Consider the following 144,179-nt stretch of genomic DNA (forward strand, 5'->3'; position numbering starts at 1 on the left):
CTAAAACGAGTGTGCAAAAGGCTTTGGCCCTACGTCTAAAAGATGACAAAGTGCTCTGCTTTCCCCTTTAAGAGGTGATCTTTGTATTGCAAAATATTCCCTAAACCACTTCCACCATCAGCAGGGGGTTGCCAGGAAGGCAGTTGACAGCAGCTGTAACTGCTGATTAAGAAGCTGATGCTCAGCCTTGCATTTCCAAAGATATCAAACTTTCTGTCTTCTGAGCTCTAAAACCCTCCTGTCGTGCAATGGACCCCGTGCGCCCGGCTGCATGCTGCGTGCCCGTGTGCGCATCAGCAAGCACCCACATACCCGAGCTCCTGCCTCCTGGCCCGTGGGGTTTTTTGGTAACAAAGCCTTGAAATGGTCTTGATGCCACCTAGTAAGAAATGGGAAAGTGATTTATAGCTGAAGAACAGTCGTGCAATGGAAAAAAAATAATCATTTTTAGCCCAATCAGTCTGGTGCAACCAGATCATTGAGATGCTGTGGGAAACAAGTGAGAAAACAAATATGTAAGTAAGCCCGATCACAGCCCATCTGAAAGTGATCTGACATGCCTGCAAAGTGGTTTGTGCAATATGAGTATGAACCAAGGCAAGTGGAAGCCAAGATAATTTGCTCTTAGGCGAGCAAGTGGCACTACCTAATCTAGGCACTCAGGCATGATTATGGTGTAAATGAAAGCATTTCTATGACTTTGCTAGCACAAAGGGCAGAGTGGCTTGCTCATTTGAACCTCAGAGGAAAAAAGGTAAATAAACCTCTGGGGAAAAAAGGGTAAATAAAACTCTATTCCTCCTTTCCCCACATTTCATTTCAGCAATACCTTTGAAGTTGCTGGGACTGCATTCAAAATGGATGCATCTGTGGCTATTTGTGTTTCTCAGAAATTCTAATTTGTTCCAAAGCTCAAGATTCACTCCTGGGGAGAAGGTGGTTGCCAGCCAGGGCTCTGCAGGTTTTTCAGGGACAGGGGTGTAGCCAGCAGTAAGGTTTGATGTCGACCAAATTGCTATGCAGTCACTCCCACCGTGTGACTGCATGGGGAACCGGCCAGGAAAGCCAGTGTGGGGCAGAGCACTGGCACAGGGCAGTCCTGCTTTTCCTGGCAAGGGGGATTAGGTGCAGGAGGGGGACTTCCCTCCCAAGGGAGGAGGACAAATATTTATATCTGGTCTTCAGTGGCTCTGTGAAACAGGGCGTTGGTCTCCGCCAGTTCTTCCAATAAATCCTCCAAGGCAAGAATGACTCTTATTTATTGCCCCCGGCAGCAGCCTATGCAGGGACGAGCTCTCCATAGGGACAGCAGAGCCAGCACCACAGGGTACCACCACTGGCTTTGTCCCCAGCAGAGGCCACGGAAGGGGTTACGCTTCCAAGTTTTTCTTCAGTCTTCCAGCTTCCAGCAACGAAATATGTTTCGTGTGATGCTTGTGCCAGCGCAGCCTGTGCATCACCCTGGCTGCCAGTTTCCCAGCCCTCCCTGAGGGAGAGAGCTGCCCAAAGCGGCTCTGCAGCACTGCGGTTGGGGCAGCTGGGGGTCTCACGGTGCTTGTGAGCGAGAGACGTGCGCATTGTTATAAGCTAATGGAAATAGGTTTAAAAAGGACACGAGTAGCGGTGATTGATCTTGCTGTGAGGTGGGAACCTATGAAAAGCAGAGTGAACGGGTAGGCTGCTGAGCAGAAGGAATTGTTCAGATTTCATGTTGCAAAGGAGCATCTATCTGCTTGGGTGACATGGCCTGTAGACTATCATGCAGTGGCCCATAGTGGGTATTCACTATCTCAATTTAATTTTCTTTTTTTTCCTTAGAGCTTTTTTTCCCTTAAGAAAATTCATATTTTCTTATCCCAGCGTCTTTTCTTTTTCCGTTCCTCCCAATCACACACTCTAATGCTTAAGCATGATTCTGCAGTTGTCCTGCGTGCCTGCAGAGGTTGTTCCTTAACCAGATGAGATGATAGATACCTTCATTTTCTCTCCTTACCTTCAGCTTATCCTGACAAATCTTTTCTGGTGACAAAGCCATGACAGGAGCAGCCAGAATGAAACCTCACTCTTCTAAGTGGCAACAGAGACTCCTGCTACAGTTAAACTAAAGTTCATTAAACAACTTAGTAACTACCAAACTTAATAAACTAATAGCTTACTTAACAAACTAAACTGAAGTTGCAATGTTATTTTATGTAATTCATAACGCTCTGTTCTGAACGAGCAAACATCATTTACATGAGTGAAAGCTGCCTCCAAACCCAAGCGTTCACAACATGATGAGAAGTATGAAAAAAAAAAAGCAGTCGCAGATGAAGAGGGAGACATGCTGCTGACAAGATTTGATCTGGCTTTTTGTAGCATAGACTGCATGGACCCAGATGGTGTTAAAAAAAAAACATCAAGGGCAAATGCGCATACACAGAGCTCTAGCAGAACAAGATGGCTGGTTCTAGTTACATATTAGTAACTGCTAAACAGAAATGCTATCATTGAGAAGTTAATCAAAATGTTCTATCAAATTGTTTAGAGATAAGATTCAAATCTGATAAAGAACACACAATCTTTTTTTCCCATGAGTATTGCACTGGAAGAGCAATCATGTCTATGAATTGTATGATTAAGCATTGCAACCTCGGGAAACAATGAAGTTTGATTTTGTTCTTTCAAGTTCCAGACATTCAAGTTAAACTTCTTTGACGCCATTTTGTTTTCACAGTAGGTGAAGTCAAAAGCAGAGATCAAGCATGGGCCATTTCATTTCAAGCGGCAGGAGTTTAGGAATTTGTCAGCAAATGAAGATGAAAACTGGAATGGAAACCTGTCTGTGAGCTTTATGATACCAGTTACAGTGTACATGTTGTAAATAATGAACTTTGACTGGGGGGGGGGGGGAGAGAAAAAAAGCACTCCATGAAAAAATAGGCAAAGGTGCCAATGGTGATAGTTTTGAAGTTTAATACAAAGGAGACTGGTCAATATGCACTCCAGAAAATTATTCATTTGGGAGTAGGAGGGGTGATCAGTCTGAATTGTTGTGGTCCTTTTTTTTTTTCTCCAGTTTATTCTGATGCTCCGAAAGGGGAGAGGACAAGGAGAGCAGCCACACGGAATCTGTCTGCTGCAAAAAAATTCATAATCTTCTTCCACAAAATAAATTATTAAAACTTGACTTTAAAGCTGTCTTTTGTAATAAACTAGGATGTATGGAAGAAGTGGGAAAATGAGATCACCATATATTTAATTTCTTCATCATTTCATAGCACAAAATGAGCAAAATACAGATATTTTGCCATTACTGGATCAAATACTACGAAAGTCTCTAAGCAACAACTCTAGATTTAAGAAATAGCAATTGACTGCATGACTGTTCAGAAAATGCAGTTTATTTGGTGATTATCTTCTCCTTTTGAGACATGAATCTCTGTACTACTGACACTTGAAGATAGCTTGAAAATGCAGTCCAAGTAGACAGGAGAATTAAGATCCCATTTATGAGAACCAAAGGTACTTTAACTGACACGTGGCATCTGTGTCTTAGCAAAAGCCCCTGAGTTCTAGTAACACTGGAAAAGGAGAACTGTGGAAAATAAAAAATGGAGAAATACCACTTCTCTGTTCTGATCTGCACCTAAAAAACCCAACAGCTCATGACTCCCGCCCTGCACCCTGGAACCGTGTCTGCCTGGGGTGGGTGGTACGAGACACCTGACATGCTTAGCTGAAATAAGAGAGCTAGTGTCTAGGATCAGTCCCTTTTTTGCATTTAGAAAATGCAGTGCCAGCCAGACTATTAGACATTATGATTCAGTTATTTGCTACTTGTGCAAAAGCTAGACTGAGCGAGCTGATCCGTGTGATGCAAATAGCAATGAAATTGGTCTAGCTCGCCTGTATCAGGAATATGAGGCTGTGTATACTGTTTAGCATAGATATTAGGTGGCATGCCTAAAAGACTATCTATCTGCAATGCTGAGATTCTTGAAGAAAGACTGAGAAGTAGCTAGACCAGCAACCGACCTTTTTTTTAACTCCAAACCTGAGCCACTGACTTGAATGTTGCGGGGTTTTTTATTTTATTTTTAAGCCCATGCTGTGACTCCTGATAGACTCAGCAGTGAGTCATGCACGCAGCTCTAAATACAATGTGCACATACTCTGCTGGGTCCAGCTGTACAGCTAGCCCAGAGCCCAGAGGAGGAGAAGCAGAGAAGACAGCATTCACTTAAGCCCGGGGTCTTTGCTGGGGGTCAGCCACCAGGTACCAGCAGAGACCCATACCTGAATGAAGGACGGGAGTAGGGCAGTTGACCTGAGGAGTCAACTTCCACAGCTCAAGCCCTTGTTCTGCATGTTGTCGGAACCCAATAATAGGCTTTTTACACAAGCCCTGATCTGTGGAGAGTGGAGTGTGCTTGATCTGCATGGCTGCAGGGACGCAGGCAGACCAAATCCTTGGTGAAAATTATAACCTGAATCACCACAGTGTGAGAAGGATGGGAAAGAGAAGTGGCCCTCTGTGCAGATTTTACACTGGTGGATTTTACTACCATATTAGTATCTCAGTGCTTTCATGCAGAGGAGCTTACACTAAAGATTTTTAGTAAAAATTTCTGTGAATAAATCTGCTTTAGGAAAGTAAAGTAAACACCCTGTCTTTCTGTGAAGGGCTGCAACCACATGTATGGCTCTCTGACTGACCAATGCAGTATCTGATCTGTGACGAATATCCATATTATCTGTAAATGTGTCCAATGTACATCTCCAAAATTAAGCTGTTTCATTAAAAGTAATAGATGCAGTCCTAATAACCACGTAGGAAAAGTCTTTGTAAAGCAGGGAAGATTCACCTGAGCTGGTGAATCTTCGTTGCTGTTTTCACAAGAGGTGACCATTACTGGGACATTGCACCATCAAGCAGTTAAATTACAAATCTAAGTAAAGCATCTACTCATAAAAAAGAAAATGCCAGTTAAAATGCTTCATTTCCTGAACCACATATGTGTTTTTAATCTCTCACCTCCTTTCTTCACAGAAAAAGACCATCACTGTAAGACAGTTGTGGTACTGCTTTTGTAAGAAAAATGTATTTGTTCAGGAACTTGAGCTAGTAATATAATTGTGATATACAATAAAGTGCAATGTTGAATCTGATGTTGGACTTCCTGAGTACTTTTTCTGCATTGAAAATTGAAAAAAATGTATTTTCCTCTTGAGTGTTTTTAAATCAGTTAATGACATTAATAAAACCTCAGTCACTTATGGCTCTGTGGAACCTGCATACCACTGAAAAGTGAGTTGTTCTTACTCACTGATTGGAGATTCAGTTTTAAATTGTGCTCCTCGCTGATTCCTGTTTGAAATGAATAAGTAAAAGTTTAAGGGTTTTTTCCCATGGAAGTTTACCATTTCAGGATATAACCTATGGAATTTGTGTCTTGCACAATGTATTGTAATATATTGCTCTATGTATTAAGCTTTCTTCTACTGAAAGCACAATAGAGTTTACAATTCAAGTAGTATTTATGCCATTTCATGTAATCTGGATTTCAAAACATATAAATAATCTCTGCAGTCACAAATCTGGTAGTTCCCATTTGAAATGATGAAATGCTCGCTGTTTATAATGTTAAGTATTTTAGCCATGGTTGAATTTATGAACAGTCTCATTTGCGTCTTCTTAACTCCATGTAAATCTATGTGCATATCTTAATTGAAGGCACATTTGGAGGATTATTTGCATGAAAACTGCTGATGAAGACATGTCAAAATAGGAAAGTTATTTTAAGACAGCTATAGTAGGGTATCTTCCTATCCTGGATGTTTGTTAGCTCTGACAAATCTTTGTTAATTTTGCCTGGCTGTTCTCATGAATCTTTGGGTTCCAACAAAAGCTAATAAAACCAGCTATGAATACTTTAAATATAACTACATTTCAGAGAATACTAATCAGAGGAGGACTACATATGTAGTGTCAGTACACATTTGTTGCTTTGTGCTGTGCAGTAGCATTCAGAGGAAGACTAGTCCCCTCATCAAATTTCCATACATTTGAACTGCTCTTGCCCAAGTTAGGGTAAATTGCATGACAAATATTATGATCATCAACATCCATTCCAAGGAATCAAAGTAGCTGCTGACCTTTAAATGTGAACATATTCACATACCAGTCTACCAACCATCTGGTGTGACCTGACATTTCTATTACTGGCACTCCTGTCTCTTGCCGCCCCCTTCCAAAGCACTGCAAATGTGATGATCTGTGCCCGTGGTGACTGCCATCTTCCTCTGCAAAGTGTCCTCAGGGAAGTACACTCCACTTCCTCTAGCCCTTCTCCTATTTCCATGCCTACTCTCTTCTCCAAATCCCACTGAATTGTAGCCCTCCTTACCAAAGGTGTTAAAAGAGACACCAAATCCAACAGACCCGGGATCCCTCCTCCCCAGCTGACGTGCCCAGTCAGGAACGGTCCCAGGTGATCTCTCCATCCCCGTCCCAGGGATGCAGCTGCTGCTCCTCCTGCTTGCAGGTCTGTAGCAAGGTTGAGTGTGTATCCAAGAGCCACACATGCACATACACACAGGTCCCTAATGTGGCTGGCTGCACGGACTGCTGCACACACACAGAGCAGCACAGGTAGCAGCACCCACCTATAATGCTACCCAAACTCATGCAAGTTTAGTCAGCCCCGTCCTCTTCCTCCCCTCCAGCTGATGAGAATGGAGGTTCTCTGGTGAAAACGTGTGCCCTCATTCTCCACATCCATAAGCACACCCACATTCACAGACCCCTTGAACGTTAGCACGGCCTCTAAACCTGTTTAACACCCCTGCCTGGACCTGGGCCCTCTTAGCTGGTATGCAGGTCACCTCCTACTTGCCAGATAGAGCAATGTGATGCTTGCTAGCGAAACAGATGCATACACTCACACACTTATTGCATAAGCACTCCTACGATCACCGATCACTTGAATATTAACACAGACTCTCAGTCTGCCTAATAGCCATGCCTGAACGCTGAGCTCCCTTACCCCAACCACTGGCTCTAGTCTGAGTCCTCCAGATGTGGAAATGTTTCCTCCAACTCACCAGCTAGTCCAGCTTGAAGTTTGCTAGTGAATTAAACATACACACACAGAGGATTAAATTCGCTGAAAAAATATAAACACACCCAGGTCTCTCCAGCTGCCAGCACTTAGACCTCTTACACACCCACATACAGCCCGGTCTCTCCAGTTGCTGCCACCCAGACCTACAGCCCTGGTGCCCATGGCCTCTTCTCCAGCTGCTGGCACTTGGACCTTTCAACACACATACAACACACACATACCAATCCCTCCAGTCGCTGGGGTTTAGACCTGTGAGCTATACAGCCCGCAGTCCCTCCAGTTACTGGCACAGTCTCTTGCATGCCGGTCCCTAGACCCGCAAGCCCTAAGATCTGTGGTCTCCTCTGGTCTTTGGCACACAGATCTCCTTTGCAGGCTGGTCTCCTCAGTTGCTGGCACAATTTTCCCACACTGGTTCCTCTCTGATCCACTGTGATCCTTCCCCTTTTCTTTGGATCCTTTGGCCCTTCTCCTAAACATCCCATAGTCATTTTTACATAAGTCCACAAGCCTTTTCTGATAGCCCATATCCCAAGCAACCTGAAGTATCCCATAATACTCATCTTAATCATGTTTCCCCCTTCCTATCAGTTAAAGATTTTTGTTCAGGTTGACATTCTTGAAGGTTTGCCTGAGTAGTTCCTTTAATGGACCATCAATCAGCAGCTGAAGCATTCTGGGTCCTCATTATTGTCTCTGTTGTGACTTCCTCATTAATGATTTGTGTCTGTGTGGTTAATTTATCACTTTCCTCATTACTTGTTATTTCTTTTATAGCACGTAATAACTTAATGAACCAGACACTCCCATACTCCACATACCCTCACACTACTGACTGACAGCTGTTGCAGGACTCAGAACCACTGGGTACCCTGTGATTACAGGGTCCAGCTCCCTTTTATTATAGGCATCTGTATCATGATAAGATAGCAAACCTGGGCTTCACTGTGTTGATTGAAAGTTGGGATGCAGTTTTACATGTTTTCTTCATGTTCAGGTAGACTTAAAGGACAGGGCAGGCATGTCACACAATGTATTTCCATCTTTCTTCATTGCATAGCGATACATGACACTGTCAGACATTTTCCTGACTTTAGCACAGTATTTTATTCAGATTATTAATTATTTTCCAGACTTTACAACCTTTATCAGTCATGATGGTTGAGATAAAAGTAACAGAAAGAAAGATGACATAGTTGTGGTTTTCCAGTGATGTTCATCTTGTGTCTTTGATGCTTGTTTGCATTATCTTCAGAAGGATGTTCTATTCTAAGTGGGGAAAAAAAAAAAACAAATCCACATTTCAAAAGCACGTAGGGGAGGGAAATATGTGTATAATGTAAGAGTGTTACTTACAAAGAAACTAAAATAACTTATTGGAAGGCCATAAAGTAACAGTGTCAAGTATCTGGCATTGCACAGAGGTACTGCACTTCAACAGGACATCACATAAAGAATATTAGGACAAAATTAAAAATGAAAGTCTGCTCTCTGGAAGGCCATTCCACTTTGGTTTGCTTACAAAATTTCTCCTGTGCCTTGTGAGTCCCTCTAAGCTGTGTCATTCTTACTATCTCCAAGACTAAAACTCTGTTTAAACTAAGAGTCCAGATGCCTGGGACTTCATGAAACTTCCTATCAAAACCTGCCCAAATGTCTCTGCTATTCACTACATGTCCTTTCTGATCCAGTAATTCAGATAGTTTTAACCTGCTGTCTTCTTTTAATTCTCCTTATGTCACAATTTCCATGGCTACTTTGTTCCTTGCATAAAAAATGGCCATTGAATAGGCAAACTGATTTTTTGATTTGCTTTTTGTTTTGAAATTTTGGGTTGGGTTTTTTAGCACCATGGTGTGTTAAGGGGAGATCTTTAGTAGAAAATGCAGTAATAGATGAAATACAAGTCCACTAAGTGGAAGACAGGGTTTAGTTACAAATTGAAAAAGAGCCCCTTTGTTCACAGTCTCCCACTCAATGTAGGCTGCCAACAAGGCAATAAGAGTGGTGGGAGTGGAGGAGGAGAACAGGTTTTAAATGAAGTGGCTTTTTGGTGTTTGATAAACTAGTAGCACTTAATGGAGCTCTTTAATTCCTAAGCTGGAGCCTTCAGACTTTAAAAATGTGACATCCTCCAATTTACTTCTACTGGATTTGTTTATTTTTAGTAAATATATATATCATTGTTGAAAAAGGCAAAATACTTACTTCTAGAGTCACGTTGTCACTATTTTCCTTTCTTTGGCTATATTTCTTTTTAAGGCACACTGCAGTTGTGATAGTCCCAATAAGCATTACAACAAATACAGCTATGGTTGAAGAAACAGCTATTACAATGTTTTCTTGAGTCGAGCCTTTCCTTTCACACTTTTCTCCCATATACCACCAGTCGTCACCTGCTGGACATCTAGAAAGTGAAAGAACAAACATGTGGTATCACCTAAAGATTAAAGGCATGAAAAGGGCTACTTAAAAAAAAAATGGCATCTCTGATGCACTGTTTCTGTATCCCAAAGCATAATGAAGTTATCTGAAAATGGACTTCTATTTTGAAGTTGTCTTGAGTGGCCTACTGTCCTTACACATCTGGATGTGCTTCTTTCAGCTTCCCGCTGTTTTACAGGTCATGTCTTCAGAGAGAGCCTTTGCCAGAAAACCCAAGCACTATCTTGATCCTTTTGACTGCTCAATACTTGGCCGCAGCTGATCTGTAAGGCTGCTGCTACAGAATGGTCATCTTTTACTACTAATAGAGATGCCCTCTGGATCACTCAGTTCACTTGTCTGCTTCCTTTTCCTTGAAGTTTATAGCACTTCGGTAGATAGAAAACTCACTTTCTGCTCCATGAAACTGATTCCTGTCACTAGGACCACTGTCATGTAATATTTGCTTCCACTATTACTAGCTACCCTCATATCCTGATGCAGTTCCACCTTTTGTCGTGATCAGCTTTTACACAAAGCCCTTCTAACTTCTTCACTCAGTCAATTTAAAAAAGACTTTATAGGAAGGAATTGAATAAGTTTCTATGGCAAGTGGTCCAGAAGCTTTACACTGCTATTTTTATCCAATCAAGCCACATTTACCACCCTCCAGAAAACTTCATCCACCTGTTTCCTCATGTATTCTTTGCTTTTGTAATTCTAAGCTCTTATGCAGCAATTCGAACCTGTGAGATAAATGGGGTGGAAACCACAGGCCGGACCCTCAAGGCATGTCTGACCAGATAGCAGCTGAACCAAAGCTTAGGCACAGGAATTCCCCAGTTCTAGGACTGAACTGGCCAAAGATGTTCCCACCACATTCCCCTTTCCCTGCTCAGTACTTCTCTGCTAGTAGATGTGGTATGTTCTGATCAGACCTTCTCATTGCTGGAAGGGGCTTATTTTCAAATTTAGAGAACTTGTATGAGCTGCCTCTGCCCTCCCACAAGAAGAAGGTAAGAAAAGAAATTAGCATCCTAGCAGTCATCTGGTTTTAGGACTAAAAACAACCTCCAGGCCTTGATTCCTTCACCTTATCCAACATCACTATCATCAGCTCCGAAACATTTTATAGTGAGCGTATGAGGGTCCCAATGATCTAACTGAAAAAAAACCCATACGTGCAGTACTGTTGAGTGCACACCTGCCCTATCTTTCTAACCCTGGTTGTTCCTAATGTTATTGTTTTTCTAGTTCCTGTCTAAGCCATTTATTCAGAACTCAGCCCCAAAAATGAGTCCATTTGCAGTGTGCTGCAAGGATACTGACTGTTGGGGGACTTCACGTGATCCAGCCTAACCAGAGTTATGTATCACATCCCGCCTTGTTTCCCAATAGAAAATCCAGGTGGAAACTGACTGCTGGTCACACACTTCTCTAGGATGGAAAGTAGGCCACATAGGCACTAGAGCTTCAAATAGTCCAGAGATGTCAGAGAGTAAAAGTTTTCTTTCCATAATTTCGAAATCAGGCATAACGTTCAGCACAACTTTTTTTTGTCTTCTTGGAACAAGTTCTTGACATTTACTCATATTTGTGACCTGCTTCTGATGGGTTGCACAAGAATTGTTTTTTAAAAAGTTTCTAAATGGGGAGATATAACACTTAATGAGTCATCCTGACTCTTGTTGCTCTCAGCCTTTAGACGTTTGCCTCACAGCACCCTCCCAGCCTACCTGCCCTGGCACAGCATCACATAAGGTTACTATCTTCCATCCTAGAGCTTGTTTCAGAGCTGGAACAATGCTGATCAGCCAGGTGGGTTACATAAATGTATCCACAGAGAATTAAATAAAAGTTCATATTAATTTTCTTGCAGGGCAAACAATCTTTTTAGTATTCAGCCTTCATCTCTGGTTTCAAAGACAAGCAGATACACTTTGGTAATTCATGGTCATAATTTACTCCACATAATATTTCTGAATCAAATTCTAAAATAATGTCTATGCTGCTTCCTGCCTGCGAAGTACTAAACATCTTTTCTACTGATATAAATGCTATTTTGTTTCAACTGCATTTATATTTAACTCTTATAAATTTTGCTATAGGGAATTCTGAGGAGATGCACAGTCCATTTTATAACACTGGACTAATACATTACTGAAAACGATAAATACATTTAAAATACAATTTACAGGGGAGTCAAGCAGAGTACTTGAAAATGGTCAAAAGCTGAAGTTAGGAGCTTTGTTGCCCAAAGTGGTCATAAGTTTAGTCTCGCAGTAGCAGTTGGAAATATTTGCTTAATCAGCTATAGTCTGTCTTTCCTTTCATTAGGAACAAAGATTTATTCTACTAGAAACTTTCATTACTCATCCTAAAATTGCATTTGAGAGTGAATAAAGGCAGTTACCTGCACACAGGTTCCCTATCTACAATAACGCAGACACCACCATTTTCACAAGGGTTGTCTGGGCAGAAATCAGGAACCTCTGGCTTTTCAGTCAGGGTGACAGAGGCTGTTGTGGGTGTTGTGCTGGCACTGGACGTATTCATAACAGAGGTGGGTGAAACACTTGGCTCAGTTGATAGTAGATGTGATATATCTGCACAATAACAATACAAGAAATAAGGTCTTTACTTCATGTTATTTTTCCTCTTATCTTAATGATAAGTTCTAATAATAAAGAGCAAAGAGCCTGTCCACAGGTAAAATGGATAAATAGTCTTTTTTACCTTTCAGGAGCATGACGTATTTTGGAAATGTCCTCTAGATTTTTTTCAGAGACAGACAATTTTATTCAAAGTACTCTATTCAAAATAATTTGCAGAGGAGTAACATCATTTTATACACCTTCACATGAGATAAAGGAATTATACAGTGCATGTACCTATCCACAGATTTATCCAAAGGTATGATTTGACTTTAGATACATGCATAGTTCCAAAACTGCTCATTTGCAAAGTACATCATCTGTATTTATATCTACAGCACTAGTGACTTTTAGTAAGTATACGACACTCCATGTTTACTGTATCGTAAAGAATATCAGCTATGTTTACATACCTTCCATTGTTAAAAGAATATAAACGCTGTCATCTTTAATAAAGTTGCGGCTTCTAAGTCTCTGATGAGTTAAGAATGCACTCGTTCCACTTCCTGGACCTCTCATGAATGTAGTTCCATTGGGGAAAGTTGCTATGGATCCCACTTTATCTGGCCTATCCCAAAAATAAATTGATGAGGAACCTGGAAAAAAAAATAACTGAATGCGAGTGTGGGACCTCTCTGAATTTCCTTCTCAGTAGGGTCCCTTCCTTCTCAGATAACCTCTGCTGCAAAGTAGTACCGAGGCCTCTCTCAACAACCAAGACAGACTGCGTCCTACTTTGCCTGCTTCTGCTTAGTTGCTCATGGATATTATGACTATGGAGAAGACAATAAATTACCTGAAACTCACAGAGTAGGAGCAATGCTGAACATGCCTACAATATTTGCAGATTTTTTTGCCTGGGATTCCACACTGATGAGATGCACAAGACAATGGAGATCCTCAACGGCTTGGTTTCGCCCGAGATATTGAGAAAAGAGCCTGCTGGAGATGAGGTTATTGGAGACCTCATTGAAAACCTGTTATATTTTCTTTTTAGTTCTTTTAAAGTGTAGTGGGCAAGAAGATGAGTAGCACATGAATCATCTGTAAAGTGAATTAATTCAGTGCTTCTCAAAAAAGAGCATCTCTTGATGTGCATGTAAGGCAGAGGGTACTTGAACAACCTGAATGGTCACAGGCCACTGATGTCTGCTCCATCAAACCCTGTTCTAAATCTCAAAGCTGAGCCTGATTGTGTATGAAAGTATCTGACAGAGGGAGAAGAAAGTGCCTGCTCCAACACCCCTGCTGGTTAGAGAAAGGATAGGAGTTACCAGGCTTCTCTTGGGAATCTGGGGCTATTAGCAATATATCAATAAAAAAGGGAGAAGCAGCAGAGTGCAAACAGACTGCATGTCCGCAGGGTCTGGAAAGGAAAAGGGCTGAGCACTGTGGCCATAACAGCAGAGAGCAGGGGGAAAATGTCAGCCATCTATGGAGAACCTGGTGTGATGTGTTGTCTTTCATTTACAGGGGAGGACATTCAGTCGTTCTAGATTACCTGCATTGTTTTCCTGTGGAGACAGTGTCATAGAAAAATGAATGTAAATCATAAAATTTTTAAAATAATACTGTGAATTCGACATTTTTGTGACTTCCTTCCTTGACTAATGTTACGGTCTGAAAGCCCAGGAAACTAATTCAGTGGTGGAGCTGGTTTCTTTTGGCAAAACTCTTATATTGATGCAGAAAGTTATTTTGGCTTAAATCCAATCTTTATCCAATGATGAATATGGAGATTTTCTTTAATATCTCTATAGAGATTCCTACCATTTCTTAGAGTTACATCTTTACCTTAACTGCCTCCTTTCCAAGTTACTGTGGACAATTGCTCCTTATCTTCTCATACCTTGAACGAGTACAGATTATGTAATGTAAATCAGTACTTTGTCCATCTGGAGATTTGTGCTGACACCACTGTACCTTTTACTAGGAGGGAGGGGCTTTGTTTAATAGCTGCACTTTTATCTGGTATGCACTGTGTGTATTGTTAATTCAGTATTTTTCTTTCCAAGCCTTCCTGAAAACTTCCATTCTCATTAAAGCAGATACAAGTGCATCTTCACAGAGCATATGAAAGAAATTTTAGAAATGGATCACCCGCCTATTTCTTATGCAAATCAACTTTGAAATCCAGGGTCCCAGCTTAACCTACTCGTATGTTCAATTTTTTCCTGTCTGTAATAATATTGTCGCTGCAAATAAATGAAACATTCCAGAAACTAAAAAAACTGCACTAATTTACACAAAGAGAAAATGTGACTCCTCATCTTTTGACTGTATTTTAAATATACTGGATAGCACATGTGATTTTAACTAACCTGATAACTGCAGAGGGTCAGTTGTTATACTTCTTTGGTTTGACATCCGTTGACGAATATCAGGATGCTGGTCAAGCAGAATCATGGTACCTTGTTGCCATGCACAGGGCCATTGCAAGTGATCATCGTTTGCTCCAGAAATCAAGTGCAAGTATATTGCTAAATTAAATGGGTTACTAGTGGTACCATTTACATTCAAGCTGACCTGAAAAGCATATCCTTTACTAGAGTAAAAAGGTGGACTGTATATTGTTCCTGCTGTCCCTGCTGGACTTGTGTTGAGGAGATGTGTGAAATTTCTGATATGCCAGATGTGGTGGGGACACTGAGTTTCTGACAAATTGATGTCGTCAACAGAGAGGCCTCCATTTGATAAGCCACTTCCTCTCACGCCTTGAAATACAACCCGGAATTTATTTGTAACATTCAAAGAAACATGATGGAGCTGCCAGTAAGTCGCAGGTGAACCTGAAAAACAAGGGTAGGGATTTCTGAGTAAGTGATACAATCAAACACTGCACAGGTCTACAGACCCTATACCAACGCTATGTAAGAATTTCTCAGTTCCACCAGCACTGACGTGATGATATATTTCTCCTGTAGATGTTACATTTTCAGTGCAAGATCATATTTTCTCAATTCAGTTTTTCAACAGATTTAATATGCGTAGCAGCTCTTTAATTTGAGTGAAAACAGTGTTAGTGGTTTTTAAGACTGCTTTTTCTTTTATATTTTTAAAGAACGTTGCATTAAATTAGTATGAATGTGATAATTAAATGCACAAAGATGGTTGTCACCTGTATGATTAAAAAGAAAAAAAATTGGAGCAAAGTATATTCAAATAACTGAATAACAACATGTCTCATCAAAAAATGCTACAGACGATTCTCGGAGCCTAGAACTACAAGATTTGTTCATTCAGTCATTTTTGTATATTTAAATGGCTTGTTGGAAGTTTGCCTATGCAGAAGCACTATTCCCTCATCAAATGATTAATGGTACTAAGTTCAGATTAAAGCCAGTCATTTGCAAAACCTACTTCATGTGATAAAACTTCACTGCGAATCTGATGCTGCCTCCAAAAGTGCCTGCACTAGCAAATTCCACTTGACTCCAAGAGCATTGTACGCAAAAGCAAAGACCTCTGCACAGGGGTGTTGTAAGGCAAGTGAAAGCAGGACGTCCATTGTTAATAGTATGTACAGCAAAACAGTTTCTTTTGCTGTCTGGTTTTTGTTCGCCTGCACAGATCAGACTTTGGGCTGCATTTACAGAATAGGCAGTGCCAATCCCAGGTACAGAACTCATGCATCACTTTTCTAACAATTCTAAACACAACACAATGGATCCCAGATATGAGTCTTAATTTCGTGCCATTTTTCACTACCATTATAATTAGAAACAAGAACAAAAGCACCCCACTATTTTCCATTAAATTGCCTTCTGCATTAACTAAAGTTTTTTTGAACTGCACAGATTATAGGCAAGACTGGGCTTTCTGACTCGTGTTCAATGAGCAGACCAGCTACTGTGCCGTAAAATGTCCCACTCCCACAGCCTCCCTTGCTCCCAGCTGAAGGCAGATACAGCAGGCGCAGACCAGCAGAAAGGGTTCAGGGCTTGTCCCTCAGCTTCTCAAGCATGGTGGTTCAGTGCAAACCCATGAGCAGCTCAGCCAGGATGCCAGATGATGGCTGGAAAGGGCTGTAGTGTCGGTGCTTCTGCCAGTCTGTTGACTCTGTGCTGGTGAGGGGAACTTCTCACATGAGAGAAGTGAGACAGCTTGGGGGAGAAATGATCTTAAACCATTCCTGAAAGTTTTACCAGAGATTGTCAAAGTAGGGTGCCCATTTGGGCACACACATCAGATCAGAGACTTAAAAGGAAATTACGGACTTGAGAAAGAAGGAATGGGAGGTGGGACCTAATATACATGCAAAAGTATTTGTGGAGAAATTAATCTTCGCTTCAAAGTAGGGTTTAAAAGAACTTGGAAGGCTTAAACTAATCTGAAATTTACATCTGCCTTAGCAGCCCTGACACGTATATTCACTTACATGATTCCTGATGGCACACAGGGATGATGAAAGCATCAGCGTGAAGAAAAAAGTGGAAAAAAGAAAAGAGAAACAGGCATGAGCCTAAAGGGACAAAAAGAGGCAGAAGAAGTGGACTTGATACCTATTTTGTAAAAGAACTTGCGCAGTCCCTTATGTAACCAGAAGACTGAACTAATTGTAGCTGTAATGGAGACGAAGTAATAGTTAAATATTTGAGGAAGTAATTTAATCATAAGGTGACTTTGGCAATTGTAGCTTAAAGATCTCTTGTCCATTATCTGACCTCAGTTGCTCATTCTGTAGGCCAAAGGCTCCTAAAATCACAAGAACTTAATTTTCTTCAACTCAAATCATGATCTGCTGCCCATATATTTCCATTAAGTCATTTCAAACCTTGTTTAAAAAGTAAGTTAAATTTTATTTATCTTTTTAAAACTGTTATGTTAGATATATCAGCACACTTATACTTTCCATTTCTTTATTATTACTTTCTTATTCATTGTAATTTACTCTAATGACCAGATTCATTTGTTGCTATTGATACCAGCAATTCTAGAACAGTTAAAATAACTGTTCATGGAATTTTAGCTATTTTGGTGAGAAAACTATCTTGATAACACAAGAGTTTGCAATTTGTGATAATTGATTATATTATAGGAAAACAGCTGACTGAGGATCCATCAAGTACAATTTTACCAGCAGAGAATCAATTACATAGTTAGAGAAGCCAAAGAATAATGCTAGGAGATGAGTCACTTTCCTACAATATTTTCCGCCAGTACTTTGAAAAGGAAATTGAGTATAGATTAAACCAAAATGCAAATTTATTCCATACCTTTTATCTCTTCAATGAGTCTCAAAGTACCATTTGGATGGGCTGAAGTATACTCCCTGACCAAAACATACAAATGGTCGCTTTCATGACCGCTGTTATAGAAATAGAATTGTAAGCATTGAAAGCCCCTTTTGGGATACAGAATTCGGCTCTCCAGGATAGCTGTGCTTCCCTGTGCTCCAGCGCTGGTGTTAAAATGCATGAAGTAGCCAGAATCTGTCAAAAGTAAATGAGAAATGAATGGTAGAAGAGAGAGGAAACAAAATTTTCCTGGCACACTGGTATTCTTAACACTGTATCGTAACAAAGCTAGAAGACATGGTCAAGTCAGGGTCAAGCAGATCCTGTACAAATCCTCAGACTGAGGACCGTTACCTGTTCACATTCTCCAGAAGCAGAACTGTTCTCCTTGCAGCTTTTTTTCTCATTTGGCTGCCTCTAGCAATTTGTACTCAAAAGCATGGGCTTTTACTCTTCACCCAGTGCCAGTAACTCACAGTTGACTCTCTGTAGGACTGGTTTAAGCTCCTGAACTCATGAAGTTTTCTCTGACAGATTCAGAAACAACTGGCTATATTCTCAATTAATAGTTCACCTGAGCCCTGATAATATACATAATTTCTAAATCCTAGTTCTTTCCAAAGACTTACTGAACAATTATTCAGAACAGCAGCAGTCTTTCTGGTGTGCCTGTACCATAGGTCAGAACATTTTATGTAGTTCTCATGTCAGGATGTGACACTAAGACTAGAAAACAGATCAAAAGAGGTAAGAACATTCAATGTTCTCAAATAAGCAGAAAAGCAAATGTATCACATGATGCCCTTAAGTATGTAGATTTAATTTGCATAGTTAAAAAATAAACTGTAATTTTTCAACAAATAAACAGAGAACAAGGTCAAGATCAAAGTCAACTCACATGCCTCTGAAGAAGATACTTCCCAGAGAGATAAGAACAGACTTCTCATACCTTTGCATTCTCCCATATTAGTGTGATCAGTATTTGGCCCAGCAGGAACCTGAGACAAACGCTGCCAATCGCTGTTATCATCTGAACTTTGAATCATGCCACAAATATTTTCAAGCTCAAAACTGCACGTATCCATGAAACTTAGGGAGGAGGCTATAAACATTTAAAAAAAGAAAAAAGTCATGAATGTCTGTTACACAACATACATTTTAATTCTCAATGTCCAAAGCCAAGAGCAGAGAAAGACTAATAAATGCAAAACATAAAATTATCAGTGGCTTCACATACCATCAACATTCATAGGTACAACCTTCAGGAACTCAAAGCATTTGGTGATTAACACTGCAATTAATGAGATGTCTCAGGACCACTCTGGACACTTAGCAAGCACAGGAGGGTGCCAGCTAATTATCATATCACATCTTTTATTTATACAAGGAACACTAATACCAGCCCCAACCCACCACACAGCCAAAAGGACTGAGGACTTCCCATTCATTCCTTTGCTGTCTCTCAGCCAGTTGACACATGGCCACAGATTTTGAGAAAGGTTCACTAATTTATCAGCTAGAGTGCTTACTTTCAACATAGTAGAGCAGAAGGTATTTCATTGCAATGGGCAAACCTCGATTTTCAAAATGAATTGAAAAAACATTTGGCAAAGGTACATTTGGGACCAGAGGATATCTCATAAATATTTTTAAGATATCTTGCATATAACAAGTGAAAAATTAAGTGAAGGAAGACTGCGCAGTTGAATAGGAAAGGGAAAACACTGTACGTAATGTTTTCTCTGTCTAAAGCAAACCCTGGATGGGTGAGGGAAGACACAGTCCAGGTTTAGCCTTATTCTTAGATTTGTTTCTCATTGTACCATGTCTGAGTTCTGTGTAACACCAGCCATGATTCGAAAACAACTAAATTAATAAAATGCTTCATGATTACTGCTTTTCAAACTGCATATAAAATATTCCGGCAGGTTTAAAGGTTTCGTTGTACCACAAAAAGAGCCTTCAGTATCGCAAAAATCAACTTCAATTGCACACCAAATACTTCACTTTTAGGCTGTAGCTCAGGGAAGCGCTTTAGTATGAACTGCTGCCAGATCAGCTGTACTGCTGAGATATTTTGTACTGTCCTCATAGAAAGCTAACAATCCTCTAGAGGTTGCAAGGCAATCAGAAGTGTTGTATGACTGATACCTTTTAAGATACAGTATTGGTATGATGTTGCAAAAACCAAGAAATATCTTCACAGTAAATGTTTTATATTGACTGCTGGAGAAATTAAAAAAAAAACAAAACAAACAGCTAGGGTGTCAGCAAGAATGGAGAATTATTAGATGAAAGAACTCTTTGAAATCAAAACACAAAACAAATTATGAACTCAATTTGCCCAAACAGGAAAGCAGTAGCCTAACTACCTTAATTAGAAAGTGCTGGCAGGCATGGAGTGGGGACCTGGACGAGAGGAAGAGAGAAAAGCAAGACCCAAGAGCTTACAATGTATTTCTTAGATTAATTAATGAAATAGGGGAAGGGGGAACTATTTGAGGCAGGTTTTGAACTCCATCTGCACCAAAAGCCAGATACTTTCTTGGTATGTAGTGAAAGGCTGGACTTGGAAGAAAATATATGAGGGATGAATGCTGAGTCCTAACTTCCAGTGGCTGAGGGGAACCTCATGGTCAGTTCTGTTAAGTAATATGCTAGAAGGGGAAAGCAGACTAAAATATACTGTTATCATACGGCCTGAAGAAGAGATCAGAACAGCACTAAAATATCAGTCAGGATTTCTTATGCTTGGGTTGTTTTTTTCCAATTTAAGAACCAAGTTTCCCATTTTTAATGCAATTTCCTAACCACACAGGCCTTTAGCAGAGATTCAGCTTAAACTTTTCCTTAAATCATGTTCAGCAACAGAAGTAATCTTTTGATTCCTCTGGGAGGATATCTGCCACCCAAACCGTGTTTGGCATTCTCAGTCTTCCCTCTAACCTGAAAGGATCGGTCTAGCAGCTGGGTGGGTGAGGGCTGGGACCTGCGAAGCACCTGTCCTCCCTGGCACCGGGGCCACTTAGGCAAATGGTGGATGATCTGAAGACCACTTATGGCTCTGCAAATATCATGCACACTATACGAAGCCAAGGGACAGAGCGGGGAGCAGGGCAGATCTTGATCGCACTGAGGGTGGTGGCAGTTTTGTCACTAATTTAAACATGACTGGGGCTTATTTCACTTGGGAATGTGCCTATGGGTTAACAATAAAGTTAAAATGTCATAAAGTGTTTATATAATGCACGAGAATGATGGAAAGGATATAAGATTAATGGAGAGGAAGAAGGACCCCATCCACTGTTAAAAACTTCCTTAGCTGTAAGCACTTCTGTAAGACCTAATTGACTGTGTGCCAAGTGCTGGAAGCTAAGGCTGCATGTAAATGTGTGTTCAGTTTAGACCCACATGAACAGAAATATTTTCATCAGAATTGTATGCTCAAAAAATGCACTGTTTTAATAAAACAGTTTGATATTTATTTAAGGTATCTGTAGAATGAGGCTTAAAATATAATTGTAAACCAGTACTCACTACTTGGGATACTGAGGCAGTGAAGTTAAAGTTTTCATCTGAGTGCCAGGGCACATTTGATGTAGTCACAATTACAGAATTTTATTCCAGTTTGGTAACAGAATTATCTATATTTCTCTGTCTCTTACTTTCACTCAACTTTCTAAAATAAATCCCACATGAGCAAAATAACTCTCCGGACCACTTTTCTAAGAGACTGGGTTTGAAACTAAAAATAAAAATTTTAAAAGCTTGCATTTTCTTCATAACAGCATCTGCACCCTATTGGCATGAACACACACTCTGTGTCACAGATTGCATGAGAGTGGAGTAGGTATGATAGCCACAGCAAAGATAGTTTCTGTACAGTGTCTGAGCAACAGCTGCGGAATAATGGGGGAGAAAATAAAAAGCTTTGTGCAGTAGCACACATTTTAAACAGCCACCCAAGAGGTGAACAAAAATCAGCTGCTGAGTGAGGCTGGTTTTTAACTAAAGGTCACATAAAATTGCACAGAAAACTCTGCTACACAGCAGTGTTTCTGCAGGAGGGCTATGTTATTTCTAGCTACACCATTATTTCTGGTGTTTTTAACACAACTCACTTCTCCAAACATGTTAGCATCTCTTTCACTTGTGCCTGAATGAGTCCAGCATGTATGTATCACCTTAATTTCTTTCAAATGCCAGAAGCAAAAAATTTAAAAGAAATGGAGAAACTTACAGCAATTGTACAGCCGGTTCAGCTTCTGGAGATCATAATCACTGAAATCCATTCGCTGTCCTATTACATCCGTGAAGTCTGGTATGTTAGTGACGATGGTGGGTTCAGTTCCTTTCCTGAATGCATTTTGGCTATAGTGCATCACAGAAGTATAGTCATAGGGAACATTCAGGGAGTCTGATGTTTTATCATCATATTTTTGGAAATTATGGTCTTTACCTAAATGGGAAAAATAAAAGGAAAGATTGTTTGTTGCCCAAGAGGACCAAGTTCAAGTTTTGATGTACAGACTTAAAGTGACAGGGAATCCATCAGATCCCCAAGTATTTTTTTGTAGTCATTTACTTGTACTTACTCTGTAAAACTATTTTATTTCTAGACTAGATTTATTTACTTTCCTCTTTCAGCCAGTGGAACATAACATGATGACTTCTCCTGGATGAAGGCAAGCTTTTTGCTACCCATCTTTTCCCCGTGAAACTACCTGTAAACTTTGATGGGCTTGTGATACCCAAAAGTGGAGGTACTCTTTCAGTACTCAAATTAATGCAATTTGTAACTGTAATGCCTCCCTGTTTCTAATCTGTATTCTCTGATGTTTAATCGCTGGTCATTTTAGCTCACAATAAACAAGTTAGAGTTGTCATCAGGTAAGCTTCTAGAATTTAACTTCACAGATATTCAGATATTTTCTGGAGTATGAGCAAAAAAACATTACTAACTACCCAATGGAAGGTAAAGTGTTAAATGTTTTAAATTAGTCAAAATACAGTAATTATATTCTGGTCAATGTAAAAAAGCTGCAGCAGTTTCAAACAGCTAACAATAGTGCAGCTTGTCATTAAAAGAGTCAGCAAAATATAATGGAAATCAAATAACAAAATCTAAGTTATTTTCTGTAATATAAACTTGCGTATGCACTCGACTATTGATCACGACTAAATAAAAATGCATTAGATTTAATCATTATCTGTTTGTTCAGTCTTCTGCATGTACCTGTGTTAGGAAAGCATCAGGTCTGTGTATATAACTTTGCTTTTGAACTGCCTGAAAGTCACAGGGGATGACAGCAAGCTGAAGAGGCAGAGACCGAGCAGAGTCCCAAGGAACCCCATACTGGCTGTCAGGCTTGTGCCTAATATGCCAACGCTTACATTCACAAGCTGTATCACCAAAGTAACCGCTCATGTGATGCGGACACTGAAAGGGGTTACTCCTTTCTTTACACCCTCTCTGCATGCACCGGGTGTAGGGGGGCAGGGAGAAAGAGGATGACCAGTGTTTTTGCTGGAGATTTTCTACTGGCTTTGGTTGCACTGGGTTTTTCAGTGGATTCAACCACTTCCTTGGGCAGCCTGGCCCAATGCCTGACTAACCTTTTGGTGAAGAAGTTTTTCCTAATATCCAATCTAAACCTCCCCTGGTGCAACTTGAGGCCATTTCCTCTCATCCTATCGCTTGCTACTTGGCAGAAGAGACCAACCCCCACCTCGCTACAACCTCCTTTCAAGTAGTTGTAGAGAGCAATAAGGTCTCCCCTCAGCCTCCTCTTCTCCAGACTAAACAACCCCAGTTCCCTCAGCCATTCCTCATAAGACATGTGCTCTAGACCCTTCACCAGCTTCATTGCCCTTCTCTGGACACGGTCCAGCACCTCCATGTCCTTCTTGGAGTGAGGGGCCCAAAACTGAACACAGTACTCAAGGTGCAGCCTCACCAGTGCCGAGTACAGGGGGACGATCACTTCCCTAGTCCTGCTGGCCACACTAGCTCTGATACAAGCCAGGATGTTCTGATACAAGCCTTCTTGGCCACCTGGGCACACTGCTGGCTCATATTCAGCCAGCTGTTGACCAGCACCCTCAGGTCCTTTTCCACCAGGCAGCTCTCCAGCCACTCTTCCCCCAGCCTGTAGCGCTGCATGGGGTTGTTGTGACCCAAGTGCAGGACCCGGCACTGAGCCTTGTTGAACCTCATACAGCTGGCCTCAACCCATTGATCCAGCCTTTCCAGATGCCTTGGTAGAGCCTTTCTACATGTAGCATAACAGGACTCAGATCTCTGCTTAGGGCTCTGGGAACTGCTGTGGCGCAAGGAATAACCACAGCAACAACACACCAAGCTTTCTGTCCCAAATAGATGTCACTTGATATTTGATTTATTGATACGCTGGCTTTGAAAACTAAGTCCAGGTGAGACAATAGTGTGGCCACCAAAGGATGGCTGGAAGGGACATTCCACAGCTAAAGCTCCTAACACCAGAGTCTGAAAGGAAAAGCTGGGGAGTAACTGACCAGACTGAATCCTGTCCCAGACGATGGTCACGTAGTCATCCCGGTCAGACCGTGACTGCTCATGCCAGAATCCCAGGGCATGCAGGAACTCGTGCTGGATAGTCCCGATCCTGTCGCAGTTGGTTCCAATGGAGAGCTGCTGCAACCCCACTTGGCGGTTTCCCACTGAGGACCAGCAGCTAGCATTGACATAAAATGAGAGAGGGCTCTGTGAGATACATACCATCCCCGTGCCACATGAACTCCAGAATCAGTCTGCTCAACAGGTGTATTTTTAACTTGAGTGTTGAAGTTATGTTTTGCTACAGAGAGCACTTTTTCATTGATGTGTTCCTTACTGGATCCTTTCTTGTCACATTGCTCAGGAGCTAGCAGGGCTGATTGATAGAGCTTTAAACTACATTGGAAGGGGAAAAAGGACCAGCCTAGTCACTGACAAGCAACGGGATGGCACACCAAAGTTCGAGGAGCTGCGTGCTAGTGAGATTCCTCAGACTGCTCCACAAGGTAATGGGCACAATGAACCTCAATTGAAGTGTTTCTACACAAATGCAGGCAGCATGAGGAACAAGCAAGACGAACTAGGTGCCTGGGCCCAGTCCCAGAGATATGACATCACAGGCATAAATGAAACCTGGTGGGATGAGTCCTGTGAATGGTGTGCCATGACGGATGGTTACAGGCTCTTCAGGAGGGATAGGCAGGGCAGGTGAGGCAGGAGGGTGGCATTGTATGTAGTAGAGGGGCTGGAATGCATGGAGCTAGCAGTTGGCAATGGCACAGTTGAGAGCCTCTGGGTAAGGATTAAGGGACAGACAAATAAAGCAGATGTCGTTGTGGGAGTCTACTATAGGCCACCCAATCAGGATGATGACACTGATGAGTTAGGGTAACAGGAGGAAAACTGCCAGCAAGACCTCAACTCTGCATATGAGGAGAGCTGACTTCAGGCTGCTCAGGGAACTACTTAGGTCCTCTGGGAAAAAGCTTTTGAAGGTGCTGGGGCCCATCAGTGCTGGTCATTTTTTAAGTACCACCTCCTAAGAGCACAGGAGCAGGAAATTCCAAAATGTCGGAAGTCAAGCAGGCGAGGTAGAAGGCCGGCTTGGCTGAGTTGGGATCTTCTTCTAGAACTAAGGCAAAAAAAGAAAGTGTATGGCCAGTGGAAGCAAGGTCAGGCGACACAGAAGGACTACAGAGAGGCTGTTCGCCACTGTAGGGAGGAAATACGCGTGGCCAAAGCTCGATTAGAGCTGAAGCTGGCCAGTACTTTGAGGGACAATAAAAAGGGCTTTTTAAAATATGTAAATAGCAAAAGGCAGGCCAGAAATAACATTGGCCTGTTACTTGATGAGCATGGTCACCTCACAAACAGGGACATAGATAAAGCAGAGATGTTTAATGCTTTCTTTGCCTTGGTCTTCAACAACAACGATGGGCTCTGGGACTCCCAGGGCCCTGGGCTAGAGAACCATGACTGTGAGAATGACAAACTCCCAACCAGCCCTGAATTTGTGTGGGATTTGCTGCTCCAGCTGGATCCCTATAAGTCAATGGGGCTCAATGGGATTCATCCGAGGGTACTCAAAGAGGTGGCTGATGTCATAGTGAGACCTCTCTCAATGATTTTTCAATGCTCTTGGGAATCTGGAGAGGTCCCAGTTGACTGGAAGCTGGCAAACGCTGTACCAATCTTCAAGAATGGTAACAGGGATGACCCCGGTAACTACAGACCTGTCAGTCTCACCTCTGTGCCTGGCAAAATTATGGAGAAGATTATTCTGGGAGTTATTGAAAAACACCTGAAAGACAATGCAGTCATTGGTCCCAGCCAGCATGGGTTCTGCTTAACAAACTTAATTTCTTTCTATGACAAGGTTACCCACCTAGTTGACCAAAGGAAGCCAGTTGATGTAACCTTTTTGGATTTCAGTAAAGCTTTCGATACTGTCTCTCACAGTATCCTCCTGGACAAAATGTCCAGCATACAGCTGGATAAACACATAATGCAATGGGTGAGCAATTGGCTGACGGGTTGGACTCAAAGGGTTATAGTAAATGGGGATACATCGGGCTGTCAATCAGTCACTAGTGGGGTCCCGCCCTAAGGGGAATGGGGATCCATCTTAGGGCCAGTGCTCTTTAATGTCTTCATAAATTACTTGGATGCAGGACTTGAAGGATTACTATCTAAGGTTGCTGATGACACAAAATTGGGAGGAGCTGTTGACGCTCTTGAGGGCAGAGAGGCTCTGCAGAGAGATCTAGACAAATTACAGAGCTGGGCAATCACCAGCCATATGAAGTTTAACAAGAGCAAGTACCGGATTTTGCACCTGGGACATGGCAACCCTGGGTGTACATACAGACTGGGGAACGAGAGGCTGAAGAGCGGCCCCATGGAGAGGGATCTGGGCGTTCTGGTCAACAGCAAGTTGAACATGAGCCAACAGTGTGCCCTGGCAGCCAGGAGGGCCAACCGTGTCCTAGGGTGCATCAAGCACTGTATTGGTAACCGGCCGAGGGAGGTGACAGTCCCGCTCTATTCTGCGCTGGTGCAGCCTCTTCTTGAGTACTCTGTGCAGTTTTGGGCGCCACAGTATAAAAAGGATACGAGGCTACTAGAGAGTGTCCAGAGGAGAGCCACAAAGATGGTGAAGGGTTTAGAAGGGAAGCCTTATGAGGAGTGGCTGAAGTCACTTGGTCTGTTCACCCTGGAGAAGAGGAGACTGCGGGGAGACCTCATCGCGGTCTACGGCTTCCTGACAAGGGGAAGTGGAGGGGCAGGCACTGATCTCTTCTCCCTGGCGACCAATGATAGAACCCGAGGGAATGGCAGGAAGATATGGCAGGGAAGGTCTAGGCTGAATATTAGGAAAAGGTTCTTCACCCAGAGGGTGGTGGAGCACTGGAACAGGCTTCCCTGGGAGGTAGTCACAGCGCCAAGCCTGACAATATTCAAGAAGCATTTAGACAATGCCCTCAGGCATATGGTGTGAATTTTGGGGTTGTCCTATGCAGAGACAGGAGTTGGACTCAATGATCCTTGTGGGTCCCTTCCAACTCAGGACATCCTATGATTCTATGATTTATCTCTGTTTCGATGAGCAAGCAGTTCCCTTGCTCTGGGTCTATTGTTTTTAATGGGTTTTCTTTAGCAGAAAAATGTTGAGCTATTTGCGACAGAAGAAAACTGATGAGGATTTCATTGGTACTCTGGTAAACATCGAGAACTATGGGCACATGATTTAGAGCAATTAAGTTACTCCAAATTAACAATTTTTAGCTGGACCACAGTAAGTGCCTGTGAGTGCACTTGGAACCTGTCCCTATCATAAGGGAAACCAGATTCATGCACATTCTTGCCTCTGCCATTGCAGCTGCTTCTCTCTTTACTGTTTTGGCCTTTTGCTTTGTAAGGGGCTGTGGCTGCCAGGCAAGGTATGATTCTGCTCAGCTGTGTTTACCTTCTGAAAGGTTGGTGGATTTGACAGTGCTTTTCATAAGCTCTTTTCTTTCTAGCTGTTTGTGAGCTGCTGCGCTAGAGCACTTGCTGCTGACACACTCACAAGGAAAAGCAAAACCGCAGCTCTGCTGAAAGTTTTATTAAAGAATAAAAAAATTCAGTGAGCTATCTGCACAAGCCAATAAAATGGCACCCCATGCCCACAAAGTAGCAAGCACAGAGAGTTACATTTAAATTGATATTTTATGCAGCAAATAAATCAACACTTACCCAATAAAGTCCATAAAATTAATCGGGCGCAAAATATGCCATAGGATTTGCAGTCCTCTCACCCCAGAAATTTAAAAACACAAGCACACCATGTGCTTTTGAACCCTGTAACTTATTAGTGCAACATATTCCCCAGTATTTCTCTTTCCACAAAGCAGCACAGGCCTTGGCTATTGATTATTCATTAAAATCACAGCATGAGTCCTAGGAAGGAGCACATGTGGCATCCATGATTTCATGGGCTTCCCTTGAACAAGGCCTCATATCGATTACGCAGTTTTTTCTGGTTGTGCAGAAGTCTAAGAAGTCCATCACAGTTCTGGGTCCACCTCATACTAAAGCAGCTGCCTCTGGCTTCATAGCTGCTGCACAGAGCACAGCAGGCTACGGCACATCCAGGACACTTGGCAAAATTAGCATCCAACTACCAGGGGACGCAGCTTCTCCTTGCCTTCAGTCTGCCAAATGCCTACAACACAATCATTCTGCAACCACAGAGGGAGTAAATGCTTGGTCTGTGTTGCCCAGCATTGAGAATAAAACTAGGTGCGTGGGACAGAGCACTCCAGAGCAATGGGCACCTGGAACCCCATGTTAGCAGTGTCTTTGGGAGGGAAGAAAATGGAGGGAAAGTCCCAGCTTCCCCAAGCGTGTGAGAGCCGTATCTCCACCAGTTCAATGCTTTCTGCATTGCTAGTTGCTCTATTAGAGGCTAGAGGGACAGGGAAGTACCTGCTCCGACTAATCCCATCAGCCTTCTTTTTGGAAGATGGACTGTAGGTAGATGCATGCCATCAGTAGTGATGATACCATCTATAAATCCTATTCTTTAACAGCTGGCACTTATTTCAGGCACATTTTTATACTAACGTCCTGCTAGTAAATAACTTCCCATAGTATCACAGATCACCAGTATCAGCACACAAAGACTTTGACTTACCAGCACCAAGCTGGTTGGCCAGGGATCTGTATCAATCCACTTCTGCATGGGTTCCCTTTGCCATGTGCCACAGTGGCAAAGAGCTAAGGTGACCTCCCAGGAGAGCTCCGTGAAAACCTGATTTCCCATGTGGAAATACTAGAGACAGGGTTGATCCCCCCTGGTCTGCTAACAATTTGACTCTACCACACCATACAAGTTTTCCTGCTGAATAAGACCTGCCCTTCCTGAGAAAAGCAGGGAGAAATAGGACATCCATTCCAGGTTCCCGGACTGTTCTGTGAGCTTTGCAGGCACCTGCCACATCTGATGTTCCTGCATTTCTGTAATTCACAAGCATCCCTCACGTATTTTGCTTAGCACACAGGCTGGAGTCATGAAAAGGTCTTTAAAGAGATCCACAGTCTAACCTCTGCTGCGGATCCATAGACCTGAATAGGGGGTGAGGTGAAAGGCTGTGCACTAGAAAACCTTACATGTACCTCTACTCAGCATTACAAATGTATACCTGTTAACATAATACAGGCAGTAGCCAAGGCTTGGGGAATGGTAGATAAAGAATGTGGACAGGGAGAGGGCTCTTTGCACAGGGTTTGATGTCACTGTGTGTATATATCAGAGACTACAAACATATTTTTACACAGGGCAGTCAACACAACAAAATGGCAGCTGGCTTCTTTTGTGGCTGACTTCATTTGAATTCAAAAGGATCATCCAGACGAGGACTTTATGGCCTACTACAAATCCTTTTGACACAAAGTTCCCCCACCTTCCTCTGTCTGTTTTATAGATGCAAGCCAAGATCAGAAAGGCAAAGATGATTTCTCAGCTTTTTCTTGGTGCAATAAAACTTTATGAATCCGGCTGGTGTTGCCAGGAACTTTGTGCTCCTGTCTGCACTGTACCCTCTGGACTGAGGGGTTTAGTCCGCCATTAGAGGAGTCCTAGCTGATTAAAAAAAGATAACTAGGAACAGCAGAGCGGAAATGGGTTGGTTTATCCACGTTTCACTTTGTCCCATTATATTGGAAGAGAGGAATGGAGTGAAATGAAAGGCAGTTAATGCAGGGTCAGTCCTAATAATTTCTTTATACAGCCCCAAGCTAGCTCACTGAAACTGGACAGCCATTTTCAGCAGACTGCACCATTTAGCTCCAATCTTCTAAAAAGTGCTGCTGAGCGTTAATTGTTTTACAAATGTGTCAGCTGAGATGACAGAAACATTTCAGGGCAAGAAACACACCAGGCAGTGAGGGCAAGATACGTTATCCAACTAGAGTGACTTGCCTTCTTCATCACCATGACTCATCTATTTTTAATAGACATATAAATGAAACATTGTGCAGAGGCCTCTTACTTGCCATAGGCTAAATATTGTGGGTTTTTTCAGGTACATTTATTAGCAAATTCAATGCATACTTTATGTGATTAAGGACTAAAAAATTTAGCTACATGAGTTTTGCATTTGGCTCAAAAAGCCGAAGAGTCATTAGCACAAGAATATGCCTTGCTCCCTAAGTCTCCACTTATACATCTTTTAGGGTTGAGTTTCAATGTCATGTGCACAGCATGAAGAATAGAAAATACAAAGAGCCAGAGACCGAAGAAATTTTGAAACAATTATCTGCTACAAATATCTCAGAACAAGCCAAAGGGAAAGGGAAACATTTCTATTATCAGAAAATCTTTCCCATTTATGAATGCATTCTCATATTGGGAAATGATTTTCTGAAAGTAAATTTCCTCACCAGGCTATCAAGCTTTCCCTGATCTCCTTTTCTAACAGAGAAATGGTTCAGCATAGAGTGGAGAATATATTTGTTCTTGTTGCACTGTTTTGACAGAGACTGTCTTAGGGAAGCAGCTGGGGCAATTTTGACTTCTTTACTGGAGTCTTATTTTGCAAAAGCTAAGGTGGAATAGCATAACTATTCATCAAAAGAGGTAAATAAAGTGAAATGTCTCTACAATATCTCAGTGCTGTGCAGCATTTAAAAATATTGCTGTTATATCTGAATGCTGGTGTGACATTGTTGAAATGCAATTCCGTTTGTTCTAGTCAAACAAATTCATTGTCCCACAGTTAGAATTACCATATTTCCACTGGGATTTTTTTTTTCTGAAAACTAAGGTATACTAAGAATGACCATTTGAAAGTGACACTCCATATACTCAAAGATCGGTCAAGAAAGTAATTGGCTTGTTTCTAATATCTTTTACCATGCCCAGAAAATTACCTCTGAAAGGACTTGATTACCTCTTGTATTTAAAAAGAAGTATCAGCAAGAAATTGTTCCTTACTACCAAGGTAATACCTGTTTCGGAAACTATCACAATTTCCAGTTAAAAAAAGACTGGAAAAACAGACACAACAAAAATACAAAATTATAATCAGGTATATGAGTTTTAGAGTGAATACTGGCCATGAAAATAGCCTGTAGCCAAACAGGAGGAGAGTTATTTTACATTACTCCTCTTACCCACTTCCTTTGAAGACAGATATGTAATTCTTCTCCCCTTCCCAAGGTTTGAAGTCAATACAGGTTTTCAGTCGATACTGTTCAAATGCCTTGAGGATGAGTCCCTTAGCATTCATTTCTGCAAAGCAAACAATGTGTTCTTGTCAATAGTGAGCCAATAGGTTTGTACTATTATCCGTATGGAACAAGTCCTAAAGGCGGGTCTTGCTCCAACAATCTTTGATTAAAATAAGCAGGATTTTTGCTAGATTAAGACCTGGGTAAGGACCTAAAACCCATAAATTAGGCTATTGTGACATTGTATCTTCCTCTTGTTCTGTTTCCACGTAATTTTTCTTTGGTACTTCTGTACAAAATATGACATGATAAGTATATAATGCATGATAGTGTGTGGTTCTTCATTTTGTAAATTCATTCATTTACTTTGCCGAGATTTATGTGAGCAAGTATTAAATGAACAGGGAAGGAAGATATCAGATTTCACCTAGTGCAGACTGCAGGCTACAGATCTCTGACAGAATTCCTCTAGCACTTGAACTGCTAACATTATATCTGGGTTATCTATCTATCTCCTCTAAGTAATTTATGTGTTTTCAACCCAGTTTAGATCTAAATCTAAACTGGGGGTGGGTGATTTTTTTTTTCGTGTCATGTACCAGAAAGCTAACCCCATGTTGTGTAGTGAGGGCACAATCTCCCCATGTGGTATACAGTAAGAACTCAATCTCCATCTCACCACTTGCCTCTGCCATGCAGAGCCACAGCCGTGTGGATTCAAAGGGATGGAGACAAGCTATGGTGTGTCCCTGGCCCCACAACAGGGGACTCAGCGATGTGCGATTGCAAACTGCATTGCCTGCCAGAATGCCAATTTGCCATCGGTGCTGTAGATGATGTAAATGGCCAGGTAAGCTTTTCTGCTTTAAAAGGATCTGAAGATCCTTTTTTTCTTCTGCTTAGTTTCATGTCTCAGACATATGCTTTTAAAACCAAATCAGTCTGCTGAGACTCAGCACCAACACCAAGCTGATATACCCTGCTTGTGCGTACCCAGGCCCAATCCTGCTGTGGGAAATGGCCTGCTCAAGACTTACAAAAGAGGAAAGGATGCCACAGTATCTTTACCAATCTGTATTTAACATTTCAATCAACGTGACATACAGACATTCTCAAGGGCATATACTGTACCCAGGCTATCTTCAAGAACGTAGGGAATAACTTGGGGCCACCGATAGTTATCACCAATGATGGAGTTCCGTTCCTGCATCTGAGAAAGAAAATAAGTATGCAGTCCTCAGTAAAAAGTGATTTAGGATCAGGGACTACAATAGTGCTAAAGCAAAGCACATCTCCTACAAGTCCATATAAGACATATAGGAAATCAAAGGCCTCAAAAACTTTGGAAGATCACTCAGAAGTCTAAGGTTTGGGTTTGAAATCCCTTCACTCCCTTCTACCAGTGTCTCCAACTTCTGCAGCATTTTCTCCATACAAATTACCTGAGATTTTGATGGATGTGTGAGGAGAGCTTCAGCTCCTGTGGGAAGCATTAAGATCTAAAGAAGTCCTGATAACTGTACAGAGATTAATAATTCTGTAATTTTTCATAATGCGAGGGTTTGCTCCTGTGCCCTTAGCAAGTGCTGTCCTTGCTTCTACTGATATGCTCAGGCCAAAACAGGTCACCAAAAGGGACAGTAAAGCACCATTGACTTTCAGGAGTATAAAACACTTTTGGGGTTTCTTCTAGGTCTCTTTAGGATGTAACTTGCTGTGTAAATATTTTTTTTTGATGGATCGGATAGGGATACTGGAGAGATGCTTTAAAATGTGGTATTACAGACCTAATTTTCCATTGGTTTTAGTGAATCTACTTATATGATGAAGGTTTTGCAGTACTGGTCTCTAAATTTAATTGGCTTATAATGAATATTGTGCAGATAAATGATGAATCTTTTATATAAACCTGTCCGGATGATGATTAGTGCTGCTGAATCTCTTAAAAGTTCAAATATAAAAAACACAGTAAAGGTAATAAGAAGCTAATAATATTGATCTAATGGCTAAACCGACCTTATTCTGGATAATGTTTCTGCAAATGTTCCCAACTCCTTCATTGTCTATGACATATTGCAGAAATCCATCCCCAAACTTCTTCAGTTTATTGTTACATAAACAGCATTTATTGTTAGTAGGAACAGGACACATCAATCATTTCCATGCCAGCGACACTTTACATTACATAAGTCAATGACATATTTCTGGTTTTATATTTTATGTTTGAACTCACCCCGTCAAGTTTGATGTCTCCCTCAAAAAGGTCTAGTCCTAAAGCTAAAGGGAAGAAGAGATTAACATTCAGTTATTGTATTGATCTGTGGCTACCATAATGAAAATCACAAAAAAAAAAAAAAAGAGAAACTGAATTTTAAAAAACCTTCATTGATGTCAAAGATGTCTTGATCAATTCCTCCATCTACATCTATTTCTGAAAAATAAAAAGACAAGTGAGGTAGGACATTAGCTCTTGCTGTTATCTTTATGAAGTGTGAAAATTAATGCAATAACAATAACAGTAATTATAAATCTGTGTCTGTCCTAGTGATGTTTATGAGCAGCTGTTTTTGTTGACTGCCTCCCATGCATACAAATAGATCTCTAAACAGAACTCACCAGTTGTCTCCAGAGCAGGCTGAGGAGGGGGAAGAAAAAAAGATATTATTAGAAAGGCACATAATGAAATGCAGCTCGCGTTACTCTCTCAACAGTATTAGAGACGCGATTTAAGCTCAACTGACAGCACTTAGTGCGTGGCTTTGTATTGGATTGACTGGACCCACTGCTTTCTCATTTGACTGGAAATGTTTATTTGCTTATGTGTTAGCTTTGTGTCCTCCCTACTTCAGGTTGCCCAACAAATAAGTCACCCAGTACTGCTTCTGTAAAGTTTTCACAACCGTTTTTCTCTCGCCACTCAGGCAGTGCTGAATGGCCTTTCACAAATGAGAAGAGCCAATTATTTCTATGAAATCAAGTATTGCTACAAGTCAGGTGCTATGGGAGCTATGCTTAACCTTCCCTTGTAAAGCTGAAGATGGGGGGGAATGAGTGGTCCAGCATCATGCCTCAAGTCTTTGAAGGACAAGACATAGAGTCTAGGTCACCTCAGCTCCAGTTCAGTGCCTTAGCTGGGCTTGGTTTACCTCAGCAATACCAACTAACAGGCTGTTTCTGCAATGTGCAAAATCCAAGTTCCATGTTGGAGCAAGACCGAAAAAATATACATAGCACACATTTCCTTGCCATAACATGCCCATAGAATATAATTTATGTTCTTTTATTGGACTAGACACTTCATTTTGGACTGGTTTGAACATACTTGACATAACACTATGCAACTATTTCTCATGCAGTAGGTAAAATCATGAACAGCCTTTCTAACAAATTGATGCTGAGTGAGTTTTTCTGTTTCTCATCAGGAGCCTTGTATTTGTATGTTTGACAAGGAGTTCACCAACTGAAGGTAAAAAACACCCTTAAATTCTAAGCTCTGACAATATAGTTTACAGATATAGGAAATGGTGAGATATAACAGCAATTCTGCAAAGCAGGGTGAGATTTTTACTTTTATTTTTACTATAGTTCCCCTCCCAACTGCTTTTCTTTCTCCATATTAATAATTTGTTCTCTCTTGTACATGCAGTTTTGCATGTATGACTTATTTTTCCAGTATGATAAGCATCTGCAACCTCTATTAGAAGCAATGAACAGTACAAAATCAGAATGTTGAAAAATGGCAAAAATCAAGTCCATGCAGTCTACAAGAATATTAATTTTGGTAATTTCTACCACCTGCCTGATGGATAAGAAAATAGTATGGCCTGAATATTCAAGAGAGATTCAAATGCACATGCTCTTCTAGACCTGACTTTCAGCACATAATGATGGGAACAATTTTGAGGGCAAACATAACTGTGGGCCCTAAAACTGATGGGATTCATATAAAAACTTTAACCAAATGCAGAAAAAAAATAACTCCAATGAAATTTCTTTCTTTGGAAAAGGTTCAGAAAGGAAGTTTTGAAATTGTCAGAATGTCCTATTTTAGCTTTTTAATGAAAGATTCATCTTCAATCTGAAATGACTGTCTTGTGAAAACTTCAGCAAATGGCAGAAAAAAATATTGTAAATGCAAAAGCCTGAAATCTCATTTTAACATTTTGATTCACCTGAACTAAAATTAATTCAAACTGTTGCTCCACAGTTTTTGTCAGATTTTCATCATTTATTCTGATTGCCTAAGTGGGGAAAACCACGTAGAGGCTGTAATTTATAGGTTGAAGAGAGATAATTCCTAATTGGTATGACCTGGCATAATCAAATGCTTAATATCTAAATGTTGTATAACCAGGCAAAGTTTATAATCAACTTCTGCTGCTGCTTCTTAATTTCCTTAATGAAAACTACCACACACATATGTCCTTGCCCAGTCTAAAGGCAGGCTTTTGACATTGAAGTGTTGGTTACAAAAAACATTGAGTAGAATCTGTTTCCTGACCCAATTTCTCTTGAAACAGCCTTGTTTCAGTACTTCACAGTTTTAGGTTGTTTCAAAATTTGGTAGATTTTAAGATACCCGACTCTTAAAAACCCAGTGTCATTGTGGAAATGTGACTGAGTCCATAGAAAAACTGTTACCAGACTTGGGCAGATGCAAATGCTGAAGGATTGATTTTGATCTCACATTTCACTGAGTTAACTGGTATTATTCAGGTTTACATTGATGCATGAGAAATAAGGATGGGGACTTCAGAAAAAAGGAATAAGCATGTAACTGTATACAGATACAGTTTAACAAACCAAAATATATTTTTCAAACAAATCATCCATAAATCTGCAATGTCAATAGACTCATCTTACATTCTGACGTTTTATTGAACATATATCCTCTCATTACATTTCATTATCACTGGATATGCATAAGACAGTATCCAGTCCACGTATTCAAGTTTTGAAATGAAAGTGCAGCCTGTAAAACAAGCTGAAAGTACAAGGGCAAAGTGCGTAACACACATTTTGAAGACTTCATTTGCTTTTAAACTCCCACTCTCACAGATTTCTACCTAACGTGGAAGAAAAAAACAACAAGTAAAGCTTGCAATATTCAAAAATTAAAATTACATTATTGTCTTTTCTGTTAAAGATTGCTGATGGAGGAGAAGAATCATACCTGTATATGTTGAATCCTCTTGTAACCGTTAATGGAGAGTAAAATGTTTCTACAGTTTCAATAATTATAAACTACAATATACCCATATCAACTAATCAGAAAGCATAACTGTGCTAAAGATGAAAACTGGCTAGCTCATGGAAAAGCTCCTCTATCAGCAGCAAAATCTAGCAAACTGAAATCAATGTAGCTAGGTCCACCAGTACTTTTGGTTCATAAACCAAAATGTGAATCCATGACTGAAGAATATGAAATTCAGCAATTGACTGAAATCCAGGCTGGTCCTTAGTGTCTGAAAATTGTCACTGAATGTTTTATGCTGAAGGAATCCCTTTCATCACTCTTTTCCACTTCCTTCTCAACAGAACTAGGTCTTTAGTCCTGTGAATGTCAACAGTAAAATACTCAGTTTCAAAAGGAGTATCTTTGTGTACAAATATTATTTGTCTCAGTAGCAATGGCTTCCACCGCAATACCAGCCTGACAACTAAGACCTGTATGATGCATTTCTAGTCTCTGAAATTTTTGAAAATAAACAACAGATTCACAGTTCACAGTCATGTGCAGAGGAAGGTTATACTACCTGTGGTGTACCAAAGAGGAATCTAATTTAGTCTAACCAATGCTACTTTTAAATCTACACACAAAAAAATTTCTGAATGTTTATAATATTAGTCCCTAACTGTGGCAAACAACATGGTTTGTGTGAATTAAGTTACATTAAAGGTTGGTCAAACCATGGCTTTTGAACACATTTAACTGGCAAATAGTTCAAGTGCATATTGAATGGGTGGGAAACTTCTCACCTTTTTTAGTCACATAAAAACTAGGCAAGTAGACTCACGCAGTAATCAGTGGAGAAACAAATGAGTAATTGCATACATAACTCATCTGCCACTAAAATAGGTATGGCACTGTGATGGCATCTCCAGAAGATGATCCACCTCACCTAGCTTGGACATCTATTCAAGGATGTGATAAATCAGCCAATGAAAATTTCCCTGTCTCACCATGAACTTCAGATGCAGTATAGTCAACCAGTTTAGATGAGACGCCCTAATTTATCAGTGTTTTCTCCAGACTATATAACTTTGAGTATTGGCATCCAGAAATACAGAAGAAGCTGTTTCTGGCCATAAGGCACATGGAAATGAAAGAATTAGCCCTGGTGATCAGAAGCCCCTCTCTCACACAGAAGCTGGCTGTTAACGAGTCAGTTCAATGTGTAAAAGCTTGTAGATGTCAGTAGCAGTCTGCATCACCTACTACATGCTTTACCAAACCCTGTAGAGGAATCTAAACAAGGCTGAGACTTGAGTTTCTAAAAGGTTGGGAACAGAGGAACAGGTAGTCATGATGGGCAGCAGAAATACAAGGGAATTGTGATGCTGTGGTAGCGGGGGATACAGGAGGTCTATGGGAAACTTGGGGACATGAGGCTGAGGTCTTGACTTAGGGAGATATATGAGCATGTGTTGGTGGAGAGGAAGAGGATACGACTGCCACAGTGAGGTATTAGAGCTAGATTCAGACAGTTAAGTTGCATAATGTAAAATAGATAATGTTATTCCACTTAAGTAATGTCACAATAAGTAATACCTTGCTCTGTAGATTACCCTGAAGCTATGAACAGCCGAAATGAACTTTCAACAACCTATTGGTTTTTGTTCTCCAAACTAATTATCTTGTGTATCACCAAAATTCCTGGCCTCTGCATTAAATTATCACAAGATGAGCAAAATGCCACATTTCACTACAAAAGACAGGAAATACAAAATCTGAACTGTTACTTTTTTGGCACTAAATTGTTCAGCTGGATTGGAGGAACAGAAAACAGTCATTTACCAGTGTACCCAGTGGCTAAAAAGGCATCAATTTCAATATCAAATATATTGTGTTACAGCAAAAAAAATCATATTTCCATTCAAATATGGAGTAGCAAAATAAATTTTAATACTTATCTTGATTCTAACACCAGACTTGCTGTTCTGGTAACATTACTTCGAATACTAGTGGATATTTTGCTTAGATGGGGAATGTAAGATAAGGTCTTCCCATGTATAACCAGACCTATTAAAAATAGCAGCACTAAGACCCCGAGGAAACAGAAATCTTTCTCTGTCTTCCATGCAGATGACAATAGAATTCTTATTTTGCAAAAGCAACTTATTTAAGTCTTTTCCTCTCAAACTCATCTTAAGCTGCATTGGTTACTCGATCATATAAACAACATTCATTCTTTGTTTTCTTACCTGACTCCAGACCACCTGAAGAAGAAGCCAAGTTAGGAGCACAGGCCGAGAAAACCAGTCCATGTTCTTATCCAGTCAGCAGTTGCATGGACAGAATTTCAGACCAACTTGGTATTTAAGGAAGTAAATATCATAAAGTAAAACCTTTGTCCTTTCACCAGCGATTAACTTACCTGCCTTTTTCTTGTCCAGTAGGCAAAGTCCATCATTACTATATTACGATAACTAACATATACTTTGACTATTTTTAAGCATTGCTGTGAGAAAAAGTATTGGACACAAATTGACATACAGGGTGAAATGGACACAAGAAAATGGAAATATAGAGGAAACAGACACACTGAAATACAGGAAATTCCATTTAAACGTAAGAAAACTTTTTTTATTCTAAGAGTTTTTAAGCACTAGAACAAATTGCCCAGAGAAGTTGTGGAGTCTCCATCCTTGGACACAGTCAAAACCCAACCAGATAGAGCCCTGAGCAACCTGCCGCAGGTAACCCTGCCGCAAGCAGGGGGATTGGACTAGGGGATCTCTGAGGTGCCTTCCCACCTCAACCATCCTGTAACTGAGTGAACAGAGCTGGCACTAAAACCTTTTGAACAACTGAAAGCTAGCAAGACTCTTGGCAGCTAAGACATTAATATATTAATAAATATGGGTTTTTTTGACAGAAAGTGAAAATGGGAAATGAGTGTGCCTAAAAAAAATCTGTCAGCAACATAATTTCAGTATCTTGCTTTTAGAAAAAGCAATGCCATTTCTATTGTTGATGAATGTGAAATTATGTATTTGTCAGAAAATCATATAATGGTCTTCTTCTGGACTATTTAAAAATTCCATACAAAAACATTTTTTAAATGTCAGTACCATTGTACTATCACCATTGTCTGTTACTCTTTGGAGTTTTAGTTTCTTCCAACTTCAGTCATCTCTTTTACTTACCAGCTGCCAGAGACCACTGAAATTGCCAGTTTCTTCTTACACTTAAACTGAAGGCACTCGTGGTAATTGTATGATCAGACTTGGCTAACATTTCACTTTCCCAGACCAACTACCTGGTTAGAATGTCATAAAAACTAAAAAGGACATTTAGATTTTGTATTGTAAATACAGAGTCCCAAATGATTATATAAAAATTAATAACATTTCTCATACTACTTCAAGTGTCAGAGCTGATAAGAAAGAACAGGTTGATCCTAAGTAATGAGGACACCTGAGCAATTTCTAGCTGCTTATTTCATTGCCGATCCATTGAGAAGTAGCAGTTGTGGATATTGTTGTTCTTATAATGTTCTTATAATGCTATTTTTTTCAACAAAAGTAACAATAAGTATTGGCATTCTCAACCCACCAATAACGATGGTGTCAATTGTTCTCAAATCAGTGATGTCTGGAAGATTGAAAAGCTCTTTTGTCAAGATTTCTTCTGCAAGTTCAGCAGCCCTTGAATTCTGCATGCTGTCATCTTCAGCTGCTGGGAGATGACGGTAGTTCTCCTTTTGGAGGCTCTCTAGGCTAGATTGGCTACATCCACAGCAACAAGCGCTTCAAACCAACTGAAACAGATCTGTACCTTGAAACATTTGGTGCTAGGAACCTGCCAGCTATGCTGTACACGTCTCGAAGGGTTTTACTTCAGACTGGCTCTGATTTGATCCCAAGGACTGGATGTCAGTGGTGACAACTGGACTGCATTAGGCAGGGATCTAAAGAACATATTCTGGTTTAGTTTCAAACCAAAGGAATTAAATTTAGACACTCCAAAACTGCTCTGTGATGTGAACTAAAGCATGGTAAGTGGGAATGATGATGATACTTGCTTAAAAAATACACTCCTGATCAAAACTAAAAGACTAGTGTAGCTGCACCCATTATTGTTTGATTACAGTACTTTGCAAATGTTTTCTTGAGATGGTGGAATATGATGAACTCAAAAGAAATAGCACATTTTTTGGTCTTACTACTTGATGTTGGAAGAAAGCCTAAAAGCCTGTTTTTCCACTTCTTTGGTCCCTTTTACATGCCAACAATCAAGACAATCTGCTCTCTGTTCCCACATCCCCACTTCTAAGACACATCAACCAGCACTGCGACCTCACACCAACCTCTTCACAGTAGGAGATAGGAGGATGATTTTCCTGTCACAAAGAAGGGCTGTATGAACCTCTGTGTCATGACCATTGCTGCTCTCGGGACTGGCTAAAAAGTGAGTTACCCAAAGAAAACACTAGAAGGTGTTTGGTGTCACTGTATGCCAACTCCAACAGAGAAGGCATCAGAATTATATGCTAACCCTGCACTGTAAAATACAGTCCCTATACATGTTTTTCCTCCGGTTTACACTGCTTTTTAATTAATTAAACTCAGAGTTTTGACACCTCAGCCAGTCATCTGGTGTAATAAAACAAGACGCAACAGAAAATTAAACAATATATGAACAATAGAATGTCAGGACTTTTAAGGCAGAAGTTCTTGGTGTAAATTTCAGTGTCACCCATGAAGTAGCTAAATGGATTTTTTAATACAAGTTGAGGAGAATGTAATAAATAGATGGGCAGTCTTAAGGAAGTTTTTTTCCTATCGAATCATGGAAGATCTTTTCTACAGAGCTTATCTATTTTCATGACCACATTATCTACAACGGCAAACATCTTGCTTTATCACTGACTTACTATCTATGTTCAGGCAATATACTTAGCCCTTATTTTCTTTAAGGGTTTTGCTACATGACTCCTTGCATTTTTCTTTGAAGATGAAAAGCAGTATGGTCATATCATACTTCTAAGACCAAGGCTCACAGTAAGAAATAACTGAGTACTACTGGAGGTGAATTAATAAAGGATAGTGCAACTTATTTGGATGGTGTGCCTTTTCAGATGTACAAAAAGAACGGCAGTCTTAGATCTTGTCCTTGTTCTACAGTTACTTGGCATGTAACAGCCAAAAGTAACGCACATCCTTTCTTGATACAGTCAGGGACCTGTGGAATTCGAGGATGTTATTTCCATTACCATTTTGATCTGCAGGTAGAGTCCATCAGTGTCCTGACTACAGTCTCTGTATTTGAGGAAAAGTAAGAACATTAAACACAAAGCAGAAGGAGCAGGTCTTTAGCTGGTTGATTGCTTTTTCCTTTCTTGCAATTCTTTGCCTTGAACATGTTTCACAACTTTTATGGGTGCTAAGCTATCTAATGAGCCCTGAGTAACTATAAGAGACACCTGCAAAATCTGAGCTTTTGCCAGACAATTACATTTCTTTCCCCATAGACCCACATGCTCCCATGCTGCTAGTAGAAGCAATGAAAAGGAAAGACATCAGAACTCGATGTGGAGCTCACTGCAAATCTGTTGCAGTGACCACTTGCACCTCCTGCTGGGTTCACTTCGCTGGCACCAGACAGGCACAGGCACCCTTGGACAGGCACAGTCTCTTTGCGTCTGCCCAGTAGCACCAGTGCCGGTGGGCACTAGTGCAGCACAGGTAACCATAATACTGCAGTGCTCATCCCCGTCTTGCTGCAGAACAAGGAACGTTCATCAGGCATTGCCCAGTGCAGGTGGGAAGCAACACCTGCTTTATTCTTCTTCATAAAGCTACGCCTGCGGATAATAATCCGGGAAGAGACAGTAATGGGGGCAGAGAGACTGGAAAAAATGAGTGAAGTAGAGGAGAGCAAGAATGCTCCTTTTAGAAGCCAAAGGAACTTAATTTCAATGTGCAATGTCAGCTAACTATAGACAACCATAAAAACAATTTAAAATAGCTCTATACAGACAGAAATTTTCTAGCACTTTTGGTAGGTAGTTTTGTATTTGAATAGTTCTGTTGATCTTCTGTATTTCAGCACAGATGCTTTGATAATGCTGCAATCGGTATACTGCTCAGTGAACAACTGTGATTCATGGTTGCTTGTTGACATTTGGGTGGAACCTGACTGATCATGAGTCTCAATGTCAACTGCAAGCGATATGAGTTCATTCAATAATCTTGAGAAGTGCTAGCTTGTAGAGCATTATGTAGCTCACTTAGCAGTGCTTATAGACCAAATGTTAAAGAGTAGGAGGATATTCAAATGGTCTGTCATGCTCAGCATATTGTTCCTTGCGCTGTCTCAAGCTTCCTGCATTATCTTGAACAAATTAGTTTCACTTTTTCAGTTAATCTCCCAAATGGAGATAACACTGCAATAGTATCTCCTCAGCTGATGAGGCAAAAGCACCAATGAAGATAACAGCTGTCAGATAAACCTGCAAGATAAGAGACTCTCAATCAAACCCAAAATGTTTCGAGTTGAACACTTAAATGTTTCAAGTTAGGAAACTCCAGTGTTTACAAACCTAGCAGGAGTCATACGGAATATAAGGTAAGAATGTGAAAATTACAACAGATATCAAATACAAGTGTTCCTTCCTCTGGCAGAGGAGCAAACAAGACATGTTTGCTTTGATTAAGAGTTATCAAGAAAATTAAGCAGACCTTCAGTTTCCTCCCACTGCTTAGCTACAGGTAAATTAAAAAGCAAGGTTAAAAAGCAAACAGCAGAAGTTTGGGTGTGTAACACTGCATCCCTTACTGCCCACTGCCACTTCAGACAGGTACTTTAACCATTATCTTTTATTTGGTGTGAGAAAACAATGTTCCATAAATAATTACTCTTACAGGATTACATCCCTCCCCCTTCCACAGGAATCTGAATCATGTCTGACATGTTTTTACACAAACATATTTTATGGTAAATATGAGCCAGATTACAGTGTGAAACAAACTGTGACTGATATGTGGCTACTAAAGGGGCTGTAGCTGGCCACTAAGTATCATGCCACTACAGAAGCATACTCCAGGGATACTTGGTTCTCTCTCAGATGATAGAGCATGAGCCTTAGCTGGGGGAATTTCTCTCTTCATTCCAGAGGCCTGTAGCAACCCCAAACTATTGTGTGTGCTGCCAGAGGACAACTTAGAAGACCTAAGTAATACGAAGGGATAATGAAGCGTACCTGTACTTGGCACCTGGCGGACCTCCTCACCGCAGCAGATGGAATTAGCGAGGCCGTTGACAAGTGTGCAGTTTCAGAAAGCAAGAAGTCAAAAATCAGCAGTAACCCCATTGCCCGCTATCACAGAATGCAACAGTCCTCAGATGCCCCCGTGTGACTCCGCTGTGCACTACAACGCTTCACTTCGAGGGCTGACCTCTGAAAAACGCGCTTGGGGAAGGAAAGGTCTTGCCAGTAAATGGAGTTTGCATGAACATGTCACATTTTACGTTCACTCGTGAACTGGGGAGCACGCAGTTCTTCCCAGAGGGGAGTCCTGGGGGAACACAGCTTACTTGCCACAGATGATAAAGCATACAAGTAAATCTGTAAGTTTGAGGTTTTAAAGCAAGTTAGAAATATTCTTTCTGTAGATTGGAATGACCCCAGTCAGTCTCTTAACCCCTAAAACATATACAAGATTTATTACGTTTTATGAAACATCTGGATAGAAATCCCATATCTAAGTGTCTCAAAGTACAACTGCTTAGTGAATTAGCATCCTTAAATACTAATTTAGAGAAACCCCAAAATATTCAGTGCCCTCTTGTGGTTTGAATTATGAAAGAAGAAAAATTCACAAGAGAAACTACTGAAGTTTGAACAGTCTCATAACTGAGCTGGCACATAAATCACACCTTCTGTGACACTACTGCCACAACCATCACCCTGGAGAAAAAAGCCACCATCTTCCTACTGTCTTCTGTCCCTACCCTCAAAAACAGAGAACCTAATACAAGGCTTTCTAAAAAACAAGTGCCTATTACTGTTAAAGAGCAGGTCTGCCTGAGAGATTTTTCATTTTAAACATCATCCTGGTCTCTCCAATCCAAAAAAAATCCCTCTCCCCAAAGAAAACAACAAAGTAAATGCTTCTAGCATTCAAAAAAAGAAAAAAAAATTCTGACTGGTAAGATGTTCAGATTCTTTCAAACTGCAAACACATTCTGAGAAATATAAACTCCTCCAGCCATAGAAGTAAACATGGCAGGCAAACTCTGGAAATTATTAATGCTAAGTTTCTTAGTTACTCTATTTACCCCCGAGGCCCACATCAGCTCCAAGATATTGAGGGCACAGCCAGAGGAGCGTATAAAACATACAGAATATGAGACAACACTTAGTAGCCAAGTAATATAATCTTAGCTATTTAATTGCTGATTACTTTAAAAGACAGAAAGGGGAGTGGGAGGGAAACAGACAGGGTGAACTTATGAGAATTGCTGTAGGGAAATACACACAGAGGAAAAAAGAGAGACAGAAACACAAGAGTAGAGAAAGGCTATGAAGTAATAGAGAGGAACGCTTTTCTCAGTGACTAAGCGTCCTCATAAGCTTAAACAAGTTCATAAAAACAATATTCTGTCACTAAGCCCTGGGAAATGACCTGCAGCTTCATGGAGCTGAGAAATGCATCCTAAATGTATACAGAGGATTTAAGGCAAAGATTTAAAATGGAATTAGATGCTTTCCACAGAATGCATTTGGCAGTGATGACTTTTTCCCTTTTTTCAATTTCCTAACAGCTTGGGAGGTGGTGAGGGAATAACCGTAAAATTTACTTTCCTAGCTCTTTCCTGATCATGTCCACAAAAACAGAGATATATGACTGGGGAGGGGGAAGAAAATGTTGCAGATAGAATAAGGCTGGTTAGGGCTGGAAAATTAAGAGGTGAAAACTGGTCCTTCCCAAAGCAGATCTACAGTTTGAAGAGAGAAAGAAACAGTACAGACCCCCTTTACTCATGAGGGGAAAAAAAAGTCCACATTTTAACCCGAGTGAGAGTCTGGCAATTCACTGGGATATGGCAATTTTAACATTATTGAAAAGCCTTCTCATAGTAGAGGCTCTGAATTTTGTCTCCTATGTGCTTTCAAACATACCCGCAACGGGACACAACAGAAACGTGATAGCTAGAGCAAGTTTAAATGCACACTGTACTGAGAACAGGCTACGTAGTGTTTGTGTCCTTTCATTGCTGGTTTCTCCAAATCTAAAAGAACCCTGAAGATACTTTTGTCAGATATTCTTGTAGCTCTGCTTGCCTGCAATAAAACAACCTTGGCTGCCATGTTCGGCAGTCATTTCACAAACAGCACGGTGTTAACAAGACATTGCAAAGTTCACATCTCTTAAGAGCATCTGTGAATTAGTCTGTCTGTCTCAGCATAAAACAAAAGATGTAAAAAATACACTAGGTGTACTTTTTTATAGCAGAGTCCTCCCAGACACTCACGTGTTCAAATCTCACCAGACTCAAAAGCCCCATCTAAAAAGAGGGACACAGGAATGCTTCCCAAATACAGAAAACCTTCTAGCCCTGACTACCGGTCAGAAGACGACCTGCGTGCACAAAGTCCCTCTCTCCCCCTGGGAATGAAGCCCTGGCTTAGGACTGGAGCAGGACAAAGAGGAGTTCTGCAGAGCTCACATGTCCTATAACCAACATAATGCCAATGAGAATTAAGCACATTGACTGCATTCTCTCTAAATAATGAAATATGAATTGCTATAGTAAAAGAAAATTAAATGCAACCTCTAACAAAGGGCTTATAACCAGATTTACGAGATACAATAATCCATTTAGAGCTCAGAAAACTACATTCTAAGAGGAAAGAACAATAAACTAATAAAAAGTAAATTCACGTATTTTTGCTATATCTCTAGCATTCAAAATAAGACATTAACTCAATTTCATAGCTGTATTATCATCTGTATGTCCTTCGAAAGTAAAAGCACAAAAAATAACCACAGGGTTTTTCAGCTCAGAAATACAGGGCAGACGGATAAATCATCTAGATGCCACCTTGCTGGTCCAATACTGCAACCAGCCCAAACTCATTGACAATTCTTTCCTCAGAAAAACATTATCTCTTCTTCGTAAATCTACCGTTAAATAATAAGGTTTTGCTATTGGCCCCAAGTGTTACATACCTCTTTCCCTCTCCTTTTAGGAGGTTATTTCTATACTAAAATCACGTGGGACAGCAACATATGAACATGGGAGGCAGAAAAGAAGCATGAATGACTTTTGTCCAACCTATCATCTTTTCTGCTCATGGGAAGATCTTAAGATGTGATATAAGGTAACTTGTCTGCTCATGAGAGGATCATGAGCCGCAACTCATCGGTTCCAGCAGCATACAGGTATTCTAATCATTTAATGAGTGAATGAAGGCATACAACTGACCATGCACTTAAGATTAGAAAGCATCTGGAAAGGAAGAAGTAGCATCAAGGGGACTGATCATCTTTATTATGCAACAAAGAGACAAACAGAAAATAAAATACTTTAATAGGAGAAAAAATAGAAGGTACAATTCAAACATAACATACCATATTGAAACCATACACAATGCAACGTGAACATGAAAACATTGTTAAACAGCAATCTACTAATAAAGATTGCATGTTTTGAGTACAAGCATCACCCATCACAAATACACAGCTTTTTGTGTATGTCTGAGTTTCAGTGAGAAAGGCCATGACCAGCAGCAGCATATTTAAATAGATTGTTTCATTTTCATTAAACGCTTAACCTAGTGAATGTATTGGATGCAATCTCTTCATATTAAAAGTACAAAATCTTAAGCAAGGCAGTGCCTGCCAATACAGATTTTAACATATGCAAATAAAGAGGATAAACATTTTGCAAGTTTTTACATTGCATTTGTACACATTTGTTGCTTTAAAATGTGTATTCAAGTCTCTCAACATTTAAACATGACTAAAATGCTCAGCAACTATGCATCAAGTGACAACTAATTATTGCTGTAGAAAAATTTGTTTCCCAGAGTTTTAAAACAGATGTAATTCCATTTGCAATTCTCAAGATATGTTCAAGTAATAGAAATAACTAGTTCCAGTGTCCATGAGGCATTCTGAATCTGTATTGGCTGTAGGCATTTATTGCCAGATCATATAAATATTTTATTGAATCTAAAAAAGTTAACTAAACTTACACATAACTATTAAATTCCTTAGGAAATGTATGAAGTAATAAAATCACCACGGTATGCATTTTTATTTTAAAAAGCTAAAATTTAGCATCAGGCTACCTTGAAATTCCTTTCTGTCAAAGGGCACTATTTCATAGTCAGCTTTACAGAGGAAAAGAGAAAGTAGAAAATCCAACCAACCTTTTCAGTTGGATCAGTGAACCACTCCAAATCGGTATGTGGTCACACAAGCACTAGAGTTGACAGACGAGTGAGAATACGCAGACAACAGTATTGGGGGCAAACAGGGAAGTTGGGAATACAAGATCAAAGCGTGGCCTGCTGCCAAAATACTGTATTAAGCCAGTAACAAAATGCAAGACATGTTGTTATAAAAATGATATAACTGTTACACAGTTCTGAAAAAGCCAACTTTCTCTGTATTTTAGCCAGCTATGCCTTCAGTAATGTTTTATGCTTAAAAACCAGAAGATAGAAATGTCAAGTTACAATGTATAGTGTTTTAGTTCCAATACTCAATATATTAGAACTAAGATTCAGTTCTGAAACCCGTTACATAGCAGAATGAGGCATTTCAACCTTACCAGTTTTGGAATATGAAATATCTCAGTATTTATTCAAAACCTCTATTTGAAGAGCAAATGGGAGCCAGGGCACAAGAAGCAGATTGTACTTTGGCTGCACAACTGATATTATTACACATAAATCACCAACTAGACTAGGAAAATTACTGGGGATGTTCACCACCACATATACAATACCCATTAAAAACAGTAGTTTGACAATGGGCTATGGTGACACAGGATGAAGAGTCAGTCCTAAAAGGTATACATTCAGAACAGCCTCTATTTAAACCTACCAAATATAAGCTGTGCAGCTTGCTTTTCCCTTCTCCTCATTAGTATTAAATAAAAGACCTTAAAGTTCTTTTACAAATGGCTTTTCTATTTAAATTCAAAATTGTATTATTGCTCCATTTTCTCTGACTTTAATGATGGTCTTGCTGGGAATGTAGAAATCTAGAATAGGAACTCTTAAAATATGTTGGTAAATATTTTAGAGCAAGTGTTTCTTTTCTACTGTTTTTTCAAAGCCTTTGTATGCAGGAGATGTCCAAGTTTTAAACAGTCTTACCAAAATAAACAAGTTCATTTCTGAGTGTTGGTAGGTCTGAAGCCAATTAGTTCTCTAGTTACACAGCCTTCCACGAAAGACAGAACAGACCAAAACTTGAATTCCAAATTTAACAACAGAGGTTCTTAAAAAGCTTCAACGAAATGAAAAACTAACTGGTCAGTCATATACCAAAAAAGTATGCCTTTTGCACGTGATCTTGAATTGCTCAGAAAGTATGTCATCTTCCTTAGTAGCTGGGAGTACAGGGAAAACTCCTCACCCATCACTTTAGTAAGCAAGCATCCTATTTCAGTTAAGCTCCAAAAGGGGAAAAAATAGGTGTAATTATTCCTAGGCAATGGCATCATTCTTTCTCAATGAAAGGTAAGAAAAAACCTGCTCTGCATTGTTGAGCTATAAAAATGAATTTTTTTATTTCTTAAGTTGTTCTTGTTTTCCTTCACATAGTAATGGTAAAAAAACAAATCACAACATCAAATAAAACTTTGGATAAAAAAAAATTATCATCTCAGATATCTTAGCAGATGACAGCTGAACTTAAAGAAATTCATCAGTGTAATAGAGCATCTTTGCATGTCTTCCTGAAGATACTTTCAAAGTTGGTTTTGATGAATTAAAATATCTGACATTAATAAAAGAAACCATGTAATTAACAGAGTGGTAAAAGTTAGAGAAAATCAAGAAAACAGTTAGAAGTTCCAAAAAGGTCCCTAATTCCACAGGGACAGATCTGAGTGAAGATGTCAAGTTTGAGTTTCAGCAAAATCATTTATGAAAAGTCTTTATGAGCGTGGAAAAGTTAAGCCTGAAAAGTGGTTACTGAATACCATGTTTATTAATATACACTTCAGATCACCAACAGAATTAATGTAATTTTTCTCTCAGATAATCAGTAGGATGAAGGGGGGACTATACTTTAAAAGTTCACATGACAGGATTCTTGAACTGCATTTTGGTATTGGGCTTCTTCATCAAGCTGAAGATTCTAAACAAAATGAAAACATCATCAAAATGGACAAATACTCAAGATCTACCATAGTCCTTAGTTTAATCATTCACTTTCCACATTTTTACATAGGAATTGGCACCTAGATGAAGATTCTCCATCTTCATGTGTACTAGATGATTGTTTATGTTGCACACTATCTTTTATTTAACCAAGTACCAAGAGATACATGAGACAGGAGAAGAATCAGATGAGTGGGACAAGGCTCATTAAGCAGAAGGGTTCATCTTCTCTCCCTGGCTCAACTATATTACAGAATAGCCGGCTCAGGAAAGCTGACTGTGCCACACAATTCTTATAACAGGGTTTCCAACCAGCCATAACATTCTCCATTAATAAAAACAAAATGTGATCCCCAGACAACAGTAATCATAGATTTTGAAAATATACTGCTTAAAAGGAGAAAGCAAACACATACCACAAAAGATGGGTGGTTAACCCTGCTACTTTTAAAGAGCTGTCTTCCTGGTTAACCCTGCTACTTTTGAAGAGCTATCTTCCAAGTTGTTAGTATGGCAGAGCAATACACCTTTTTAGTGCAATTCTGGCAGCCTACCCAAATGAGAATTCCAATCACCAGTTTTACATCCTCAAACATGCAAGATACACTCATGTTGAAGAGCCCAGTCCCCTGTATCAATCTCTTAGCTCTTCATGCGTTCATCGCAGATTAGTCAACACAAAGAATATGCATCGTCTTTGCCATCTTTAACCAGTGAGGCTGCCTATGTCTCAAACACTACACTCATCCCACACAAAGCTCAAGCAGTGCATCCCACAGCCTGTCAAACTCTGTAGAAACTACAGCACAAGCTCTCCCGCTCTCTGATCCCACATGCAGAACTCAACTGGTTGGCTTGACTTATGATCCACTCACTGACTACACCTGTGTATGTAGTTCTGCATCTACTCTGAGGTCATTTATTCAAAGTGAGCCTGAAAGAAGGCAACCGGAATGATTTAATGACACATCTCTTCATTGCAGCCTCTCTCACAGCATACTGGAAGAGAGGCTGTAGCAGCAATACCAGCTAGTCAAGCTGCACCTTGAGTCCTGAGAATCATGATTTAGCCATTTCTGCCATGAAAGGTCAAAAATGTCAATAAAATGGAGTAGAATCTATTTTATTTCCCGCAGAAGCAGCAGTAATAAACTGTTCTGGAGGAACAAATAGTTCAGATTGAGAACATTAAGCTGAAGACTTAAGTCATTAGTTTGGAGCAGAGCTTAACTGTTGACAACACCTATTCCCGGTAGCACTTCATGTTGATAATGGAAAGTTTAAGAACAGACAGTCCTACTTCTGAGTTCTGCACAGAGCAGGAACATAGCATGTCCAGAGCACAAACAAGTTTGGTACAAATTTTTTATTTGGCATTTTTATTTATAGAAAAAAGTTACCATTTATACCCCTACACATCAAAGAAGAAAAAGCTTACCACAAATTCTCCGTAGTCAAACCGGTGTCTTAGATTTAGATGACTAACAAGATTTCTAGTAACCTGGTTAGTATCTGCCCAAGGAAGAGATACACAAATAGGACAGATCTGAATTTGGAGGGGAAGGGGAAAGAGAGAGAATTAAAAAAAAAGTTATTGGTAATACAGAATGCATTAAAGACATGTTCTACAGGAATAACTAGTCCATTACTCATCCACTACCAAAATACAGTAGAGATGTTCACATAAAATCATAGTTCTAAGTGTTATTTCCCTCAATTGTGCAACATTCAAAAATTACGTTTCAACTTGCCAAATTTCTTAAGGGTTTCTCTTAGGAGTGGGGGATTATCATGCCTGTCTGGCACTCTTTTTGTCAATTTCTGTTGTTTAAAATTTAGAAAAGAAAGTGATTACTGCATCCTACTTATTGTTTAGGAGGATTTTCATACAATTGAGATGATCAAGTAAGCAGAAAGAAAAAATAACACACCCTATACAGATGAAAAGAATATAAAATCAAACAGATTTTTCTCCTTCACTCCCTTTGATTACCTTAGAATACTTTTCAAGTAACTGTAGGTTTCACATGAAACAATAGTTACGTTACAAATGGGATTCTATAGAAACAGATCTGGATTACTAAATGAAGAAGACTAAGTGTCAGGCTCAAAAACTGAGTTTGTTTCACAGCAAGATAAATGAGACAGCTAAGTCAGAAATGCCTTAGAACCGACACAAGCTGGACGAGAAGCACTTTCAAATGAAAGTCACTCCTCAAGTTAAATGCACTGCATTAAGTATATTGTCTTTCGCAGACCACAGTGATCTTTACAGATATAGAGTAGCTACTGCACATTTAAAATTGTTCACATAATTATAATGGAAGTAGCTTAAGAAGCATACATAAGCAACTCTACTTACTACAGGAACTATCTGATAAAGATGTCTATTATTACAGTGATCCAGCAAGCGTTGTCTGGTAAAATTGGCTTCCTGACACAGGGGGCATTTGAAGGTTGGGTGTCCACTGTAAACAGAAATACACAGTATTAAACAGAAAAGAGAGTTTTAGAAGTAGTGTTACAGAAAGCTTAATTAATCTGTTATGTTGTCATTGTTTTCCCTTATTTTGATAACAACCAAAAAACCCCACCCTCACTGACATAGTAGCGTATCTAATGGAGTTCCAGTGCTACTTCCAAATTGTGATTTTAAAGCACATTTATTATTTGTACCCCTAAATGCATTCTTCTGAGACCTGGACTTTAGAAAATTCTTTTGTTGCAATTGCAGCTGCAACCTGTTCTTACTTACTGGTAACATCTTTTAGTGCAAATCCTTCAGGAAAGTACTGAAAAAAACAAATTCTAATGGATAGACGCAACTGTAGAAGAAACTACAGGGTTTTTTTAATACAACTTTTTGTAGGTGTTTGTGTGGGGTTTTTTTGAAGTTAGTAGAAGCTTGTACTATGACTGTCTGGATCTATTTTAATAATAACTGTAGAAAAACAAGCAGCCTACCTTGTTTCTCCTTGAAGTATTTGATTATTAGCCATCTCGCCATTATCAGATATTGCATCACTCCTGCTACTTTAAATGAAGTCAAGAAAAAAAAAAAAGAAAATTGAGATTATTTACTCCACTATCAAAATTTTCAAAAGTTTAACAGAAACAGGGGTGGGGGAAATCCATTAGAGTCCCATGAATTTCAAGGCAAAACATATAATGGCACATATTTAACTCTCTCAACTTTTCCTTTGGATCATGGTATGACTCAGTATTTAGTTACCATGGTGACCCTTAGTGGAATACTACACAGTTTTATAGGAAAGTGGTATATAATACAACAGACATTTAGTCAACAAGAATGGTAATGGAGATTACAGCTAAGTAGCTCAAAAGGCATTATAAACTATGTGAATACGAGACAGGTTGCACTTCCTAAGTTTTTTGATTTAGGACTATGTAAATAGGCATTTAACTGCCACGTGTTTACACAAATAATTTACAACTCTCAACTACAGCAAGATAAACTTCCTTATGCTGTGCACAAAATAAACTATTTGCTAAAGTAAGAGTGACAAACAGGACCATTTTAGAAAATAAATTTGACCATATATGCACCTCTAGCTAAGCCAGAAGAGACTGCTTAGACATGCTGATCATCCTAAGAACATGAATATTTACAGTCACAAATCTGGTGACAGTACCTTTTTTATACTTCTGTGATAATATAAGCACAGGTATACTGTGGCATAGTCAATAAATAATTACATAACAATATCTAGACACTTTGGTGTAACATTGCTGCAACTAGTTCTGGTAACAGCTTAAACTTCTGCTTTCAATATACTGATGGGTTGAAAACCAAACACAGAGAAGTTCAGACTGCTAAAAATAGAAAATAGATGTCAAAACAACGTAAATAAAGGACAGGCTATATATAATAAAGCCCTGTGAAACTAATACGTAAAAAAAGGTCTTAAAAAATAAGCAACAATCCCCAACCAAACCAAATACATCAGTCAGAAGGTATGAAAAAGAAAAGTTCTTCAGCTTTACTGCCTGGAAACAAATGGTAAGTGGCGTTTGTATTTTATGGTGGGTAACATACTGGAGTTCCTTACACATTTCTTAAGAGATCAGTTCAAAATAAATTCAACCAGAAAGCAAAAGCTTGCACAGTAATGTTTTGAAACAGGATACCCACTAGAACAGACTTAGGAAAGGGGAGGGGGAATAAAAAGAGAAGGAAACTTCCCTAGGGCTAAATATTATGAAATCTGTTACAAAGTAAGCTGCTCAAATGCTGTCAAGGCAAAGAAAGCAAGCTACAAATACTATACACTTTTTAGGAGAGCCCCTAGAAGACATTGCAAACCATCATGTAGAACGGTTTTCTTCTGTATGCTAAGAGCGAAGAAAAAGACCTGGAAAAACTGTGATTTTGTTGAAGCACAAAACTATGGACAATAATTATTGCAAAAAGAAGGCATGCCCTGGGGAAAAAGAAACAAAACAAAACAACAACAACTTTCCTTTGTGGGGAGGTGGGGGGGTGAGAGACCAAAAAGAAGGAGATGCATTGTTAGACATAAAACACCCTGATTACCTGTTCCCTGTTGAATCTTGGGAAATCTGTAAGTTTGGAATAATAGAAGAAACACCATATTCATCCTGATACTTCTTACATGTTTTATAATGCTGTCTCATCCATGAAAACCTAACCTGTAAATGAAATGCCAAATTGTTGAAATTATACTAAACGATCCAGGGATGTCAAATTATTGAAATTATACTAAACAATCCAGGGACAGAAGGAGGAGATAATTCTGCCAACAGAAAGCAACACATGCAGGAACTGTATAGATATCATATGCAGCAGAAACCAGAACTTGTGTCTCCCCTCTCAGCACGAACACTTTCTTCCCCAACAGGAGATCTTATATTCCTTTTTCCATAGAGCCTCTGTCACTCTGTGAGACCAGAGAACATTCCCACTCCCCAAACCCCCAACAGCCAGGCAACTGAGAAAGCTCTCTCAGGGGTGAAAGATGCAAGTAAACTCCATTTAACCGAAACAAAGTCACAGGAACTACGCCTCCCAAATCCAGGATCAGTGACTGATGAGCTATGACAGAGACAGGCCATGAGGATGGGATAAGCATTCCTTCAGTCTTCTCTGGCCTGCTGTTACCTTGTGCAGAGCAAAATCTTTTTGCATTAGATGTGTTCTGAGAATACATAACTTTTCTCTTTGAGAATAAAGAAGAAAAAAAAGTGAATGAACACCAACTTCAGGCTGCCTATCCAGCTTAAATGTAAGGCAAGACAAGGAGTTGCTTAGATTTGTTAGAAGAAAGCTATGCTGGACATGCCCTAAATCAGAATTTCAGGTCCAACAGCACTGTCAGAAAGTGCTTACAGGTTTAGAGGCTGAACAAGATCACATCTCATGCATCTGTGCCTAAATTCCATTAAAGTTCTTCTGGGGATCTGTTTGGTTCTTCCTTCCAGTTTACCAGCTTGTTATTGTTTCTTTCTCCTAGCTTCTCAACCTCATGCATCATGTGGAACAAAGCAAGCAGCTCAGCTTAGTGCTAATCTTCACATTGGCAGAACTAAGTCCCAAGTGAAACGAAACAAATGTGAAGACAACTACCTGGATTTGATGCAAACAAAATGTGTGGCTGAAATCCTGCATCCATTTATATCAGAAGAGAGATTACTCTTGATTTCAGTGGGGGTCAAGATTTTACCCAATGTTCTGAAAATAATGACCACTTTACAAAGGGAACAAAGGGAATGTAAACAGACTGATAGGGCAGGGTGAAATTACATATGATTGTATGTACACTGAGAGTAATCAACCCATATTTTTTGGTTTAAAATTAAATTTTACAGTAGTTCTAAGCACTTTCATTTCCATAGTGAAAGTTTCTGAGGTTTTCCATATATCTGCAACTTTAATTTTCAGTTGTCTAACTTTTCTTTTGCCAGTTTTATAGCTATATTCAGTTTTCGCATTGTTTTGGGGAAAAACTGGCACTCCACTTAAAAAGTCCTTGTAGACAATACAAGATCCCCTTTCAGTTTACACCTGTTAGGCATACCTAGCAGGCACTGCATGCCTAGTATATGCACAAGCCATACAAAGCTAAGTTCAAACTGCTATAGGCTCTTTAGCTCCAAGACAAAAACAACAGACACAGTAAAAGTGTGTCTGGCAAAAATAAGAAAAAATTATCCAACTTTTTGTAAAGTTTTACTCTACCTGCTTCTCACAGCATCTACAGCCCCCAGAAGCTTTCTTCATGCTGTTTTCAACATCTAAAGCCCTTTTGGGATACGTTCTTTCTTTTTTAGTCACGCTCCCCCGGCAGAGAGGACAATGTGTTCCACTTTCTCTGATAGCTGTCAAGAAGCACTTCCTGCAAAACCTGAATTAAAAAGTTACCACAAACACAGGTTAGCAAAGTGAAGAGAGTTAGACACTTTGTCCTTGAAGAGAGCTGGGTGACTATTAGGAAAAAAAGATACATATCAAAGTAATAGTCTACTGAATACAAATCTTTATAAATATAAGCAAAATGAAATAATGGTGCTTACAAAGAAGTATATGGAAATTAGGGGAACTTGGCAATGCACTTGAGGTAAAGATCCTACTATTTACTGACTAGTATTCCTGAGCTGTACACCAGATTGATCATTAATGAGATATCAAATGGTGCAGCAGGCACACGATATTGGAAAATCTTATCAGAGTAACTCCTGTTAAGCGGAGCCAAAAATACTGCAAAGCTTCATTTAGCACGCGTTTCCAAAGATTTCAGTTCACCAGCTTTTCCAGTTCTCCTCTCTTTTCCTCGTGTACCGACTGCCAAAGCTATTTTGCTTTTCTACAAAGTGGTACTTGGTAATTAAACGTTCCTCTGAAAAACGCACACTTTTCCACCAGGAACAGATGAACTGAAAAGAGAGAACAACTACGCTATGGTCCTCGTTTGAAAACGAACGGGAAACTATAAAGGTAAAAAGGCGAGTTAGCTTAGACGTGCAAGATGTTTTCATCGCCTGTGAAACTCGGCCACCACCGACCTGAAGCACCGGGGGCTTGCTTCAAGAGGCGGCTTTCCCGACTGACCGCTCCTCCTTCGCTACAAAAGAAAGAGGCGAGGGCAGGCTGGGGCAGCCCTTCGCACGCCAGCCTCAAAGCCAGCGCTCGGCGGCGGCGCGGGGTAAGGAGCTCCGCGGGTCCCGCCGCGCCTCCAGGCCGCGGGTCCGTGCGCTGGGGCGCGGGGGGCAGAGCGGTGAAAGGCAGCGAACGGGCGGCGGCGAGGAAAAGGCTGGCGAAGGGGAGGCGGGAGGGGGGGATACCCACACGTGCTGGCAGTTCGCGGTCCTCACAGGCGTTTTGAACACCTCCTGGCAGACGGGACAGTAAAAATCATCCTCGCTGAAGCACGCTGCTGCTGCTGCTGCTGCTGCTGCTGCCGCCGCCGCCGCCGCCGCCGCCGCGGCTCCATCGGCCATGGCAACACGTCAGGGCCTCTCCGTGCGGATCGGGGACGAGAAACAAGCCCCGCCCTGGCGAGCTGAGCTCAGCTCCGCTCCCGCGGAGGCGCCGCCGTCCCACAGCCCCCGGGGCGGCGGGACGGGACACGGCGCGGGGCGGAGGGCGCCGGGGGTCCGGGAGAAGATGGCGGGTGGGCACCTGGCACCAGGTGGGAGGCCGGGCTGCGGCTGAGGCGGCTGGGGGAGCGGGCCCGGCCTGCGCGCCGCACGCCCCGCCTCTCCCTCCCTTCTCCCTCCCTCCCCGGCCCAGGAAGCGCCCCCGCCCCGCGCTCTACCTGGCGGTGCCCGGGGAAGGAGTCACCGCGGCGGCGGCTGCCGCCTGCCAGCGGCCCAGCCGCAGCTCCGGCCGGCCTCCCGGCGACACCCAGGCCCCGCCGCCGCTCTCCCGGGGGTGGGCAGGGGCGGGACCGGGGCCTGGGTTTCCATGGCGATCGCCTCCCCGGCCCGGCGGGGCTGCTGTGACACAGCGGGGCGGCCTCCCCTCTCTCCGCCCTGCCCGGGAGGCTTCCCCCGCTCCGCCTACCGCTAGGGGGCGCCGCGGTGCCCGTCGAGGCCGGGGGTCGGCGCGGGGGCCCCGGAGTCGGGGCTCCGGCCCCGGGGCCCCCGCGCCGACCCCCGGCCCAGGCCCAGCATCGACGGAAAGCCTTTACGACCACCTTCTTCACAAAGAAGGCACTAGGGAAACCGTTCCTGCTCTGTTTTCCGTTTATTTCTAGATTCGACCGATACCAGCGGTGATTTTATGCTGTAGTTTCAGTGGTATTAGTAATGTTTGGGCCAGGATTTCAGCCTCCTGAATGATCCTGACAAACATCCTAATTCAGCAGTATGACTGCGCTTTTCTTCCAGAGTAAGGAATTCGAAGAATATTGTTACAGTGAAACAGTAATGCCAACAAATTTCTCCGGGTAGAGAAGACTTTGGGACCTGTTAAGCATATCTAGCATTGACCTCCCTTGAACATAACTCTTGGCAGGTAAACAACAAACAAAATGCTGTCAATACTTTAAAAACAAATGGATTTGTAGAGATTATATTTTTCCAGAATATATTCATCATAAGATCATATTAGTTCATAATAAAACAAAGATTGGGGCTAGGCCTGGTCTCTCACCCCATATCAAAGATGTGGGACAAGGGCTGAGGAGAAATGGGTCCTTCATCTTCATTTTCCCTGTCTCCGTGGGACTGCAGCCGTCTCTACCGTAGCTCGATGTTCAGAGGAGATCACTAGGTGGGGAGATTCTTGAGACCTGTGGTTCACCTATGCCTTCAGCCTCCATTTCAAAACTGTTTAGGCTTCAGACATCCACAGGAGCCGCTGCTTGTATCTGCCAGTGATCGGCAGCAAGAGGCAATGCCCACGCCACCATCCAGGCTCGTGGTTTGGAGGGGAGAGAGGGAACTGCAGGAAACGAAGGTGAAGCTCAGGTCTCTCTTCAGGTGAGGATGCGGTGTGAACCATCCTGTGATTCTGTGAAAGATGCTGGCTCTGTTTTCTTATTCAGGATCTATCCCAATTACTGTTAGCTAAAAATGCAAGTAGCTTCCTAAGCAAAAGCAGAGACAGTGGAGCAAAAGCCAATGACTGCCCTAAATACCTTCTTTTTAGACCACATGGAGGCAAAATTTGAATGCCTCTACATACCCGGAGATTTGAAACACTGAAGGGAAGCACATTCGAAGCGATGGATCCAATATAAGAGTTAAGTCGCCTGGGCTGGGATATTCATTGCCCATGCTTCAGGTTGGGAGAAAACAGTGGTGGAAAAGGCAGAACCTCCTGAGCAGGGATCTCCCAGGAGAGGACAGGCCTGGGATTCGAGGGGCGTTGGGGTAAGATGTCTTCTCGTAATTGTAGCCGTGCTAGCTCAGGAGGTTACTGCTCCTCTGTGCTCATTGCTGCTCTGTTAAAGGCTGCTAAGGGTTAGCTGAGCTGTTCATGGGCTGGCAAAAAAACCCTACTGTTTAAAGTGATTAACTGGTTATCTTCTTCCCTGAAATGAAGTAGGAAGCCAGGCCGGTAGATGTGAGTAGGCAACGAGCAGCAGTTGGTGGCAGTAACCTCTTCAACAGTGCAAGTACAGCCAGAAGATGCAGAACTACACCTAAAGTGATAAATAGCCTGCAGAAGGCTTCTTGTGTGTTTTTAGGTCAGTTAGGACTATACCACAGCTGTATCGCCAGCTTCAGGTGTGCCCTATCCATGCCGTGACAGTACATTAAAAGGAAGAATTACAGAAGCCTCAGTTCAGATGCTACGCAACCACCTTGCATTACTCACTGGGAGAGAGGCAGCATGGCCTTCAGCCTCAGCACGCTTCCAAGTCTTTTCAGTCTTCCTGTATGACTTCAGCAAAGCATGTCCTTATGCCTCAATTTCTCAATCCGGAAAAGGGGAGCAGTTTTTAATCGCCAAATAAGGCTGCTGTGAAGTTAAATTAATTACTGCAGATAAAGAGGGTTACGTCCTTTGAAGGCAGGTGTTAAACAAAAGCAAAGATTTATTACTAAAGGAACATGATAGGTCCATTTGAACTTTGTTCTGGAGACCGCAGTATTTATCGATTAGTAGCTTTTGGCAGGGGGGGAAATTGTGCAGATGACCTCAGGGAAGTAAACTACAGGAAGGTGTATGTGAAGGCGTTCATGCTTTTGCTAACGTTATTGTAAATCTTGATCCTTTAATAAAGCTGCGACCTTGGAGTTGACAACTAGTATGCCACAGAGCAATATATAGCATGGCACCAGCCTTGTAAATCTTATGTAGTTTTTGCCATTGACATAGACAACATGTAAAGAGAAATCAGGCAGCTGAAGTTTATGAAACGTATTTATTTGAAGGAAAGCATTTTAAATCAGACGTTTTAGATTAAATGAAACCAATGGCCCTGCCAACTTTTTATTCCTTGTGATAAAATGTGTTTGTGAAATGAAATCTCACCAGTGAAAACTTGTAGAACTGCTCATAAAATTTTGCCATTTGCAGGGGGCAACTGCCACTGAAGAGGTCCATTTTAGATCACCTTTGCACAGCTATTGTACGATTTTGTACAACTATTATTTTGGTTGCTTTCTTGACAATGCTGCTGCTGCAAGAACAGCACATCTCCTTGCCAATATGAACAAAAAAATATGATTTGTTCTGTGGGAGCGGTGAAAGATGGATGTGAGCAAAAGGGGAACGACAAAGCTGTATAACTGCAGGGGGATCAGAAGGTGGCATGTCCAAGGGGAAGGACATCTTCTGCTCTTGCCAGATATATCTGTATCACGACCAACAAAGAACACTTGCAGCCACAGACAAAAATAAGGACAACACTCTTATGGTGGCAGCTTATTTCATACGTATAAAAAGTTCTCTATATACATTTTTTAGATGTGCAGGAAGCCATATATCCAATAACTTTTTCCCTATATTTTTGGCTACTTTGCTCTGGCAGAGCAGATTTTTTTTTCTTTTAGTTACTCAAATGTTCCCACAAATTGACCCTTTGGAGCAGCACTGTCCATCTTTTTTTTCTGAATGAGGAGTTTTCATTCCCAAGGACAGTTCTCAAACAGAAAGGAAAGCAGCTTCCCCAGGCACGTGAAACATTGAATCTTTCTCTTGCCAAAAAGGAGCCACTTTCTGATTCCAAGAAAAACTAGTAAAGTCTACTGGGAGTGTCCTTGTTAACATGTTACCATGTGATTAAAGCTACTTTAATCACTGTATGTGCTTCTATGCGTTAACATGAATTTTAATTTCTTACAGATCAACTGCATCTTTGAAAGATACTACGTTATACTGTACATGTAAAAAACTGTACATACTTTTTTAATTTACATAGTAAGAATACAGGTTAGTTAAAAAACGCTGTCACTCTCTTGAATAGGTTTCTATTTTTTTATTATAAACATAACATTCACTTCTTGCTGTCCTTTCAAGATGGCTTTCACTTACCAACTTTGCTAATTTTGAGTCTGCTCTTGCACAGTAAATGGAAACTTATGTGCAGTCTTATGGGGTCAGTAATACCATCCTTGACAGTAGGTAGTATGCATGACACTGTTTTAAGGGGAGGTTGTTCCAATTTGTTTGGTCTTGTAGCATCTGAAAAGCTGCTGTTTGTCATCTACCTCCAGCATTGCATTGTCATCATCAAGGTGCAAGGGACTGGCCTTGCTCCTGGAATGGAGCTGCAAACAAATAGGAGAGGCTGCTGTCAAAGCACAGTGTTTCTGTATACTGGACTGGCAGCGAGTTCAGGACCATTGTGTTTTAGGCAGAGAAATTGACAATATTTTCTTTTATCCTTACAAAAAAAAAAAAACCCACAACACATTTTTGTAAATGAAGCTGAAATTTATTTTAAAAAGAATTTAAAAACAAAACAATGCTTAAGAAGAAAAACCCACATTTTTAGGTCCACACAGGTTACTAACACTCCATTAATTGCAAAAGGCTAAATTTTAATGACTGCATTTATCTACAGAACATGTTCTTCCACTCTTTTGCAGTAGTCCTTATGTGCTGTTTGGATGACTCACGTGCACATATTCTAAGAATGACCCATCCAGAACTCTTTCAACAAGAACTTCTCCAACAGTGTTTATGTCCTGACAGAATAAAAGGATATTTTATTGACTATCAAGATAGTAATTAATGTGTTAATAGATTTAATTTTGGCTGCTTGGGTTACCAGTTAACAAAATACTGGTTTTAGTAGGTTTACATCCATGTTTAAAGTTTACTGCCTAAACTTCTACTCCTTAGTGGTAAACACTACAACATAAAGCAAGAGAAATCATTATGAAACTTGAAATAAATGAGAATGTCAAATGCAGAAACAGATTAATTCAGTGATTACGCAAAACCCAACAATGCTAATGCTCTTTATTAGAGAGTCCAATTTGGTGATGCATGTTATATTACTGTGTATAGAAATAAATACTCAAGTCTTAGCTATACTTTATGAAGCTATGTATGTGTGAGCTATCATTAAAGTGCTATCATACATAAGTCTGTTTCCACCATGTGCATGAATTATAGGTTCAAATTATTAAGATGGTTCTTCACCCCTGCCCTCCATTCGGACATCATTTTCTTCAGTGCTTTTGCACCACTTGAAAAAAATAATGTTTTATATCTTTCTTTGGGATTTTGTCTGAATGAGTATCAAATATCAATATAGGAAAGCACTAACTAATATTCTTGAGAAATTTTACCAGCATGTTAGTGCTTGTGCTGCATTTTCTATTTTACAGCCCACTCAGACAGCAAACAGCTGCAGTACCTTTCAGAAGTACAGCTGTGTCATCTTAGGCTCTTATAGAACAAAAATGGGTTGTTGAAACAACTCTCCTTTAAAGAAGTATGTAGGTTTTCATTTGAGAATCTCCAAGTCATTTATAAACATGAGTAGATGCATAATACCTGTTAAGAAATGAGGTAACGGAGTACCTTTCCGTTGTCCCACCATTAGTCAGCAACAGAACTGAGGACAGAATCCAGAAGTTGGCACCTCTGAGTACCAGACTATGCTGTCTCTGTACAGATCTGCCACACCTTGTGACACAGCTATCTGCTCAGTTCTTTTGATACCTTCTTGATTGTAAAAGGTGTGAAAGAAGATACACACAAAGAAATCAAGTCCAGTAGTTTGCAAACACCATTACTCACTATGTAGTCTTCATAATGGAGTGTATGTCTGAGTTGAAGATGCCTTATAAAATTTCTGCTGAAATAGCTTGGATCTCTCCCAGGTGTTAAACAACAAATTGGACACCACTATAAATAAACGGAAGGAATTATTCAATTTTCCTCTTGGAGGTCTTATAGAAGAAATATTATCAGTGTTTAAAAAACCAGAAATGTGAAATAAGCAGATCTGTTATGGCCAGATGGCATTCTCTGAGCAAGAGATCTGATGGTTACTACATCCCCTCCTACTAGCTGCAAGAGAACAGTCATGTAAGAGCATTCGTTTTATCCAAACCAAAAGTTCTTTATTATCCAAACAATTTGTGTATCCATTTGTTTATCATTCAAATAACAAACTAATAAAAAATAATCCATTTGTTTATCATCCAAGCCACTGCTCGGATGATAAAGTGCTAGAAGAAACGTACAGGATTTCTCTGGTCATCAATAATAAATTAATTCATCTGTGTGCGTGTAACAGAAGTGCCTAAAACACTTCATCAAAAGAAAAGCTGAATTACTTCCTGTGGGTTCTCTGTAATACAAAAGTTGCAGTTGTTGCAACACGTATTTCTTCAAGCAATATCATGAGAACACTGTGCATATACTAAAAAGATTATTATCATGGAACAGACCATGTGTGAATATACTGTGTGAACATACCATTTGCACACTAAAAACAGCTTTATGACATGTTATGGTAATGAACATGATGATACAACACATCAAAAAAGCCTTTTTAGAACTAAAAGTCTGATGTGTTTATTCTAAGTTTGAAATGAAAAGGTTGAAATAGCTATGCCGAATCAGTTTTTCAGGTACTCCTGAAATAATACTGAAACAGTTACTCCAAAGGTATTCTAGAATTAAAGGGAAGAGTCAGTGTGTCAGTAGCAAACGAGGTGTACCTCTCAGCATGTTCCTTCTCTTTGCCTTGTATTAACGATGTGGTGTCTACAGTTTATAAACCAACTAAAGCAGTCATGAAAGCAGTATGACTTAAAAGATCACATTTTCATTTCCTTGCCTATAATTTTTACATTATTTGTAGGCATAGTTCTGAACATTGTTTTTTACGTTAGGTTTCAAAGAAACATGCAACAGAGGCTATCTAACACATATTACCCAAGTCTCTCAGGATCAGCTTGAATATGCAACTCTGAGCAAAGGATTCAATAATTTTCTAAGTTGTAAGGCTTAATTCTGCCGTACAGCTACACAATACAGCTATCTGTGAATTTGCCCTGAGTGAAAAAATAAGGGCTTATAGACAGATAGGTGTGATAAAAATTATTGACAATTGTTTCAGTTGACCAAAGTAAATACAGAGTCTAATCTGAAAAATACAAAATTTGGCAAAGTCTTATATATTAAAGCCTTAGCTCAGATAAAGGTGAACACAGTATACACTCTTGAGTAAATGCTTCCTTTAATTTACTCAGAGCTCTGGCTCCAGGATAACTTACTAATACGATCATGGTTAAAGTGGTGAAAACTAACCTGCGAAGTAGAAGGGAATGGAGTGGGTTCCCCCCATCCCACCCGCTGCGGGGAACGGGAACGCTGGTTGATTTGTCTACAAGTGCTTCAGTCTGTAACCTCTCTAAAACACCTCTTCTGCAAGACGTGAGAATTGGAGTCTAAAATGCCTCGGCAAATAACGATCAGAGAAGTACATTACGCTCATCGAGATCTGAGTCTACAGCCTATGGACCTCAATCCTACAAACAGGGTCACAGTAACACCTTGCAGCCTCCGTGGACCTTCAGAATGAAGCCAGTTATGTGAGGTTAACTTAAAAAAAAAAAAATTAAAAACGCCACTGACTTATATGAGGCCCCATAAGCAGTTCTCAAATTATAACCCCAAAACCCAGATTGGAATACACAGCAAATGCTGCGCATGAATCTGAGTTAGGTCAGCAGAAATAGCACATGCGGGATTTAAAAGCAGGCAAGTCCCTGAATAATGCTCGTTCTCCTGGCTGTAAGTTACTGCATGTTGTATCAGTCGTAAGACTTCCTACACCATTTTCAGTGCTCCTACCAGTGCTCAAAATTATAGAAGTGCTAATATTTTAAATATTATATGCATGCACGCTTGTCTGTGAGAGAAAGAGAGGGAATGACTATAGGTAAGTTTTTCCTCCATTAAAACCAATTAAACAATTCATACATTTTATCTTTGTCTATTTTCTCCTATCAGTGATGCTTGCTAGAATTAATCAGTTTGACATGTGAATTCAGCAAAATATATACACATTACCACTGCTCTCCTTTCTGATCTGTGGTAAGCAAGACAATGGTCCATTAGCTCATCCTCATCTACTTCGCACTGGCAATAAGGACAGGAATATCTGGGAATAAAAGGTAGGACGTTGTTACTGGCTGCAGATAGAACTGATGCATTCTTTGTACTACAAGCAATAAAAGAAGTATTTAGATTGCTTTGGCCAGATATCATTAGAAGCTTCTTTTGCCATAGCTAAAATGTAGCATGGGTGTATGCCATGTACCTGGGCGTGATGCATGCTATGCTGCCAAAAGGTCAGCCTTGCTCATGGATGCTGCGAACACTGCACAGCGCTGTGCCAGCGTGGCAGGATATTGATCCGGAAAAGCACTCTTAACATAACCACAGCCTTAGAGAAGAATGGATGAAAATACTGAACGCTACAAGTATAGACATTTGATAAAAGTGTCATTTAAGTGCTGTGATACACTTGGAGCATGCGTGACCAAACTACCAATTCAACACTTTCTCGCAGAGGACTCCTACTTAGTTTTCAGTACAGAGTATGGTCTTATTGCACAGTGGAACCACTATTTTCAGGTTAGCGCAGTTTTCAAATGTCTGTGGACAAATGTTCAAGTTTTTCTGAGCATCAAAAGAACAATGACTGAGAAGGAGACAGGTCTTCTGAGCAAGCAACCTGAATAATATGTCATTTAGGAATTCCAGTAGCAAAGATTATAGGGATTTTAAATTACATATCTCAAAAAAGCATTTTAATTATGATATAAAAGTTGTTCCTATTCGTTAATGGACAAAACTAAAGGCCATTTGATTTCAAGACCTCAGTCATTCTAGAATTGCTACACACCGAAGCGATTGCTCTAACAGGTCCTGCCCTGAAAGAGAATGAAAGGGACGAAGAATTTGAACTTTTGACATATGAGACACATATTCTGTAAGTATCTGTATTCTCTCTATATACTGTAAGCATACAAATAAGAAAAGCTGTCAGTCTTCTTAATTCAAAACTGTTTCTGAAGAACAAATTATTAGATGAGAGCTAATTAAATTTAGATTATTATTAGTCTTATTCATTCTGGAAATAACCAACATTTTCAAGGAGTTTTATTTGAAAGTAAACATAATTCTTTCCCAAGAAAAATATCAAAAACTGCTGACTTGTCAAAATACTGTTGTTTCTACAAAACAGGTCACATGGAGCTAAATTCTACCAAAATCATACTAACTGCAAGTAAAATGTATTATTTTGTAATCACACATAGAAAAAAAAATTAGTGTCCATTTTAAGTACTATTTGAGTATTATGATTTTAAAATATTAGTAAAGGATTCATGTTCAATTCTATAAACAGAAACAAGTTCCAATTAAAAAAAAAAATCTGAGAATTCTTCTACCAGTTTGACTTTACTACATCGGGATAACAAACTCAGAAGTGCTTTTGCGATGTCATCATCACTAAGGTCTACCTTGTTACAGCATCTCCAAGCTCCTGTAGAGGTCCATAGTTTTCTATATATTTTTCACAAGTTCTTATATGAGCTCTCATTTCACTCAGACATACCTAAGCAATGAGAAGAAGCAGCTTGTTATGTTTTATACCATGACACATTCATGCTAATACATAACCGAATATTTTCTAGTTCAAAGCCTTATTACAACATTGTGGCTATACCTAGGGAAGAACACGCATCTCCTTCTACTACTGGCTCAGTTTCCTAAGCATTATGTTACTGGTTCAGTACTGCTCTAATACATTTTATAATAATAACATTCATCTTATGAGAGTAAAGTGAATCAGAATGAAAAAATTCTTAGTTTGCAGTTACTTCTTCCTTACATTGGCCTCTAATACTTTGGAATGAAATTAGGGAGGCAATAGGGAAACATTTCTAGTCTGGGGAGGGGGACCCCCCCAGTTTACTTCTTGCTCTGTTTTTAGTGGTGAAAATCTAGACCAACTGTGTTAAAACCAAAAATTTTCCAACTTGAGGGCTGGATTCTGACCTCAGTGAAGGCATCAGCAAAACTTTTTACAGATTCATTAAGGATAAGATCTGGGGTTTATATTGCTGCTGCTACTGGCTATTTCCTTTATCTCAGAACCTCTAAATAACAAAACTGGTGAAGCAGAATCATGATGTATTTTCTATGATGAGAAACAATATGAAATGATAAGAAGTCACCATGTTGAGATATTGAAATATTATTTGCACAGAAACAGTGCAGAGACATTACAATTACTTATAGGTTATTCTATATTTTTAACCTTTAAATATTGATGACTGGTTCCAGTGAACCTCGGTGAAGAAATTTAAAATAACCCTGTCCCAGATGTCTGTGCCATGGCTCCACTACAAATAATCATCCTGACTGCAGATGCAGCAGAGTGAAACATGTTCATGCCTCAGCCACTTAATTGCGATTTCCACTCCCCGACTGGAAACTGTAAATGAAATTAGGTTTATACTAGCACAGCAATCCATGTGTTGGCGTGACTGAGACACTGCAGGAGCATTTGCCAAGGGTAGTCTGCCAAATATCAGAAACAACATACAAAGGTGTCTTGACACTATAATGCATTAAATGCACTCTTCTTTTCGACATATCTTAGTGGCCTCACTGATGGCTTTATGCAAGAAATACAGCTAATGCTTTCTGCAGCCATAAGAAAGATTATAAACCCCTGCAGGTGGCCATACTCAGGTCGCTTCTTATGCTCCGCCACTGAACATCAAAAGGAAATACTTATGCTCTACTAATTATTGAGAAGCCTAGCTAAGCCTTACATAGCTCAGCACTTCTTAACACACCTGTTACAACTGGGTTCCTTCTGCAAAGCCCGATTTTAAAAAATATTTAAATTAAATTCAATATTTAGCTATTGTTAATATCAAGGTGTTGCAGTTCACGCATTTCATTTTTAGTTTTAAGCAAATCTTTCCCAGATAGAAAATCCATGGCAAAAAGGTAAAGAACCAGTAGTCTTAACATCAAATAAACATTTTTGCTGCTTTTCTTATCTTCTCTGTAATTCCCCACAACCCTGCAAATAGCAGTCTTTCTGAAGTTCACACATTTACTTGCTCGTTTATATGTTATAGTATTTTCACACTGCTGTGGCTAGACAAGAATGATTTAAGGGTATTGTTTTGCAGTTAGCAAGACAAGAGAAATTCTAAAAGCCAGACATGAATCCATTCAGAGAAAAAATAAGAGGGAGTCACATTTAAGCTGTACCATCTCCTCCCACAAAACAACACAGGTGTAAAAATATGAGGGGGAAGCACAACTGAAGACTGTTCATTATAGAGAAAGAAGCACAGAGTAAATATTCACAAACATGGGAGAAAATACTCGGGTTTATATGACTTTTCAAGTAAATGTATATTAATTCAATCTTGCTTAACAGTTTTTCTTACTGATATATGCCCCGTCCTCCACCACAAAGTCCTGTTAACCTTTTGCTCTGCACCTTGTTTTGATGAAACATGATTAACATGTTCCAGTTCAAACAGCAGCATTTAAAACTTCATTTGCATGTGAGTAAGTGATGTTTCAAAGGCTTTATTTAGATTAACGGAAAAAGGCTCAGTTTAGGTAGTTTTACCAAAGGGGGGGCAGGGTGTTGGTTTTTTTTTAAAAAGAAAAATCACAAAATTTTGTATCTTTGTCCTATATTTTAACAGATGCAATTGTGGGCAGGATTTATTAGAATTAGGCAATCATACTATATAAAAAAAAAAGTGATTTGTCCTTTCTCCAGCCAAAGCCAATGTAGGGAGTCAAGAAGATTCAGCTCCCATAGGTTTAGGCTTGAGCTTAATATTTGCAATGGCACTGGCAGAGTGTTTTAGAGCTCTTTTAGATATGGAACTTGATAAATCACAAGAATTTATTCTTCCATCATCATGCTGGTAGAGTTTCTCTGTTTAGACACGCCCTTAAAAAGGGATCTTAATAGTGTTAGTTCTCGTGCATGGATACATCTCTGGAATTATTTAGTAGCTAGTGTTCAAGGCTGCAAACCTGTGTTTCGCATTCTGTGCAATTTCGGTATGTGCTCTCCATCTTCTTGGCAATATCAGTGGCTGGAATTCCTTCAGAAGGAAGATAAGCGCGGCAGTAAGGGCACGTCCATGCATTATTCTTTAAACTTGCAGAAATACAGGAATGACAGAACCTATACATAGAAAGAAATGAAAACAAATGTGATAATCCCCCCAAAACATGCTTCAAATAAGGCAGGGTATATAAAAAAGAATCAAAATTTTGCACCAAATGCATCCCTGGTGTAACACTGCAGGATATTTGTTCTTAGGATATATTGTTAAGAAGATTGTGGGTATTGTTCCTGCAGCCCTACCTGCGTGAAGGGGAGCACTGAAAACAGACAAACTGAGCATCCTGGTAGCACTGAAACCTACGTGACTGTGAGGACTCATTTCAGAGCAGAAGTGAGGAACTTGTCCCCTGTGGGCTGGGCAAAGCCTGCAGTCCATGACTTCAAAACCTGCCATCACAGAAAAGATTATTTCATTTTTGTAGTGTTGCTGCTGGACAATGTCACAAATATACATACTGATAGCTTACTGTAAGTCTTCCTGAGCCCATAAACAGAAGAATAGTCCATGCTACTCCTATGACGGACAAGAATCCAGGTTGTTAAGACAACGGAATTTCTCCAATGCATGATGACGCCTGGAGTTGGAGAATTACACTCAGAGGTTTTAGGCAGCAGTTGCAGGGCAAGTGTTAGGTTGTTGTGTGGCAAGTGTTCGCTGATCCAGCCATCACAGGGTTTTGACTCAATAAAGGCATCCCTACCTCTGGGAGTGTCCAAGCCACTTCACTTCTCTGGTTTATAGTAATAAAAGCAGATTGGATTAGTGGTCACTGCAGCTGCTTTTGAAAGCTTTTTGTCAGTTACGGATATGACAGATAAGCTTTGGTGAATCTTCCTGCAGAGATTTAAGACATTATTGCTCTTCACTATCTGAGAACCACTGCAAAGCCCCAGTGCTAATGGGACAGGAGACAGCCTTTCTTTGCATTAGATTATGGCTCCCCATCACGTTGAGATAGGGATCTGAAGGGTCTCAGGTAGAGTGACAGCCTGGGGCTGAAAGGAAGGACAAAAGAAAGGATGCACACTGACTGCCAGCCCCTCTGGCTTTGGAGGAGCTAGAAGAAGCTGTTGTGCCAGACTGCAACCCACAGTGAGCACATTGATCAGCCTGGGGGAGTGTGCAGACAGCAGAGGTGTAAGGATCATAGAATGCTTTGGGATGGAAGGGACCTTTAAAGGTCACCTAGTCCAACCCCCTGCAATGGGCAGGGACATCTTTAACTAGATCAGGTTGCTCAGAGCCCCATCCAGCCTGGCCTTCAATGTTTCCAAGGATGGGGCATCTACCACCTCTCTGGGCAACCCCTTCCAGTGTTTCACCACCCTCATTGTGAAATTTTTTTTCCTTATATCTAGTCTAAATCTACATTCCTTTAGTTTAAAACCATTACCCCTGGTCCTGTCACAGCAGACCTTCTAAAAAGACTATCCCCATCTTTCTCGTAGGCCTCCTTTAAGTATTGAAAGGCTGCAATAAGGTCTCCCCGCAGCCTTCTCTTCTCCAGGCTGAACAACCCCAGCTCTTTCAGCCTTTCCTCATAGCAGAGGTGGTCCATCCCTCTAATAATTTTTGTGGCCCTCTGTCCTGGTTTAACCCCAGCCAGCAACTAAGCACCACACAGCCGCTCACTCATTCCCCCCACCCCAGTGGGATGGGGGAGAGAATTGGAAGGGTGAAAGTCAGAAAACTCCTGGGTTGAGATAAGAACAGTTTAATAATTGAAGTAAAATGAAATAGAATAGTAGTAATAGTAATAGTAATAGTAATAGTAATAGTAATAGTAATAGTAATAGTAATAATATAATATAATAATAATATACAACACAAGTGATACACTATACAATTGGCTCACCACCCGCCAACCAATGCCCAGCATGTCCCCGAGCAGCGATCGCTGCCTCCCAACCAACTCTCCCCAGTTTATATACTGGGCATGACATCATACGGTATGGAATAGCCCTTTGGCCAGTCTGGGTCAGCTGTCCTGGCTGTGCCCCCTCCCAGCTTCTCGTACACCAGGCCGAACATGGGAAGCTGAAAAGTCCTTGCCTAGTATAAGCAGTACTTAGCAACAACTAAAACATCAGCGTGTTATCAACATTATTCTCATACTAAATCCAAAACACAGCACTGTACCAGCTACTAGGAAGAAAATTGACTCTATCCCAGCTGAAACCAGGACACCCTCCTCTAGACCTGCTCCAACAGGTCCATGTCCTTCCTGTGCTGAGGACCCCAGAGCTGGACACAGTACTCCAGGTGGGGTCTCACTAGAGCGGAGTAGAGGGCAGAATCACCTCTCTTGATCTGCTGGCCATGCTTCTTTTGATGCAGCCCAGGATACAGCTGGCTTTCTGGGCTGCAAGAGCACATTGCCAGCTCATGTCCAGCTTTTCATCTATCAGTACCCCCAAGTCCTTCTCCACAGGGCTGCTCTCAATCCCTTCATCCCCCAGCCTGTATTGATACCACGGATTGCCCTGACCCAGGTGCAGGACCTTGTACTTGGCCTTGTTGAACCTCATAAGGTTCACACAGGCCCACTTCTCAAGCTTGTCCAGGTCCCTCTGGATGGCATCCCGTCCCTCAGGCATGTCAACTGCACCGCTCAGCTTGGTGTCCTGTGCAAACTTGCTGAGGGTGCACTCAATCCCACTGTCTATGTCATTGATGAAGACATTAAACAGCACTGGCCCCAGTATGGATCCCTGAGGGACACCACTTGTCACTGATCTCCATCTGGACATCGAGCCATTGACCACTACCCTCTGGATGCGATCCAGCCAATTCCTTATCCACCGAACAGTCCACCCATCAAATCCATATCCTTCCAATTTAGAGAGAAGGATATTGTGGGGGCCCGTGTCAAAGGCCTTACAGAAGTCCAGACAGATGACATCCATAGCTCTTCCTTTGTCCGTTGATGCAGTCACTCCATCACAGAAGGCCACTAGGTTGGTCAGGCAGGACTTGCCCTCGGTGAAGCCATGCTGGCTGTCTCAAATCGCCTCCCTGTCCTCCATGTTCCTTAGCATAGCTTCTAGGAGGATCTGTTCCAAGGATGAGAAGGTGGCAGAAGTCCTTGCACCTCTAAGATAAATTTGCACTTGTGCCCCTCTGCTAAGTACCACAGCCCTGCAGCAGAAGCAGCAGGAGCAAACTTCTGTGTGCAACCCCAGCTGCATGAATGCAAAATTTCACTTAAATAAACTGCTGACTTTGCACTGAAACAGGTAAGGAGCAGGAACATCTTCCATTTTGCCAGTTCTGCTTGGAGATTTAAATGCAGCAGCTTCCAGAAGAGAGGCACCTAAAACCATAAATCACTGTGGTCATAATCAGCAGATCACTCAAACCAGCTAGTACTGGTGGTCATGCTGTGCCAATTTAGGATGTTGCCACTCGCACCCTCCTGTGCTGCCCCTCTGTTGAATCACAGAATCATTTACCTTGGAAAAGACCTTTAAGATCATCAAGTCCAACCATAAACCAAAGGTTACCCACCTTTCCTTCTGTCTCCTCTCCCAACCTTCCAGCGCAGCAGAAGGTATCGTGTGCTTATCTCTCAGATACTTCTACTCCGTTTGGCATTTCAGTGCAAATCCACCTTCTTTCCCAGTTGCTAAAATGCTAACCTTTGCACCAGAGCTGCTAAGTCACGAGTCCACATTGCCCCCACCAGCTCTGCTATGTAGACAGCAACTCCAGCAGAGGAGTGGAGTCGGAAGCTGAGGCAAAACCTTCTTAAGCCACTGAAAACAACTTGCCAAGCTTGCCAGTGCACCCTGCAACAGCATTTTTAACATACTTAACAGCCTGTGATCGATCTATAGGAGGATTTCAGATGTAATCCCTTCTTTGGAAGCTTTCTTCACCTATAGCTCCACGGAGCCATGCAAAATACAATCAAAGCCTAAGTCAGACAGAAGGTGGTATTTTGCAGTTACTTCACAGAAGTATAAATGATTACACAAAGTGCAAAGAGGGTACAGCCAAGACCCAACACGCTCCCTGTCCAAGGATAAACTGTGAATTGTTACACACGGTTTGCCCTCGAGCAGGTTTTAACTTAGATTATTCCTGTACTTTAGATAGGGTTGAAAAGGTTTCTTTGTTTCCCTGAGGAACAGATGAGCCTTCTGTAAATAACCCTGTACAAGGTTCACACATGCTGTCTGAAAGCTTTCCCCTTTCAATGTCACAAAATATAAAAATCAGATTACCCTTCACCCTCCCCCTAAAACTGTCAGTAGCCAGGAAAAAATTAATATAAAGGATACAAGGATTGGTAAAGAACAACTACACTCATGCATTATACACAAATAGTCTTTTGCTATTAGTCAGTGATTTGTTCAGTTGACTATAAAAACAATTTGCAAGAATTTCAGGTTCAACAACATAAACCCCTCCACCCTTAATGCAATTTATCACTCTGCTTTATTTGCTCAGTCTGTACCTAAACAGGTAAAACAAATAAACAAACAAAACTCAAAACAGTGCAGGTGGATGAAATAAAACCTAAGCATCTCAGGATATTGACCCTGAACATTGCCAAAGCCCTACTTTTTTCCCCTTCCGTTTAGCCTCCAAACAATTGTCTTAAGTCTCTAGTTAGAGGCTGCATAACACTTCTCAAATCCAACAAAAGCTAATATATTAGTTCTTGAAGATGCTGAGGGTGCTGTGAACAGTTGCATTTTTAGACATACATACATGTGTATGTCTCAGCTCAGCAGCACATCATTTTCCATGATCTGTGACCTGGAATAAATAATAAAAACTAGCCTCGGCAGGTGAATAGCAGAAAAGGCGCAGCTACTTGGCTGGATTTCTGTTGAGAAGGAACTCTGAAAAGTTTCCTATAGTTGCTGAGGCCAACAAGTTGTCCTGGAAACTAAGAACAGGCTCAGAAACATGCTAGGAAGCCTTTTATCCTTCTCTTTTTTTTTTTTTTTTTTTTTTTTAATTTTTCCAAAATTATTCCTAAACACTGGCTTAAGCCATACTTCTGACTGCCGTTATCACTAGAGGAATGCCTGTGCCAGGTGCCACGTCTGTAAAGGGAGTCACTAGCAGATGGTTCACGTTTGTTCTTGCATTTTACACCTGCATACATTGCTCTGCACTAATTCTATTTGAGATCTTTATGCTATGCTTGCATCTGGACAAGACTGAGATTAGGGGCGATACTCCAATTACAGCTCACATTACATTTGTGGTGAAGACAACCATTAGAAACACTCACTTGGAATTTGAATCAGAAGAACACACTTGCTCTAGAACAGCTAGTTTTACTCACTGATTTTTTCAATGGTGCTCCAGAATAACCGGCCGTAAGGTTATATATATAGCCTAAAGCAGCTATCCCAAAAGTGGTTTTCTGACATATCCTAACCCTAAGCAAATTTAGCCGGGATGAATCTAGATACACTTCTAGGTATTTAACAGGAAAAAAAAAATAGAGCACAGGTGTCCCAGATTCTCTCTGCAGTCAGCAGAGAAACAGACACAACTTAAGGGCATTCAATCTTAAAAAGGGCTGACTCCGGAGCTGCTTACCTGTGCCCACCACCATGATCTGTATGCAAATGGCTGATGAAACCCCATGACTCTACTGTCAGTCAGCTCAAAGCGCACTTTCCCCCTCTCCCTCGGCTTTTCCCTCAGGCCTCTCCCCGGCCGGGCGACCCCCGGGTGTCCGCACCCCGACCCTCTCCCGTTGCCAGGCCCCACACCCCGACCTCCCGCCTGCCTCCGTCCCGGGGCCGCTCCGCCGGCAGGAGACGTCCCGGGGCCGGGCTGCGGTAAAGCCCCTTCGCCCGGGCTGGCGGCGGCTCCGGGCACTTACACGTGTCCGCAGGGCGTCCGCACGGGGCCGTGCAGCACCTCCAGGCAGACAGCGCACTCGAAGGAGGGGGCGGGCGGCTGCCCCGGGGCCGGCTGCTGCTGCCGCCGCCGCCGCTGCTCCCCCGCCGCCGCCCGGCCCGCCCCGCTGCCCAGCGCCGAGCCCATGGCGCCGCCGAGCCGAGCCCAGCCGAGCCGAGCCCAGCCGAGCCCAGCCGCCCCCCGCCTGCGGGAAGCCCTCGGCAGGCGCCGAGCGGCGCCGCCCCGGCAGGGAGAGGGAGCCCCGCGGCGCCCCCGCCCGGCGCGGCCCGCCTCAGCGCCGCGGGCCCGGCACGGGGCTCCGGCCCAGCGGGGTCTGGGGTGGAACCGGAGAATCATGGAATCGTTTAGGTTGGAAAAGACCCTTAAGATCATCAAGTGCAACCATTAACCTAGCACTGCCAAGTCCACCACTAAACCATGTCCTCAAGCACCACATCTACCCGTCTTTTAAATACCTCCAGGGATGGGGACTCAACCACTTCCCTGGGCAGCCTGGTCCAATGCTTGACAACCCTTTCGGTGAAGACATTTTTCCTAATATCCAACCTGAACCTTTCCCGGCACAACTTGAGGCCATTTCCTCTTGTCCTATTGCTTGTTACTTGGCAGAAGAGACCGACGCTCCCCTCGCTACAACCTCCTTTCAGGCAGTTGTAGAGGGCAATCAGGTCTCCCCTCAGCCTCCTCTTCTCCAGGATAAACAACCCCAGCTCCCTCATCTGTTCCTCATAGGACTTGTGCTCTAGACCCTTCACCAACTTCATTGCGCTCCTCTGGACACGCTCCAGCACCTCCATGTCCTTCTTGGAGTGAGGGGCCCAAAACTGAACACAGTACTCGAGGGGCAGCCTCACCAGTGCCGAGTACACGGGGACAATCACCTCCCTGGTCCTGCTGGCCACACTATTCCTGATACAAGCCAGGATGTTCTGATACAAGCCTTCTTGGCCACCTGGGCACACTGCTGGCTCATGTTCAGGCAGCTGTCAAACAACACTCCCAGGTCCTTTTCAGCCAGGCAGCTCTCCAGCCACTCCTCCCCAAGCCTGTAGCATTGCATGGGGTTGTTGTGACCCAAGTGCAGGACCCGGCACTGAGCCTTGTTGAACCTCGTACAGTTGGCCTTGGCCCATCAATCCAGCCTGTCCAGGTCCCTCTGCAGGGCCTTCCTACCCTCCAGCAGATCGTGGCATATCTCCCCCGTTCTGGGAAAGTGGTGGAGGGAACCCCCTTTTTTCAACAGAATTTGACATCCTTGAGTGCAGGGGTACGCTGTGGATGGGGAGGGGATTGAGTTCTTGAAGTATCCATGAGGTAGGTGTGACCTTGAATTTTTTAAAGCCCAAAAAGCATCAAAATCAAATAAACACAGCTTATACCTTGTGACTCCCTGTGATGCATACTTACAAAATACTAATATTTTTTAAAGGGATTAGAAAGCTGGCAGTGATGCTGTTTTAACTACCAAGGCATGTAACTGTTGAGCACAGATGCAACTGACAAGGCACTTAAAACAGTGGTAGGCAGCAGTAGGTTATCTTGAAGCTGATAATTCAGTCAATGATTACTTTTTAAAATAAATTTCCATTAGCACTGGAGATGGCATTTTCTCAGATGTGGACAGCAATGACCCACATTCATTGCGCCAGCACGATGGACTGTCAACTACCACTGTCAGAGAAAATAAAGATGCGACGGCTAAAAATTATAAACAATGGCAATAGGTATTTGGGAGAAATTTCTTTTGCTCTCTCTATTTGTAAAGGTTATGAAGGACCTTGATTCTCTGTTTTACCTGTTTTCAGCCTCTTCACCCAGTACTCTGATGATAGCTGTGATGGGGATGTCTGTGGCAAACAACAACACGGGGCAATGGAAGACATGAGGCATGTCCTTGTGCTGGTGATGGACACAAACGTAGGTTAATTTTAGTGGAAGCTAAGGTGCCCAAGGGCTGCTGAGCTGTGGAAACAAAGCTGTGATTTTTCTTGATGTGTTCTCTCATGTCATTCATCCCTGTGCATGATGCTTCTCTGCCCGCGGCGGAAATGACTGCCGGAGGAATGTGAAAGAGCCAAGGGTGAATCCTGGAAGGAGTTAACATGTGCAAACATTGCACAGTGGCCTCAATGTAGCTGTCAAAGCAACCTACCAAAGCAACTGTTGGGTTACTTTTACCTGTGATGAACAAAAATAAAAGCAGATTCCTTCTAGATGTCCCCAAGTATGTGAAAATCTGCAGAACAAAGGTAATATTCCCACTTATTTCTACAAGTACTGGAAACTTTATGATATGTTCAGTAATGCACATAAGTGAATTGGGATCTGTCTATGTTTTTCTCATTTGGCTAAAAGTTGTATCTGCTCTATTAGGTACAGTTGGAATAGGTTTCAATAATTTTTGGGCAGTGTATTTTTTATTATGACAGATTATTACTTTTTTCTTTAATATTGAGGAAATTTAGAAGCAGAAGCAGAATATAGAAGCATAGTATCTGTGCATGTCTCAATATATGTACATATTTGTCAGTATCCAATATATTTTCTGTAGCTTAATATTTTTACAGAAGCAAAGTCAAGTATGACCCACTTTTGAGTAGGAAATAAAAAGGGAAATGCAGTAGATTTGGCAACTCCAAGATGAAAGCATCAGCAAGTTCAGTATCTTTCAGTTTGCATATGGCCTGCAGTAAAACTAGTAATCTCCTGTCAAAGTGATTTTTGTGGAAATTTCCACCACAGATTTGGTTTTGGAGGAAGATATCACCATTTTCTGGGCCCAAACTCTGCAGTGATGATTATCTCATATAAACAGCTTTTACCATCACGTTATTAACTTGCCAAATGAAATATGTAATGACCACAGAAGGATAGCAGTATTTCCTGTGCTTACTATTTACTCATATGCTACCCCACTGATGAATAATAAAAGCAGATCTAAGAAGAACTTTATCTCATCTTAGGGAAAAACCACAAAAATCAGGACAGCAGTATGCATTGTTACAGAAACTGCAACAAAATATGTTCCAGCATATGTGAAGTCTTGTCAGTCAGAATCAAGTCAATGAGTTCCCGCTGTCAGTTACTGTTCTTCTTTACTATCAAATAAATCACGAGGAAAATAATACCATGCCACTGACTGAACTCTAATTTTGTCTATTGCTGCATTACGTTTGGTGTCACTTGGTTAAGATTTAGATCTCAGTTATACCCAAATTTAGTTTCTTTGCGTATCATTGCATTAATAATATAATGTGATAAAATGTCATTAGCCACTGCAAGATAATTAAGTGCAAAGATTATAAAAGAAAATCAATCAGGGACTAAAACTGTAGGTTTTTTCTGATAAATCACACACTCATTTAAAATCTGACTTAATGTAAGTATGAATAATGTATAGAAAGCATTAAATCATGAAGGATAAAAGTAAAATGCTTTTTAAAAAAGCATAAAAAACCCCAAATAACACCTTAAGTGCCTGTCAATAATATGTGAAAATGAAAACAGCATTGTCATCGTTGACATACAGAGAATGGAAGTCTCAAGAAGATGGTGGTAAAACTGCATTAGAGATTTTAGGAATTACTGATGGTAATGTACTGATGGCACACAGGCAGGCCTGACTGTGATGGGAAGGGCTGGAATGATCACAAGGCTGGAAGCTTGTGGTGGCGTGAAGATTAGCGCTCACAACCAATTACATCAAATAAGGGCAGACAGAGTACAGGCTCAGCCAAGGTCTGTTACGTGTGCACATGTTTATGGCTGAGTAGGTATTTCCAGATGTGTACGTATTTACTTAGATACACACATACAGATAAACTGTCTACATCTGCCTGATTAGTTTCCTAGAAAAAAAAAACAGTTAAGAAATAAGAAAATCTGAGAATGCATTAGGGAAGAAACTTAATGATATTAATGAAAATCAGGGTAGGTATCAGAAGATGTTATTGGATAGAAAGTGTTCCCCAATATTTTAAATATTATAGTGAACAATTTTATTAAAATCCCTTTCTGGAAAAGGAGGGAAAGGCAATAGTTAGAAGTAGATAGCAATCACAAATACGTCAATAAAAATTACCAAATGAAGACAAAGAAAATTCAAGCCTAGAAAAACTAGGGACAATAGAAGGAAATCTAAAGTATAAACAAAAGAAGGTAAAAAGGCAGCTAAGGCTTAGTACTAGATTGATAGGAGAGTGCTAATGGTGCAAAGAAGTGTTCAACAGTTAGCTATGCTATTTGGTAAGGAGCAAAAGGCTGTATTTATCTCTGATCAGGCTATTGGATAATTTGCCAGCCCATAATGACAATGTAAGTATTAAACCAAATTAAGTAGGAATACATACTCTAAAAGGAAGGCAGAAAGACCTTTTACCCAATAATCCTAGAAGACTTGGCTGACGAGTTTTCTGTCTTGCTATTAATTATTTTTAATAATTCTGTGCATGCAGTGGAAGTCCTCCAATGCTGGACTCAAACGACATGGTTGACCTCATCAGTTATAAAATGTAAAAGATGAAGTTCAGTCAATAAAAGTATATCGATGCTCACTAACATGGTTTTAGAAATAGGACTTGGCAAGCTGAACTCAGGTTGTTCTCTGATGAAGTTACAAATATAATTGGTTTTGGTAACTGTGCTGATGTAATACACTTCAGGGCCTTCAAACTAAAATAAATTAGCATTATATAATATGAATAAGGTACACAGGAAATAAGAAATGCTATATGACAGTCCTTACAAAGTGGCATCAGAAACATACATACCTGATCTTAGATAATATTCCTATGAATAATCTGGAAACAAATATAAACCCATGAAATGACTGTATTTGCAGATGCCAAAAGCACAGATGACGTGATAAATCATGATAGTAATGGACATCGCACAGTGTGATTTGGATGCCAGGATAAATTGGTCCCATTCAAAGAAAGTGAACTGTAAAAAGTCATGTGCAAGCTCATATATCTAGGGGAAAAAAAATTGTACTATACTTCTAGAAGAGTAACTAGTGGCTGAACACAACCGAGCAGCAGGGTGGAGAAGCAGTGTGTGCTTCCCTGGTAGCACTGCTATCAATGAAGGCCAATGACTTCTGATGCGGATAATGACAGTAAAAGTTGAAAATGAGGATATTTATTGCATTAGATTCACTGCTCTAAGTGCAGAACAAGTGAAGGAACCTCTGTTTAGTGCGACCTACCTAAAAAATTTCACCTGAATTTTTTTTTCTTAATCAAGAGATAGAATTAAACCCTTCAGCTTAGCCGTTGTTTATCTGAGTGCTGTGCGCTTTTTACACAAATTTGAAAGAAATAGCTGCAGTACACCACTGTTCAAGTGGGGCAAAGTTCGGCATTTATTGATTCATATCAGACAGGTTTTGGTACTCAGACATAAAATTTCAATATCTGTCGGTTCTTTATTTTCTATTTTTAAGGGCTTTGAGCATTGTTAAGCTAAGTATTCTGGAGAGTCACAAAGCTTTAAGGCGCTTGTTAGCTCTGAAGTGACAGTGATGCTCACTCATGAGTTTTTAGACTGATTCCCCAAAGAGGTTAAACAATGTCGTCTTCTCTGTATATGTATAAATCTGTCTGGCAGCACCTGCCCTTGCTAGAGCCTCCACCTGACAACAGAGCTGCTCTGTCGAGACTTGAGCCTTCTCCCGTACCTCACCCAGAAATGGTCCCAGCCCCATCGGTGACCACTGAGCTGCTGTAGCTGCTCCAAACACCAGTGCAGAGCCTCCCCAGCCCCCTCTGCCGAGGCACCCCCGGGGCCTCGGGGACCAGACTTCCTCACCCAGTGCTCCCCACGGGAAGGGTGTCTTTGAGTCGGGGCAGGCCCAAGGAAAGAGAGAGAAATATCGTATGAGAAGACTAGCAGGCAATAGCTCAAAGAGGCTGAGCTCGGCCTGCTGGCTGGTTTTATTAGCCCTGCTGACAACAACAAGGGCTACCGAAGCCATGATATTTACAGAACACAGTCTCCGTTGAAGGGATACGAGCACAACCTTGAGAGAGAAGAGCTGGGAACATCATAACATGATAAAACACAAAACAGTTTTCTCCCTTAGGCCCTTAATGTGGCTTCACCGTCCCTTCAATCAAGGCATAGCATACTTCAGGTAACCCGTGGCCACAGAAAATCTGCACAAAATTGCGTTGAGATGGGGATAATCAGGGGGGTTGAGACACAGGGCGGCAGTTCCTGAGCAGAGGCTCTGGGATACATTTCCCCTGGTGTAACCTGAGCGTGCACATAATAAACACTGCTGCTGAACTGCAGAGCATTTTCCCACCCACGCATAAGCCACGGTTTTACAATTGAAAATGACATGTTGAAGCACAACAACGGATGTTTGTTGACTGGCCTAAAAAGAGCACACCGAGCTGCCTTTCCGCCTTGGTCCCTTGTCCTAATTAAAAATGCTAAGAGTGTAGAGGATTTCCTCGTATGAGTTTCCTGTCATTTATACAAGTCAAAAAGAGGCAAGTATTTCCCGCTCCCAAAAGGGAGACACTAGAGCATGCACGTATGTCAGGCAGCAGTGCTGTTGCCTTGAAATGTGAATTTCAGTTTCAGTGAGCTTCCTTACATGATGACCCTTCATCTATTCACCTGATTTTAATGAAGCTATTATGTGAGAAAGTAATCTCTGACAATGATATCACTTGGTATAGCTTTCTAAAACCTTAATGTCTTAACCTTTCTTAGAGTGAGTCCTAAAATTAAGTAATTGGGTAAGGTCAATTGAAGTAAACACATGCTGCCTGGTGACAGCATGTTTTGCCATGAAGCTGGTTTTATAAAACCATGGTGTAATCTCTAACTTCTGCTTGTACCTTGAGGAACTATAGAGTTCCCCCAGGGAAAACCCTTGTGAATTCAGCTGAAAAGACAAGCCATATAAGCACAGATATTTTTAATGGTTAGCATTTTAAGAGAAGGTTTAAAATCTTTTTGTTAATTTATGAAAAATTACTTAGCTTCCATGCTTCCATGCTTTATGGAAAAGCGGCAATGAGAAAAAACAGTGCCTGAAATTTATTTTTTGTTATCAACATAGAGGAAAACAATCTATTTAAAGCCAAATAACTTTATAAACTTCCTTTAGTATTTTGATTTCCCTGTTCCTCCTATTTGCCTGCAGTTCTGATCCTATCTATACCTGAGGCTTCCACACAGATTCACGGACCATCCCACCCCAGCCACATGGGCCTTGCCTCCTGCCTGTCCTTCACTTACCCTCAGACTATTGCTCTGTCCTCTTCATCTAACTGAGATTTGGGTCCAATGCTTTTTCCTTGCAGTATTGCCCTTCCAGGTCCAGCTTTGTACACCAGCATGCTTTTCCCCCGCAGTGTTTCTTTGCAAGCTAGTAACCCATGTCTGCTGGCTTAGCTTCCTAGACTTTTCTATTGCTTTCTCATGTAGTATTGCCTGACCAGTAGCACTCACTGTTTTCCTGATCAATTTGAAGCACAAATTATTCATAATGGGTAAATCAATATTCTTTTTTTTTTTTCCGTGCAAGAATGCATGCTTGTGTGAATGTTCAATTTTCTGTGTACCTAGACTGCATTTTCCCCTGGAGAAACTTCCCCCTCAAAGGGACCAGCAGGCCTGAGTCGGTGGCCAGCTGAGGGATCTAGACAGCTTGCTCCACCAGGCTGGGCTTTGGAAAGTGAACCAGAGCAAAAAGAGACCCCAGGGTTAGCATGAGCAGGAGGGAAAGGGGAAGCGAGCTATTGCAAAGCCTTTGAATTATTTAAAAGGGTGTAGCCACACAGACCACACTCAGATTAGAGGCACTACACCTCCTTGCCAGTGTCAGCTGAGGAGTATATGATGACATTGATCATGTATAGTAGGTGTAGATCTAACAGGTAATTTCTGTTCCACAAGAAATGACCTCATTAATTTTTTTCACCTTAAGCTGGAACAAAAGTTGGAATTTTGAAATCTCCTACCAACTGGCATTTTGAGGGGAGAAAAAAACTGTCTGAAGTCAGCTGGAATGTTGAATTTTAAAAAAACCTTCTGTTTTGACTTGGCAACGTCATGTTTTTGGTGTGTAATTTATGCTGTAACGTGAAATACCTTTCTGAATTAAATGGAATTACTAAATGTAAATATTTAAGCAGGCTTTTTGGAAGTGGTTGGAAAGTTTGGATTTTACCTTGCCATGGTTGGTACAGGACACAAGACATGGAAGAAAAGGAGAGTATATTCTGTGGTCATGGCTTTCCAGTTTGGGAGCCAGCACTGTCAGATTCAATCTAACACACTCCTTTTCCTTCCTCCATTTCCTTTCTTTCCCAAACAGCAAAAATATAATTGTCCATTTGATTCTAGTTCCTAGCAGGGAGGATGGTTCTCTCTCATGCTGGCATTGTGCTGCCTGGAAGCTGCTGAAGTGGAGTGCTCTGACTCTGTCTCCCCTTTGCCCCCCATCTCTTCCCAAGCTGAGGACTATATCCCTACAAATACTAGAGGAACAATCACATCTTGCACACTAAATTCAGTGATTCCTGGTATAATTCAGATCAGAATTAATTCCTTTATGCTTCAAATGGTAATGCAGAAATTGAGACGTTTAATATTGCAGAATCAAAGTAGTAGTTTTTACATTCAGCAGGAAGACTTAAAGCAGAATAATAAATCTCAATAAAGAAAATTATATGTTCTTTGTTTCCCTGTCATCAGCCATTTGCCTCGCCATTACCGAGGAAGCAGCTCTGGTGCTTTCAGTGCAGACAGTAGCAGATGATTGAAGTTGCCCCCAAAACGGAGCTGAGAGAAGGTAATACGTGGCTATGTCTACATTAGCAAGTAGTGCGTCCTAAGAGGAGTGAATTTTGTAGACTGGAACAGCTGACGCTTTTCGGCTTGTGGACTGGACTCCCATTAGCAGTTTGAGTGCAGTAGCTGTGTCCATGGAAAGCATTTTCTAGTTCAGTTACATCTAAAACCATTCCTTCATATGAACCCAAAGTGCAGGGAGCAAGCATGCTTCTCATCCAAACCAAAATAGTGCCAAAGTTATATCCTGCGTGTTGCCTCTGCAGGTCCAGTTCACGCTGTCTGAGGAACATTACATCAACTCCAGGGTGGTTTTGCAGATGGCTGAGGTCACTCACAGCCCAGGCTTCCTTTGAAAGGGCTGTTCCCATCTCCAGCCCAGAGCCACGGCCCCTTTCTCTGGTTTGTGCAGCTTTGGCCAAGTGGTAAGCTGGACCACTTCTTAAAAATAGGGCCAATTTCCAGGTGCCTTATTTCATTGCTCCAGGCGATTATGTGTCTACTTGAGAAAGACTTAGGGAAGTACAAAGTGGTAGCACAAAGTGAAGAGCAATTGGAGAGGGTAGAATTGTGGGTTTTTTTTGGTTTTTTTTGTCTTGTCAGTAAGTGAGGCTTAAGTTGGCTTCAATTACTTGTGAAACTATTCTGTAAGTAGACATCCACATGATGGCTCCTAAGATAAACAGAAACGCCCAGTAGTTATTTTTATAGCAGATTTTATTCAGTGAGCACTAGGGTTGAAAGAATTACTAAACACAGTAAAACTCATAGATTTTACATGCTATTTGGACTGTTTCATCTTTCCCTAAACTCTCCAGACACACAGAATGAAAGGAACATGTAACTTGAAGAAACCTTTTCCAAGAGAATTTTTGATTGTGCCATTAGTAACAAAATATCTCTTGAGTAGTGTTCCTCTTCCGCTTTTCTCCTGCTCTTCAATTATTTTGCCAACCATGATAATTTACAGTCACGGAGAGTCTAAACAGGGTACTTTCTAAGAATACTGCAAATTCTATTCATTAGAACCCGAATAACAAAATGTTGATTTGGAACTATTATGTTTCTCACACCTTTTTGCATACATTAAAGGCAGTTTTAAAAATGTCTTTCTCTTCAGTCAGCCTGTGGTGTGGTAGATGAATTGCATCTACTTGACTATTGTAACTGTTAAATTTTAGCAAGCTTCAGATGGCCTTTCTATGGCTACTTTGTTGTTTCTAACGCACTGAAATACCTTTTGCAGTGAAAATCTGCACTGCTGATTCAAAGACTGAATTTCTTTAAATGATGAGGAAAAGTTTATTTAGTCTTTTTGCTTTGTTTGGTCTCTTAAATGTGGTAAAAGAAATCTGTTTGTGGAAAGACAGAGAGGCGATTCTAATCATACAAAAGACAGGAAATCTCAAATTGATTTTATCCCCTGGAGTAATATCTGGTGAACAATGGAAAACTCTGATGTTATCATCCCAAGGCATTTTATTATTATTGTATGACTTTGGATTACGTAGCACTGTATTTATGTAACTAAAAACCTGGGAAAAATACTCTTTGTGAGCCAGGAATATATTGATTGCTAAGTGAGAATCTACTGTTTGGCTCATTTTCATCTCCTCCTTCTGTCTCCAAGACTAATTACTTAAATATGTTGAAAAGCAGAAAAGGAAATTCAATTGAATACAATAATAATGTGCCACCATTCCCTTTTAAGAAAAAAAAAGATGAGAAAAATTTAGTATTAAGATGTCTTTTAAGTTCCTCTGAATTAAGCACATTGCCGTTTGACTCAAAATATTAAAATGTAACTGAATAGCAACAATTTGTAAAGTCAGTATCTCAGATCATCTAACAACACAGCTTGCACAGGTAACGTGAAAATTTGTAGCTTCTCTGTGGTCATGAGTAACAAAAATCCATATGCTAGAAATATTGCATCTGCTCTTAAACCACAGTCCAACCCGACTACATTAAAAGTAACCCGAGGACATGATAGCTTGTGTTGCATGTGACTAAGACTGCAAAACTGAAACTGGTTTGGGGAAATTAGTTCAAATGGTGCCTACACAGCAAGAATCAGTTCGTTAGTCAGTCCTTTTTTAATTTAGTGACTCAATTGCATCAAGTGGGGGCAACACCCCCAGGAATTCCTCTGACAAAGAGCCCCCCAGAATCTGGAAGATTATCCAACCACAGTTTAAATAAACATACAGCAAGGATGACTGATTTAAGGTAGAAGTTCCTGAAATCGTTAGGAAAAGAAAAGGAACATGTGAGAGCAAGTGTGTGAGAGAGAGAGCGAGCGAGTGAGCTTCACTTTTTCTTACGAGGAAAGCGAGAAGAATTATACCTGTCCCTAAGTTTTGTGGTGAGTGGAACCAAGGTCCCCAGTTCTGAGTTTGGACCCACTTGCTTTCCTTCCTTCCTTCCTTCTTCTACTTCTCACCCTCTTCTTTTATGTGCAGGCCCTATATTTACATGAAAAACTTACATGGATTCTTATGGAGTCTTTCTAGATTTACATCTGTTAATAAAAAGAGGCTCTTAACTTAAAAGCCTTGGGGCAATACCTGCAAAGAATAAAAGATTGCTGTTAATCCTGGGCAGAGTCAGGGGAGTGGTAGATGGCTGCTTCTATGGGGAACAAAAGAGAGGTTCTAGAGAACTATTATCTTGGAATTTCCTCCCAGAGCAGGATCCTCAAGAGCTACCAGCTCTTCATAGCTCTCTCTAGGTACCGGGATTGGTTCACAGGAGGAGCTGCATTATCATGCCTGGAAGGAGAACTGCATGACCCCGCATACATTCCCATCCCTTGCCCATCAAAGGCATTGGCATCCCCCAGTTGGCAGGGAGAGTGTCCTATTGATTCAGAAGAGCTGGAGATTGACCATCTGCTACCATCTACTCCTCTTTATGACCTACCCTGAGGCATGGCTGGGCAAACCTTACCATTTAACCCTTGCAGCTTCAGATCTGACCTTCTGCTTCAGCCAGCCTGTCTGCGAGTCAGAGGAACTGCCTGGGCCACATTCCAGCCACCATGGGCTGTGTACATACGGGCTTGGTACATACTTGAGGCCCCTGCCATAGTTCTTACTGCCTTGCTGTGTAAAATCTTCCTTCAGAATTGTTTTTTCCCTTGCCTTTTGGGAAAATGTGTGTTGATTCAGCACAGGATGAGTTCTTCTTTCTTCTGTCCATGTGTGTTGGTTTTTGTTCATCTTGCAAGCTGCAGAAGGGCATTTCAAGAGCTTTTCCTGATCTATGGAAGGCAGTGACACTCAGAGGGCTACTTGTGCATGGCAGACTGCAGGGACCACAGCCTCAGACACCACAGACTCACTCTGGCAGCATTTCATCTTCCATACAGGTGATGCTGGTGCAGAACAGCTAACACAGAGGATCACATTGTCCAGGAGGTTTGTGAAGGCCATAAGCAAATCCAGAAGTTGAGAAATCAGGTTCCTGGATTAACCTTGAGGAATTGCCACATGACAGCTAACTGGCTGTAAATCTACACTGCTACCTAACTTGCAATGATTTGCTTGTGTATCAGTGCGGTTCATTAAAAAAACCCTCAACCAACCAACTCCCCCCCCCCCCCCATATGTAGCTTCTTGCGTGACTTTAGCTAAATCTTAAAAATCTCACTTCAAGTTGTGCTGGAGTGAATTGCTGTGCAAAACATCACTTAGAATCATAGAATCATAGAATTGTTTAGGTAGGGAAAGACCTTTAAGATCATGAAATCCAACCATTAACCTAGCACCGACAACTCCACCAGTAAAACATGTTCCTAAGCAGCACATCTACACGTCTTTCAAATACCTCCAGGGATGGGGACTCAACCACTTCCCTGGGCAGCCTGGTCCAGTGCTTGACCACCCTTTCAGTGAATAAATTTTTCCTAATATCCAATCTGAACCTCTCCTGGCCCAGCTTGAGGCCATTTCCTCTTGTCCTATTGCTTGCTACCTGGGAGACCTGACTGACCCCCACCTCGTTACAACCTCCTTTCAGGCAGTTGTAGAGAGCAATAAGGTCTCCCCTCAGCCTCCTCTTCTCCAGGATAAACAACCCCAGCTCCCTCAGCCACTCCTCAAAGGACTTGTGCTCTAGACCCTTCACCAACTTCATTGCGCTCCTCTGGACACGCTCCAGCACCTCCATGTCCTTCTTGGAGTGAGGGGCCCAAAACTAACACAGTACTCGAGGTGCGGCCTCACCAGTGCCGAGTACAGGGGCACTATCACCTCCCTGGTCCTGCTGGCCACACTATTCCTGATACAAGCCAGGATGCCATTGGCCCTCTTGGCCACCTGAGCACACTGCTGGCTCAAGTTCAGGCAGCTGTCAACCAACACCCCCAGGTCCTTTTCTGCCAGGCAGCTCTCCAGTCACTCCTTCCCCAGCCTGTAGCATTGCATGGGGTTGTTGTCACCCAAGTGCAGGACCCGGCACTGAGCCTTGTTGAACCTCGTACAGTTGGCCTCGGCCCATCAATCCAGCCTGTCCAGGTCCCTCTGTAGGGCCTTCCTACCCTCCAGCAGATCAACACTCCCGCCCAACTTGGTGTCATCTGCAAACTTACTGAGGGTGCACTCAATCCCCTCGTCCAGATCGTTGGTAAAGATATTAAACAGAACTGTTCCCACTAGTGAGCCCTAGGGAACACCACTTGTGACCGGCCACCCACCGGATTTAACTCCATTCACCACAGCTCTTTGGGCCCCACCATCCAGCCAGGTTTTTACCCAGCGAAGAGTATGCCCATCCAAACCACGAGCAGCCAGCGTCTCCAGGAGAATGCTGTGGGAACAATGCCAAAGGCTTTACTGAAGTCCAAGTAGACAACATCCACAGCCTTTCCCTCATCCACTAAGCGGGTCACCTTGTCATACAAGGAGATCAGGTTAGTCAAGCAGGACCTGCCTTTCATAAACTCATGCTGACTGGGCCTGATCACCTGGTTGTCCCGCATGTGCCGCGTGATGGCACTCAGGATGATCTGCTCCATGAACTTCCCCAGCACTGAGGTCAGGCTGACAGGCCTGTAGTTCCCCAGATACTCCTTCCAGCCCTTCTTGTAGATGGGCGTCACATTTGCTAACCTCCAGTCAACTAGGACCTCCACAGTTAGCCAGGACTGCTGATAGATGATGGAAAGTGACTTAGTGAGCACTTCTGCCAGCTCTCTCAGGACCCTTGGCTGGATCCCATCTGGCCCCATAGACTTGTGTGTGTCTACGTGGTGTAGCAGGTCGCTAACCATTTCCCCTTGGAGTATGGGGGCTTCATTCTGCTCCCTGCCCCTGTCTTCCAGCTCAGGGGGCTGGGTACCTGAGAACAACTGGTCTGACTATTAAAGACTGAGGCAAAGAAGGCATTAAGTACCTCAGCCTTTTCCTCGTCCTTTGTCACTATGTTTCCCCCCACATCCAATAAAGGACAGAGATTCTCCTTAGCCCTCCTTTTGTTGCTATACTTCTGTAACTTGGCAGAAGCTTGAAATGAGCAAAAACTCAAATGTGCCCTTGAAGTTTGTAGGGAGCTGGGAGCCCATGATGTACTTTCAAGGATATAGTTTAACCTATAACTGACTTACGGGGAAACAGATATGTTCCATATTTACATAACTCCAAATGAAAGCATTGGACTCACCTTAAGATTGCAGCATTCTCAATTCTATATTCTTTTTCCTCTGTCTTAAACCTACACAATAATACAAATATTATTTTATTAACAGGTGAAAAAAAAACCTTTCAAGCAAACGTCCTCAGCAGCAGCTCAGTTCAGCAGAAAGCTCCCGCTCTCTGGCTCGGTGATGTGCATAAGGGAATCACAGAACTTGTAAGTTCAGGAAGCTTCCAGCCTGAGGGAGTGAAAAAGCACTCCGGGCAGCAGCAAGGAAGCAGCAGAGGGGTAGAGGCTAAGCACTTTCAAGTCCAAACTTTACAGTCATGTTCTGTTTCTTTACAGTTGAAACAGTGAACATATTTTTCTGTCTTGGTGATGTTTTTGTTCTGGTCTACTCAAGACACTTTCTTACTATTTGTTCTCTTTTTCTGTTCCCTCTGACTAGGCCTCCCGTCCCACCCCATACTACACAATCTCAGTTCTGTTCACCTGCTGTTTCCTTTGATCCATTTCTTCCTCTGTAAAAAACAGTATTTTCAGTTAAATAATTCAGATGGTTAAAGCATGGATTCATGACTTCATATTATCCCTTTGTACTCCTGTCCACTATCTGTCCTATCTATTTGTACACTGTCAGACTTTAAAAACAAAATTTTGTGCACACATTGCCAGGCTTGGGAATGATACAAGTAATTAGCGATGATATATTATATTCCTTCTAATGTGTCTTCTGCCTTGTAAATAAAGATAATATTATTTGAATCCTCTTTGACTACACCATTTTTAGCAGCAGATCTGGGATACAGCACCCTGAGCTACAGTTTTCTTTGAAGATGGGGTTGTTTATCCCTCCTTAGTAGGGCAGGCAAGCCAGAGGCTGCATCGAAGGTTCTCAGTCATGGAAAAATGCTACCTTGTCTTAGGACAGCGCGGCCCACGAGCCAGCAGAGCTGCATGAAACTGGCGTGACAGAACCAGTCCTTTGGACAGTGTCGTACCGGGAGAGAACGTCACGAGAGAGAGAAATTCTAAGGACCAAATTCCTAATAATACTCGGTAAAAAGAACATGCGTACGTGTTTCCGTACACAGAGAATAAATTTTGAGCACACAAATGTATAGAAGGTTTAGAATCCAGAGATGCTCTAATTAAAAAAACCCAACGCATTCACAATAAAAACAAATGATTTCTACTGAAGATTGCTAATAGCCACATGAAATTTGAATCTCTGCCAGATATTTGAATCAAAAATTGAATCTCTACCAGAAAGACGTAATGATGGCTAGAATTTTAAAATATTTTTTAATGTCAAGTCATGTGTGAACAGGATGGGGACTTCTTCTGATCCACTTCAATCTTCCCCATGTAATTCGTGTACTGTTCTGAAGTAATGGATTACGAGGAATGCAGGAGAAGCACTGTTCTTCCAAGTGCCCATGTGGAGGTCATACTTTAAACTATCTGTGAAAACATTATTTTGGAATAGCTCTGAGGAATTTCCAAATGTGGATAAGCCATAAATATTTGCAGAATGTTGACCTTCACCTTGTTCTAAAAATCTACCAAAGCCAAAATATTTTTTCTGCAATATTTAGTAGCTTTGGGATAACATTTCCAGAACTCAGTCCTGAAAAACAGCGAGTTGTATGGCCTATTATTTTTTTCTTACTGCCCACATTGAATTAATAACTATTTTTTCATGCACAGATGAAGCTGCTGACCCAATTGATGCAGATGAATGAGTTAACACTAATTTCCAAACTACTGAATTTGTTAGGGAAGACAATTAGATATTATTTTTTTGAGTTTTATTTGGTTTTCAATGAAGATGTATTAATTCTGTAATATCAACTGTAAAAATAAACTCATCTTCCCTTTGCCTTTTTTTAAAGGTTCTTATACAAGAAGATGTACCATGGAAATTAGTTGCACATAACAAGTACTTCTGGCAGTGGAAGAAATAATGAGGCTGGGCCTCTTATGGCTTTGTAAATCATGCGTCTGAAAAATGACGTGTGATCTCCCATTGAATCTAAGCGATAATAACACCTCTGCCTCTGACATTTGCATTTAGGAAGGAGTGATCTCAAGTTTTAAGTCCTCCCTCAGAATAAGCTCTCTCCTGTACTTACCTGGCTCACTTCAGTAATTTGTAAAAACTTCCTGCTTTTGACAGGCCTGTCAAATACTCAGAAATGGGCTAATGATTTCCCAACCTTACTGCTGAAATCATGTTCTATTATAGTCTTGCTAAGCCTTCATTTCCAAAGACATGAGGGCTTTTTTGTGATGTTTACAAGCCCTGCCCTAAGGACTGTCCCTGACAGCATGTTAAAACCCAGCCCTACTACAGTACTCCGTATTTGTAAAGAACAGGTTCAAAATTACTCGTTCTTAATTGTCACTGATCGTCACTGTCACCTTCCTTCCACGTCACTTCCTTAGGTTACAAATGTAAAGGCGGGACTTTGTATAATATCATGCTTTAATAGGCGAATCTCGAATCTATTTTGCATGATTTTCATATCATGCATACAACTGAGCAGTGACAGGTCCGCCAGAGAAACCACAAACAACTCTACTTTTTAACCATTCTGTTTTTTGTTTTTGTTTTTGTTTTTTTTTTAAATAAAAGCTCTAGAACTGTTTTTCGGGAGGGGTTTAATAGCTCTGCATTAACCCGCCCTGAGCTGTCCCCGCCTAGCAAAGCCCTGCAAAACCCTGGCTGATCCAACTTCCCACTGCTGCTGCACCTCCTTTAATAAGCAGTGCCTCCGCCGGACGAAAAGCCGGCCCCGGCTGCCCAGCCACGGCAGGGTACGGGGCGACCAGCCTGCCCGGCGGGGCGGCTGGCACCCCGGGGCTGAGCCCCAAGCCACGGCGCGGGCAGGGGGAGCGCAGCGGCTGGGAGCGGGTCGGGGGGGCAGGCCACACGCCAGCCCCCGGCCTGCCGCAAAGCAACTCCTCACCGTCAGGGCGAGCCCCCGGGGCAGCCGCCCGCCGCCTCAGCGAGGCGAAGCCGTTGGCGGCGGTTGGCGGCGGCTCTCCGCGCACACCCCCTCGGAACGAACCAACGGCCCGCGGCGGGGGGGAACCACTGAGGCCCGCCCCCGCGCGGCCACCGTCGCCTCCCCCTTCTCTGCCGCTTCCGCCCGTGCGCGCCCCGCCCCGTCCCCGCCCCGTCCGTCCAATCACATGAGCGAGCGCGGGGGCCGCCGGGAGCGGGCGCTACCCGAGGGGCTCGGCTGAGGCGCAACATGGCGGCGCGGGCCGGTTGCTGAGCGGTCGGTGGCTGCGGCGTCGGGCAGGCGGCCGGAGTGGGAGCCGCGGGGAGGCAGCGGCGGGCAGACGGCGGCGGCGGCGGGGGGCGGGCAACCGGCGGGGCCGGGCGGAGAAGAGCGGAGGAAGGTGGCGGGGCCGGCTCGGGCCCCCGGGCGGCGGCGATGGCCCAGTGCGTGCAGTCGGTGCAGGAGTTCATCCAGGACTCGTTCGTGCCCTTGGTGGCCGCGCTGTGCAGCGAGGAGGCGGAGCGGCTCACCCGCAAGAACAACCTGAGCTTCGCCGAGCTGGTGAAGCCCTTCTGCCGCCTCACTTCGGAAGGTCGGTGCCGGGAGCGGAGCGGGGAGCGCGGCTTGTTTACGTGGGGCGGGGAAGGCGGCGCCGCTCCCTTCCGCCCGGCGGCGGCCCGGGGGGCGAGGGGTCGGCCCGGCCTGCCGCAGCGGCTGTCGCGGCGTCCCCTCCGCCCGGCGAGGCTGAGCCGAGGGGAGACGGGAGGCGAGACCCCTTCCCCCGGGCCGCGGCGGCGGCCGCTCGGCCGGGTGTTACCCGGAGCTGTCACAGGCTTCGCGGAGGCAGGCGGCTGCCCCGGGCGGCTGTGAAGTCTGTTTAATTTTATTCGCTCTGTTCTTCTCTGTGGAACCTTGGAAGTTAGGCTTCTCCTGGAGACGTCGCAGAGCACACGGCTGAAGAGAAACGTGTCTGTAAATCTAGCTTTTCCAAACGCGTTTTTTTCTTTCTTTAAAACGACGTTGCTGTTGTCCGGCTAATACTCGTACCTGGCTCTTGCTGTAGAACTTGGATTTCACACTTGTGGTAAGCCTGTTAGTAAAGTACTCAGTCATTGAAGGTATGGTCAGTCTGTCAGAAACATTAATTGTGATTTCAGTTGCAAGTTTTTGCTTTCTCTCACCTGTAGTTTTATGGTACGTACTTGTTTGTTGATGTTTTTTTGAGTAAGGCCTCTGCAAAGAGATGGTAGGAATTGAGCTGGTTATGTGGCATAGGTGAAATGACTGTGGAGAGTAGCAGAAAAACTGGAAATAGGCCACTTAAGAGAAACAATAGGATTCTTTTGCTGTAATGCTTTAACTTACTCTCTGGACTTTTTTTTTTAAATTTAGCTAAGCTATGCTTTTTAAGCCACTGACATCAGAATAGTATGCAGGACAGCAGTTGGAGTAGAACTGCTTGTCAGAATAGCAATGCGCTGACATTTATCAGATTTGGTTTCTGACAGACACTTAGCTCAGACTTCAGTCTCTTTGTGCCATGTGTTGAGGAAATGGTGCAAGAAAATGAAGCTTGTACTCTCACTTGAGTTAGATCTTTGCATTGCTGTTTAGAAAAATGACACCAACTTAAAAGCTAGTACATGTTAAAATTTGCCTTAATTCTGTGACAAGTCTTAATAACTTATTAACTATAACTTGTTTATAAATGTTTTTCCCTTTGTTTAGCAACACTCATGAGCTATGTGGGAATGCAGCAGAAAGAAAAAATAATGAATGCAGAAGCTCATGTCCTTGGAGTTCTGAAGTTACTTAAATATCTCTTCAGGTTCTTTGGTGAAAGGCTTTCAGAATGCATCTAGCAAACAAAACCAGGCAGCCTATTCAAAATGAAGCATTCACTCTGAAGGATACTTAATTTTGTTGTTGCTTAGTTGTAACTATTTTTGTTCCAACTGTTGTAGCAGTTAAGAAACTTGCAAACCCGAATCAATCTCAGTTCTCCCTTGTACATGCAGGCCTCAATAGTATGTCGATGCTTATAAACCAAACTAGTCTTCACCCTCTTTTAATAAAGAAGTTAGTTATGGCTAAAGATTAGACTCCCCCCCTTGATATAACGTAAGACTTTGAGCTTATTAGTTGAGAGACCGATACTGACTTGATTTCTGCATTCTTCTAAAAACTTGTGAAGGAAAGCTCTGCTGCTTGATTTTCATCATTTTGTAGTAATTCTTGGTGTTTCTGTAATTGGTCTTCTGCAAGCTCTGTCATGTAATAGTCTAAATGAACACCCTCATAAACTGCATCTAAATCCCCGTGATACATTTTAATTTCCTAATTTTGCAGGTGTGGCTGTTGTGACAAATCTTTGAGAAGGGGCATTCTTGCTGTTCTGTGTAGGCTGCCGAACTTCAGTAGTCTGAACCATCGTGTTCAAAACCTGACCCGAGGGTCAGAGAACCGAGAAACTGAAGCTTGGTACAGCAGGTTTTGTTGCTGCCCTACTCTCGGTGTATTCTGATTCAACAGGCCACAAGCCTGACTGCAGTTCTTCACTCCAAGTGTGACTTCCTCTTCTAGCTTCATGGAGAAGACATTACTGCGTGCTATATGTAACTTCTTGTGGTGAAAGCCAGGGTGCGTGAGGGTAGGGAAAGCAGCACTAGGCATTTTCTTCAGGCAGAAGAGCAGTTCAGTGCAATAAAATTTCTCGTGAGTTTGTATAACGGTAAGCAATTTCTCTAGCTCCAGAATTTGTGGAGCTCTGTGACAGGGAAACATGCCTGTTGGAGTTTGCACAAGCAGTGTTGCATAGCGACGCTGTTAACTGTGTCCTGTGTACAAGACCTGGAAACATAGGATAAGTTCTTAAATTGCTCTACCTTAATAGTTTTGACCAGACTTAGCAGTGAAATTTTTCCATGATGCTTTTCATGTCCAATTAAGAGAAAGAGAGGCATTATTAATGATCTGATCATGGTACAGCAGAACGTGTGTATGTGCACATGCCTCCACAACTGTGTGTTTCACTGCTTATGATTGTTTTGATGTCTTCACTTCTAAGCACAGTTTTTCTTAAGGGAGCATGAAATGCTGTCCGTCTTTTATTAATACTCATGTCTTTAGTGGCTATTTAATTGAATTTGTAATGTAAAATTGGGTTGATTAGTATTTCATCTGTTTAGAAATAAGCTGTCCCTTGTACTTGTGCAGAACTTTAAGGTACATGTGTTACTTCCTGAACTCTTCTGTAATTTGAAGAGCTCAGTCACTGGTTTGCTACTGCGCTTTGAGAGTCCTGTTGCAATACAGATTTTTTTCTCTGAAGTTTGGGATTTACATAGTTTATGAGCCTGCTGAGGGTTGCATGTTCACCAGCATTCATGTTTAGAGAAGCAGTGCAGTTATGAAATGAATCTCCTGATGTATGTGCAAAACAGTTTTGATACATGCACAACAAAGCTCAGCTTACTTTCCATGTATCAGTCATCCTTCACATGTTAACAGAGATGTGAAGGCTCAGACCACTGCTTGATTCTTCAAGTAGTGTTAAACCACATGCTTCTTGTGGTTGCTCAGTCCAAGGAGATGAGATTATATCTAATTCCAAGTAGAACCCCACAAACATACATAAAGTAGGGGGGGGTGGGGGTCTGCGCTAATCAGTATTAATCTACTCATCAACTTCTGCCTATCAGCGACTTGCTGTTGTTGGTGTAGCCAAAAATAACCTTGCAGTGTAGCAAATCATGATGGTAGGAAATCCTGACCCACAGGTTCAAAGTGCTCTGTACTGTCATTTTTTGCTTCTTGACTTTCATAAGTAAGTCACTTTTTTGTTGTTGAAAGAGAAATGGTTAAAAAAAGTGAGAACAACATTAGTGTCCTGGTAAGTCTTGACTTTAGAGGAAAACAAAACCAAAATCCTCCCCAAACTTCCATTTTGCTTTGATAAAGGAAACCAAAAGTATATTGTGGATTTTATTACCTTCACATTTATTCTCAAAGTGGCAGTCTTTTTTAGCTATTGTGTTTGTTGAGAACAACTGATGCCTGATCATCAAATCTATATATAGTATAGGTAGGTTTTCTTTAAAATAGCATCCGGTTTTTAAGAATCTTTAAAAATACTATCTGAACTGCCTTGGTGGGAGGGAGGATTACAGTGTATACTTCAACTACTTGGTTACTCTTAAACCAAAGTATTTTGTCCTAAAAAAAAAAGAGTGGGGGAAGCTTCTGGTGACTGTATCTGATTCTAAGCCTTAAATGTGTGCTAGAAGTAAGGAGGTATAATGGGAACACTGTATTTATTTGATGAGCTTAGTTTGATGTTAGGAATTCCTTGTTCATGAGTATTTTACTCAACATCTGAATATTTTCAATCTCTGATGAGAATGATCTTGTTCTATTATATCTTACTGCTACCACTTTCGGCAAAATACTTTCTGAAATGATCCTATGAACACTTGAAGGAAACGTATAACTCCAGAAATTTTTTATTGGGGATCAAGGCAAGAGCTTTGTGGGGTTCCAAGTATATCCTTCTTGTTAGTCTTTAGCATTGCACATATGCCAGAAATGTAATCTGTGTCCTGTATGGAAATGTGTTTGCTCTTCATTATTATGGCTATTATATTTTAGGAGAGACACCAAGGATGAGTTTTAGTGTTATAGCTGCACTGGTAAAGGCAAACTGTTTTCTTCGTTGTTTGTCCCTCCCAGTTCCTTTACATTTGATCTTTTCAGTAATCGTGTGGCAGTAGGATTGATAATTTACCTATATGATAAGATGGAAAGAAAAATTGCCCCCCTTCAGCTTTCTGATAGAAACGCTGAACTGGATGAATTAAGTTTAGCCAGCACAATTGCCGCCCTCTGTTGATACAGCCTTATGATGAACCAGTTCAGTCCGAAACTTATAGCTGAAAAAACCCACAGATTTTTAGGTTGTTTTGGGAAGGATCAGTTCTCTAAACTGCTTCACTGTGTTTTCCCATGGGCTTCAGTGCTGGCTAAAAGTTAGGAGTGAATGTGTGTTTGAGGAGGGTAGAACTATGCCAGTGCAGACTTGAACTGCGATTGAAATCTGCTTTAGCATCTAAGGTGGGCTGTGAAGACATCTAGTGTGATCTGGCTCAGGCTATGTAGTTGTTACTTCTCAAAAGGCTTGTGGAAAAGGTGTGGAGTGCTCTGCAGGCTGGAGGGGACCGAAAACTCAGTTTCAGACCTTTACAGTGTTAATTTTGTGGTTAGTTGCAAGGCATGGAGAAGAACAAGAATTTTCCTTTGTGCCGCCCTTTATATGCTATACAGTGATTTGTGAAAATAAAATGCAAAGGAGTCAAGGGCTGTGCTGTGGTAGCACCAGGTGTCTTAGGTAGCCATACTCAATGTGTCCTGCCTGCACTTAGTCTGGCTTGCTTGGTGGTGCTTGTGGTTTGAAATAGGGAAAATGACATGAAAAATCAGAGCAGACCCAGAACTGTAATGTTTGTTGAAAATGTCATGAATACTTTTTTTAAAAACAAATGGCTTGAGGGAGCAAGTTTGACAAAGATTCTGCAAAGGGAGCTCTGCATTTACAAGTCGTGTGAAGCTCAAATTATTGCTTATGGTAAAATGTAACTTTGTAAGATACAAAAGAGATTGCAGCCCAATCAAATTTTAGTGAAAAGATCACAGAGCTAGACCTTAAGTAGAAAGGTGGGCCAGTATACATATGTGTAACAAAAACTTAGTTTTCTGGTGGCTAATCATTTTTTGATTTTCAGGAGACTGAGAGTTTTTGAAAAACAACAAAACTGCCAAAACAACAAAAGCAGAGACATAGGGAATAAAAGCAATCATATAATTAAAGAAAAAAGTGAGATTTGCCTGTGATGGTATTTTTTTAAACATAAAGAAAATAAATGCACCCTACGTATAGCTGTGACAGTTATATGGAATTTCAACTTTAACTTTCAGTTAAATACCATTGTTCATTAATTATCTTGCTGGACTTTGCTGCTGCCTTGTCGTTTAGGCTTGGTATTGACCCCTTTGCATGGGCTTGGGACTCTTTGGTGTTTTCTGTCTGATGGCTTTCTTGGAGAAGTTGGTTTTAATGGGAGGAAAGTATTTTTTGAATAAATAACACAAAGCTAAAACAGCGTAAGTTACTATGTGCTAATAACATAAGGCTGGTATCACCCTTTTAAAGGCTCATTTTTAATAATGAACCTGTTCCCTTTTTGGAATATTTTCATTGGTAACAGTCTACTTCACTTTTTCTAAATAAGTAACCTCTTCACATTGACAACATAGATGCTTGCCAGCTGTTAGTAGTTCTGTCATAAGTATTAGGTCCATGGATGCTTTCACTGCATTGTTGAAATTTTTTTATTTTTGAGGCTGCATGCAATAATCCACTATTTGTCAGGCGAAACTCTTGTGCATAATTCTGAAATCAATATTTAATACTCAGAAGACTTTTTCTGTTTTTTAAACAAGCATTTAAAAGTGAATCAGGAATGCTGGTGTTACTAACATTGACTTTATTTTTAATTGATTAATTTTAACCAAAAGTTTGTCACTCAAGAAATGTAGCTTCAATAACATTCTCTTAAGATACATCAGTTGTGTGATGCCGTTTGGAGAACAGGGGAGTTCTAAAACCATTTATTAAAAAAACCCCAAAACAACCAAATTTAAAATAATCACACTGTAGTATTAAAAATGAAAGGTTATGTTCATTGTGGATGAACTAATACTATGCTATCCCTGTCAATTTTCTTGAACGCTATTACTGTGTACTGGGGTTTTCTTGGAAACTGGTGGCTCCTTGAAATGTGAGATGTTATGTGAAATCCGTATGTGCTTACTGTGGGCTTTCTGTGCAAGTTGACTTCGTTCCACAAGGGAGGTGGTGCAGCTGTGTAAGGCATGGATTTAAAGCACTTTGTTACTCTGAGTGGATATTCTTATAAGCTAAGATCCTGTGCTATGTTTTCATCGCTCTGCCTAGATGAGCCTAATGTTGAACATGAAGTAATTTTTCATTCTTGCCTCCTCTCTACTCCATTTTTGACACTCAAGTATTATGCACTGTGGTCTAAAATTGGTGATGGAGAGATTTAGTGAAGAAAGTAATCCTCAAAGGAAAAGAAAAATCTCTTGGAGAAATACTAATTTATGGTAACTATTTTAACTCTTTGTTATATTCCTCAACAAAGCCTTTTTTTTCTTTTTTAGTTCACATGAGAGATCCTAATAATCAGCTTCACATAATTAAAAATTTGAAGATTGCTGTCAACAACATTATTACTCACCCACCTCAGCCTGGTGCCATTCGAAAACTTTTGAATGATGTTGTGTCTGTCAGTCAGCCTGCTGAAGGACTAGTAGCTAATGTGATCACAGCTGGAGATTATGATCTCAACATTAGTGGTATGTAATGATATTGCATTTTTTTGTAGCTTAAACTGGAATTTACTGTAAGGTTTCTAACCTTGATTTCAACTTCAAGGCATGTGTTAAAATTACTCTGAGAGTTGATCAGTTTTGAGTAATTGTTTTTACTGAAACTTCAGAAATGTCAAATAGTTTTGGTTTTATGTAATGCTAAAAGAGTGGTTGAACTTAATAATTCTTAATTAATGTTTTCTAATGTAATTCTTCTGAACTTGTGTTAAATCATCATATTATTTTCATGTAAAAAAACCTCATGCTTTGTGCTAATTCATCAGATGAGAGGTTTTCTTGTTACAGAACTGATATACTGACTTGTTACACTTGGTTGAATAAGTATTAGAACTTATTTATAATATTGGTACTAATGTACAGCTTTATATTGAAGTTAGTCCTCCTGGCTTCTTTTGTTTTTTTTCTTTTTACTTGTTGCTTAATGCATAGAGTTCATAAAGTTGCCATAAAAGTTTAAGGAAAAAAGGTTTTGATGAAAGATGTGTGATTCCTTCTCTTGGTGTGTTTTTTTTCATGAAACTCAGTGCTTCATATTTCACTGTCAAAATGGCTAGAATATTCTAAAAATGTTTTTTTTAGATCTCCAAGGGATAAGGCATTGTGAATAATACTAAATGAGACCTGATCTTGAGAGCTGAGAAGATTAAACTCTTCCCAATTAAGACCTTAATCCTTTAAAGCCTTTGAGTACCTACTTAATTCAAAGCATGTATGCATTGCCCTATTTAAACATGAGTAATTTATTGTACTTAAAGTTCAGCATGCAGTGAGGAATTTGGCTCTGCTATAGCAAAAGACTGTTGAAACTTCATGAGGATTAGTATCTGATGTCATAGTGTGTTGATTTTTTTCTTATGTTGATGATGAAAAATGCATAATTCTACATCTTTGATACCTAATTTACAAGCCACATCCTCAACTTGATGTGGAATATTGATAGTAAAGGAAAAGGCTTGAGCTTGGAAATTCTAAGTTTTGAGAGCTATTGGGAACTGCACCCTTTTTCAGTTTCCATGCCCTCGTTTATCTGTGAAATTAGTGAATTGCCATTTTTTTGTGAAATTTTTTTGGAGGAAAAGTCTGCTTCAATTCTAGAGATTGGAAGACCCTAAGAAAGCAGAATGGTTTCAGTGAAGAGACTTTCCATAGTGTTTCTAATGATCTCAATTTAGAAGTGAGGTATTGGAAGAAGGGAAGAAAAATAGTGGCTGTATCAAGCCATGCTTTGTAGTTGTAGAAGCAAATAACTTTCCTTTTGTTTTCCTAATTTGCTGCTGGAGCCTCAGATGTACAAATTATCGTACTTGACTACCTTCTGTCTCTTGGTGATTAGGTTCTTATTTCCATTCAGACTGGCTATATGCTTATTTGACAGAAGGAGAGTTGTATAAGCTGTTTAAGATCATACCGAAGGACAAAATCATGTAACAACTTTGTAGTTTTGTAGTATCCCGTTTTAGGGCTTTAGCACAGAACACTGGCACAGTGTTCTTGATGATGAAACTTGAATCCCATTGCATTGTAGGAGGATGTGACGAAATCCCTAGCTTGTCAGGTAGAGTTCCTTTTCTACTTAGAAAACAATGAGTATTTACTAAAACTTATGTTTTTCAACTTTGTTACAGCATTTTATTGAAAACCAATGGAAGCATTCATTCCTGACAACAAAACATAATCTTTTGGCATGGAAATGTGAAATACTCTAATTTGTTCTTTAATTTGCTCTTTTGGTGAATTAGTTTTCTAGGATAGCAATATTAAAACACATTTCCTTAATATTTAATGATGGTTAAGTGCAGTCTATTTTAAAGGAAGACACAAACATTGTTTAAGAAGCTCATGTATGAGTGTTTCTGGTACTGGAATCATGATCCTGCTCTCTTTTTTTTTTTTTTTAGAAAAGTTCTGGAACTGCTGTGGTGAATTGGTTTAATTGTTTGTAATCCTTCTTTGTTACATTTGTTGTTTAATAGTCTCATAGTTCCATAATGTTCTTGTACTGAGAGACCTGGTTGATTGCTGAACGGGTGCTTACGTTCAGCCACGCCCGCTTCTCCCATGTACGGGTGCATGTGGAGAGTGAGGAAAAGTGATCCCACTGAAGACTTATTTGAGAGAAGGAAAAAAAAATATATTAAGTTTTCAGCTGGATCACTTCCCTGGCTGTTTGTTCAGGACTCCATGATGGTAATGCTGGCATGCAGCAATGCAGGAATATGATGCAGATAAGGGAGAATGTTGAAGCAACCACTTTCGGCAGCTAACATCTTCAGTTACTTTAACTGTAGTACTACAGGCTGAGAAATCTCAGAAATTAGTGTCTTAAGTTTATAGTATCTTCCAGCTAGAAGAATAGAAATAATATCTAAATGTAACTTAATTCTTTACTACTTCATAGATTTCCATTTTTATTCAAGCCCAGAATTTGGGCTCAACCAGAAATTAATATTGAATTCTGTTAAAGTATGCTGTCAAATGTTGAGGAGCGTGAAATGTTCATGATTAAGGTTAGCTGGAATCAAATGTCTTCAGTCCCTGATGGACCTGCATGGCATAGATTTTTCTACTTCATGCTACCAGAGTGTAAAAGCCAATAGTGTGTTTGCACCTGACCCTTTTTAGTATAATAATACCATGTTTTTTCTATCAGATCGCTCAGTTAAAGCTAGTGTTCCTTGGTACAGTAATTGGAAAGAGACACTGATGGAACTGAACACATCCACGTTTTATTCAGGTATTTTTTGTGGTTGGTGCCAATTTACCAAATTGCCCTTTATTCCTTTTCCATGTGCCCCATCCACCTTTCCTTACCATCTGCTACAACTGTTTAGCACTTTTCTTGGCGTAGATGTGTGTTCCTCCATTTTTTTTCCCCCTAAATGAAAAATTGTTGGTGATGGTTGTTTAATTTTTCTTTTAGTCACATTTCTACTCCTGTTAATCTAAATCATTTGGTCTTTCCATACAGTCAATAAGAGCAGAGTGGTGGTGGGAAATGACCTGATGCTGTAAAAGCACTGTCTTGTTTGATTCTATGGAACTGTATACTGTCATTGTTCTGTATTTAAAATGTAAATACTTTCTGCTTCTCTATAGAACTTCCTTCTTAGGGAATAGTGGTGCTTTTCCAATTGGAACTGAAGTGCTGACTGTACTTAGAGCATATGTGCCTCTGCTGTATTGACATTCTTTCTGGAGTATGACTCTTAAAAATGCATTAGAAAGCTTTTTTTTTTACCTAGTTTATCAGACTTACTGCTACCAAAATGCATTGGTTATTGATGTCTCAACTTATAATGAAGCTCTGTGTTGTGGTCTATAAGAGCCAGATTTTGATGTTTTTCAAGTTTTAGATATTAACAAAGTTTATGCCTTTGGTTAGTAATAGCTATCATTTCAATAATGTCTGTTCAGATGCTGCTAAATGCCTTCCTTTCTTAATGTGCTAGAGTACCAGTATCTGTGAAATTCATCTTGGTCAGTCAGGTAGCTAAAAAGTACAAAGCCTCATGAAGTAGACTTCTCATTCTTAAGCTGTTATGTACGAATGTTACTTACCAGTTTTTTTCTTAACAGTTTCTGAACACATTAACAAGTTTGCCTAAGCTTCAGTTCTGCTTGTTTAGTATACTGGAAACATATTACTGGAAAAATGCAAAACATACAGGTCTGTGTACCTAAATGACAGAGTGTTGCTATGCACTGCTGTAATGTGTTATGAAATGTTACACCTGTGAAAATTTTTTCAAATATTGTTTTTGTTTTGAATATTGTGCATGTTTATTATTTTAAGTATCTACTACAAATGATTACAGCCCTGTAAATGCTCTTGAGTGAATACTGTTAATGTATGTTGTGGTTGTGTAGAGGGAATCTAGTTGCCTTTGTAGCCACTTCCAAGGTTCTTAATAGGCTGAAGGGGTGGGGGGAACCACCCCACAAAAGGAAGTAGTGCTTCCCTGTTTGTAGCTGTGTCAGATTTTAAAAACTTTTTTTTTGCCATGGTTCAGCTGTAAAACGGAAATGGAAAACTGGAAACAGAGCTTGAAACTAAAATATGGTTGAAATTTCTGTTTTAAGTAGTTTAGCATTGTTTGATTTGAACCTGAGTTACTACAAGGCTTTGTTATACTTGTGAAAAATATACATGAGTCACTTTCTCATGGCTTGTTATTAAAAACAGGCTGTGTTTTCCTTAATTTAAATAGTTGGCATATTTACATGTAGGACTTGGTAAAGCCAAGAGCTTTCTATAACCTGGATGAGTGCTCAGAGAGCAGTTGCTAGAAAGGCTATAATAAAAAGCCAGAAGTTTGCCTCCTATTGATCTTTTTTTATGTGAGATGTGCTGACTGCTAGACTGAGTTTAGTTATGAAGTGTGACTATATCTGACTTCTGTGTGGATCAAGCTGATGTAAGATGGCCTGATAATGTAGGATTAAGCAAAATGCATTAGCTTAATGCACTAGAAGGTAATTCAACATAAAAATGAAACTCAATTTCCTAAAGTCAGCTAAGAAATCAAGGTTGTGATTTTTTTGGTGGGGGGAGGTGGGGGAGGTTTACAAAGCATTAGAAATTCTTATGTGAGTTAAATCAAGGGATGTGTTTTCTTGGGGCCATATAAAGAAAATAAATACCTTCAGAATTTCTTATTAATGGATTTTTCTGTACTAGTTATTGTTTTCTAGTTTGCAGGTGAGTTTACACTGGATTCCAGCTAACTTCAGTGTGAAATCAGGTTATTGGAAGTGGGCTGATTTTGCTCTGGGGTCTTTTTTTCCACTCAGGGGAAGGAGTTGCAGAATTGAGATGGCATAAAAAAGGCTTGAAAGAAGAAATAATACTTCATTGCTCAGCTGATAGTTGGAGTGGAAAGAAACAGACAAAATTTTTAAGTTCACATGTTCTTTGGATGTCCTGGACATACTTGGTTTCCCTTGATTTGTTACTCAGAAAACTGAAATCCCTATTGTGAAAGGGCATTTCAACATGGCAGGTTAACATTATAAGGCATTGATGGCACAATTCGGATCTGAGCTTTTAACTTTTTTGATCTCTTGCTTTGCCAGCTGACAGCTGAACTGTTTATTTTAGCAGGGCAGAGGAAGGGGACTACTGCCAAGCGAAGTCACAACACTTGCAAAAAGCTTTAGACAAACTGGCAGGATAGGGTTTTGGTACTCCTTAGTTCCTCAGCGTATTCAAAAATTAATTTGGCTTCTCGATCAATTCTTACATCCCTAGCTGAGGCAAATTTAATGACTGTTAGAAGAATTTTTATTTGTTTTTTTTCTTTCCCAAGTGTGTGTGTCTGTTTAAAGGGGTGGTAAGGAGTAGTTACTTCAGCAAGGACTGAATACATGCAAGCCTACAATATTGAGGCACTTGGTACTTAAGATACTGCTCAGTTTCACAGGATTTGATTCAAAGTGTTATTGTTTCTCCCACTTGTGTGTATTTTAGATGCTTTCTCCTTAAACTGTTCCCTCTTCTTTCCCCTGCCATGCAAACCTTGTCAGAGTTTGCAAGCTTCACTTTTAGGTGTAGTCTTTCATATTTCCTTTTCATAAATGAGTAAACAGAAGTTTTGCTGAATATTCTAATTTGTCCTATCTTATTGTGTATTCCAGCTACTACTCCTTGGTTTGAGTCTTACAGAGAGTGCTTTCTTCAGTCCATGCCTGCATCAGATCATGAATTCTTAAACCACTATGTTGCATGTATCCTTTGAGTGTTACAGACCTGTCTAGTGAAAAGGCTGTTAGAGCTGGCTGCAGAAATGTAATATAGGAGACTTTGAAATTTTGCAATAACTCTTTTTGCCATTATGAATTGAACTATATCTCTTTTTCAATATGTCTAACCGTACAGACTAATTTCATAAGGGGGTCAGGGTTTTCTTTGTCGTTAGTGTTGTTATTTTGTTGTTGGTTTTTAACCCACACTTTATGTGTCAAATTGAACTCTAAGCTAATACCTGTAAACTAAACTTTCTTCTCCTAAAATGCTTTCGCCTGTAGCTCTTTAGGTATCTGTTCACTGTCGCTTATGTACGACAGAAGCTTGTGTGTTTGGGATGCACCTGCTGCTTTTTATAGCTTGTTCTGGCAGATGGAGGGGGGAGGTTGGGGAGGGTGTTTTGGAAAATGGGTGAACTTTGAGCTATTTTGGACAAAAAGTCTGGAAAGATGCCTAAATGCTTTCACGATTTTTTTTTTTTTTTTTACAAAAACTTAGGCCCAATTTGCTTGTCTACAGGGAAAATAAAAATATGCGCTGTTTCATGATGTAGCTGGTGTTTAGCTTTACAATAATTATAATGCTGCAGGTTTCATGACACCTACCCTGTTCCTAACTCTTTACTGTCCTTTATCATTTCAGTATAGTGGAACAGGTATGTTAGTAGCCATTGGAGAGAACCCTTTGTGCAGAATTAACTTGGCAAAATACTGATTCTGGCCTTTGACTTCTGAATTTTAACATTTAAAGTACAACTTGCTTTCTGGCTGTTTAGTGAATAGATGTAACAGAGCAGGATGTTCCTTATTAATGAGTGTGTAGTTGCACTGAGGTAAAAATCTGAACACTTATGCTTTTTACTCAGATGACGTTCTGTGTTTATGAATACTGGCCGTTATTGTTGCTCAGGTGATACCTTAAAGTCCCAGCTCTCCTTGGGAGTTGAAAACTAAAGTACACTGGAGGTGAATTTCAGTTATGTTTCATGTATGAACAGTTGGTCTGTCTCTAAAATCTTAAATGAACTATTAGCTATTATGTATCGACTTAAACTTGGATTCAGTGTCAGAGTTAGAACAAATTCCTGTTTCATCACGTGTTACAGATGTTAGTTAACTGACTGTTTAAATAGTGTTTTTTTATCAAGACTTAGGCCAAATTGTAATTGCACATACTTTTGTGATAGTGTGTTTTACAGGCTTAAATGTTGTACTCATCTGTTTTGTTTTATAGGCTTCCTATTTTATTATATGACCAGTGGTTGTTCCTGGATTCTTTTGGTAAATGTCCTTAACACAAATTCAGGTATGCTTGTAGTTTCTTCTAGTGAACCAGAGCCTGTGGAGCAATTTCTGAAGCTGTCTCAAGAACAACATCGAATTCAGCATAGTAGCGAATACTTATATCCCAAGTGGTTTATACCAAACACTCTTAAATACTATGTGTTACTGCATGATGTAAGCACAGGAGAAGAACAGAGGTGGGTCTTCTGCCTTCAGTGAACTTACAGATGAACTCTTTGACTGAAATGTTTGTATTTATGAATTCTGTTGAGATCAGATGTACAACAGGATCCATTAACTAGTATGCTGGCTATTATCAAGGCAGATTTCCTTAAGTATAATTTTTAAATCTATTTCTTGTGTTCATATAAAATGAAGAGAATCAGTCCTAGCTTCTTGAAGTAGATGCTTTCTTTGCTAGCTCGCTGAACTAATTCTCATTCTCACTCTTGCATAAAGGACTGCTTTCAAAATAGGAGAATTTTCCTTTTAATCCCTGTGGATAATAGTCTAAAATAGCTTGTTGCAGTACACACTTGGAATAGAATTGGTTTCATATCAAGACAGGGTAAGTGTTGTTTTGTTTTTTCAGAGCTGACTCCATTTATGAAGAGATGAAGCAGAGGTATGGAACTCAGGGTTGCTATTTGCTGAAAATAAATTCTCGGGTGTCTAATAGAGGAACAGATGAACAGATACCAGATCCTTGGAGTCAGTACCTTCAGAAAAACACTATCCAGAACCAGGTATTATTGTATTTTAAAATCAGTTTATAAGATGCATATGAAAGCCCATTTTAGTTGTGTTAAATTTTGCCTTAGTATTATGTATATGTTTATGCAGAATGGGCTAATAGGCAGTCAAGATACTTCTAGCATAGCTATGACTTTTTGTGAGGGCATAAAATGAGTCTTCTCGAAGAACTGTCCTCTGTGCTACTTAAATTGACAGTAAGGAGCACTGAAATACTCGACTGTCTGAAACAGGACTGACAGGAGCACTGAAATAATAGACTTTTGCTTTATGCACTGATAAGAGCAAGTAACCTCAGAAATGTCCTGTTTATAGTAACTTCTTACCTTCATTTTGATTAATTTTCTTTGCTCTTAAAGTTTCCTTTTTTCCCAGGTCTTCTCTACTTCACTGAACAGTGTGGGTGTGTTGTTTTGTGAGGGTATGTGTGGTTTTTCTTGCAGTCCAGTCTGGTCTGTCTGCTGCTAAGATGGCAAATGATAGTGTGTGTTAGCTCAGACTCTTGAGTTCAATTTGCCATAAATGTCTGTATTTTTGGCTTTGGGACTAAAAACATTCCTTCTTGAGTTTGCTTTTGACTGACCTGCAGTTTTAACTGCATCTGATTAAAAGGTTGGTTTGTGGAATCATAGTTTTTACCAAATCTAGCTGGCACTGGAAAGTCAAAACATCATGCTCTTTAAGCTAAGGGGACCAGTAAGTAATGTTCTACCATAAACTAATATTTTTCTTTTTTCTGTCCCATATCAACTGTCCAACATGGACAATTTTTTTTGTATGAGCTTGTTCAGGTATTGCTTTAGGGAGTGTATTTTCACTGCTGTAGGCATTGCTGTGTAAGAGTTGGAGTTGCTTGCTTTAGTTAACAGCGAAGCTGTTTGAGCAAGCCAGAAGATACTTGCTTCATTTGGTGAATATAACATTCATCTTTACAACAGGAGAGTTCTGAAAGCCTCACAAACTACTTAAGAAATTAATAGATACGAACAAACATGCTTTCTTAATAGTTCAGTTAACTGTTATTAAAGTTAACAACTACTGTTGACTGACATTTGTGTGTGTGCTCTAGTATTCTTAAAATTCTGACTTTTTTTTTTTCTTTCTGGCAGGATTGCTATGAAGATTGTCCTTATACTGTCATTTCAAACAAGAATACTGATCACTTGATATCAGATGGCTTAGACAGTGAAATTAAAGGTATTTTTATAACTTCTACCAAAACATTGATGTGATAGCATTTATATAGCTGTCTCATGTCTTGGACAGTAATCACTTTAGTGATTTGTTAGGGAATTCAAAGTAATAATTTTCTAAATGCTCAAAGATAATGTAACCTGGTGTCCACAAAGAAAAACGCTGTGGTGCTGATCTACTGGATTGGTGGTTATTGGTAGATGTGTCTTTAACGAGATGACTATTGATGTATTGGGCTCATCTTTTGTAAGATTAAGCATATTGTCTGCAAACTCTGACAATGCATAAAAAGTAACATAGGATTAAATGGTTAATTTTCATCACGATAAAAGTTCTGGTTAGCGTGCTCTGATGTAGCTTGGAAGCTGAGGTGTGTGTGTGGGTTTTGTCCTTGTCCTTGTTTTTTGTTTTAAATCTGGAAATGACAGAGTAGTGACTTACAAAGTAAGCTGGCTGAAAGAACTTGCCTTGCAATTGAGCTCGTGGATGGCAGACGACAGTAAATAAAATTGAGTGCAAATTAATGCATGGCCTTTTTTTAAGGCAGCTGTGTAGGATTCAGATGAGAAGCATCATCAAATAGGGAGGAAGTGAAGGCACCCCATACTGTCTGGCCTGATTCAGCCCAGATCCTTCATACCTGACTTGAAAGGCACGGGGAGACCTAGCATGTGTAGGAAAGCCCGCAGTTACCTCGAAGTGGCTTTCTAGGGCCTTACAGCCCGGATGTAGCCTGCAAGCTGCTGTTTGAATTTTATGTACCCAGCTTTACATTTCATGAGTAAAATCCACTAAGGATTTGCTTTCATAGCTCAGCTTTGCTCAGTGCTAGCTAAGGCCAGATAAAGCAAGATGATTGTCTTAGATAGAAAGGAAATAATAAAGAGAACTGTTTAAGTCTTAAAATGAAATGGTGTCTCGGTCTAGTTCGGACAGCTAGATGCAATAGTGGTCAGCAGCCCCTCTCACTGAAGTAAGAGGATTTCAGAGGACGTTGTTTTACATCATAATTGTTTGGAAGGGCATGGAAAATGAGTTTGTTTTTTCTTAACCTTAAAACATAAGCAGAAAAGAGTGAATGGATCCAATGGAGCCGTTGTAGTAATTGCTGCATTTCCAACTGTTTTAATGAATATTTGACTTGGATTTTAATGTTTTCATAGTTTTCCTTCAGTGTTGCTGATATTAGTCAGCATACTTGGGGATTTTTTGCACTGTAGTTGAGAATCGAAAACGTGCGTATCTAGCCATGTTGTAGTTCCTGAGATTCCCTGAACCTTCTGAGGAATTTCAGGAGTGGTGTAATACTTGAGTAGTGCTCAGCTGCTGTCTACTCAGCATTGATTTGTAGTGCAGAATAATAATAATGCAGAACAGCTTTGCTTAACAGAATTCTGAGTAAGGAAAACTTTAAAGTAGGTTAATAAAAATGGCATTCAAAAACCAAAATGTTTAAGTAACTTTATACTTACAGGGTTTTTGTTTCAATCTTTCAATAGATGGCCTGTCAAATAACTTTAAGACTCACCCCCTTCAACTGGATCATCCCAGTGGCAGTTTGGATAGCACTGATTACATGAAGGCTACTGCATCATTGCAAGACTCAAAGAAATCAAATTCTGGAACACCTCATGGTGCTTGTTTAACACTCACAGATCACGATCGAATTAGACAGTTCATACAGGAATTCACATTTAGGGGACTTTTGCCACATATAGAGAAGACAATTCGGCAACTTAATGATCAGGTCAGTTTACTTTTAAAAACACTTTGTGCTGTAATGAGAAAAACCAGTTGGGGTATAAATCCAGTTATCCAGAAATCTATTTTGAAATTATTACTTCCTTCTGCATCTAATGATTCAATGATCTTATTGAAAACTGTAAGTAAATTTAAGAGAAATAGCTGAAGATATCATTTTTGCTCAATTTGTCTCTTAAAAAAAACATAAACCCAATTTGTATCAGCAGAGCTTCAGTGTAAGGTGGCTTCTTGGTGAAAGCCTGTCTGAACTGTTATCACGGATGTCTGTCCTTGCTCCTGAAATCTTAATATTTTATGCTTCTGGCATGGGGAACAAAATATATTTTTTTGGTGTTTCAACATTAGAATGCACAACTAAAGTTAAGAAATGTATTTTCATCAATAATTGTCTGCAAAAAAGCTGCATATTTCAGTTGATACTTCTTGATGGGGAGAAATGCATGGACACCCTAAATCATGCAATTCTGTTTTGATCTCAGCAGTTTTTGCAACTGAGTATTTTTCTCTAAGCTAAGATTTTTTTGGAAGTGTGATAGCTAATATCATGCCCATTTTAAGTCAAGGACATGCATTAAAGTTACTTCCATCACAGTAAGGTCCTTTCTTTTATAAGTGTTTCAATTTTATATAGTCTTAAACAGCTGGAGAGAAGGATTGTTTTACATTAGTACAATCAAATTACTGTACTTAGCATTAGACTTGGACCCAAATATCAGTCTGTTATCTGAACTCTGTATTTTGATTGAATTATCCATTCAGGTTATAGCTTTAAGTATGAGGGGTTTTGATAATAAATGTCATATGCTGCAAGGAACACTCTCTCCTTGAATTGACTTTTGGGAGTTTGTATATGCTGACGCATGCTTACACTTGGAAAGTTTTATCAAGAAATGTAAAAAGTGCATATGTAAAGTGTAGCAAACAGCCTTACCGTTAGGAATGTAGTAATACATTCCTAGTCATGGTAAGAAAAGCACGATGTTACAATTTTTAAAATTATCTTTAAAAACAGATAAAATTATTTTAAAATTAATTTAAAATTATCTTTAAAATTATCTTTAAAAAGAGACACTTGAAATCGATTTTCACAATGTGGTAATACTTTATGTGGATGGCGATGGGGAGAATATGTAGGTTCTCTTGAATATGTACTTAGTCTAGATTTTAGGTTGGACTAATAGAAATTAAATATTCTGTTAGTTTTCAGACAGATCAAATGTTTCAGTTCTTAGGATTGAGATGTCTGCAGGTTACAGCAGCAATAGTGAACCTCAGCTGTCTGAAATAGAATAAATATATAAATTGCAACTTCTGTCTCAGTGTGATTCATTCTAAAGGAGTGTGCTCTTGGTTATTTTATTGGTTTTATTTCTGTTTTATGGAAAAAACAGAATTTAGGAAGCCTTAATGAAGCTTGGGTTTTTATATTAGTTTAACTTATATTAGTATATCTCTTGCAATGTAGTGCTCTAAATTTGTGTCTTTTTGCAGTTAATATCCAGGAAAGGCTTGAGTCGATCACTGTTTTCCGCTACTAAAAAATGGTTTAGTGGCAGCAAGGTTCCAGAGAAAAGTATAAATGAACTGAAGAATACTTCTGGTTTGCTGTAAGTAATTTCAGTCCTTACCTTTAGAGCTAAACTGAAAATGTGCTACTCCTTTTTTTTGGGAGGGAAAGCCTGTGTTTATTTGACAGTGTTCTGCAAAGTGAACTATATCAGCAATATTGTAAGAGACTTCAGTTGGAGAAATCATGAAAAGTACTATGCCTAAACATGTACAATAAAGGAGTAGCAGAACTTAAAGAAAAAGGGGATAAAAGAAACTGTTTACAGAGCCATCTTCCTGCTATATTTACAGTGACCCTTTCTAAGTTACAAAGAACGAACATTTTTAAGAGTAAATGTAATAGTAATAAAAAGAAGCTATGGTCTGCCATAAGGGATTTTTTAAAATTAGTACAAGCTTTTTCCTTTCTTATTTAAGCCAAACCCCATGTATAGGTGTTTTTGTTTATGTAACTATGTAATTTACTGCAGTTGAGTATTAAGTATATTGCTTTCGCAAGTGTGTTTGAGAGCTAAATTAAGGGGAATCTTATACTTTTTGCACCTGTATTTTACACTAAAACCAGATTTTAAATTTTACCAGAATATTCATTCTGTGCTTTGTAATTTCCCTCTATGAGTGAGGATGTATAATCATGAAAAGCACTCTCTTCAACTGTCTTATCTTAATCACAGAGGTCTAAACAGTTCTTGGACATTACCTAGCAAAAGTTAATGTTCCTGACACTTACAGCTTTAAATTTGTATGTTGTATCTCTTTGGATTCGTAATACAAATGTTAATTTCAGCTTTCTGTATTGAACTCATAAGCATGGTTTGCTTCTTACAAAGTTTGACTAAAAGTGTTTGAAAATGTATTTGGTCTTCACTGAAGTGATTCATATATATATATATATTTTTGACTAACCAAAAGTTAGACAGATGCTTGCAGGGGACAGGAACTCACCCAGTGTTTTGGCATATGGCATAGTTTTCTAGTGGATTTTCTTTCTTTCAAGAGAAATGGGGAGAAATAGCAGCTACAGCTAGGTGAACAAAGTCTCTTATTTTTTTTCCTTCTCATACAGCTCTGTTTAGCTCTAACAGTTAATCTTACTGAGCAGTTTCAGTGATAGTTGCATACTTTTTTCAGTGTTTCTTGACTAAGAGGAATGCTTGCTTTGAATGTTAGTGGAACAGTGAATCTTGTTAATCAGAAAGTAGGGTGTGAAACCAAGTTACATGTGGCAGAAAGGAAGCAGCTTTGCTTTTCTTAGCTGTTTTTTAGTTGAAGCTGAAGCAATGCAGTTTTTATTCCTACTTTGTGAATAGAAATTAAGATGAGAGGGGACGACTTTATAGAGCATGTCTTGCTCTATTTATTAAAATTATGACTTTGAATTTAAATATTTGTATTTATAGGTATCCACCAGAAGCACCAGAGCTTCAAATCCGGAAAATGGCAGACTTGTGCTTTTTGGTGCAACACTATGAACTTGCATATAGCTGTTACCATACAGCAAAGAAAGACTTCTTAAATGATCAGGCAATGCTTTATGCAGCTGGAGCACTGGTTGGTACTTCACATAACATAAACATTCTGTGAACTTTTCCTAATAATCTCTAATATTTGTCTGAAGGTAACAAAACACAATCTCTTCCCTCCACCTCCAAATTCATAAGGTTCTTGCCAAATTTGCTGCATATCTTTAGCAAATCCTAAAGTGTTCTCAAATCTATTGGCTGCTGTTTTATGAAGGGAATAAAGGTGTGAATAAAAATTGACGAGTTAATTCTTAAAATGTGAAATATAGAAAGGAGATTTTGCTGGAGGTTGCATTCTAGGTATTCTATCTTGAAACTTGTAGACTGATAACTCAAACAGGTGTGAAATAATTTTATAGTATCTCTTTTAGACTTTGGCAAAATACTTATTTGCCAGGAAGTCAAGACTATGTCACTATAAATATGGTATTGTACCATTTTTTTTTGTTAAGACTTGAGGGATATAGTTTGAGTATGTCACTGCTGAACTTCACTGTAAACGCATACTCATTCATTAATTTCTCCTGAGATTGAAGGTATATGTGACTAAAATAATTTTCAAAAAGATAAATGGGAACACTGGGGAAAAAGAAGCTTGTTTTAGAATTTTCAGAAGCTATGTCTTGTAGACTTTAGTCTGGTTAACTTGATAAATTTGAAACTTTACTTTGGAGAGCTATGGAAGCATTCTTGTACACTGTCCCATCTCGATGTAAAACCTTTACATAAATGTGTATTTGTGTGACGGTTGCTCTGCATTTGAATAATCTGAAAAGTTATCTTAATTTCTTAATGAATGGTTTGTAGAGGTCTTAATTATGAATGTTTGCAACCTACAAGTCTTAGTCTTTACTTCAGAAAAACTTTGCTATCCTATCTTCCCACCCATAAGGAAAAAAGTAAAATTTCAGAGTGCATGTTTACTAGAGTTTCCTTGGAAGCTGAGAATGTAACTTCATTTAAGCAAAACTCAGAAAACAGTCCCCTTCTTAAAATAGATGCTAGTACTACTTTATCAGAAAGATTGTTCCTGCAATAGGAAATTATTTCTTGGGCTTGTAAAGCAATACTGAATAAATGCTTCTGCATAGTGTTGGGGGTACCATCAACTGAAGACACTTCTCTGAGTGTGTGTAACTATCTTGCTGCTGTCTGGTTAATTAGCAGCAGAGCAATAAGTAGGCTATTGTATTAAACCTTTTATCAGTTAGTGTGTTTGGTACGCTTTTATATGCCAGTAACTGATTAGATGAAGATCTTGAACTAGTAGCTGTTGAAATGTGTTTTTCAGTGTTTTGAGGTTTACAGTTTGTTGAAAAAACTACAGTGAGAGTACCCAATTTCTCTTGTAGGAAATGGCAGCAGTATCAGCTTTTCTTCAGCCTGGAGCTCCTAGACCGTATCCTGCTCATTATATGGAAACAGCAATTCAAACCTATCGAGATATCTGCAAGTATGTTGTTTACTTTCGTACTGATCCAATGAAAGCTGAAAGACCTGATGGCTTAACTTTTCTTACCCTGCACAGTGATAGTGCCAGATGACTAAAAGATCACAGAATGATGGTAACTTTTTAAAGAGTAAGATATGTTAGTTTGTCTAGGATAACATGGAAGGGGATCTATGCCGTTCTTAACAGAGTTCTTATTAAACTTGTGTATTGGATTTACTTGGTAAGATTTTGGTAGTGGGGTGGCTGCAGGGATGGCTTCTGTGAGAAGACAGCAGGAGCTACCCCGTGTTGGTCAGAGACAGTTTTCACCCTGCTCCAAAGTGAACCTGCTGCTGACCAAAGCTGAGCCTGTTGGCAATGCTGGTGGTGCCTCTGTGATAACATATTTAAAGGGTAAAAATAGCTGCACAGCAGCTGTGAGAGGAGTGAGAAAATGAGAAACAGCCCTGCAGACACCAAGGTCAGTGAGGAAGGAAGGGGAGGAGGTGCTTCCCCGCAGCCTGTGGAGAAGACCATGGTGTAGCAGGTTGCCCCTCTGCAGCTCATGGAGGACCGCAGTGGAGCAGAGATCCATGCTGCAGCCTGTGGAGGACCTAATGCCAGAGCAGGCTGATGTGCGCTGACTGAAGCTGCAGCCTGTGGAGAGCCTACGCCAGAGCAGGTTCCTGGCAGGAGCTGTGACCCATAGGGACCCCACACTGGCACAGTCTGTTCCTGAAGGATTGTACTGTGTGGAAAGGACCCATGCTGGAGCAATTCTTGAAGAATTGTATCTGTGGGAGGGACCCCACGCTGGAGCAGGGGAAGAGCGTGAGGAAGAAGGAGTGGCAGAGATGAAATGTTATGAACTGACTGCAACTCCTTTTCCCTGTCTCCCTGCCCTGCTTGGGGGGAGGAAGAGGTAGAAGAGTTGGGAGTGAAGTTGAGCCTGGGAAAAAGGAGGAGTTGGGGGAAGGTGTTTTAGTTTTGGTTTTTATTTATTACTATCCTATTCTGTTATTAATTGGTGATAAATTAATCTTCCCCAAAGCAAGTCTGTTTTGCCTGTAACTGGTGAGTGATCTCCCTGTCCTTATCTCGGCACATGAGCTTTTTAATCTAATTTTCTCCCCGTCTTGCTGAGGAGGGAGTGTGGTAGAGCTGCTAGGTAGGCACCTGGTACCCACCAAGGTCAACCCAGCACAACTTGTTTCTGGCTGTTGGACTTCTTGTTTATCCAATCATTTATCTGGTTGGATCATTTTAGTTGGTATTTTTATAAATATAACTGTCCTCAAAAATGCTCTCTAGCTTTGACTTTTGAAAACCTGCTGTTATAGTAGGGTAGGACACTTAACGTGTCAATCTGTACATGGTTATTTTGAAGAGGTGAACTTTTGTATATTTTACTTTAAGAAGGATAAACAACAGAGCATCAGTCTGATGTGATATGGAGAAAACTTGTCAGATTTGAGGTGGAAAGTTTTCTGTGGTTTGTTTTGATAAATATTTATTAATACATTTATGTTTTTGCTTTAGGAACATGGTTCTGGCTGAACGCTGTGTGCTGCTTAGTGCTGAAATCTTAAAAAGTCAAAGCAAATATTCAGAGGCAGCTGCTCTTCTGATTCGTTTAACCAGTGAGGTAAAACACTTAGTAGCTTTTTCACTCTTGCCTTCCCCCCATTTGTTTACTTACCAAAGCACTTCTAGGTTACACTGTAATTCTTGTCCTATGATATTTTCTAGCCAAAGGTAGCAAATGAGCTGGTATAAAGCATGAACTGAAGAAAACTGTTTACAAGTGAAGAAACTACTACTGCTATTCTTTTTCTTTTGTAGTCAAGTGACTTGCTTGACTATTTTAAATGTGCTAAATGTGCATTTGTTATCTTTGGCTTTATAACTAACTTTCTTTGACATCTGCTTAGCTCTTGTATGGCATGCTTTCAGTTTGCTTGCCAGAGCCATAATGGATACTATCCCACATATAATCAGAAGTTCTCTGTAGTTTAAGTAACTAAGGCATTACTGCAGGTCAGCTGTTATGGATCATTAGAATCTTAGTGTGTAAGTGAAAGCTAGTCTGAACACTTCTGTAATGTTAATTGGTGGAAATTAAGCATGGAATTAGCTTCTAACAGCCCAGAAGGTCTCTTGCTTGAAAAGGAGTGAAACAAATATAATACCAGTAGTAGCATAGCATCTTCTGTGTAGCTTGGAGGAAAGTCTAACTGGCAGTTAGTTCTGGCTTTGTGGCCAGCTGCACCAAATGTGATGCTTCTGAGACTTTTCCTGGGACAGATTAAGCATGGAATAAATTTGCTTCATTCTGTAAGTTTCTCTCTCAAGTATCTTTGTAGTTTCATTCTTGCCCTTTCAACTTAAGCGTGCTGCCAGAATTTGTGAGGAGCATAAGTTATTTAAGCAAGGAATTTAAATACTGTTGGCTCTGCACAAGCATTTTATGACTTAAAATTATATGTAGTATGCTTGTGGTGCCTTTTTGGCAGTTGGAAGGAAAATCTTCGTAGGATACTATATAGGTGCCTCAGAGTATATTTGTAGTCCAAACGTATACTTGGACGTCACTGATAGCATGGAGTTCAATTGTGGTAAAATCAAGTAGATTCTGTTCTGATTGGTTAAAGTAATATAGCTGTGTCTTGGCATGAAAAGAGAAGGGGTAATAATAAATTGTACATTATTAAGAAATAATCCTGGTTCTTGTGATACAAATTCACTAAGTTCCATTGTCTCCTCTATTTTACCTTCATCCTGTTAAAGCTCTTATTTTTTGTTTCTAGCCTTAATATCTGCAGGGGGAGGGAGGGGAAAAGGTAGCAGAGTGCATCAGAGGTGATGGTAAGGGTTAGAAATGGTAGCCTCAGTAAGTGAAAAAGCAGAAAATATTTTTGTCACTCATACTGAAACAGGTTGATACATAAATCTCTCCACTGGAAAAAATTACCAGTGTGTTTGGTATTGAACACTATACATATAACAAAGTGAAAAATACCTTTAGGCTTATTTTCTTTTATATGCACACATATACATATGTTTGCATAAAAAAGAATCTTCACAGCACTGTTACAGCTTACTGTCCCTGTTAGCATTAAAACAAGGCCACTGTTATCTTTATGTTTATATTCAACTTTGAGGCTAATTGTCCTTTTTACTTTTAAATAGGATTCAGATCTTCGCAGTGCACTTCTGTTGGAGCAGGCAGCCCATTGCTTTATAAACATGAAAAGTCCCATGGTTAGAAAGTTTGCATTTCACATGATATTGGCTGGCCATAGGTTTAGTAAAGCAGGGCAGGTAAGTATTATCTTTCTGCATGGAAAATATGCCCGGTATTTGATACTTACTCTGAAAAATGTTAAATGTGTTTTTAGTCTGGAAAAAGGTGCTTCCTTCTGACACTTTTGTGTTAATCAGAAGTATTCAGCTCTGTGATCTTCTGAAAATGTCTTCTGCATTGATCATTATAGTGTTTTACTTCTGTATTTGCAGTGATGCTGAAGATCACTGACTTGAAACTTCTGATGTGTTTTCATTTCTGGGTCTCAATTTTATACACAGTGAAATACAAGGCTTTTTATTTGGGTAAAGGAGTATTTTTACTCGAGGTAAGAGTGAGTTGCAGGACTTAGGGATTTGTTAAACTCTTTAATTTATTAGAATAATAGCAAAATTTAGATATCTGTTTTTTTTTCCTGGTGCCTTAACCACAAGCTTTTTAGCGGAGGTGCAGGTATGTGAACAGTTACTACAAGACAAACTAAAGCATCTCTCTATGGCTGCTTAGACTTAAGTAGCAATTAAATCAATACAAATCAGATTATTTTTACTTCCATTCACATTCCTCTGCAGGCAGCTCTAACTGTGGTAAATAAACTCAAAGTTTGTTGGACATAACTTGTGTGCTTTATTTCTACCTCGGTTGTGGGATAGACTCTAAAGACAGCTTGTGCTTGATTACTGCTGAGGTTAGCCACCGGAGTTCAGTTGTGGGGCTGTCCCTGAACACAGTCAATTGCAGTTTACCGATAAGCTGCAAACCTGTGGTAGAAATAAATTTGTGTTGCAAATCAATAATACAGGAGAACCCAGGTGTCAGAATTTTGTTTGAAACAAAGCCCTGTGGTCTTGGGGGGGTGTTCTCCTACCCCACCCAATCTTGTTTTTATCATCCTGGTGAGGACCAAAGAAAGCATTGTTGTATTCTTGGCTTCTGTATTTAAAGTCACAGATGTGAAGAATAGTAGGAGTATTTTCCCTGCTCCTTGGTTTTCTTCATGCAATCGTTTCCTTGTCTATTGTTATGACAATACAGTACTGGCAGGGGGCTATTGATCAGAGGTTTTTTATTTATTCTCTTATATCTCACTCCTTCGCCTGGAAAAGTGCATGCATTTTTGTAAAGCTTTGACTTTGTCTTCATGTAACAACGCTCTCATTTGTGTCTAATTCTTGTAGGGATTCTGGTTTCCAAGGAATGCTTTTTCAGTGTTACAGTAAATGTAGGTTGTGGTTTTTTTTTTTTCCATATGCTTAGAGGCACCAAAATATTAAATGCTACTGAAGAGAAGTCAGCCAGGCTTCTCAGCTGATTACTGTAATACCATATTTTAAAGTGTCAGTAATATCTGTGGATGTTAAGGATTTACTGCTTGTACTCTGCTGTCATCACCATACCAATTTGAACATATCTTAGATTTTTTTTTTCCCATTACTGCTGTAAATAAGGGAATGCTGTTCCCTTTTTTTAGAAGCTGAGACTTGCCTGTACAGTGAATGCCTATGCAGATGTTCAATACCTAGACTTGGGATTGCATGCCCAGGTCCTGATGTATGTGCAGGAAAGGAACTGTGGAGCTGATTGGGAGCAGAGCATCTATCTCCCAATGGCTGATGCAATTGGTAATTTTGTCTTGTATGTACTGTAGGGCTGTGTTTTGTTGGTTTGCTTGGCATGGATTTTGTCCCAAGTGTGTCTAGTGATCAACAATTGACTGGAAGTGTCACACTGAAAGTTCAGTTACAGAAGTGAAATGAAATGTATTAAATCTAGCTTATGTCCTGAGGCTTAACAGTAGAGCTCTGTAGACTTTAGCAGCTGGCCCTAAAGCAACACAGAACACTATTTTAAAAGGAGTCTTTTCCTTGTTGTTTACTTTTTTAACTTACTGCCTGTTACAGTAGTCTTTGAAAACATGAACTTAATCTGAAGGCTAGGCTCTATACCGTAGGAACCAACAAGTCTGTGCTTAGATTAATGTTGACCAGATGCTGTGAGGCAGAGTTCTGCAAACATTACTCTCTGTGTAGTGGAGGGGTGGTGAAAACTAAAGTAACTTTTCTCACTTACTGTTCAATTTTCCTAGTATTACAATTAAAATGAGTGATTAGTGGGATTATTTGAGAAATTAACTTGTTTGTTTTTTCTTGCAGAAAAAACATGCCTTACGTTGCTACTGTCAAGCCATGCAGGTTTACAAAGGGAAAGGCTGGTCTCTTGCAGAAGACCATATTAACTTCACTATTGGTCGTCAGTCCTTTACGCTTCGTCAGCTTGACAATGCTGTGTCTGCCTTCAGGCATATTTTGATCAATGATAGTAAACAATCTCCAGCTCAGCAAGGAGCTTTTTTAAGAGAATATCTTTATGTTTATAAGGTAAATGACTTTGATTGTCTTTATTTCTTGAGTAATCAGTAATTTTGTTACCAGTAATTTTCTGTTAAGTCATTAAATGATTTTCTGTCATACCTACTTTGTTCCAGGGTTGGTTGGTTGTTTTTTTTTTTTAATGTGGTTGATGTGTTCATATTTTAGTTTAGGCTTGAAAAAAACAAATGTGCTGCATCTCATGTGTGTATTAAGTGTACTTCCACTGATGGGTATTACTGTGAATCTTTGTGTTTTTATTACAGCAAAATGAACTCTTCCTTTTGAGGGTCATGGCTGAACTGCAGCTTGTGGTAGTTCAGTTTCTTTTAGAGGAAGTGCATCTGTTTTGTTTTGATCAATTTATAATGATTTTTGAGGCTTTTGATAATAAATGTTTAATAAAGACTAGGTAGCTCTGTCACCTTTTCTGGTCCTATAAAGTACTCCCCACCCATGTCGTAGTGAATTTTATTCTTTAATACAGACTTTTATAGATCAAGTGACTCATCGAGTTGGCTGTAAGTTTGTGAGTGATCCTGGATTGTAATATGCCATGTACATTATGGGATGTTTAGTACTGGTATCGCCACACAAGTTGCAGCCATGTAGTTAGTTACTGTCTTTCAAAGCTTGTGAACAGAATTTCTGTGGTGTTTGCTAAGTTATGGTAGACCTTACTCAAGGCTGGTGTTTGAGTCCACAGCTCAGCTGTGGCGAGAGTCTTGTGTAATGGCGGTGGTGTAGTGAACATAATTTGTCAAGTTCTGAGTTACAGTGTCAAGCTTTGCATTAAATAAAGCTTATAACAGTGATGCAGGCACAACAGTGTTTAGAGAGCTGGATTAAAATCATTCTCCTTTTTCCATAAAGATTTCACAAACTTTAAACTCTTATTGAAGAAAAAATACTACTTCAGACTGTCAAAGTAGAAGAAACTATCAAAACAGTTAATTGAAATGAGTCATTCCATCTTAAAAATACGACCTGTTCAAACATTGAGTACTTATAACTTGGCTTCCTTACCATTCAATCATTGGTAATGTACAGCATGGATATGATGTATTTGCATAATGGCATGACACTGTTTTCTTCCTTTGCTCCAGAACGTAACCCAGCTATCACCTGATGGTCCCTTACCACAGCTTCCTTTACCATATATTAACAGCTCAGCAACTCGTGTTTTCTTTGGGCATGATCGAAGACCAGCAGAAGGTTAGAAAATTTCATGTAAACAGATTGAAGTCCCTTATTTATGGAACCAAAATATATTCAAGAGTTGGTGTCATTTGGGGGGGACGGGACACACAAAAAACTGTCATTATGTAAAAGTAATGTGACAAGGTAACTTCTTAAGATTTCAGAAGAAAAGCTTAAGCTTAGTATCTACTCACTAGATGTTTTCAGACTTCCTGTGTAAATATGAAATCTGCATATGTGCTGACTTCCACTGTTTTTCATAGCTGGAAAACTTCAATGCAAGTCTGTAATGAACTTCATGAAATGGATTATTAATGCTTTAGCAAACGCTAGATGCTAGTGCCAATGCTAGAAATGAGCTTTACAGTTAACTTTCTCTTGGATTAAATGTTTGAAACACTGTGATTCCTGAATGTAAAGTAAGCTGAGTGGAAATTCGTATATAAATCAGGGCAGTACTGTGGGGCTGCAGTCTGTCATAAAGTAAAAATAATCTGTAAGCTGAGTATACCATGTAGCATGCTAAAATCTTGGAATTCCACAATTTGCAAATAGAAGTATACTCAAATTATCCTCAGTATTGTCTTCCGTGTGTGTTTCAAAATGTCTTGCAACTTACTGACTTAAATCAAATGACAGTGACTGAGAACTGAAATATTTTAACAATGCTTACCAAATTGCCAGTGCAGCCCTCTGTTGCAGCTGTTGCATGCCACTGTTCTCATCTTCTAAGATTGCCTTACTCACACTAGGTGAAAAGCAGGCAGCTACGCACGTAAGTCTGGATCAGGAGTATGACTCGGAATCATCACAACAGTGGAAGGAACTCGAGGAGCAGATTGTATCTGTGATAAACAAAGGAATAATACCTTCAAACTTTCAACCAACACAGTTCTGTTTAAATCGCTACTCAGATAACTCCAAATTTCCACTTGCTGTGATAGAAGGTAAAGTTAAGATTTATACATTTCAGAAATAAAGTGAGTTAGATAAATTTGTACAATATTTCCTGTGTTATTGTAGATTTAAACCAGTGTTCTTGTGCAAGTTATTGGCACAAGAACACTTTGAGTTAGGTGAACCTTCAGATTGTGGTGGGGATAGCCTGTTGTCATTATTTTCTTGCACTTTTTTTAATAGAACCAATAACTGTAGAAGTGTCCTTCCGAAACCCTTTGAAAGTTCCACTTCTTTTGACTGACCTTTCATTGCTGTGGAAGTTTCAACCTAAAGACTTCAATGCAAAGCATGATGGAGAAGCAAAAGAGCTGGTAAGAAAAGCTTCATCCTTTTTTCAACCAAAACCAAACAGCTACAGTTATGGAGTATATATTAACTTAAGTCTTCAAAATTCTGTAGTATGAAAACAGCTGGTTTAAGTGTAAACTAAAAAAAAGGGCAAAAAAAAAAAGTAGCTACTCAATTTCTTTATGCATTGTTTAGATTTTCCTAGATCCATAGGGCACAAAGCAGCCAAGTTAACAAACGTACTGTAATGAGTATTGTAAAGCTTAATGCAAAGCAAAATATTTCCAACATTTCATTGTATGTGTAGTACGTCTGTTTTGAGTCACACTATCCTTGACTAGCAGAAATGACTTGAAATATCAATAGGTATATTATCAAATACCTTTTTGTTACTCGAGCTACTGTATGTAGTGAAATGTGTGTTCTGAAAAACTGTGCTGGTACGACATGGGAACATCTTGGTATCTTGATTAGAAGAAAGATGAAAATTTATTGTATTAAAAATGAATGTTTTGAATATTTTAGATGAACTACTCTTGTTACTGTTTAATTTAACGCTTTGACTAATACTGCCAAAGCTTCCCTCTGAAGGACTGTTCTCACATTTATATTTTTAAGGTTTTAATATGTTCTAATACCGAATATTACAGTAAATTCCTTAATAATTTGGTTTCCTGGCCAAAAGTATTTGGAACATAGTGATCTCTAAATGTACTGTGAGTGTTTTCCAGAGTTATAAACATGGTTTCATATAAATAAGTCTCAAGGATTACCATATGCTTTCCCTTCTGTTCTGGTCTGAACTGCTACTTTAATGATATGATAAATACTTCTGTGAGTATCAGTGAAATTGACTGGGAATGGTTCCAACTTATAGTGATATATTTTTCTTTTAAGTAAATGTTTACTGAGCTCTCTAGCTGCTTCTTTAATTCAGAAAGCCTGAGAAGCTGGGCATACAGCACCTGCTGGTCCTAACTGTCTGCAGTTTGAAATTTGTATGCTTTTTTTCCTTGAACACTTTAAGAAAGGTGTGGGAAGTAATATTTATGGCACTTTTTCTGCCTAGGAGTAATAGTATCTGAAAAGCTGTTTCTTCTTTTCAGGGAACGTGTGATGGTGATATGATAGGAACTGAAGCAATAGCAGAATTTTTAATTAATAGTGAGGAGACAAAAGTGGTAAGTATTATACTATTATACTTTGTTTTAAAAACAGTCTTTCAGTGTTCAACTTCAGGGTGGAGTTCAGACTTGTTATGATCTGAACTTAATGCTTAACTTACAGAAGACATTACTGATATATGAAGTACTGGAACTTCTAAATCTCATCAATGTGTATAAATATATGAAGGGAGAATGTGATAGGACAAGAGGCAGTGGGCACAAACTGAAACACAGGAGGCTCCATCTGAACATCAGGAAACACTTTTTTTTTACTGCGATGATGACTGAGCACTGGGCACAGGCTGCCCAGAGAGACTGTGGAGTCTCCATTCTTGGAGATATTAAAAGCCATTTGGACATGGTCCTGGGCAGCTGCCTCTAGGTGGCTCTACTTGAGCAGGTGAATTGGACAAGATAACCTCCAGAGGTCTTTTCCAACTTCAACCATTCTGTGATTCTGCCTCTGTTAAAGTTCACTTTTGTTACAATTTAGGATTCTTTCCTAATGTAATGAGCATCTTTCAGCTGTGGACTGGTTTGGTAAATTCTGTGTATATGAAATTTTGAATCCAGTAAATGACCTGTAGTTATTGTGTGCAGTTACATCTGACACAAATACAGAGTAACTGTAGCTGTGAGCGTCTGTAGCAATTGGAAATTTAAATGTAGTAATACTGTTTTCTAGTAGCAACAACAACAAAAATTTAACGTATCTCCACAGGCAAGACTAAAGCTCTTTCCCCATCAAACAGGGGAGCTACATATTCTGGGAGTCGTTTATAATCTTGGCACTGTTCAAGGTGCTGTGACATTAGATGGGATAGATCCTTCTATTGGATTACAGACAGGTAAGTGTAATATGCCCTTATGTTGTGTGTCTCTGGAAGGGGGAGACATGGCTTCTGCAGAGTAGAACTAAATTCTAGTGTTTAATGTCTGACTATCAAGATGCAAGGCCTTCCTTCAGGTAAGGATGTAGAAACAAGGGAAACAACTGGAACAGGAAAAGAATGAATTGGCACCTGTAGGAATCCCATAAGAAAGGAAGTAACCTCTCCCAAACCCATACTTATTGTTCCTTTTAAATATGTGGAAATTTTGAAACCATTAAAAAAAAAAAATTAAAAATTTAAATATTCCATCTATGCCATGTTGAATCTATAACAACTTTCATTGACTCTTTTGCCATTCATTTTTCTTCTGGGTCTTTTAGCTTTGTTAGCTTTCAACTTTTGTCTAAATGTTGCACTACAATTCTTTGCATAGATTCCCAAACTAAAATTTGGCTGATATAGTTATTTTTTTAGCATCTTGACTTTTAGTTTTTTTCCTTTATATTAACATATAAATGGCTTATTAATTGCATGTTACTTGATGTGTTTTGTTAACCCATTCACATGAAACTCTCTCACATGGAAAATTTGGTTATTGGAGGAAATGGGGATTAAAGCACATGTTTGAAAGTGTCTAAAAATAATGAAGCTTGTTTAGCTCTCTACAAACTGGAGACCTTCGGACTAAAAAACATTTGGAGAGTGGTGGCCTGTCTTTGAAGGAAATAAAAATGTTTTGGGTGACTTTTCCTGCTTGTCAGAAATTGGGAAAGGAAATAAATACATCGCCTTCATGCTCTGTGCTCCCCTGCCTCCCCCCCGCCACCTTGTAGTCAAACTATTAAAGGGCAGAGTAAGCCCGCAGCAATGGATAACTGGCTGTCTAACTCGCAATAGCAATGCATTATGTGTGACAGTAAGCTTTGAATAGTTCTTTGTCAGTGATGCTGCTTAATCAATGAACACGGCATGTGCCCAATAACAGAAAAATCAAAATTATTTTTGAGATTGGATTGGGAACTTTGGATCACTTCTCAGAAAAAAGTTAGAAATTACTTTTAAAAAAAAATAATAATGAAACTTTAAAAAAATTATTTCAGGAAAGTTGGTCTCCAATGGGTTATCTGTACGAGGACGACAAGATTTAGAAATCCAAGGGCCTCGACTCAATAACACAAAAGAGGAAAAAACATCTATTAAATATGGACCTGATCGACGTTTAGATCCCATTATTACAGAAGAAATGCCTTTGTTGGAGGTACGTAGCTACTTTGTTGGCAGTATTAAGCAAATAGCTGAATCCAGAGCTTATAAATGTAATTCTAACAATGAAGTCAGACTTTGTTAGTGCCTAAATCTTTCCAGATGATTTCTGATCTGTCAGTGCCAAAATTGTGTGGGTGTTTTTTCAAGTGAAGCTTGAAGCCTCCAAATTAATATCCTTCTGAAATTGTTATATTCCCTTTAGAATTGTAGTTGGCAACAGCTTTTGTAGCCATATTTCAAGGTGAGGGGGAACAGGCAAAGAAGCTTTTCTCTGTTTGCTTGCCATTCATCTAGAATAGGTCTTCAAGTTTGTTAATTACAACAGTGATTTTCCTTTACTAGGGTTATCAAGATGGTCTGACTAACTGGTTAATGACAACACTCTACAGAATAAACAGAATATTTCAGTTGGAAGGGACCTACAATGATCATCTAGTCCAACTGCCTGACCACTCCAAGGCTGACCAAAAGTTAAAGCATGTTATTAAGGGCATCGTCCAAATGCTTTTTAGACACTGGCAGGCTTGGGGCATCAACCACCTTTCTAGGAAGCCTGTTCCAGTGTTTGACCACCCTCTTGGTAATGATATGTTTCCTAATATCCAGTCTAAACCTCCCCTGGTGCAGATTTGAACCATTCCCATGTGTCTTATCACTGGATACTAGGGAGAAGAGATCGGCACCTCCCTTTCAACTTCACCTCCTCAGGAAGCTGCAGAGAGCAATATAGTTTAAATATGTTGGTGGTTGTTTTCATTCATGTTTGTAACTTGTCTTGATGTTCAGGTTTTTCTTTTTTCCTATTGTCTCCCATACAGGTGTTCTTTATAAATTTTCCTACAGGGCTTCTCTGTGGAGAAATCAGAAAAGCATATGTAGAATTTGTGAACGTAAGCAAGTGTCCTCTTACCGCACTGAAGGTTGTGTCAAAGCATCCAGAATTTTTTACTTTTGGTGGAAATACTGCTGTTCTAACGCCACTAAGTCCTTCAGCTTCTGAAAACTGTAGTGCTTACAAGACTGTTGTGACAGATCCTACCTCTATGCGTACAGCACTGCTATCTTCAGCTTCTTCTGTAGACTTTGGGGTTGGCAAAGGAGGTCAGCCTGAAGTAATACACGTCCCACTTCCTGATGCTGTTCTTCTTCCTGGGGCTTCAGTGCAGCTGCCAATGTGGTTACGGGGACCAGATGAAGAAGGTGTTCATGAAATTAATTTTTTGTTTTACTATGAAAGTATTAAAAGACACTCAAAAATGTGGTAAGGTTTTATCTACTTTTTTCTGTCATACTTATTAGACATATTATAAACATTGTAAGCATAAATGTAAATCTTGCTGAATTTCTCTCAATTGCTGTGATGATGTAAAAGTGGCCCGTTATCTGCTGTTCTAAGCAATAATTTTTTTCTAATCTATGATCTCATTTCCATATGAAATTATATGACCTACTCTGCTTCCATCCAAGTGGCAATTATTAAAATAATTTAATAGAAGGAGGGCTAATGGAATGCTGTTAATGCAAACTCTGTATTTAGTTTTCTCTGGAAGCACATCTTTCTGAGGCATAGGGGGGAAAAATAATGATTTAATTTGTTTCTGCATGTTATAAAACAAAATCTTGTCTACTTTGAACAACAGATTTTGTTCTCAGTTAAAATGTGGTTAGTAATTGTATTATGATGAAAGTTATTCTCTTTGGAGGAGGGGTTAAATACCAAGTTTGACTTGCATGCTGTTCTATAGTTCCTTTTTGGACCATCTTGAGACAGTGGGACAGTCAAGTTTGACACCACGAGCTAACACATAGTGCTTTCTTTGAACTTTACTTGAAAGGTAGCAAGTTGACTTTTTATGTCACTTGTTCCTAAGTCCCACCCGTGTCCGAGGCTAAGAAGGCTCAGGAGAACTTTTTTGAGAAACCTGTCCTTCAAAGATTCTGGGGTGAATAGGCCTTTGTTCAGAAAGTGAAGAGATGAGCCTTCAGGAAGCCTTAGTGTAGCGATCTAGTAAACAGCCAAATTCCGAAATGAAGACTTTCTTTTTAACCTTCTTTCACTCTTCTGCAAATGTACTTCTTACATTGCTACCTTATAGCTGTTAGAGCTCATACCTAGAGCTGAGGAAAAGTTGCAACAGGCTTTATCTAGATTCAGTTTTTAGCCCACTAAGAATACTGGCCGCAGACTTAATAAATGTTACTATTTAATTTTCTGGGAGAGAAATTTATTATGGACCTGTGTTTGCTGGATTTATTTGTCTGGAGGTGTGTCTCTGCCCACTGTAAGAAGCAGTGCAGACTAGGAGGAGTGAATCTGTAATCAGGGCTGGGGACCTGGTGTTGTGGTTTAACCCCATCTGGCAGCTAAGCACCACACAGCTGCTTGTTCACTCTGTGCCCCCCTGCTGGGATAGGGAAGAGAATCAGAAGAGTAAAAGTGAGAAAACTTGTGGGTTGAGATAAAGACAGTTTAATAGGTAAAGCAAAAGCCACGTGCACTAGCAAAGCAAAACAAGGAATTCATTCACCAATACTCATCAGCAGGCAGGTGTTCAGCCATCTTGGAAAGCAAGGCTTCATAATGCATAACAGTTACTTGGGAAGACAAACACCGTAACTCCGAGAACGTTCCCCCTCTTCCTTCTTCCCCCAGCTTTATATGCTGAGCATGACACCATGGGTGTGGAATATCCCTTTGGTCGGTTGGGGTCATCTGTCCTGGCTGTGTCTCCTCCCAACTTCTTGTGCACCCCCAGCCAGCTCGCGGGTGGGGTGGGGTGAGAAGCAGAAAAGGCCTTGACTCTGTGTAAGCACTGCTCGGCAATAACTAAAACATCCCTGTATAATCAACACCTCTTTCGAGCACAAATCTGAAACATAGCCCCTTACCAGCTACTATGAAAAAAATTAACTCTACCCCAGCCAAACCCAGTACACTTCGTCTCTCTGCTTCTCTATACTATACATATTCAGGATGATGGTGGGGAGCAGGGCTACTTCAGATGAGCTCTAGTCACATGGACTGAATGTCTGCTTGTGGCTGGAGCTTGTTTTCCAGGCTAGTTCTGAGAAACAAACTACGTTCATGTGCTGTGAGACTGTGCTGTAATGTAAACCAAAGCCAAGTAAGTTGAAGATGGTCAAGAGAGTGGATCAGTGGCATATTCTTGAAATCAAACTAAGTCGTGCAAATGCACCCTTTGTTTAGATTTTTCTGTAGCTTCTGAAATGCCAAAGTTAACTTTTCATTTGGCCTTAAACTAGTCTGTAGGAATAGGGAATTTGTGCCTGAACAATGTAGTTGTTTTTTTAAGAACAGAACTTACTTTGTCTCTGAGTTCATAGTATTCAGGAACTGAGATGTTTCAGAGGTGGAAGATGGTTGGTTGGGGAATATATTTGTTCCCTACTGTATTGAACTTGCCAGGGGAACTTAAGCGATGTGATCTTGTTCAACAGTACTCTGTGTGGACTGAGCATAGCTTTTAAATTTCCAAAAAATGATTTAATTAGTGCCACTTGAAAGCTATACAGACATCTGTATGTCTGTCTGAAGATTAACTGCAAAACTATTAAGTTTGTTCTGTAGATTGTGGTATGTGATGTAGAGTTTAGGAAACCACTGTTTTTTTTTTTTCCCATCCCAAAACAAGTATCATATGATGTTTCAGCATATTTAGTAGGTAATGCATATCAAATTTTTACGTGCCTCTAATGTTTCTAAGTGGAAGTTATGGTAACACAAAGCTTCTATGTGGGAAAAGCTCATGTATTTTGATGGTGTCCAAGAATGGAAGTTTAATCATCATTAGAAAAACAGGAAGATAAATTTTACAAAGGGCTTGCTGGCCTGGAGGTTGAGCGTATCTGGAAAAAGGCAGAGTAGTGATAGTTCTAGAAGTAAGCTTTTAAGATTCTCAGTTCAGGGGAATTTGTTGAATGCAGTGGTATTCTGTCTCAGTGCTTTTTAGTAAATGTTTATGCAGGAGATGTGACTAACTAGTGGGCCTTTTATGGTTTATTTTCTCAAACTCTTATTTTCCAAAGCATGTGGTGGCATTAAATAGTTTAATGACATCCCTGTGCCAATACAAGCCTGTTTGCTTTCACTGTGCCAGTTGTCTTACATCAGAAATATTTCTGATATGTTTTTTGTCAGGGTAACATATTAACCTTTTTCTGCAGTATTTCAAACTGGCTAAGAGACTGCATGTTTGAACAGCACCTGCCTATGCAGTAGGATTGTTAAAAATAATATAGTTTTGATAGGAAGCTAAAAAGAAAAGTCGCTTTGGTGGTTGACAGGAATAAATTGTGTAATGGCCTTAGTATTGATGGCAGACATAAAAGCTAAACTTCTTGATGACAGGTTCTGGACAGCAGTCCTGGTTGTTCAGAATGTCTTTTTCTTTTTTTTTTTTTTTTCTTCTTCCCCTCCTTCCTAGTCATAGAGTATTAAGGCACACTGCAGTTATTTGTACTAGCCGGTCTCTGCATATTCGAGCTACTGTCTGCAGAAGTAATGCACTTGAAGATGAAGAAGGCAGAGGGGACAATATGTTGGTGTTTGTGGATGTAGAAAATATCAATACTGTAAGTTCTTATTTTTAATAATAATAATAATATTTTAAAGCTCAGCAGATGTGTAAGTGTCACCAGTAAAACCAAGACCTAAGTAAAACATGTGTGGGTTTTTTTTTTTACAACTACTTTGCAAACACTAAATAAACCTTGCATATTTAATCATTCCAGTTACTGCTGGAAAGAGAGTACTAACATTAAGTTATTTCTCAACTCTCTGGAAGTCTGCTGTAACTATCTCTATCCTAAGCAAATTCCAGTACTGTAGTTTGGAGTCTTTTTTTTTCTTTTAGGAAGATTTATTCCAAATTCATGAGTTTTTTTGATGGTCACAACTTTCAAGATAGTTCTGAATGAGACAACCTGTGCCCCCTGCAACCTTTCAGTGAAAACACTGGTAGAATTAGTGGTAATGTGAAGTCAAAGTTTAAGCTCCAACTTGAAGGAAGCTTCTGTGTTTACATTTATTACCAAACTCTAAAAGACATTTTTGCAAATATAATCCAAATACAGATATGTCTGTTGTGATCTGTTGACTTAGCAAAGCAGTTTTTCATACCATGTTAATTTAAATTTACTCATTTTTTTGGTAAAGCTGCTCCCTTTTTTTCAACCACAAAGCAAGGTAATTGAATCCTCTGTTAATAGAATTCCTAGACACTTAGCTAGTAGTGGAATCACTGAGCTGATTGGTCATTTTGTTTTAAAGGTGTGTACGCTCTTTTTTCCTTCGGCTACTATTGTGAATATTGTCTACTCCTCCTTCAAGGAGGAAGTTTTATAAAGTACTTACCAAGTTAACAGATAACATTGTGTGAGACTTAATTTTCCACTACCACCTCACTCTTTCCAAGAAAGGAAACCAACTCGAAAAGCTACTTTTCATTGTGTGTATATATGTAAAAAAAAAATCTCGAATTTCTGAGATTTATGACCTAGTAATATTCCTAAAATAATCTTAGAAACTGCCTTGCAGGCAGTGTTCTGCATTGCAGTTAAAAGCCTAGATTTTATTATAGTCTTAATCTAAAATACTGACTTGCAGGTATTTTTCTGGGGGATCTTTGTTTCCTCTGTGTGTGGCTTTGTTTACTGGAATTGGAAGTTGCTGTGAGCTGGGACTGTTGTTTTATGTTACAGTGGGTCTTAATTCTCTTCTTGTGTCTCCTTAGTACTGTATAATGGATGGTGTGAATAATAAATTAAGATTCTAACAGTGCCACCTTGGAATGAACACTTACTATGTGATGTTGAACATCACAATTGTGATTAGTCTTATTTGACATAATTTTTGTTTCTTCCTTAGAGTGAGACTGGTGTTAAAGAATTTCATATAGTGCAAGTTTCAAGTAATAGCAAGCACTGGAAGCTTCAAAAATCTGTTAACATCTCTGAAGACAAAGGTATGTATCACCAAAAGGATGGCAAGTCTACCTTCTGCCTGACAAGAACAGTCAAAAGAATCTTACAGGGAGTTGAATTTGGCTTTCAGAATAATTAATTCCTAAAAACTTTGTCCCTTTCAAACATACTACAGCCCTTCTTTTGTTAGTGTTTCAAGAAAAGTGTATTGACAGATAACTTTCAGACTTCATTAATTTTAAAAATGGGCTTAACTTACAGGTAAATTATTTCTGTGAGGTAGAGAAATCTGTGTCTGGGTTGGCTGATAGCTTGCCTCAGGAGAAATGTTTCAGTGTTCCTTCACTTTTAGTTATTTATATCAGTGTTACATTTTGCTGATCAACAGAATATTTGACAAGTGCTCTGTTCAGTTATTAAAAATATACCAGAATTGCTAGTGCTGTGTTCTACCTTAGCTAATACAAGCTGCTAATTTTTGAAATGGCTAACTATGCCAGGCAAAAAAAAGTGCTGTTACTGTACCTAACAAATGTTATCCTTACTTGTATGCTGACATTTTATGTGCTTAAAAATTAGTCAACATGTATTCCTTTTGTATTAATATTGAGGGTGAACCAGTCAGTTAAACTGAATCTTTTGTCTTCTGTTCCTTCCTTCCTTCTTTCTGTGTATCTTCTATACATATTATGGCTCACTTTCTGCTCTAGACGTAGATGGAAGGGGTCAGTAGAAGGTGCATCTTCTTTACTACCATGCAGTCACAGGAAATTCTTCATCTTTACTATGATGCAGTTGCTCTGCTTGATTAGTTATGCTTCTTGAGTATCATCAGTGTGCTTTTTATTTGTGAAGTTTAAAGGCTAATGAGGAGGGACTCTGATTATGTTGAGGGGGGAAAAAATCTTGCAACCTTTTTTCTTTCAGATACTAAACTTGCTAGCAGAGAGAGAGCGAAGTTATGCTTTAAAGCAGTAAGATGCAAAAACTCAGAAGGTAGGTTCTCTCCTGAATGTGGTAACTTTTTGAAGAAAATACTATTTGGATGCTGTATGCTGAAGTTGTGACTTCTCATGGTGCTGAAACAATGCCTTCTCTTTTTATCCCTTAGAAAATTACACATTTGCAGACATTGTCTTTGGAAATGAACAGGTAGGTGAATTGGTACAACTGCATATTTTGTCTTGTGCAAGGTATCCCTGTCATGTGCAAGTACCCCAGTGAAAGTATTTTTTTTTTTATTTAAAGATGTAAACAGTGCTTTCATAATTGGGAAGTTGTTTTGCATGTCAAAAGCTTGGTCTTCTAGGTCAGCTCTCTTTTTTACAAAGAGAAGGTAAGATAGCATAGACTAGTGGATAGTCTGGAATTTTAAGTTTCCAACTCTACAGCTGAACTATTTTGGGAGCACATTGCGATGCTAAGTTTTTTGCTAATGTTTTTCCTTCCTTTCCAACTCTTCAGAGCAATTCTTCTGAATATTTCCCAGTCCTCTAGTTTTCTAGTAAAGATCTGTGGATGTCAGATTCTTGTTATGTTGTGGGGTTTTTTTAATTATATTTTTACTAATGTAAGTTAAATTCTAATTACAGCTTATTCTAAAAATAATCTGGAAATCTCTATGGATATAGGTACCAGAATTTCAAAACTACTAATGTAGGTTGCAGTCAGTTCAAGGAGTCTGTTTCTTTGATTTTTTTAAGTTTAAGATTCTAGACTACTGTGCTCTTTTAATCTTTTTAAGCACACGGGTATTGTCTGAAGAAGAATCCTTTTAGCAAATGATCTTGGTACAGTGAATGCTTTTCCAAAACCTGAGGAAAGTAGGCCACTTGCATCAGATCAGAAATCTACATTAGCATAGTGGATTTACTTAACTGAATGTCATTTCTTATTTTTTGCTGAGTGTACATTTTCCATATATGTATCTAGCTCTTAAAAAGCCAAAGAAAACCTACTTGCTGCCATTTCGTTTTATAGGCATATAAATTGAAGTTAGGACTAGAAATCTGAGGTAGATGATCCCTCTTTGCATTTTTATGTTGGATGAGCTGCATAAACTTCAGCTTTCTTTTAAGAAAATGTAGTCTAGTGGGGGGGATGGGGAGGGGGCCCTCCCTTCTAGACAGTTACAGATTGTTGCATTAGCAGAATACTCATACCCAGGGAGACAATTAGCAGCTCTGCAACAGCATATTCTGGAAAGGCTAACCTTTTTGTAAGGGAGGGGTTAGGAAGCTAAAATTTCATACTTATTCTGCTGTTTCCAAGTATCATTCCTGTTGGTCTTAAAATCACTGCTTCCTTATCAAGCTCAGCAGAAATGATGACAAACTTGACAAACAGCACAGTACTTCTGGCTGTGCCACTTATACATGGGGAATATGCTGTGCAATCTAGCTTTGCTATTGCTGGCAAAATGTATGTTCCTAACTTTTGAAAAATAATTCTAGCTAACCTGAGGAAAATATTAATAAGCAATAATGACTTGCGTGTCAGTTTGTGAGTTAGATGGACACGTCAGCTTTCTACACTACGCTTGATACATCACAGTAGGCTGTCTGGTGGTAATAATCAAAGCCCTTATTTCCAAGTTTGGTATTTGTAGTTTTAGGCCAATAATCTGTAGCTCTGTTTCCCTATGTTACCTTAGACAGCTTCATTAGGTACGGCTGATCTCTAACAGGGCAAGCATGGAAACCAAGATGTGTGGCATCCTGTAGGTTTGCAAAGGGAAGCAAAGCAAGATAATGGAACTGAAATACTACAGTGATGAGCTTTGTTAGAGTAACTTGTGTCAGCTTACATCCTGTTCTGAGAGCACTCTTTCTTGCTTTTTTTTCTTGCAGATAATAAGTTCAGCCAGTCCTTGTGCAGACTTTTTTTTTCAAAGCTTATCATCTGAATTTAAAAGAACACATGTGCAATCTCATACTCATGCATCTCAAAGGGCTGTGAAACAATCATTTGATGAGACAGTCAGATTGATACAAAGATGCAGTGAAGTTGATTTGAACATTGTTGTGCTGTGGAAGGTATGTATGGTTGTGGCCTTTGTGGTAATTTGGCCATGAAATGTGACTGTTAGAAAATAATTTAATATGGCATCCTGAACTTTCAAGTGTACTCTTACAAACTTTATGGATGAATTTTTTTCTGAAAACAGGCAAATGCACTAAAATGGTGTCAAGAAGCAAAGACAGTCCTAATAGCTGTGCCTGTTATAAGTATGCTTAAGTCGTTTTACGTTACTCTGGATGCACCCAGTTCATAAGTTCTCTTCTTAGAAGAGAATATTCTGAAATCTTAAACCAAGAGATTTGTTAATACTTGCTTTTATCATAGAACTGTAAGAGTGACCTGGTCTGCTTTGAAGAAGAGGATTTCATTTACTAGAATGCAAATATTAAGTAGTGGAAATTGGCAGTCTAAACTTCAGCCGTTGTCTGTGCTTGCAAAATTAAAAGCATACACATAAAATAAATATGTCATGCTAGTCTTTAGGTTTTGAACAGTATGTAATCTTCCACTTAAGTTAGGGGAAAGTCAGTAGTTCTGTATTATGAAGCTTATGATAGTTTTTGGTCCAGTAATGTCTTTGTATTATATTCTATAGGCATATGTTGTGGAAGACAACAAGCAGCTTATTTTGGAGGGCCAGCATCATGTTGCCCTTAATACAGTTGGGAAGGAGGCTTTTTCGTTTCCTCAGAAGCAGGTAATCTAGTGTGAAGTTTTCCTTTACAATTGCTTCTTTCCCAAAATAGGCTTAATATGTTTTCTTGTAAGTAAGTGGAATCACTTTGGGTGCTTTTGTAGAATCTAACATCAGGTATGTGTTATTGCTAAGTAATTCAGACTTACTTCAACTTTGATTAGTCATCTATATTGAAATAGCTAGGCTCAGTTTAAAGATGAGAAAAGCAATATACAAGTAAGTATACTGCTATGCAGTTGTTGGAGTAAACTGTTTTGTGGTGTTTCAGGGTAGAACTAGGAGCTTATTAATGGTATTAAGCCAAAGTTAACAATTATTTCATAACAAAGTTAATAGTAAAATGGTGGAGTCATTTTTATTGAGTGTTACAAAATCAATTTTACAAATTCTACTACTATGCACAACTTTTAAGTGAAGACCTTTAGTGTAAGATGTTAGAGCGGCAGCTACCCGAACATTCACAAGCCATTCAGGGGGTCGCACAGGCACCACCTGAGAATTGGGTGGGACCTGTGCTAGGACACAGGGTCCATTCGCAGCGGGCAGCTCCACTGAGCTGACGGGTGCCCCTTTTCGACTCCTTGCTCAGACACGCACTCACTGTTGGGGGCTTTCTCTCCCCTCAGGCTTGACCCTAGGTTTCCCCAAAGCAAAGTCTCTGACATGATGTACGCCAGGTGAATTTGAGTGGTACAGCGGTGAAAAACAGCTCGAGCTGGGTGCCTCCAGAGAGGGACCCTGAACAAAGAAATCCCTGGGCAATTATACCCTTACAGTTTAAGTTCCCCTCTCCTCACACAATGGTTTGGTCCAATAGTAATTGAGACTGGGGTCTTCTTGTTCCTTATTGGATCTCTTCTCTTTCTCCATGCAGGACATTCCTTTTCTTAATAGTTGCAGCTTCTGCTGATGGTTGTGGCTACCTTATCTTTCTGGTTTGCACCAGTTCCAGGGCCTTCCTTCATGTAGCTGTGTAGGAATTCAGCATACAGTCAGTGTATCTAGGTGAAAGTTCACAGCTTGCAGTCTGAGGTTTCAACAGGTCTTTGGGTTCTTTTTTGAGCTAGAAAGTGATTTTGATCAGTTAATAGCATATTACTTCACTTCGAAGTTTTCTAGCCTGTTTGATTGTTGGAAGAAAATGACATCTGTAAGAAACTGGTAGATGTCTCCTGGTACATGAATTGGTAACAACTGTGGAAGCTATAGATAAGTTTCTTTAAAAACATCTATGCTAGATGCAATTTTTGTGTGTGAAGAAGTTTAATGTACAAAATAAAAAAGAAGAAACAAGTCTTGTACTTGTTTAGTCTTCTGCTGAGCAGTACATTGCCGTCCCTTCTTGCTTTGGTGCCATTCTCGTGATGTTTTTACCAAAGTTGCAAACATCATACATAGCTTTTAGTGAGCTCTTACTCAAAGTTGCAGCAAATACTACATTAATTTTGTCAAGAAAACAATACAGGACAAATGTGTGTTTCTATACATATCATGCTATAATGTAAATAGTGAATTACTCTGCAGCTGTGCATTTGGCTTTGGTTCATAAGCCTTTAAGTATTTTTACATCATTAAGGTGATTTTTTCCATTTAGTTTTTGCGCTATGAAATATATGGGAATAGATCGAAAGGGGCATGTAGCTTGAGCTGAACTGACTGGTGTTCATTGGTAATGAAAAATAGGAAAATTTAAGTTCTAATGTCTGCAGATGGTGGTTTTTCACTTAACACCCCCCGTCCCAAGAAAAGCCTTTGCATATGTGGGCTCAAGCTATGCTGAGCAATACTAGGCTGTATTAGTCTAATGACAGCTGCCCACTCTAATATCATCTTTCTGTCTTAAGGCATATGTAGAACAGTAGATAACACCGTAGACATCTAAAGTTAGGAGAGAAAACACTGTGGACTTGCACTTCTAATCTCATTGAGGTCTGGTTCTAGCAAATGGATGGGAAGAGAAGAAGTAGGAACGAATCATGTCTGCATCCTAAAATAAACAACTGAATGTGCTAGGGATAGAAATTTACATTTCTTGTTGACTGCACTGGAACTCTAGTTGTCTGCATCAAATTCAGTTTCAAACTAAAAGAAATTAATCCTGCCACCAAAACCAAGGAGGATCCAGTTGTACCCTCCATTTGTTTTGAGGAATACATGCTACTATATTAGCATTATCTGCCTATAATCTGTTTCTCATCAATTATTATTACAACTACATTCAAATAGATGCTACATTGATTATTGTATTCACTTTCTTCAGCATAAGGAACGTATTTCCTTTGAAGCATTCTGTACTTTGGTTGGAAGCAAAAACATATTTGCATTGTGATGTCGTTGAAATCTGGTATAAGAGTAATGGTGGTTGTTTTTAATAAATGTATAAATTCTGTGTCCTCATGGTAACCAAAGCCCAGATTTAACTTGGATTTTAAGAGCCTGTAATCTCAGGACTGTTAAGAACTGAGAAATCTCATATGCTCATGTACTACTGTTGTGTTTTTTTTTAATTGGCACTTTATACTGTGAGGAAAGTAGATTAACTCCTCTGAGATGGGAGGTGAGGTATAACAAATAGTGATTTGAGACTTTGCAGCAAAAATTCTTTCACTCCACATTTAAAAATTAAAAGAATCCCCAAAATAGGATTAAATGAGGCTAGGTAGAGAAAATAATATACTTAACCTATATAAAGAATGTATATTGTCTTTGAATTATCTTGCTCTTGCATTAAAGTTACACAAGCAGTGAAAAGCTTGGGGGAAGAAAATCCCAAACCCAAACATTACTTCTAATTTAACATTTTCAGTATATAGTTTTGAGATTTATAATGTAACATTCAAATAGTTTGTCTTGTAAATCTGTATTTGTTCCGTAAGTCATAAGCAGGGTTGGAAACTCTAGGCTGTTCCTGAATGTCTTGTGCTGACAGTATAGAAGTTAGTTGTTTTCTGTCATCTAGACAGCAGAGGGAGATGGAGGTGTGTGCTTTTTACTAATGTGTGTTCGTTACCAGTTCTTAAATGATAAAGGGCTGCTCAGATCTGAAAAAATAAATCTTTATTTGCAGATTCTGAACAGGGTGTCACCTAGGATGCAAGAGACTGCTCCCTGCATTTCTTGCTCTGTTCTCTTTGTTGCTCTTCTTCAGCCACTTTCTTCTTGACTTGAACAGCTTCTGCTTCATGCTGTGGCAGCCAGCAAAGGAATTTGTATCTGTCTGGCAATACAGCAATTCCCAACCCAGAACAGTCTCCCAACAGACATGGAGAAAACACGAACAAGATGCCTCCCTGTACCCCCTTCATTTTTTTAGTGCTCTGAGAAATCACTCAAATCTTAGCTATTTGTTCAACGTAGTTGTCAGATATATTCAGCTTGCTTTATATTTTGGTTAAATTCTATGTACTGGGTGGCTTCTGCTGCTTTGTCAGTTATGGTATATCTCAGACTAATTCTTTGCCAGCTTTTAAGGATTTAGTTTGGATTTGTAGAAGCTTCTAGAGCTGTTCACAGAAACAAAACTGCAGTCAAGCACTGTAGCAGAAGAGCAGTATATCTGTATTCAGTGGTGCTGTTATGTTTCTCAAGTTCTTCCAGCAGTTGCTGGTAGACTGGTAATTGGGTGCACTGATATGAAGTCATCTTTATCATATGTCTAAGCTAAGCTGTTAGACTGCTGACTGAGATGCAAGGACCGGTGGTTACTTCTGCTTGGTTCATTGTGGAACACGTTAATGCATATGACAGGGATGTGGAACAGACAGCAGGATTTGATTATTCCTGTACCGTGGTAGCATAACTTGCCGTAGCATTTGATAAAAATCAGATAAAACCTCTGGTTTCTATAAAAAACAAGATAGTGGGGCTTGGGGGAGGCATAAAATCTTTTTCTGGCTAAAATTTCTGTATGTACCCCCATAAAAAACCAAAGAAAATAACAGTAAAATTCTATACAAAATTTACTTGGATGCTCAAGTGCATGGGTTTTATTTTCTTCCCATGTCTGTTCAAAACAGAATTATGGATTCTAAACTTTTTTCATTCTAACCAAGACAATGATATCTATGACTTTGGAGCTTACTGGTTTTCTGTCATTGAATACAGATTTTTTTTTGTTGTTGTTTACACTACAGGGTTTTTATTTGTTTAACTAAATAGCACTGCTTTTGAGCACAGGTTACTGGATACTGTAGACTTATCAGGTGATCTGGTGAACTACTTAAAGATTTATGTTGTAGAAGTTTGGAATCATAACACGTAGTATGCTGAATGAATGCTTAAAGAATATTGACTCTGTTAAAGCATTTCTTTAATATAGAAAGCTCTCTGAATAATATGGAAAACATTTATCTTCCTATCCTTTCTCTCACTTGTGTTTTTTGGGGGGGGGGAAGACCTTTTGCTAGAGGTAGGGAAAAAATGCTAAATATAGTTTATTTCCTTGAATCAGAAACACAAAAGGTGCCACCAATTCATACCTTATAGTCACTAGCAACAATATGTGAAGAATAAATCACATAAGGTGTTAGTAAAGTGAATAGGTCTGAACAGATGTGTTAGCAGTAGCTGTTTGAGTCCAAGCAGTGAAAGCCTCACTAATAAAAATTATCTGGGTATTTGTAACTAATGGCTGTTCTTTTTTTTGATGATACTGCTATGGGTCCTGTTTCTCTTCTGAAACTTGCTTTCAGGAATCAGGTTGTTTTTAACTGAAGGTCAACTTATGGTTGCATCTGAAATACAGCTATTCTGTCTCTTGTTCTTGACCTCTCTACCTTAACTTAGTAAGAGGACAAAAACAACAAACACTTTAAACATCCGTTCTTAGTCAGGGTTGTTGATCAATATTGTTTTTTATCGCTGTCTCCCATATTTTTCTAATCCGGTGAATTTAATCCAAAAGATTCCAAAGGAAAAGCACAGTGTAATATGGTGGGATGCAAGTAGTAGCATGGGGCTGGGGCATTTGCCACACTTCTGATTGACAAAGACTTCACACTGGTGGAAGGTGAGAAGCAGTCAGGTAGAAGCTTGTCACTTGGGCATGCCGGCATGTTGGGAATAGTGCATCCATACTTCCGAAACACATTAGCATGTGAGTGTAAAGTTGCTTTTGACTGAAGTCTAGATGAGACAAAGTGTCTACAAGTGTGTCTTAGATCACGCATACTTTTTTTTAAGATACCATCCCCATTTACAGCCCTCTGTTTTCATTGTGAAGTAGTCTTGTAATGCACAAAGTGGATACCTTCCAGGCAGAATTAATCTAGATGTGCTCCAGGACTGCACCTGATGTGCTTCTGGGCTGCTCGTTCAGTCCTGTGGATTAGACCAGTGCTAGCCCAAAGTAAAAATCTGTAAAATGTATACAGCATGGATGCAGGCATTTTGGCAGTGTTTGACTTCAGAGATGATAATTTTTGGTAACACTGCTTCTTAATATAGATGCAACTTAGTGAGGCAGCAACAGTTTGGTTGGAAGTAGGAATTTTTGAAAGGTAGGAGAGGGTAGGGTTTAAATAATTTTATTTTTCCTAACAGTGAATTACTGGAAGAGACATCTTGTGCTAGTTCAGAATTTTTTTTTTACAGAATTGTGGGAAGGGGTACTTGAATCAAACACAGATTGTTGGAATGGATCTAAGACTTTTTCTTTAAACCAGATTGGTGGAAGGAAAGCAAAATTCTTAAGGGCAGATAAACATCAAGAGCTGAAGTGTACATTTTTCACTCTGTTGTATCAACTAATGTTACCAGTTACTGTTCCAGTTTGGGAGGTCTGGCTTATGTTATTGTCATGAATGAAATATTCCAAATAGCTGAAAAACTGTATCTGCTCCTTTACCCATTGATGGACTGAAATGCTGATGATAATATTTGTGTTTTCAAATGCATTGTTACTGGTGTCTTAGTAAAATATTGTTCCTGGAGTAGTCGTTTCTATAGCTACGTGATAGAATGCAGATAGATAATTCATATGGTGAAGGAAACCAACTTCAAACTGAGGTTTTAAAATGGGAGTTCTCTGATCTAAAATAGGAAAGGGAGAAAGACACATCACTTAGGATCTCACTTTGTTTCACTCTTATTCTGTTGCTTTCATATATTCTGCTTTTACTTATGCTTAGCGTTGTTCAAGAGTTTCCTATTTAGGTTTTCTTCTGTGCCGTGCATATTGGTCCCGCATACTTGCCTGAGCATGTTAATAATCCTTTCGGCTATGTGTAACTTGTGATTTGTGGGGCAAATATGCTGAATTGCCATAGAACTTGGAAATCAAATTGTGGTGTTTTAACTTTTTCTGGTGTGTTTAAGAGTACATTGACCCAGTCATTGAGAAGATTGTTTTTGAAATTGAAAACTTGTAAGTTGTGTAACATTACGTAGAAAAATACTTTAAAATGGCTGCATGTGAAGATACCATCACTTCCATTCATCTGATGGAAAGGAAGAACTTTTCTGTTTGAAAGTGCACTCTAAGAGATTAAGGAATGTATTCTGGGCGGACCTGTTACATCTCTCAGATAATGCAAAAGATGCTTTGAGTGGCGTGAATTTTGACTCTTCCAACTTCTAGCTTAGTACAGCTGCAGGAGATACCTAAAATGAATGTGAATGACTAATACACCATTTCAGAAGTATAAGTAGGGATTATATATATCTTTGTTTCAAAGTAGCAAAACATCAGACTCTAAGGTCCTGGCTTTTTTGTAACTACTGAATAAGTGAAGATGTTGAGATTATTCTACTTGGAACAGCAAGTTTGTGGCTAGTTTTAAGTATATTTGTTTGAAGCTGGCCTTTGTAGATGGCTTTGAGCAGCAAAAAGCTTTCTAAAAATAGAAACAACTTTCCTAGCACCAATTGCACAGTTTGCAGCTCTTGGAAGGTAACTGTGGGAGCAGTGTATTTCTGGTGCTACTGCCTGTTGTGTGTTTCTAGTCAAAACCCAAAAAGCTTACAAATGAAGCTATAAAATTTAAAACAATAACGAAAGAACACCCCCCCACACACACGCACACACAGAGTGTACCAAATCTTTCTTATGATGAAGTCTCTTCCAGTCAAGCTTATCCGTACTTCTACCAGTATGTACGGATGAGACCTTCACATTACACCTTAATCATTTTTTAAAGGAAGTATCTTAACCGTTGTTGTGACCACCTTGTATGCACCTTGTATGGTGCTTGCTGTCTACTGGAGCCCATGGTGCTTCTGGAAGCTTTGCAAGGAACCATAATGGGTCAACAACCAGACTTTAGTGTCAGAACTTCTGGTTTTGCCTTTAAAAAGGCAATACTCCATTTGGGCTGGTATTCTAGGATTTCAGCAACAAAATACCACCTGTTTAATTGTTGGTTTTGCTTTACTTTGTTTCTAAGTGTAAAGAACCAAAAGTCTTGAGGCTGTTCTCTGCTTGGCGCGTATTCTTGTAGGGAGGGTACAGGTGCCCAAGTGGGTATGGGCATCTTTTTTTGTAGCCTTGATCCAATTTCCCAACCTCCAGAGTAGGGCAGGAGTTTAATACATCCTTAAACTTAGCACTTCTTACTAGCTGTCTCTAGGTCGCTCCCTGATCTGTATGCACATCTTCTTGGTTACCATCTGGAAGTGTTTAATTCTCTCCTGAAGCATTAGGTAAGAGAATCATGTACTAAATGTCATGTCTTAGCCTTTGTTCTAGGCGCACAGTTACAAAAAAACTAGACTTTGAGCAGCTGAACTTGGAGACACA

At 40.0% G+C, this 144,179-nt stretch overlaps 4 protein-coding genes across 13 annotated transcripts in view; 1 reads left to right on the plus strand and 3 right to left on the minus strand.

Moving 5' to 3' along the window:
• Nucleotides 1–7,349: 7,349 nt before the first annotated feature.
• MEP1B (meprin A subunit beta) lies at nt 7,350–38,656 on the minus strand. The gene is made up of 15 exons (XM_087736321.1): nt 38,594–38,656; nt 33,785–33,803; nt 33,549–33,599; nt 33,402–33,445; nt 32,300–32,372; nt 31,112–31,229; nt 23,956–24,134; nt 21,662–21,880; nt 18,371–18,523; nt 17,401–17,616; nt 14,506–14,973; nt 12,598–12,780; nt 11,944–12,136; nt 9,315–9,513; nt 7,350–7,646 (listed from the first exon to the last, which is right to left on the minus strand). The coding sequence occupies exons 1-15, from the start codon at nt 38,654–38,656 to the stop codon at nt 7,350–7,352; spliced, it is 2,475 nt and encodes an 824-aa protein (XP_087592447.1).
• An 8,258-nt stretch (nt 38,657–46,914) lies between these two features.
• Nucleotides 46,915–57,654, minus strand: RNF138 (ring finger protein 138). Of its 4 annotated transcripts, XM_087754242.1 has the most exons (8): nt 57,534–57,654; nt 57,065–57,397; nt 55,958–56,123; nt 54,296–54,411; nt 52,705–52,773; nt 52,103–52,208; nt 51,179–51,286; nt 46,915–49,717 (listed from the first exon to the last, which is right to left on the minus strand). In XM_087754242.1, the coding sequence occupies exons 2-8, from the start codon at nt 57,214–57,216 to the stop codon at nt 49,649–49,651; spliced, it is 786 nt and encodes a 261-aa protein (XP_087610368.1). In that variant the 5' UTR covers nt 57,217–57,397; nt 57,534–57,654; the 3' UTR covers nt 46,915–49,648. The 4 variants fall into 4 exon arrangements, with proteins under 4 accessions (XP_087610368.1, XP_087610386.1, XP_087610377.1 ...); XM_087754260.1 differs by lacking the exon at nt 57,534–57,654 and having other exon boundaries at nt 51,179–51,252; nt 57,065–57,526; XM_087754251.1 differs by lacking the exon at nt 57,534–57,654 and having other exon boundaries at nt 52,705–52,770; nt 57,065–57,525.
• A 3,941-nt stretch (nt 57,655–61,595) lies between these two features.
• On the minus strand, nt 61,596–75,339 carry RNF125 (ring finger protein 125). Its single transcript, XM_009473124.2, has 6 exons — nt 75,176–75,339; nt 69,227–69,380; nt 66,667–66,761; nt 65,210–65,300; nt 62,924–63,031; nt 61,596–61,860 (listed from the first exon to the last, which is right to left on the minus strand). The coding sequence occupies exons 1-6, from the start codon at nt 75,337–75,339 to the stop codon at nt 61,768–61,770; spliced, it is 705 nt and encodes a 234-aa protein (XP_009471399.2). The 3' UTR covers nt 61,596–61,767.
• Nucleotides 75,340–92,885: 17,546 nt separating this feature from the next.
• The window catches only part of TRAPPC8 (trafficking protein particle complex subunit 8), a 57,969-nt gene continuing 6,675 nt past the window's right edge, over nt 92,886–144,179 (plus strand). For 2 of the 7 annotated variants that reach the window (XM_087754275.1, XM_087754282.1), the window contains exons 1-27: nt 92,886–93,261; nt 99,906–100,100; nt 102,787–102,870; nt 105,771–105,860; nt 107,185–107,359; nt 107,755–107,908; nt 109,025–109,112; nt 110,609–110,856; nt 112,365–112,480; nt 113,843–113,993; nt 115,318–115,418; nt 116,937–117,042; nt 118,587–118,718; nt 120,855–121,079; nt 122,177–122,285; nt 123,023–123,217; nt 123,411–123,541; nt 124,625–124,699; nt 125,406–125,532; nt 126,618–126,775; nt 127,602–128,044; nt 131,229–131,376; nt 132,671–132,767; nt 133,654–133,722; nt 133,838–133,878; nt 135,576–135,761; nt 136,343–136,444. In XM_087754275.1, the coding sequence (XP_087610401.1) occupies nt 93,105–93,261; nt 99,906–100,100; nt 102,787–102,870; nt 105,771–105,860; nt 107,185–107,359; nt 107,755–107,908; nt 109,025–109,112; nt 110,609–110,856; nt 112,365–112,480; nt 113,843–113,993; nt 115,318–115,418; nt 116,937–117,042; nt 118,587–118,718; nt 120,855–121,079; nt 122,177–122,285; nt 123,023–123,217; nt 123,411–123,541; nt 124,625–124,699; nt 125,406–125,532; nt 126,618–126,775; nt 127,602–128,044; nt 131,229–131,376; nt 132,671–132,767; nt 133,654–133,722; nt 133,838–133,878; nt 135,576–135,761; nt 136,343–136,444 (3,903 nt within the window). In that variant the 5' untranslated portion in view covers nt 92,886–93,104. Of the gene's footprint in view, nt 93,262–99,905; nt 100,101–102,786; nt 102,871–105,770; nt 105,861–107,112; nt 107,360–107,754; nt 107,909–109,024; nt 109,113–110,608; nt 110,857–112,364; nt 112,481–113,842; nt 113,994–115,317; nt 115,419–116,936; nt 117,043–118,586; nt 118,719–120,854; nt 121,080–122,176; nt 122,286–123,022; nt 123,218–123,410; nt 123,542–124,624; nt 124,700–125,405; nt 125,533–126,617; nt 126,776–127,601; nt 128,045–131,228; nt 131,377–132,670; nt 132,768–133,653; nt 133,723–133,837; nt 133,879–135,575; nt 135,762–136,342; nt 136,445–144,179 lie in introns of all 7 variants that reach the window. The other 5 variants (XM_087754288.1, XM_087754320.1, XM_087754302.1 and 2 more) reach the window with 4 other exon arrangements.

This window comes from Nipponia nippon, unplaced genomic scaffold (assembly GCF_047370975.1).
Source record: "Nipponia nippon isolate SJK-2023a ecotype South Korea unplaced genomic scaffold, ASM4737097v1 scaffold_1, whole genome shotgun sequence".
Classification (NCBI taxonomy): Eukaryota; Metazoa; Chordata; class Aves; order Pelecaniformes; family Threskiornithidae; genus Nipponia; species Nipponia nippon.

Excerpts from the sequence above, each read along its gene's own strand:
- MEP1B (XM_087736321.1), bottom strand. The coding sequence starts at position 38,656 with ATGGACTGGTTTTCTCGGCCTGTGCTCCTAACTTGGCTTCTTCTTCAG. Across the intron at positions 32,373-33,401 it reads GAGACATCAAACTTGACGGG|GAACGGAACTCCATCATTGG; the intron begins GTGAGTTCAAAC and ends TCTCAGATGCAG. Across the intron at positions 14,974-17,400 it reads ACTCATTGAAGAGATAAAAG|GTTCACCTGCGACTTACTGG; the intron begins GTATGGAATAAA and ends CTTGTTTTTCAG.
- RNF138 (XM_087754242.1), bottom strand. The coding sequence starts at position 57,216 with ATGGCCGATGGAGCCGCGGCGGCGGCGGCGGCGGCGGCGGCAGCAGCA. Across the intron at positions 56,124-57,064 it reads ACCGCGAACTGCCAGCACGT|GTTTTGCAGGAAGTGCTTCT; the intron begins GTGGGTATCCCC and ends TTTTTAATTCAG. Across the intron at positions 54,412-55,957 it reads GTAGATGCTGTGAGAAGCAG|GTTAGGTTTTCATGGATGAG; the intron begins GTAGAGTAAAAC and ends TTTCATTTACAG.
- RNF125 (XM_009473124.2), bottom strand. The coding sequence starts at position 75,339 with ATGGGCTCGGCGCTGGGCAGCGGGGCGGGCCGGGCGGCGGCGGGGGAG. Across the intron at positions 65,301-66,666 it reads CTTGGAGATGCTGTAACAAG|ATATTCCTGTCCTTATTGCC; the intron begins GTAGACCTTAGT and ends TTTTATTCCCAG. Across the intron at positions 63,032-65,209 it reads GATCAGAAAGGAGAGCAGTG|TGGTGTCCAATTTGTTGTTT; the intron begins GTAATGTGTATA and ends GTTTATTTATAG.